The sequence below is a fragment of the Manihot esculenta genome, chromosome 5 (genome assembly GCF_001659605.2).
Source record: "Manihot esculenta cultivar AM560-2 chromosome 5, M.esculenta_v8, whole genome shotgun sequence".
NCBI lineage: Eukaryota > Viridiplantae > Streptophyta > Magnoliopsida > Malpighiales > Euphorbiaceae > Manihot > Manihot esculenta.
The window spans coordinates 1,757,139-1,896,129 of record NC_035165.2 but is presented as its reverse complement, the minus strand read 5'-3'; the positions used below and the strand labels follow the sequence as shown (position 1 = coordinate 1,896,129).

The window sequence follows — 138,991 nt, the reverse complement described above, 5'->3', positions numbered from 1 at the left end:
AATTCTGCTGCTAAATGCACTTTAACTGAATACAGACAGGAGAAAATTGGTTGCTTTTAGCATCTTAGCTGTGACAATTGCTACCGTTGTCACTATCTTAAGTTTCGTGCCTTATTTGATCAGTTGAACCGACAGGGGAGACAAAACTTTGCCACGGACATGCCATGGCCAGCATGAGTATATACTGAGCTGGGTACCGGTTATTCTCGTGATGTCATGGAAAGCAAATGCGTTAACCAGCAAGTGCAATTTTAATAATGTAAGACTGGCGAAATTTAATCAAGTAAATGAATGGACAATAAAAAGTAAATCAATTGTAATTTATCTAAACAAAGTAAATGGAATTGCTTGCAGCATAAAGCACAGGAGTCGCAGGTGAAAAATGATCATAAATACATAAAATCATTTGATAAAAGCAACTAAGGGGGTAATCACTTATCTCCATTGTCTCTCCAGCAAACCAGCATAAGCACGCAGCGTTTGATAATGTAAAGCTTTGTACGCTTCTCCTTGAGAATGCTACCAGAAACCTGAACTTTTGCTCGTCTTCTGGATCTAAAGACCAGACAACCCATGGCGATTGAATTCTTAATATATCCCTTGTAGAAACGATAAGAGAAATGGAGATCATATGAAGGTAACAAATTTTGTCCTCTGCCATTAACAACATATATACTATGGTTTATTTATTTCTGACAAAGAAATAGGTTACGAAAGTTTGTTGCAAAATCTTGTCTTTGGCGAAGCAAATTGCAATTACGGTTATGATAATTTCAGTGTTGGAGGCAATGGGTTGGCCTGGTTTCCTTGGAAGCTCCTCAGAGGAGTAACATGCCGGTGACTGTCAGTGGCAGATCGATCTGTGTATATTCAAATATTGAACCTTTGCGTAGCTGGCAAATCCATGGAGGAATTTTTGGTTGTTTGTCTCTTTCTATACACTTGTCCTAATTAATTAACGTTTCTTTCTCCACCACATGGAGCACATTTTGTGCTAATGCATCATCCAGGTCTTCACTTCAGTCTGCTCCCCTTCACATATACGCCTTCTTGCCTTATGATCATGTCCTTCACTGGGAGTCTCACGCTCATTTACATATTGTTTTCCATGTAGATAAGTGTTAAGTTGAGATTATTGGATTTGTTTTGGACAAGTTAATTTTTTAAGTGAAAGCAAATTGATATCTTATAAAAGTATTATTTTTCTGTAAGGAATTAATTCAATTGAATTATTATTCAATTATATATTTTATTTAAAATGAATTTTTTAAATTAAAAACTATGAGTAGATGATTCAGCTTTGATAGGTCCATAAGATTAAGTTTAGTTCGTCAATTAGTGAGTTTTGTGATTCAGATTACAATAATTTTTCCTGAAATGGTGTAATCATTTTGAGAATATTCCCCAGCCCATTTTACATATTTCATAATAATTATTCATTTTTCAGTGATTTTTATTATTATTATTATTCCTTCTTTGAACTTAGTAGATAATGGAAGAAAGGAAACATGCATGCTCCTAAATCCAATTAAATTAAATTATTTGGCTTTTTTTTTATATTGTTTGTAAAGTTTAATTAAAAATACATATATATGTTACTCCTCAATTTGCTATAACTAACAATTATAGTAATAAATAGTATTTCTTGCACGATCCTGTTTTTAATAAAATTTTAAATATAAAAACTTTCATGTATTTGCAAAGAATAATTTATATTTAAAAAATAATTTTTGTAGAAAATATTTTTTAATAAAATAATTTATTTTTTATTATTTAATTTCAATTTAAAAAATAAAATTTATTAATAAATTTTTATATAGAAATATTAATAAAAATATTTCAGTGTGGAAGATTATTTAAATTTTTTTAATTAAGAAAATATTATCTATTTTTCAAAATATTTAAATATTAAAAAATATTTTTTACATTTTCCATAAAATAAACAGAGACTACTGATCATCTAACAAAAACCCAGAAATTGAAACCTAAAACCGAATCACAATGAGCTGTAGGGCAGAGGTAGCCACCACCATCACACTCAGCTAGGCCTGAAAACTTAAAATTGAAGTAAGGAATGATGGATATCATAGTGATGCATGCCTGTGGACACAATCATCTGCTACGTCAAATTTGGTCAGAGTATGAATAACACACTTTTTCTTCATTAGGAAACTTCCATTATTCGCCAATATTTTAAACCCTAATTTCTCAAATTTTGCATTTCAATGCTTATCTCATCCAATTAATCAATCCAAAGGCTCCCCCACTTTATTATTCCAACCCAACTCTTAAACCTCATTACTAGCTAATTTTTTACCAAACTTAACCATTCTTTTTTTATGAAAAACATAGAGATTTCATTAAGAATGTCTGAATATAAGGCCCAAAGGCCAAGGATATTACCTGAATATTATATTTTGAATTCAAAATAAAAAAATATTATAATTAAATATAGCTAGAATGAGAACCAGATAAGGCAAGTTTTAACATGACCATCTCCACTCTAATCATAAAAGTTAATTAAATTGACTGTTTGAATTTTTTAGGTTGAAAGGTTTTAATAAAGCAAGAGTATAACGGAATATCAACTTCACCATGTGGGTCTTTGCATGTGATGGTGTAAGAAGGAATATGTATATATACACATAGGAAGATGCAATAGACCCCAATTGCATACATGATTTGTTAATGATTTTAGAATTACGAATTATCAAAATATAAATAAATAAATAAACTCATTAATTCAATTCTTGAATGTAGATAATGAATGATATATGGTGTATACATTGGAATGGAAGGTAGAGCAGATTAGTTCTTCTGGGTTGAGCTCCAATGGGGCCGGAAGGAATGGAAGGCGTGCACCAGCACTGCTTATGATTGACCAACACACTTGTCTTTTAAAAGCACAACCAATTAACCCTACCTTCTCCTTTTCTTGCTATCTTTCTACAAATATTACATTCCAATACCCAATAATCCTTGTTAAGTTTTTAACCAAATTCACCTCAATTTTGGTCCACATAAAATCACCAAAAAAGGCAAAATTTTTATATAATGTAAAGAGTAGACATGGGTAAATAGCCGTTGGCTTGTGGGGTTTAGAGATGGAATCCATATTCACCTAGTCAAATAGCATGATTTCACTGAAAAATCAAAGAGAGAAAGAGAAGGCTAAACTCTTCCCCACATTTGGGTCACATTGAATAATAACGTTCCCAACACCTTATTATCACGAATCCATGTTAGAGAAATCATGAAAGCTGACAAACACATTACAAAACTATTTAACTCTCTTTCCCTCTTTGGATTTCTTCATTATATTTATTAATGTAGTTTCTTTACTTCACTATTCTCTCTCTAATCTCTATTACCTTTAACTATCTATTAAAAGCTTCTTCCCACCAACACGTCTTCACCAACTCTCACTATCTCATCTCTCAGCATGGCCAACTCGTCCTATTCTTTTATGATCGTATGCTTAAGCTTAATCATGTCCGGCGGCTACACTGTTCTTTCGGCGGCCGACTGGCCTGGAGGGGGATCAACCAGGTTCTATGATTTCAAGGTCTCATATATATATTCACCTATCTGTTTTTTGTTTTTACTATTATACGTTTTCGCTCTGGGTATATGTATTTCCTGCTCATTTGCTTCTGTTTGTGAATTAATGGCTATCAGGTTCATACAATGACCGTCAAAAAATTGTGCAACAGTAAAGAAATTGTGGCCGTCAATAATAAGTATCCTGGCCCTGTCGTTTACGCTCAACAAGGGGATCGAATAATCGTCAAAGTTACCAACGAGTCTCCTCACAATGTCACCATCCACTGGTAATTAATCAACTTCATTGGATTTCACTTAATAATTTGGATTCTAAATCCGAGAATCCTGTAATGATGGGTATTATTACTTTTTGAAGGCACGGTGTCAGGCAGATACTCTCGTGCTGGTTTGATGGACCTTCATACATCACTCAGTGTCCGATTCAGCCTGGGCAGAGCTTCACGTACGAGTTCACTTTGGTTAGACAAAAGGGAACCTTCTTTTGGCATGCTCATGTTTCTTGGCTCAGGGGTACAGTTTATGGTGCCATTGTTGTGTACCCAAAAGCTGGTGTCCCATACCCATTTAAACACCCTTATGAAGAGCATATAGTAATTCTAGGTATGAGATTTATTACTGTTAACCATTCCATTGTTTATTAGTTAAAGATTGCATTGACCTCTTGTTTGGAATGTGTTTAATCAGGGGAGTATTGGCTCCAGGATGTTGTACAGCTAGAGCAGCAAGTGCTAGCAAGCGGAGCACCTTCTCCACCGTCGAATGCCTATACCATCAATGGTCACCCTGGCCCTAACTACAATTGCTCTGCTAATGGTAATATTATCTATTTTTTTCTATATATTTCTACACATATACCTTTTTTTTTCCTTTATATATATGCTAATGAAAATCATCAACTAAGGATTTTTTTTCCCTAAAACATTTCTAAAAAGAAAAATTTAAACGCTCAGTTTTTATATTATAAAACAAAAACTCAAGTGTTGAATAAAGTTAGTAAAAAAAAATCTGCTAAGCAGTCACTAATCCTAAAAAATAAACTCATCATATTTCTGCATGACTTGTTCAGCTCCTATTTTGATTATTATAATAGCTTTTATACGTACAATTTCTTATGCAGTAATTAATTAATAAATATTATTTTTCAGACGTATATAGGCTCAACGTCGTCCCAGGAAAAACCTATCTGTTAAGGTTGATAAACGCAGGAGTGAACATGGAAAACTTCTTTGCAATTGCTAATCACAAATTAACAATCGTAGAAGCCGATGCTGAGTACACAAAACCATTCACCACCGACCGTGTAATGCTCGGACCGGGACAAACAATGATGGTCCTCGTCACCGCCGATCAGCCCATTGGAAAGTATTCCATGGCCGTGGGACCTTACATGTCAGCTCATGGTGTCTCATTTCAGAACAATTCAGCAATTGCTTACTTTCAATACGCAGGTGTTGTCCCTAACAGCATTTCATTACCAGCTAAATTACCCAATTTTAATGATAATTTAGCTGTTAAGACAGTCATGGATGGCCTACGAAGCTTAAATGCTTCAAACGTACCAAAAGAGATTGATGCAAACCTCTTTGTCACTATTGGAATAAATGTCAACAAGTGCAGGTCCAAAACGCCAAAGCAAAGTTGCCACGGCCTTAATAATGGTACAATGGCAGCTTCCATGAACAATATAAGTTTCATTATGCCTACAGTTTCAATTTTGGAAGCCTATTACAAGGGGATTGAGGGATTTTTCACTGATGATTTCCCTGGAGCACCTCTTAGATTCTATGATTTTGTGAATGGGGCACCTAACAATGCCCCAAATGACACAAACTCAGTGAATGGGACAAGGACTAAGGTCCTTGAGTATGGAAGCAGGGTGCAAATCATTATGCAGGACACTGGAACAGTCACAACTGAAAATCACCCAATTCATCTCCATGGCTACAGCTTCTATGTGGTGGGATACGGCACCGGCAACTATGACCCAAAAACAGCAAAACTCAATCTAGTGGATCCTCCATATATGAACACCATTGGAGTTCCAGTTGGGGGATGGGCAGCAATTCGATTTGTAGCAGATAATCCGGGTAAGTCAAATCGCTTGATTAAAAGGGTAATTGAGTAGTTAATTTAAGCTTGTAATTGATAGTAATTAATGGTGTAGATCTGTTTTGCTATAGGGGTTTGGTTTATGCACTGTCATTTTGATGTACACCAATCATGGGGATTAGCTACGGTGCTGATAGTGAAGAATGGGAAAGGACACTTGCAGACGCTGCCACATCCTCCGGCAGATCTCCCTCGATGCTAGGGACCCTGGAATACTCGGATTTCGGATAAATGTTGTGAAATTCTCAGACAAGGATTCTTTAGGCGCAAGTCTGTAATAGGCGTGGTTAATTTCTCTCTGCAAATTGTGGCGTAAAGAAGAAATTTTTCAATTTAATACAACTGCACATTTCCCCTCACTTTTTTGTTTGCATTTTCTCACTGCATAAGTAGTATCATGTTTCCTTTTTTTAGCCCTTTTTTTGATAAATTTTTATCTGGTGTCGATGGACAAACTATCTACTAAATGCTGATCTCAAGTTTGGGTTGGACGGGCTACCATATCATATCATAATTCATAAACAAACATATGCATGCCTTAGCCCCAATAAAAAAAATATACGTATTAAAAAAAAGACGGGGAAAAAAAATTGTAGGATTAGCAAAATTTAAGCAATAGGTCGTTGGGCATTAGCCCAAAGGGAAATCTCAACTTCTATTTGGGGAAAGGGAAAATTTTGCCTAGACCCAAAACACCATATAAAAATTAAATATAACATATTTATTTGTATTTTGAATCAACCATAAACCGGATTTAGGAAAGAATTACAAGAATTTGTTTTCATGTTAAAGAGCTCTTCAAATTCTTTTTAGGAAAAAAAAATACTTTACACTAATGAAAATTGTTTATTACTAACCCTAATTATTTTACAAAAATATCTAAATACTTTAAAAGATCTCATATAACTATATTTAAATAGCACATTTTAAAATGGGTAAGTTTCACTAAATGCTACCCCAATCAATCTGTTGCCTTTGTTCAAAGATGGTATAAATTTATATTACCCAGTATTAAAATATATATATATATACATTTATGCCACTACATTCTTATGCCACATTAGAGCCGTTATATGATTAAACCAATTATAAATTCATGCAAATCATCATTTCATTTTTTAACTCAAAAATTGAAAATCCGTCCATTTATTTACAAAACTCTTTAGATTAAATGTTTCTTCAACATAATCATGAAGAAAACTGCCACAATTGCCATAAAAATAATTTTACATGAAATAAGAAATTATAATTAATATAGGTAAAAATTAACCTCTGCTTATAAAAAGTATTTTTTTTTTGAAAAAATTCTTAATATACCATCCACTTATATTAATTTATGAAAAATTAAAATTAAAAGACTATTAAGTCCCTATTTATATATATATATATAATTTTTTTATAAATTAACTATGTTGTCCTTTTTCTAAACACAATTAAAATATCCCATATTTGTTAAACTTAAACTTTTGTCCTTTTATTAAATTTCCATGAAAAAAATTAGTAAACTAAATTTTAGTTATGGTATAATGGACTAAAGATATAGATAGTTAAAATTATATGTCTAAAAAATATAAATAGTAACATTACGACTAAATAATATAAACATTCTAGGTTAAAACCAATTAACTAATTATTTTCACAAATAAGAACTAAACAATTTAATTTTATAAAATATATAGGAGATTTAATTGGATTTTAAAAAAATAATAAACAGTTAATTTTAACAAATTAAGGGACCTAAATTCCCATATTGAGCTTATATTAGACTTATCCAATAAATTAATATAAACACAAACAAAAACAAAATCTCAGAACAATGCAACCACCCATCTTTCAGCAGATCAGAAAGTCAAGAACTAACATGGTTCCAATCCCAAACTATACAAGCAAATGAGATTCGTTGAAAGGCGGATAGCACCCCACTGTATTTGGATAAATTGTGTCCATAAATATTTAAAAACACCAACAGAAGGAACAAATTGAGAGTTGAGATGTTATGGGGAATAGGGACTCACCTGTACCTTAAATCAATTTTCAGATTTCCAATTGGCTGTATCCATTGCATCGAACTTTGCATTGTCTGATCCACAGACGCAGAGAGCATAATCTTGCAAAGTTGCAACTTTTTAATGCCTTTGAAAGAAAAAGATAAGGTTGTTAGAGCTTTTAGCTCAATAAAAGTAGGGAAAGGATCGTACCAAAGAATATATTCACATTGATGTGAGGAATTATATTAAAACACGCAAATTTAATCATAAGAAACCTACCCCAGATAGAACAAGCAGTACTCTAATGTAGCACATTAAACCAAGTGAAATACCATAAACAGCATTTGGTATACCAATGAAGAGCCTTTCAACCAATTTTATGAGCACTTCCAATTGACAAGCATTGGGGAGTGCAAACGAAATTTTGAAATAATGTCTCCTCATGAGAAAACATTTTTAGCTAACAGCCCAAAGATGTAACTAAACAGAAATCAGTAATCCTTTGTGAGGCTGGTACAACCACCACCCATATCAAGATAAATTTCCGGTAGGTGAGATGCAACTAAAGAGAAAATATAATAGTTGCGACTTTCATCCTGATAAGGGAAATCGTGACATATCCCTTCCATAGGAAGGCCTCTTGCTCAAATGAGTATTCCACAATCTTCTTAGAGGAAGACATAATTTTCCACTTAAACGTCGTTTCAATAGTTTACCTTCATTTCTTTCAGTAGTCAGTCTCTCTAACAGTTGGAATGGATACTCATTTAGGCAAGATGCTTTGCATGAGAGGGTCGCAAACATCCATATTGCTTTGGTATCTGAGACTTCACATACAAAGTGGTAAGTAGAACTGTTGCATACATAAAAAGATCATGTTCTAATAACAATGATGAATCCAAGTAGTGCCTGATCAATATGAAGTCATAATTGCAGATATTAACGATTGATACATCTCTGTCCTATTCTAGAAGGTAAAAGAATGAATTCATACAATTTATTCAGATGGAGCGTCGGTAATTTCTTTATTATCATTTGAGAATAACAAGTACTAATGATTTTGAAGTAATGATTCATCTCTGTTTGCAGACTTTATGGATTGGTCCTCTCTGAATTCCAGTAATGTTCTCCGTTGACATTTCTCATTAAGGTAAACATTATCCTCTGGTTACTCTTCAGATTCAGGTAATCAACCTGCAAATCGATGAGGTTTATAAGGTTTGGCAAAAGTTTCAGGCAATAAATTCGAGACCTGAGAAGCTTCACACCTGCTCTGGATCTAAAAGTAGCAGACAAAATGTGGCAACTGGGCCTGAAGAAGGATCCAGAAAGAAATCATGGGAAGGTTGCTCATTTAGACAAGGAAGTCCAGGATTAGGACCCAGGTATTGCATCCTTGACTTTAAAGAACTGGCGTACCATGATTTTTCTCTTATCTGCATCATTAACGATTGATATAAAGAATGAGGAAGACCTAGAATAACTCAAGGATGCAAAATGGTGAAAGCATGAGTGAAAGATGGAATGATGTAAAATCTATAATCAACTTTATAAGGCACCATTTGGCATTATCAAAAGAGAAAGTTCTAGAATACAAGCAATGACGCATACAGCACTGCATATCAAATTAGATCTATCTAGAAGCATCATTTAGATGTTGTGTAGTTCTCAACAATCTCTTCATCAGTTAATGTGATGAAGAAGCACATTAAAGGCCCAGTGCATATTCTAATGAAGATTAATCTTAAGAAGAGTGTCAAAATAACAGCAGTTTATGTTTTACCAGAAGGCTCATTTCACCATATTTTTCTCCATCTACCCTTTCATATGCTCAACCTCAAATCAAAGTCCATTACAAGCAATCTTTTCACTAGTCATAAATATCTGATAGTTTAAAATTGGAAATGACAATGGGATGCAGTAAGGCAGCGCAAGTTTTGGCATTCCCATCTTTAACGATTAGACACTGTAGCAGGGAAGAAAATTGTGCACCAGGGATGGATATACCCATTCATTGTTTGCCATTTTGTAAATTATCATTACATGTTATAGTATATATAAACACATATATAGTAAATTTTGTATGTTATTACTATTAGTTAATATTCAAGAAAAGGAGAATTTAAAGGATCATGCAATCCAATAACAACAATATTGAAGAGCACTGTTACTGACATTCGGCTTTTGTAGCCTTTAAATACAGTCTTATAAGTTTGTAGAACGCATTAAAATGAACTGAAAATTCAATGCATTAAAAAAAATCTGTTTAACATCATCTTTCCAACAAAATATTGGTGTTCAGAAGTGAGACACCTCACGATATTCAAATCTTCTAGATAAAAAGTTCGAATAAACATGGAAGAGACATTGTGCTCAAAGTAGTTATAGGTACCTCATGCTTTGCAGGATCAGGATTCAACCCATCAATAATGTCTACTTTTCCATTGATCCGGAATTGCTCCCAAGAGTCAGTAAAATACCAACATATCTAGAAAAATTAAATATAAGTTTGAAGTACCAAACTCTGTAACTCATCGAATCTAAAAGACATGAATGATCAAATTCTGAAATAACCTAAAGCAAAAAGTGAAAGCCACGCTAGAGCAGTGAATTGACAAAAGAGATAAAATGTAGGTTTATTACCTCAGCAAATGGACATTGCTTAAGTTCTTCAATCTGCATAATCAAGCCAAAATCAAAAGCAGCATATTATGATCTTATAATAATAGGTATTTAAGTTAGAGGGTCATTGCAAGTTATACCCATACTATGTATTAAATTGACACATAATTAACAAACATGAGGCAACTCTAAACCTTCTACTTTCTTGTATTCAGGTTTTCACATTGCTCCACTATTACGGCTATAATAATAATATTAAAAAAAAAACAACCTAGTTGACCAAATTGTGGGTTTCGTGAACTGAGTCATCATCAGTTGGGTGTCATAGCATTTCATTCCATATTATGGAATTTGGTTGGCACAGTAACTTGAATGCAATGTTCAAATGCTTGATAGTTTGAGTTGGAAGTCTTTCCTTGCAATTATTTTGTCAGGACTATTTGAAGCTGATTGCAAGTTTTATGTCCTGTAGTGGCTGGAGTTGAGGAATTAAAGGTCTGATTGACAGTTGAGTGTTTGTTTTGTAGAAAGTAGGAGAGAAAAAGGGATGGAAAGAATTAAAACAAAAGCAATCAATAACGAAAGAAGAAGGGAAAAGATTGACAGAACTTTCTGGATAATCCTTGATTAAAATTCGCAATTGACTTACACTTACAACTCGCTTTATTTTCCAGTTCAATCAACGGGTTTCTCTAAAAAACTTGACAAGTAACTCGGCTGACATCAGTAACTAACAACTGTCAGAACAGTTATTTGACCTTGACTTCTCTAACTGTCGGTGTACTCCACATTCTCAGCCTTCCTCACATTCCAAGCGTTCCTCACAATTAATCTTTCAACACTTAGTTAATATAGCACTTGTGATTCATATCTTGCAGGTACAAGTATGCCTACTCCGACGTAGGACCTAACTCGTCTAATTCCACAAATTATACAGATAAAAACACTAGTGGTCCCTAATTTCATGATACTATTTTGTTTAGTATTTACTTAATACAAAAATGCACAAACTTAATTAATTAAATTTGGAAAAAAAAGATAAGGAAAAAGAAATGAAGAAAACAACCTTACGAGTTCTAGAATCTGTGTTGATTTGGATCTTATCGCTGTTCTCTGCAAATCCTCTGTAAAACCATCAATAAACCTCTCATCAACCAACAAATTTCACACAGAAACACACTCACGCTCGAAGACAGAGTACCTGAAAACTACAGTGCGATTGGAAGGTCTCCCATCAGATCCAACTGTTGCCTGTGCCCCAAAAAAACAACCACCAGCACCACAGAATTAACTGATCGCAACAAATGGAGCGTATTATTGTACAAACATCTATGCGATATAAAATGCTTAAGACGCACAAATTGAAAGAAGGAAGAGTGCTTGAGGTGGGAATTGGACTCTAATGCACGTAGCAGAAGCTGCTTCCATGGAGTTGTTGTTCCCATACTGCTCACTTCCGTTCTTCTTGGCAGCGCATCTGGGTCAGCTTCCTGTAATATCAGAGAGTTTTTGGGTTGTTCTGTTTATAGTTGTTTTCTGATGGAATATCAGGGCCAACTAGCCCAAACTGTTGGTTTGGGCCAAGTTAGGCACCCTTTGGAATTATGGATAATCGGTTCAAGTCCTATAATTTCAATTTTAAAAATATTTTTCTTAGTGGAAACTAATATAAGATGTACCGAACACGAAGTCTGTATTGAGGAAAATTTCTCTTCATTCAATCAATCATTAATAGCAATAACTTTGTCTCATATACAAGTAAAACATGAGAAAATCAAGAATGACGGCTATTATTATATTTCAAGAGTTTGAAAGAAAGATTTTTAGTTTCCTAGATTGTCACGTGAAATAAAATATTAACAGTTGCACAGTAATCAAATAAATAATGAGATCGTGAATCAACGAACTAATATTAATTCTAACAATTTTTATAGTTAAAATAAATTAAAATTCAAATTAATTTTTCCAATAACATTTCACCCATAATTGCCTTAGCAGCCGCAGGGATACCAGTAGATCTAACAGCGGCAGAACAGAAGTTGGTCACGAGTTCATCTAACCATTAACCTCAATATTATTTTAGACACTGAAACCTTTTAGTAATATTAGAAATTTAAAACGTGATCTCATCAAAATAATTCAACTCTTTCACTTAAATTTTATTCGATCGCAATCATAAATGATAAAGACTTCAACAAAATATTTTTTTTTTCCTAGTACTAAATTATTTTTTATAAATAAATTAATAAATTCTCTCCATTTAAAAGAATGAATAAATAATCATTTTTATATTTTATATTTCACCGGTTTCGTCCCAAGTGAGCAAAGCAAGAAAGAATAAAAAAGGATGAAATATGTAGCCATTAAAATAATAAATGGCAAAATACAAAGACTCATGAACAGCCACACCCTCACAAACGCAGGCCAGTACATAGACGGAGAGAAAAGAGAAACAGATTATGAACTGAAAGTTATGTTGGCGAGTAAGAAAGAGGCTTTCAAAGGCGCAACGGTTAGACACCACTGAAGAGAACACCGACAAGCAAATGCGCGTGAAAATGCTAAAATAGATGAATGAAGAGAAGAGAGAAATAGGGTACGGACTGAATATGGGGTAGCGAGCATTAAATGGGTTTTTGAGAGTCCAACGGTAAGATATTACAGAGGAGAATGCTGTGTAGACGCCCGCAAAAACGCTGAAACACTTGGACGGGGAGAAGTGAGAAACAGGAGGTTTCAAAAAGCTGCAAAGATGAGACATTGCAGGGGCAGATAATGATGGATAGACGCGCGCAAGGACGCGACCATCCATAGAGAGATGGCAGAAAGGCGAGAGAATGGCCATGTACTGCCGAGAAAAGAAACAAACGGCTCTGAAATAGTTTCTCAATGAAACATTACCGTTTCGATGAAAGGAAAAGACGACTGAATCGAGCAAAAGAACACCGTAAAAAGGCGAATGAAAGGATAATCTTAAAAACGTAAGTTAATTAAAATCAAAATTAAAAACACGTGAAAGGGGATGCAAATAGAAAATAAATAAGTTAAAATACCGTTTTCAATTGCTACCGTTAACATACGGTAGCAATTGAGAATCCAATTTTATTATATTATATATATATTATTTGAGTGTATAAATATAAAATATTCTAAAATAAGATTTTTGCTCCCAATGAAATATCACCAACAAAACTATTCTGGTCATAAATTGTGTGAAATAAAAATGGAACTAGTATATTAAAATCCATAAATTATTACTTGTTTTTATATTTAACTTTATAATTTGGCATTCAAGTGAATTCGCCATGATTATGATTTTAGCTTATTCAAACAACATATTGAATATTTTTGTGACGAAACTTTAATACAACAAATTAAGTTTTTTATGATAAAATTTTAATGAAAAAATATCGCTACTAAAATCACATTAAAATTGAATTCACGTCACATTCACTTCCATTGTCTGATTCTATAAATTTTCAAAACCTTCGAATTCGTTCCACGTTGGCTGGCAGGTAAGCACACGCTAATCTATGATTCCAACCCACCTTCCACGTACGAAACACCAAAACTATTTTAACACATGCATCATTCATGCACATATTTTCCTTTTTTTTTATTCTGTATAATTACAAATATTATCATATTTTTACTCTGATTAAAGTATTTTTAGTGAGTTTTTTTTTTTCTTTTATTTATTCTTTATTACAATGAAGGCCTCTGATTATAAAGTAATTAAAGTCAAATCTCTAAAAATATAAGGGATTCCAAGCTTATGATTAAGTTATTTATGTTGAGTTCAAGTCTAAATAGGATTAATAAATAATTAGAGTTTAAAATTAATTAGGAGTTAAAAGGGAGCAGTAAGTCCACTGACAGAAGAAGTAGAAGAAGGAGAAGAAGAAGAAGAAGAAGAAGAAGAATGTAAAGTTGGCTTGAGGTGAGGCGTGTACGTGAGAGGTTTGACAGTGGAAGAGCGTGGCTAGAGCTTCGTGAATATTTGTTGGATGCTGTATTTGCTAGTGATTAAGTGTAGAAAAATGATAATTGGATTGTGATTATTTTGCTACAATGAGTTTATTTATGAAATAGGCTTTTATTGAATTATGTCAAATTTTGCATTTTTATTTTTTGGGTTATCTTTATAACAGCTTTTAATTATTATTGAAGTAATTAAGATTGTAATATATTTTTTTTATTCTATCTGCTTAGGGAAATTACAAGGATAAAGCTACTGAGAGCTGCAGGATATGAATTTAAACAGTCCTATTAATAGGAGTGTACATTGACTCTTCTTAAAGTTTGATAAGCCCTACTTGACACTCTCATAGCGATAGTGATTCTGCAAAAGAGTAATCTAATTTTCCATGATCATCATCCGTCTTCAGGAGCTGCAGATACTCTTCATACAGCTTCTCTAGATTTGCGTTTGATGCAGGTACGCATCCAAGATCTGGGCCGTTGACGATATCATGATCAACATCACCAACAAGAAAGCTAATCCCATCATCATGATCATACTTGAAACTACACCAAGGATTCTCAGTGACAGCTTCTGCACTTAAACCACCCTCACCCTCACCCTCTCCTCCTTGGCATGAAGACAAACTAGTATTGCACTCAAAACTGTCATTTCTTAGTAAAGATAAAGAAGAAAACCTAACAGGCCTGGGGAGATGGATCACCTTGGCCTTTTCAAGCTCTACTTTGGCTTTATTATTCTTGTTTTTACTGTTTCTGGAAGTGTTATTATTATTTTTCTTCTTCTTCTTCCCTTGTTGTTGAACTGTCTCTGCCAATTTCTTATGAGTATTAGGATCAGTTCCTTGGCTTCTAAGTCTCTTGCTTAGATGGGTATTCCAATAATTCTTGATCTCATTATCAGTTCGACCTGGAAGCCTTCCGGCGATCAGAGACCATCGATTTCCAAGCAGCGAATGCATTCTGATTATAAGATCATCCTCATCAGGAGTGATGTTCCCTCTCTTGATGTCTGGTCTTAGATAATTCATCCATCTTAGCCTACAGCTTTTTCCACATCTGAGCAAACCTTCATCACACAGAAACTCATTACACAAGTATCAACTATATATGTAATAAAATTATAAAGAGAATGAAGAATAGGGGTGGCCATTGAGATAAAACATACCAGCTTTCTTAGGCAAAGACCTCCAGTTGCCTTCTCCACGAGATTGAATATATTTAATGAGCAATGTGTCTTCTCTAGGAGTCCATGGTCCTCTATGCAACCCTACCTTGGAGCAACAGGGAGCCCTTCCCATTTCTCCGATCACGTCCTTTTGTCTCTGATGATTATTTCTCCTATCGAATGGGAGATAAAACCAATGACTACATAAAGCTGGAGACTGATGCTCCACCGAGCACGGCGAAATTCACTATTTTTTTTTTCCGTTTTCGAGTCACCGAGAAAAGTTAATCGTTGCTTCTGCTATACGGCAATTTATAGAACATGTAAAATTTGGTCAGAATTCAGACACTTAATAAAACACCCCCCCCCCCCTCCCAAAAATAAATAAATAACACTGTAGAAGATTTCATGATTGGCAGTTACCTTCGTGCATTGTGTGCATATACCCACCAAACTTTCTTCGCTATCTGTCCTTCCAAGCTAATTAGGCTTCTGATCTAATAGATGAGAATCATTCATGTGGAATAATATCACATTAACAGTAGGATAATTGAAATTTTAACTAAAAAGATGCTTGAATATTCTAAGAATACTCTCGAATTAAATTGCAACTGAAAATATTAGTAATTCAATAAAAAAAAGTAAATTGAATAAAAAGAAATTAATCATTAACAATAATAAGATAGTTTAAACATAAATGAATTGCAAAATTTCAAGGATAATAATTAACGATTAATATAAAAGAAAATATATATGAGAAAGCAAAACTTAAATTGAGATTGTGGCTGAAAGCCAATTTGTTGGATATTACTGATTTACAAATAATATAAAAAAGTTTTCACTGCTATAATCTTTTTAAATCTGAAATCTTTCAAAGTTTAATTATATATACACTAAGGTAAAATTAAATTGATGAGTTCTCGCTACTATAATTAACAAAATTATTTTACTGATAAAAAAATGAACAGAATATGGGATGTTTTAAGATTCATAAAAAGACTACATTTCCATCGATACCTTCTCATATTATTAAACTTAAATTATCTGTTTGAGAACAAAGTGGACTTTAGCACTACGCCAAATGGTTATTAATAAATTGTTAATAATATACTCTACAATAAATTTATTAATTATAGTTAAATATTATTATTTATGTATTTTAAGTATTTAAATATAATTTTATTAAGGAAATTATTTATTTTTAGTGTTAATTTAATTGAATATCGAGTAAAAATAAAGTTTATGAAACTATATTACCATGCAAATGCAAAGTAAATTATAACGCGTTTATAATTATTAGATTCTAAATATTTAAAAAAAATTATTAAATTTCAAATACATTTAAATAATATCTTTAAATGTTTCTAATCGATATTTTTATTATGATTGAATAATAATTAAAATTGTTAAAATTAGTATATATTATGTTTTTTTTAGAGAAAACAACTGATCTCATAAACTGAAATATGTAGGTATTTATTTTATAAATAAGTACACTGAACTGACTCGTCTGAGAAATTCATACGGAAAACAACCTATGTCTATGGATTACGCAAGTGATAGTTGTGTAAATGACCTTTCAATTTAAAATCAATAAATAATCTTATACAGGGGCTTTTGTGTATTGATTTATCTTACACGTTGCTTGGTTTATTGAGTAACAAATGAGGATGAATTCGATATATTAAAAACTATATGAAGGTATATTTATGTGATTGAAATATGATACATCACTCAAGGTTAAATTAGGAAATGTCTCATTTGTTCTCTACTAGTATTGATCATAAAATTCCTATGCAATGTGGAATGAAATTAGCAAATGAGGTTTGGAACCGCTACCGGTGCTAGGATCCAGATCAACTTAAAGTCGCCGGGACCCGTAGCAAGCCTACTATGCACCCTGTGTACCTGATAAAATTCCATACATGATCATACATTTTCATAAAAACTTTAAACTTTTCATATATCAAGTTTGACCTGTGCATGCACCATAACTGTAAACATAAAAACCCCTTACTAGAGCCCTTAATGCGTCAACATAACATACATTAAGTTTGGTTCAACATATCTCATCATTAAAACCTTTCATAAAGATCATGTACCAAAAGGGATTAACCATACATTAGAGCCAAGCACAAAACTAAACCATGAAACATTTCTCTACATTACATACATCAAGTTTGGTTCAACATATCTCATCATTAAAACCTTTCATAAAGATCATGTACCAAAAGGGATTAACCATACATGAAATATTTCTCTACATTACTTATATCATTTTATATTTCATGTCCACTACTAGACTATTACATTACATAGCCATAGCCATTACCCTTGCTGACTCCCTGAGCTATCTCTGACCTTGCAAACCTGGGGGTGAGGGGAAAGGGGTGAGCTACTAAAACCCAGTGAGCAGAACGGTAAAAACAGTTCATTAAACATATGCCATCATGAAATGCATCACATCACAAACAATTTACATAAAGGATACACTTGTCACCAATGACCCTCTACATATCCAATCGTGCCAGGGGTATAGAATGTGTAATACCCGGCTTGAGTCCGGCATCGGAATTTCTGTAGACCGGTGGAATCTCGAGTGTCGGAACCCTCGAGAAGGGTAAGACATATGTTTTCATGTGTGTTTTTAAGGGTTTTGAATGTTTTAAAGTGTTAAAGGAAATGAGTTTTGAAAGAAAAGCAACAAGGGAGAAATGCAAAGGTTCGGCCACCGAAGGTCACTTTCGGCCGCCGAACATTGCATGGTTTTGGATTCACGTTCGGCTGCCGAAGGTGGTCTGGCCAGCCACCTATAAAAGGGCCAAGGGTCGGTGGAAGGAGGATATTTCTCCTCCACTTGCAGCCAGAGGTGCGTTCAAGCCTCTCCCAAGTTGACTTTCATGTTTTTCATGTTTTTCACCACATCTTCCAAGGGTTTTAAGTGTTTTGGTGTGTTTTGAAGGTTTGGAGCAAAAAGAGTAAGTTTTGAAGCTTGGAGCTTTGGAAGAGGTTTTCTCCCTATCTCCACGTTAGGATCCCTCATCCTCAAGTTTTTTAGGAGGTAAGGGTTGATCCTGAACTTCTTTGATGAGTTTTGAAGGTTTTATGGGAGTTGGATGGGTAGTATGCATGATTAGGTTTAGGTGAGGTTTATGGGAGATGTTTATGTACAAGCATGTTAAGTGTTGTTTGATGTGTTTGGTTGAGGTTTTAGGAGAGTTTTGGACCTCTTTATGCATGTTATATGGTATGTGTTAGTTGGGAGTAGTTGCTATGCATGTTGGGTAAATTTTGGGGGAGATTTGCATGAAACAGAGCAGGGTTCTGTCCACTGGACAAAGCCAGGTTCGGCCGCCGAACCCCTTGTGGAGGCAGTTTCGGCTGCCAAAGCTTGCCCCCGAACATTTGGACTTTCGTCTCTGGAGGCAAGGTTCGGCCGCCGAAGGTTGAGGTTCGTCTCTGGACGAGCCTTTCGGCTGCCGAAGGTGCCGCCGAACATGCATGAGTTTCGTCTCTGGAGAGGGGTTTCGGCCGCCGAACATGCCGCCGAAAGTGCCCTGTCCAGCTTTCTTTTGCATGTTTTATGTGATTGTTTTAGGATCTTTTAGCGGGCTTTTGGGGAGTTTCTTAGAGCGGTTCTTGAGTTCGTTTGGTCCCTCATTTGAGTCCAACTGTGTAGGAACGGACCAGAGGAATCAGGGAAGTCAGCAGTGAGCACAGGTTCAGAACCTGCAGAGGTAGTCCAGAGTCAGCCAGAGGTGAGTGGAACTTCTCTTTTCAGACCTAAAATGCTTTTAGCATGTGGCATGCATCATGATGACTATAGTAGGTTGCTTGCACTAGTTTCACGAATATGGCGCATTGCATTGTATAATACGATGTATATGATGAGATGGATGGACCAAGGCGACCCCAATAGCCCTAGCTCTGTGTAAGACCTGGCCGGGCCAGGCAGCCTTCTGTAGGTAAGACCTGGCTAGGCCAGGCAGCAGATTATTGTAAGACCTGGCTGGGCCAGGCGAGCAGAGTTTGTAAGACCTGGCAGGGCCAGGCAAATTGAGGATGTAAGACCTGGCTAGGCCAGGCATCCTCCCAGTGGGAATTTTGGTGGTCATGTCTATCCTTGAGATGAAATGTCTGTGATGTGGTGCATTCCATGAGATCATGTTTTATAGTTCTACTCATTGGGCTTGTATAGCTCATCCCTCTCCCCTATTCCCCAGGTTTGCAGGTTCAGAGTCCAGAGGGAGTTCAGCAAGGTATGGAAGAAGAGATATGTAATAGCTAGTGTGGACATGTATATGTAAAGAGATTGTAGTTATGTAATAAGATGTATAGACTTGTGCTTGATTCATTAGAGTGATCCCCAGTTATGTATACATGATCAGTTTTTATATGTATGTATCTTTTCTTGTTGATGTATATGAGAAAACCAGGCTTAACATTATGAGTTTATCCGCTTAGAGACGGATAAGAGAGAGCAGAAACAGTGCATGCACAGGTTAAGCCCTGGAGGACAGAACAGTTTTAATAGTTTGACAGAAAAAGTATGATCATGTATGGGATTTCACAGGTACACAGACAGGATAGCAGGCTTACTACGGGTCCCGGCGACCTTAAGTTGATCTGGATCCTAGTGCCGGTAGCAGTTCGGTTTCCGGGCTGTTACAGAATGGGCCTCGATCTGAAATTTCTTTTACTCTGTGCCAGGAGCGTAGAATGGGCCTCGACCTGGACTTCCATACTATATCATATCATATCATTACAAGGGCCAATGGGTCATCCAACATCCATCCACATCAACATCATATTATGCAATTGATAGCGGTTGTCGAAGCCGTAAAAAATAAACCTATTAATCAATCAATAATTAACTTGTAGACAGTGGCAATAGGGTCGAATCACAGAGATTTGACACTACGAATTTTTCTATTAATGATTTGGACAAATAACAAAAGTAAATAAGAGAGGGGGTTTGATTTGATGATAATGAATTAAAACTAAATAGTAAGATAAAGCAATAATTTAAAAGATAAGAATTTCAATGGGAAAAGGATTATAGTTGAAGCATGGATGAATTTTAGTTTGTTTAGAATTGATCATTAACTTTTTGATAGTCTTATTTATTTCAATAAGTTAGTTTAGGACGTGGAAGACGCTTCTCACAATCCAAATTCCTCCTTAATTTTAGTTTGATTAGGAAACGTTCGCTAATTGAACTCTAGCTAACAAGTTGCCAAGGAACGTCCTTGGGGCTTTTAGCATCGAACAACTGTTAACTGCATTAGGACTTAAAGAAACCCAACTCTAACTTTGTCAACTGCATGGTCAAGTTTAGATTATGCAACTGATTATACTTGTGATTAAATAACCTAAGCAATTACGGACCTAAATTATTCAAACAATATATTACTTAAGCAATTATAAGCAACAAGCCTTAATTGATTTTAAAAGTAAAGCAATAAGTATAGAAAGATCAAGTTGCATAAATATTGAAAATAAACAAGAGTTTAATAATGTAGTATTAAATCTCCCAATTCATCACAAATATGAAATTTCCAATTTCAACTAGAAATGAAAAGTGTTTAGCCACTCATGGTGGACAAAATACACAAAAAGAAAAGAAAAAAAATAGGAGAAGAGGCCGCTGTGCTTTTGCTAAGTTTCTGCAGAATTTTCGAGACTGCTGAGATGATCCTGCTAGTTTAGATGCTATCCCTTTTTATAGCTGGAGAATCCTTATCCAATTAGGGTTTGGAAATCCCAATCTTGACTTGGTCTTCTTTGTAGTCTTTGATTCCTCTTTTATTTTTTGTATTTAATTGTGAATGGAATTCTTTAAGTGAAAGACTTTCTCGTGGCTCTTGGGACTGATCTTACAGTATTTAAAATGGATTTGGACTTCTCCACTTTTGAATTTCAGTTTTCTGCACTTTTTCCGCTTTTGCTGTCTCTCTGCGTCAATGTGATTTGGGCGGGTGATTTGGGCAGATCACTTGCCCAAATTATTTCTGCGAATTTACTTCCAGGTTTCTGCCTCAGCTTCCTTTGCTTGATTTGGCCAAATCACTCTGACCCAATCACTTTTCCAGCTTCTCCTGCACTTTTTCTCCAACTTTCCATTTTCTTCCTTTCCTGCAAAAATATAACAAAAACCATAAATTAAGCTGAAAAATATGTATTTAAGCAATAATAAAGATAATAGAAATGTGGCTAAATTATGTTTGATCAGCAATGCGTTATATTCCTGAGTTCTAATGCACTACAACCTATTACATACATGGCATTTATGATGCATGAACATGCTTAAAAGTTTATTTGGTTTGAAATAAAAGAGTTATATTCTACTCACCTATAGCTGACTCTGAAACAGCTAACATTGCTGGCCTCCTCGGTTCCTCGGGTCCAATCTTACACAGGTGGACTCAAATGAGGGACCAAACAAACTCTAACATGACTGATAGCGGTTGTAATACCCGGCTAGACTCCGGTATCGGAATCCCTACCGTCTGGTGGGACCTCGGATGTCGGAAACCTCTAGAAGGGTAAAAACTATGATTTTATGAAATGTTTTCATGTATTTCATGTTTTAAGTAAGAAATTAAATGAATTTTTACATGAAAAGTCTTTGGAGGAAAAACCCAGGTTCGGCCGCCGAAAATCAAGTTCGGCCGCCGAACATGCATGTGTTTTGGAGGCACGTTAGGCCCCCGAAAGCATGAGTGAGGGAAGTCCAAGTTCGGCCGCCGAACCTCATGTTCGACCGCCGAACCTTGCATGCATGCGGAGGCACTTTCGGCCCTCGAACGTGGTCTGGCCAGCCACTATAAAAGGGTCCCTTAGCCGAAAACGGGCGAGTTTTTCCCCATTTTCGGCCAAGGTGAGCTTTCCGCCGCCCCTCACCCATTTTTGATGTTCTTCCTCTAAATCTTTCAAGATTTTCACTTGTTTTCCCTTGGTTTTGAAGATTTAAGCTTTTGAAACAAGTTTTGGAGCTTGGAAGTCTTGGAGCTAAATCCCTCCATTTTCCGAGCTAGGGTCGTTCTTCCTCTCGATCTTCAAGAGGTAAGCTTCGATCTATGCTTCTTTTATGTTTTATGAAAGTTTTATGCAAGTTGATGGGGTAGAATGCATGTTTAGGCTTGTTGTTAGGTTTATGGGTTTATGATGTGATTTGAACAATGTATGTTGGAAATGTGTTGTTTGAAGTGTTGTAGTTGGGGTATAGTATAGTTTGTGACCCCTAGGTGTGATGCATGATGTGTATGCATGTGTAGAAACAAGTTTATGCATGTTTTGAGGTGTTTTGGAGGCTGTGGACACAAGGAAGCCAAGTTTCTGCCCTTCGGCAGAAACTCAGGTTCGGCCGCCGAAGTGACTTTCGGCCGCCGAACCCCCTTGTGAAGGCAGTTTCGGCTGCCGAAGCCTGCCCCCGAAACTCAAGTTTCGTCTCTGTCTGGGAGGTTCGGCCGCCGAAAGTGCCGCCGAACCTGCATGACTTTCGGCTGCAGTGGGACTTTCGGCCGCCGAACCTGCCGCCGAAAGTGCCCTGTTCAGCCATTTCTTGCATGTTTTCATGTGATGTTTTCAGGATGTTTTAGGGGGTTTTTGGGGAGTATTTTAGAGTCATATTCAGGTATGTTTGGTCCCTCATTTGAGTCCACCTGTGTAGGTTCGGACCTGAGGAACCGAGACCCCCAGCAGTGAGCCAGCTGCTTCAGAGTCTCTTCAGAGCTAGCCAGAGGTGAGTGGAATAAACTTTAAGTTTTAAAGCAAATTAATGAAATGTTTTAGCATGATTCACGCATCATGAATGCCATGAGATATATCAGGTTGATTGCATTAGAATTCACGAATATGTTGCATTGCATACCTTGTTGTTGATGTGGATGAATGTTGAATGATCCATTAGCCCTTTTATGTCATGATAGCCTATGTGAGTCCAGGTGTGCCTGCTACGGCTCTACGCCCCTGGCACTATGATTGATTATGGTAGTCCGGGTGTGCCTGCTACGGCTCTACGCCCCCGGCATGTATAAGTAAGAAAGATAGGGGCTAAATGGTGACAAGTTCATCCTTGTTGTGAAATGTTTGTGTTATGGCGCATACATGAAAGCATGATTTAAATTGATATTTTATTATTCTGCTCACTGGGCTCTAGTAGCTCACCCCACTCCCTTTATCCCCAGAGTTGCAGGTACAGGATAGATCGGGAAGTCGGCTAGAGTGAAGTTAAGTCATGTATGTTGTAATAGATAGTAGTGGACATGAACATGATGTAACGAGTATTTATGACCATGTAATGTAATGAATGATTTGATGATGTATTGAGGATTATAGTAGTGCTTGACCTAGAGGTGTGTGAATCCCCATTATGTACAGAGTGTTTAATGAGTAATGATGTTAATGACCATGATTATCCAAGCTGATATGTATGATGATGATACCCCATTGGAGTATTTTGATGAGGACTCCAGTGTGGGGTTTATGTATGATTTTGTGCATGCACAGGTTTTGCTTGGATAAGAGAAAAGAAAAATTTTTTACAGATCATGTATATGTTGTTATGTATGGGATTCCACAGGTTTACAGGAGGTATGTAGGCTTGCTACGGGTCCCGACGGCCTTAAGCCGACCTGGATCCTAGCGCCGGTAACGGGTCGGATTTCCGGGTCGTTACAGCGGTTGTCGAAGCCGTAAAAAATAAACCTATTAAACAATCAACAATTAACTTGTAGATAATGGCAATAGGGTCGAACCACAGGGATTTGACACTAAAGATTTTCCTAATAATGACTTGGACAAGTAAATAACAAGAAATTAAAAGAGGGGGGTTTTGTTTTGATGATTAAAACTAAATAGCAAGAGAAGGCAATAATTTAAATAGATGAGAATTTCAATAGGAGAAGAATTCTAGTTGAAGAATGGATCTATTTCAGTTTGTTTAGAATTGATCATTGATTCTTTAACACTCCTATTTATTTCAATAAATTAGTTTAGGATGTGGAAGACGCTTCTCACAATCCAAATTCCTCCTTAGTTCTAGTTTGATTAGGAAACGTTCGCTAATCAAACACTAGTTAACAAATTGCCAAGGAACGTCCTTGGGGCTTTTAGCATCGAACAACTGTTAACTGCATTAAGACTTAGAGAAACCTAATTCTAACCTTGCCAATCGCGTGGTCAAGTTTAGATTATGCAACTTGATTAAATGTGTGTTTAAATAATCTAAGCAATTACGGACCTAAATTATTCAAACAATTGTTACTCAAGCAATTAAAAGCAATAGGCCTAAATTGATTCTAAAAGCAAAGAAACAATTATAGAAAGATCAAATTGCATAAATATTGAAAATAAATAGAAGTTTAACAATGGAGATTTAAATCTCCCAATTCATCACAAATCTGAATTTTCCAACTTCAACTAGAAAGGATGGATTTAGTCACTCATGGTGGACAAAATCACAAAAGAAAAGAAGAAAAGAAAGAAGAGAACAAGCTGCTGTGTTTTCTGCAGAATTGCTGAAGATGAGAGATGCCCCTTTGCTGGTTTGGATACTGCCCTTATATAGCTGGAGAATCTCAATTCCAATTTGATTAGGTTTTGAAATCTCAATTTGATTTGGTCTTCTTTGTAGTATTTGATTCCTCTTTGGATTTTGTATTTGATTGAGAATGAAACTCTCTAAGTGAAGGGCGTGGCTCTTGGGACTGATCTTGTGGTGTTTGAAGTGGATTTGGACTTCTTTTCTTTGAATTTGGATTTTCTGCTCTTTTCCCGCTTCTGCTGTCAATTCCTGCTGTCAGTGTGATCAGGGCGGTGATTTGGGCAGATCGCTACCCCGATCGCTTCCTGTGAATCAGTCCAGTTTTCAGCTTTCTGTTTCTGCTTGATTTGGGCAGTGATTTCGCAAATCATTGATCCAATCACTTTTCTGTCATTTTCTGCACTTTTTTTTCTCTAGTTTTCCAATTTCTTTCTTTTCTGTAAAAACAAAGTGAAAACCATAAATTAAGCTAAAAAATGTGTAAATAAGCAATGATAAATATAATAAAAATATGGCTAAATTATGCTTGATCAATGACTCTAAACAATTCTCCAAAAATCCCCCTAAAACATCATAAAACATGCATGCAAAACAGGCAAAGGAAGGCTGGACAGGGGACTTTCGACGGCAAGTTCGACGGCCGAAACTCCCTCCAGATTCGAAAGTCACTAACCTTCCGAGGCAGGTTCGGCGGCCAAAACTCCCCTCTAGAGCCGAAAGTCCAACTTTCGGGAGCGAGTTTAGACGGCCTAAAGCTGCCTTTACAGGCAGGTTCGGAGGCCAAACATGGCTTCGGCGGCCGAACCTGGGTTCTCCAGAATGGCAGAACTCAATTCGTCTCTTCTCATCTAACCTCCCAAAACCCTCCAAACTCATACTCAACACTCAAAAGCATGCATAAACACATCATCAAGTATATAGGGGCATAAAACTAGCCTAAACCCCAACAAACATTACATTAACAAACATTTACCATTAAACTAACATAAACCCTAACATTTTTCACCTACTCTAAACATGCATCAAAACCCTTAACCCCTTCTTAAAACTTACTTAAAACATCATAAAAGTCGTGGATCTACACTTACCTCTTGAAGATCGAGAGGAGATGTTATCCAAACTTGGAGATTGGGAGAAATCGAGCTCCGGGGGTCCCCAAACTTCAAAACTTTGATCTTTAGCTTAAAATCTTCAAAACATAGTAAAAACTCATAAAAACTCTGAGAGATTTGAAGGAAGACGTAAAATCAACCATGGATGGTCAAGAACTCACCTTTACCCGAAAATGGAGAGAAAAACTCGCTCATTTTCGGACAGGGGGCCTTTTATAGGTGGCTGGCCAGACCACCTTCGGGGGCCAAAGGTGCTTCCGCAAGAGCACCAAGTTCAGCGGCCGAACCTGGCTTTCTCCCTCCTTGGTCTTTTCTTTCAAAACTCAATTTCTTTCTTTGGCGTTCTAGTGCGTTGTAGATTCTTATCCAAGACTTGTATCATTTGATTAAAACCATAAAACATATAAAAGCATTTTAGAAAACCTTTATTTTATCCTTCTAGAAGGCTCTGACATTCGTGAATCTCGGATTCCAACAGAGATTCCGCCGGAAGGTAGGAATTTCGATGCCGGAGTCTAGCCGGGTATTATATTAAACTAATATAATTTAATATTATAGACATATTCTATGTATTAAATATTAAATTGGGACATTTGTGATTAAATGATATTAATTACACTAACAAACTATGCACTGAAAGGTTAAGTCAAACTACTTTTGGCATTATAAATATTTGGATAGTCTTAACATATTCTTGACTTTCAAATTAATTAATTAGTTAATTATATTTATTATCAATATATTTAGAATCTAATAGGTCACATACATAAAGAATTGTAAGAGAAAATAAAACGATAAGTTAAATCAAATAGAGCTTTATTGCATATAAATTGACATTGAAATAAAATTATAATTTGAAAAAATTACGATTTTGATCTAACTAAAATCATCTAAGATTTATATGGCTTACTTACTAATATTCTGGCCTATTATTATAATTTATTTATGGAAGATTTACAATTTAGTCCCTAAGTATTACCATTATTAACAAGTTAGTCCCTGCATTTTCAGAAACCTATTAATATGTCCTTATATTTTCTCTCCGTCAACAAAATAGTCCTTCCGTCTATTTCTGTTGTTAAAAATATAGCAAAAGACCAATTTACCCCCCTTTTCTTCTTCCTCCTACTCCTCCTTCTTCTTCTTCTTCTTCTTCATTGATTCTTCCTCCTCCTCTTCTTCTTCTTTGGTTCTTTTTCTTCTTCTTCTTTGATTCTTCTTTGATTTTTCTTTTTATTCTTCTTCTGTAAGGAAGAGGAGGAGGAGGAGGAGGAGATTTTTCTTCTTCTTCTTTTTCTTTTTCTTCTTCATCATCATCATCATCTTCTTCTTCTTCTTCTTCTTCTTCTTCTCCTTCATCATTATCTTCTTTTTCTTCTTTATCTTCTTTTTTAAGGAGGAGGAAGAGGGACTATTTCGTTGACGGAAAGAAACGATAAGGACATTTTAATAGATATGAGAAAAGATAAGGACATTTTAATAGATTTCTAAAAATATAGAGACTGACTTGTTAATAATAGCAATATCCAAAGACTAAATAAGGGGTTTTATTTTGGGGTAAAATTGGATTTTAAAAATTTTCTCACTCATCCTTTATATATTTTTAACGGAAAAAAAGAACAGAATAACTATTTCGTTGACGGAAAGAAAATATAAGCAAGTTTTAATAGGTTTCTAAAAATATAGGGACTAACTTGTTAATAATAACAATACACAGGGACTAAATTATAAATCTCACTTTATTTATTTAATTAGTTAAATAAATAAATACTATTATACTGCAATCCTAGGATTTTAGTATAAAAGAGCATCTTATAAGAGTGTAAAGTAACGTTTGGCATAAACCTCTCATGAGAGCCTCTAGAATTTGTAAGAAATCCAGCTCTAAACTTCTCTCCTTCTCGATCTCTTAAAATTATTCTAAAATTTTTCGATTACTATTCTGTATGAATATTGTTAAAGACTGAACAATTAGACAATTTATGGTTTGCGATAACCCAACCAAAATGAATGATCTCATATTTTGTTAAAGAAAATAAAAGATATTTATTTTATCTTTAAATATTATTGCTTTCTTCATTTAAATGTGATTCATTTTGGTGAAAATTTTATTTTTTTATTTTTTTCGCTGTGTTTAATTCAATTGAAACTCAACATAAACTATTGAGATAAATGCTCTGGCTTTTTTTATGGTTATATAGTATCAAATATGAATATGCGAAATAAGGAAACACCTTTCTGAATTGGTGGTATCTTATTAGGAGTAGAATTCGTTTATCTATTAAACAACTCTTTAAGTTGTACTAAGAATCTCTTTTTTACTAGGTATTTCGTTTTCCTTATAGGAGTTAAAGTCCTCATTAAATTGAGTTGTATGATAGTCTGCGTAAGGAGCCAATTTGATGTGCTCCAAAACTGAAATAGACTTTGGCTATAATGCCAAAGCCTATCAAATTGGCTCCTAAATTCGAAAACCACTCTCATAAAACTCAATTTAATCAGGACTCTAACTCTCACAAGAAAAAGAAATTTTCTAATGAAGAGAAAAATTTTAATATAACTGAAAGAGTTAAGATTAAAATGGATGGCAATAGAGTAAAGAAATTACAGTTTTAATAAAACACCACCAACTTAAAGTCAAAGAAAAAAATATCTCATATACATTATCAATCTTAACTATTTTTCAGAAAATATATTTTTAGATCCGGAGAGGTTGCTCATATCCAATCAATATAATATTTTCTTATTTTATATATTTACATCCGGTTATCTATATTTATAGAGTAAATCGATGGATTTATTTTAATTTTAATCTATTTTTAATTACAAGTTATGTTTTTTAATATAATAACTTATTTATTAATTTTTTAATATATTTTCACAATATATGTTGAAAAATTAAAATTTATTAATTTTAAAAATAATTTAATAATAAAACAATACTAGTGAAGATATATTAGAAAAAATAATTAAAAAATTGTTGTTTAAATAATATTAATTATATTTTTAATACATGTGAAAATAAATACTAAATCTATTTTGTCGGACTGGCCGACCTCATAAAACCCACCTGGCAGTCGTAAATTGCAAATGTAAAATGGGTCCTGACAAAGGTCAAGAATCGACAAGTGCCCATTTTAATTACCACAACACGTGTTGCCATGCTATAGGGCCCTGTACACAATCGTTACATTTATTTGTTTTAATAATGCTTTAGAATGCCCTGATAAGATCAAAGGTCCATAATAAGGCCATGCATTGATTATCTAACAGGTGCAGATGCATGTTTAACTCAAAACTTAAAGCATTGAGTCACTAGTTTAAAATAAAATCAAAGGTAAAATTCAATTTTTGCACATGGAACATGAATGAATTATTATTAAAGTGTTTAAATTAATTTAATTTCTAAAATTAATCGAAGATAACCGTATAAATTTAAATATAACTAGGTTAAATAATATATTCATTTTAAGCAGTAGAATTATTTTTTTAATATTAAAATTTTATATTCATCTTTCTCTTTCTCTTGTAATGCTATGGATTTTCTCATATTTATTTGTAAACACAAATACATATAAATGTAGGACACATTATACTCAAAATATTAGCTTAGCATGGAAGTTTTTATTATTAATTAAGTTTAGCATAAATATTCTAAATATATATATATAAAAGTATTGCGTTACGAATTAAAAAATTTGTTAAAAAAATTATATACACAAAATATTTTTCTTTAGAGACCTTAAATTATATATATTAGTTAATTTTATCAGTGAAAACTAACATTTATATGCACTCCGAGACTTAGACTGGTGGAAAGTGCATCCTGATAGACTTGAGAGGTCTAAGATTCGATTCCCCCAACCCCTATTTCAAAAAAAAAAAAAACTAACATTTATATTTATCTGAAAATATGAAATTGAATATCATGTATAATGTATTATTTATTAATAAATATTATTAAATTTACAATAAGTATTCTCGTTATGTATGCATCGTATAAATTTTTATTTTGCAGATAAATTTTAAAAAAACAAGAGAAAGGCTATTAAGTCTGAAAATCGCCAGTAAGGTCACGAGTCTAAATCTCGAAAATTATCAGTAAAATCATGGGTCTGAATTTCAAGAAGCAAATAGTTCAAGAAGCAAACTCAAAACTAAGTGTTCAGAAGGCGCTCCAGAACAAAAATGCTTAGAAATAGACTAGGGATAAAAAGTCCAGAAGAAGTATAAGAGTAGAAATACTCAGAAGTAGACCAAGAGTAAAAAATAAAAAAAAAACCCAAAAAACAACTGAGGACCAAAGGTACTCGGTGAAGGGCTAAAAAGCTCGAAAGACTGACTGAAGCTAAAATGCACGAAAGATAACAAGGTTAGAACCTCAAAAAAATAAAAATAAAAAAAGAAGAGAGAGAAGAAGAAGAAAAATATATAAAATAGCATATTAGAAAAATATATGAAATAACATATTACTTCAAGACATTATATAAAATTTCATACTTGAAGTAAGGGGCATCACTTCGCTCTCAATAAAGTTTAAGATCAACAAGTCTAGAAAAAATTCAATGAAAGAACTCAAAATATAAAATAAGACCAATAGATCCTATAAAAAAATTATTATATGAGAGATTTATAGGTCTAAAAAAAACCTCATACAACTGCTTAAAATTTAATTTAAAATTAAAAACACCAAAAGAGAAGGTATTCCTCAAAGTGAAAGACCTCCCTCGAGAAGGAAAGACCTCTTCTAAAGAAAGGAAGACCTCTAAGGTCAGAAGGAAAAATCTCTTCTAAGGAAGGGAAGAGTTATAAGGTCAAGTCGGAAGGTAAGACCTCTTCTAAAGAAGGAAAGACCTCTAAGAAAGGAAAGACCTCTAAGATCAGGTCGGAAGGTAAGACCTCTTCTAAGGAAGGGAAGACAAGTGAAGACCTCTAAAGTCAGTTCAAAAGGCACTCACAGGCTTAGCCTGGTGGTAAGTGCATCTGAGTAAATCTGAGAGATTTCAGATTCTACTCTCCCAGTCTCCAATCCCTATTTTAAAAAAAAAAGTCAAGGTCAGAAGGAAAGACCTCTTCTAAGGAAAGGAAAACCTCTAAGGTCAGAAGAAAAGACCTCTTTTAAGGAAGGGAAGACCTCTAAGGTCAGAAAGAAATATAAATCAGACCTTCAAAGTAAGATATTCAAAAGTAAGACCACTCATAACCAAACTACCAAGATCAGATCTTCTGAAAAAAGATCATCAATATAAAACCTCCCTCAGCCATACCTCTATAGTAAGAACAATGAAGGTAAGGTTTCCCATGGCCAAAACTCTAAAGATAAGACTTTTGAAATAAAAGAAAAACAATTCTATTATCAAAATAATACATTTAAAATTTTCTCACTTTTTTAAAACATATTCACTTAGTCTAAATCTATATTTAGTCGTCTGACTCAATTGATCGCACATTCCTTCAAAATTCATAAATGTTTACTGAATGGATAGTCGGAGTTAAATTGACGAATCATATTCCCTTCTCTAACCGTTATAAATATTTCTCAGAGAAGTAAAAAGACATATAATAATATATAAAAATCATAATATTATTTTATTTAAAAAAATAGACTTCATTTTTAAATATGTTAAGTAATATTCTCACGTTTCTCTATAAACAGCAGTTAACAAGATGAAAGAGAGTCTATTTTTTAAGGTGGACAGATCTTGATAAGAGAGTTTCTCTATCATTTTTAAGAGGGACTTTCTCCACACACAAATGAGATTTTTTCTTTTTCTTCTTCTACAACTTTTTTTCTTCTTGTTTATTACTTTCTCAGCATCTTCTACCTATTATTAAAACTTCATTCCAGTTTACATTTCACATTGACAGATCTGACTTGAAAGTTGAAGGATTTTTATTGAAAATATTCATAATAGACTCTTGATATATTTTTTATATTTTACAGATCTCTTTCCTAAAATTAAGCATTGAAAGATCTAAATGAGAAAGTAGGAGGAAAATAATTTATCAAGATATAATAATATAAGTATGAGTATCTGTTTATTTTAAAATTTGAGAATCAAAGTGCTATTAATGGTAAACGGGAATCAAATGGTAAATGATGAAAAAAAAAAAAAAACAAGTAAAAGATTATACGACAGTTAATCTACTTTATAAATAATCAACAAATGATGTCCAGTGATAAATAAAATTAATAACTTTATTTTTTGAAAAAATTACACAGATAAATAAATAAAAACACCTGAATGAGATGACCGACTGAAAATCAATTTTCTTATATTTTATAGGACCATTACTTGGGAAGTTGTTTTTACCTCAAATGTGTCGGCATGAATTTTTGTTATCCTGCTTGTAAATTGCCGCCGTTGTGGCTGGCTATGCATTATCATGCAATTCAAGCAAACAAACTAGTAATAGCTTTGAACTTGAAATATCAAACATTCACATCAAAATGTCATGCGTCAAACCCACAATTCACGAGTAACATCAATATGAAAAATTTCTTTTCCACAGGTATATTACACTTGAAAATGGTAACCAGATCTAATACAAGTATATTCTTTTTGCCACTGTGACAAAGCACCCGAGGCTTAAAGGAAATTTCCCTTTGACCCCAAAAAAAAAATACAAGCTTTAACAGATTTAGAATCGCCCTTCTTTCCTGGAAAGCCTGGAGACTTGAGATGGGCAAATTCTAGCAGCTTCCAACGACGTAACCCTTTCCAAACTAGATGCTTAACTTGGGTTAATGATGATTAAATCAGAAAACCAAATGCAACTCTCATTAGAAAGAGACGGATGAAATCATTTGCGAATCCGACTATCTTCAAGTCTGCCGACTTCCAATGTCAGCGGTCAGTGCTAATCTCCCCCAATGCATACCACAAAACGGACTCTCAACATGCACCCACAAAACTAAAAATCCTCCCTGACCGTCAACAGAACTCTGCATTTCATATTGGGTAAGCAGCCACCATACTGCTAAGAAAATAAATCAAAGAATGGTATGTACACTGGATAACCAACCAGCTGGGTCTATAAGGCTATTGATGCTGGGCACATATACAATTCAATTTTGTGCACCTAATATTCTTGTTCTGCCAGACAGTGAACCAAAGAATGCTTTAACATCTCAACCATTGCTTATGCATGTAAACTAGACAGCACAGGACCTGCCATGGGTATGGATACATATTCAGCTCATGCATGTGTTGTATCCCACACTCAATCGACGAGGGTGCAGTCAGGAAAATGGAAACCTGAGCTTTGCCAAAGGCAGGCAAATTTCTCAAAGAAAAAAAATCCCTTCAGGGTCTTCTGAACCTTGACATATTTAGATGCAAATTGGCAATCCGTAATTCTGGAACCATCTGATCCGTCCATCCCAGCCAGCTGTCACAATTACTGAACCCCATGCATGAGAACCATACATAGTCTGGAAAGATGTCTTCAAAAACTTGTAATGGGATTTACACAGTTTAGATGATATTCGCGGTGAGCTCAAAGGAAGCTTTTCCTCTGGCCAGGTTGCAGAACCCTTGGATAATGATTCAGAGAAAAATCCTTGGCTCCGTGAGAAATGATCAGGTGAAGAAAATGGCAAACTTAATTCTGAACTCTCACCCAGCTCAGAATGCACCAAAATTCTTTCATCATTGCATTGGCCCAAGTTCATGAATGACAACATTGTCCCAAATATATTTGAGGAAAAAGAATTCCCACACGTGATTCCAGACCAGGGTATAGCAACTGATGCATTATTTGAGAAGAACCGCTCACATGCCCAATTGTTCTTTGAATGAGGAACAGGCAAATCCTGGCTACTATAGTTCCAGACATAGACGTTAGAATCCTCACTTGCTGAAATAATGTGTGTGCCATCTGGTGTAAAAGACGCAGATATCTGACTTCCTGCATTATGTATCCCTGTACACATAAATGATAGACGAATAAAAGAAGAAGCAAACATGAGACAAAGCACGTGGATTTTAGAATTTGGATTTCTATGACAAGACCAGAACAGAAAGTATTTGTAAGCTAGAAAGGTAAGGAAAGCATATGCACCTCGATATTTGCATATCACATCAACCCCACTGAGGATACGGACTTTTGAATCAGCAGAAGTAACCATTAATCTGGTTGGGTCACTAGGGGAAAACTGCAGGGCAAAATGGCAACTCTATGAACTTTACATGTAAGCCAATACAGCCCAAAGAACACAGAAAACAAAAAGGAGTAGGACAGGGACTATAATTAAATGAAAACCTCTGCTCACCTGAAAGCCAGTTATCCTCTTGAATGGCGACTTCTTTTTACCCTGTAAGCACACTTTCGTACACAGCTGCAGACGATTATCTGATCCATGCAAAATACACCAGTTAGTGCTCGCCAAAGAAAGCCTCCTGCATCATAGCATGATGTTCAAATCACACTTGTTTCAATAGAAAATAATCACAATTGGTAGTCTGCAATTTCCACTTATTCAACTCCTTTATCAGTACTACAAGTTTCAGTATCATGGATTTAAAATACAAGCTGACAAAATAACTGGGTTAAGCCATATAGGAAGTAGAAAGAGTCTCATTCCAAAATTAAAAAGTGCAACAAGCACAAGAATGCAAAAGACTTGCTCAGAATTGCGGACATAGGCAGGGGTAAATTTTAAGGGGTATCTGAACGATTAAAAATAGAAAAAAAAAAGGGAAAAAGACAACAATATTTTATGACTAACATAGATGACAACAACATGGCACATAACACGCAATAACTGCATGAACAGAGAATAATTTGGCATTTGAACCCTGTAAGATATCAATATGCCGCTATATATTCTATTTGCCTGCACAAAATAACATAAGAAAATTAAAAGCATACCAGAAGCATCATAAAACCGACAATTGCCAGTCATGGAGCCAACTACTATACCCTGCAAGAGAAAGCAATGCACTCAAAATCATTACAATTAATGACACATGCTCACAGTGCGAAACTAACTAGAGATGTCAACTCCTAACCTTTCCATCAGGTTGATAACAAACAGCTGTAACAATTTCTGTAACATCAGTCCAGTCAATAACTTGGCAACCAGGAATTGCCCAGATGCGTACTTTCCCATCTATGGAACCGCTGATGAATGAATCATCATCCGTGGGATTAAACTGAATGCATGTAACTGTATTACAGGTAGCATGAATAGAAACCAATCAAAATGGATACACATTAAAATGAGTGGAACAGATCAATTAGGCACTTGAATACAAATAACACAGCATGAGTAATCTTAGGAAAACAAAAAGTCAAAGAACACACCATAGTTATTGTGGGAAAAGACTTCCACACATTGATTACAGCCCAATTTCCACAACCGAACAGTCTTATCCGTAGAAGATGACAGGAGATGCTGCATACAGTATGGCAATCAGAAATAAAATTCAACATTAGCAATCCAGAATAAGTAAATTATTCTGAGATTCACTAACCTTATTCTTTGACCAGGAGAGGTCCAAGATCTCTCCACAATGCCCATAAAATTCATGGATTGGTTTCTCTGATATTTGGAATACTTTTTGAGGAAAGATAACACAAGCCAAGTCTGATGTTAGCAGATTCTTGAGTTTCCCCTTTTTCTCTTTATCAGCACGAAGAGGAACTAATTCAGAAAGATTATTAATTTCGAAATATACATGCGAAGGATCAATATCAAGTGTGCCAAACTCATTGGATCTCTCTAACTCCATCACCTGCCATACACGCACAATTCCATCTTCACCAGCACTTGCAAGGTACTGGCCATCAGGACTGAACTTCATTGTCAAAATAGAGCCTTCATGGGCCGGAAAATCTTGTCTCATATAAAGAGCAGAAAATTCCTTGACCCGCTTCTTATATGACCGAACTCTGACAATTTGAGCCCTAGCACTTGCAACAGAATAGGGTTCATCCTCTCCCATACCTCCAGTTTCAACTTGCCTATCAACAACACAAGCAACAACACCTAATCTCCTCAACCATCCTCTCTTCACCCGCTTTCTTGCTGCCCTAAATTTAGACAACGCTTCAGCTTCTCTCCGCATCACTGTCTGAACAAGAGGGGATAATCCTAGACTCCTCTCAAACTCTGCCACTGTAAGGAATCGATTCGATCCCACTTGACGTATCCTCCCAGACAAACCATCTTCATCCACAATAAACTCTGTCCCATCATCCAAGTTTCTAATTCTATACATGAAATTCTCCTCCAACACTCCATCTAACAAGTCTAAGGTATCACTTGAACAACATGACATGGAAGAATGGCTTGATGAAAACCTATCATCAAAATTTGATGATCTTAGAACCGCCCCACCATGTTCTGTCATTCTATCAGTCTGAACTTCTGTTTCCTGTGAAGATGGATTACCAGGATCATCTCTCGTGGTCTCATCAAAATTCAAACCCATCCACCTGAGAAATTTATTGCGCCGTTCATGAATGCTGCCCAGGCTCTTAATCCAAACCTCATAATTAGTACTAATAGGCAAGGAATCAACTACCCCACAATCAGAATCTAAATTCTCCGGGCAATCAGAGCTCGAATCAGATACAGATCTAATGTCCTCGCGGGCTTCAAAGAACTGATCCTCTTCTTCACTGAAACTTTCCATGGCGACTCAACGAGTCAACCCGTCAAATCATAGGATCCCAATCATCTCAATAAAACCCTAGGCAGTGTGCTAAATTCCACCAAGCAAAACACTGTCAGAATGCTGAAAGCCCATTAATTTAAAAAAAGATCATGAAAAGCCCATAATCATAATAAAAAAAAACACGGATCCCAGTTCTAATTCACTAAACCTTATGAGATAAACAACTAAAAATGTGATAAACTAGCCAGAAATTGTGATAAAACGAACCCAAATCTCAAAAGCTACACACAAACAGATCCGTGCATATTAGAGACAGTAATTGAGCACATAGTACTCAACAGATAATTATAAAAAGATAAATAAACTTCAGCTAATTATGTAGTAAATATATAAAATATTAAACAAAAAGCCGGAAACAAACAAAAAGTGATTTGGGGATGTGGGGCTTGAGGGCACCTGAGATGCTCGATGAAAAGTCCGTCAAAACCATGAATAAACCACCGGTGCTTCATCGTCCATAGCGATTTTCGCAGCTCTCTGCGTCTCTAGAGAATGCCGAAAAGCGCATGATAGAGAAATTATAAACCTACATAAAAACAAAAATAAAAATAAAAAAAGGTCGAGAGCGGTGAAAACTGTAGCGCCCTGAAGAGCCTGTGTGCAGCGCTGTGAAGTGAGTGAATAGCCTTCAATTTACTGTGCAGCTGTGTTTCTGACTGTTGCGCAGTCGTTTGAATGCCATATGCCGATCACGGGGTCGTACGCCTATGATCTACTCCGCCCAAAGTATAAAGCCTGCGTGATTGGTAGCTACGGATCACGCGTTTCCTTTGTTTTTTTTTCTCCTTTTCTTTTTCTGCTTTCGTATTCAAAAATATAAATAATAATATAGGGGCCAGTTATAGTCCACGTTGCGAATTTTCATTTAGAGTAATAATATAAAATAACAAAAAAAACTTATAATTATATTATATGTATTTTTTTACGTGGTCCAAAAGGCAGGACGTTTCAATATAGAGGGGGCGTGAGCGAAAAAAGGAAAATACAGCTACGACTAGTTGAGGGGCGTAACGATCCAAAGCCTAGGATTTGTTTCTCAGCGAATTTTGGGACACAGCTTTCCTCGAGAAGCACGAGGTTTTACTCTCTCAAATGTCAATCCCCTTTTTCTATATTTCTCTTGACAATTCATAGCTCCCTCTTTTTCAATTCAACAACACGCTTACATCGGCTGCTGGTCGATTCAAAGTACAATCGAATTAATAAATTTTGAATTGAATTCAATTCTAACTAAAACCAAGCATTCTTAGTTAAATTTTATATCAAATTAGACTTACCCATGTTTGGATTAGGGAAAAAATTGGGATGGAAGAAAATTTGAGAATAAAATAAATTTATTTTCTACTCATTTTTATTTAAATGAAAAGAAAATAAATTGGAGGAAAAATATTAGAAATAAAATAAAATTTATAATCCATTCCTACGTTCTCTCAAAATTTATTATGTTACTTTTGAATATGGAAGTTTAAAATTATAATAATTTATTGGATAGAAAAATGAAAAAAAATGATGATTATATAAGAAAATAAACTTTTTTATTATTAATTTATCATTATAAAACTCATAAATAAATTTCATTTAAATTATAATATAAAATATTTTAGACCGAATTATAATTCAGATACCTGAAAGCCTATCTGGAATTAAAATCACCTATATCACAGTATTTTTTTTTTTAGTAAATAATAGAGAAAAAGAACTAAGCCGCCGCAGGAACTACCGAGAGAAAACGGGAGGAACATATTTTATTAAAATTGTATTTCTGACTCCTAGAAGAACGTATTTTAAACCACATTAATTATAATAAATCAGATACTTGAAACCCTAGATTCACGTTGGCATGTATGGAAAGTGAAAATTAAGAAGAAGAAAAAAAAATCAAAACTTTTGTATGCCAGCATTTATTCAATTTTAATTTTAATTTTTTTTTTTTTAATAATGGAGATGAATCTGCTGTTTCTCCATTTGGAGACAAGACGTATCCGCTAGCCTTTTACTTTCCATTTCAGTACATAAGCAAGCATGTGTTTATAGGCATGTCATTGATGACGATCTTATCGAGAGAATCCATTTTAGCTGTTTAATTTGAATTTCTTTTCCTGGATATTAAAATGCTAACAATTTAATTTCTTAATATTCTTGGGTGGCTGTTGACGTTACATAGTTATACTAAAAAAAAGAGAGGGAGAGGGTCACCGACCGACAAATGTGGATTATAATTCATAATAAATTTCCAGTCTCTGGTTTTCTATTCATTAATTAATGGCTAATTCACTCAACTTTGAGTCTGTTTGTATTTTAATTTTAGTTTAATTAATTTAATTTTTATATTTTAATATAATTTTAATTAATTTATAAATTTAATAATTTATATGATAATTTAATTATATAATTAATATAATATGTGTTTTATTATTATTATTATTAATGATTAAATGACTAAAAAAATATAATATTTATATTATTTTATATTTTAATTTAAATATTTAAATTTTATTTTAATTAACTTAATATTTATATTTAAATATAATTTTAGTCAATTTTTATAAATTAAAATATAAAAAAATTTAAATAGAATGTTAAATATAATATTTTACTATTTTTAAATATAAATTAATTTTATATATAAATAATATTAATTCATATTTTTTTAATTTTAAAATAAAGTAATTTAATGATTAAATATGCGCTTCACAGTTCACACAGTAAATAAATTTTATTTTATATTAATAATTATAAAAATTTTATAATAAATATATTATTTTTAATTATTTTATACATATTTTTTATTTTAAATTAAATATATATTTATTATAAAATATTCGTAATTATTATTATGAAATAAAATTTATTACTATTGAATATATGAAGTATATATTTAATTTTTAGATTATTAATTTTAATTTTAAAAATAAATTAAAATTATATTCAAATATAAATGTTAAGTCAATTTATCTAAAATTTAAATATTTAAATTAAAATGTTAAATAATATAAATATTAAGTATTTTTTAATTATTTAATCAATTAAAAATAATTATGATAATATATGTGATATATCAAATTCTCACATAAATTATAAAATTTAAAAATTTAAAAATTAATTAAAATTATATTAAAATGTTAAATCAATTAAATTAAAATTAAAAAATTAAACTAAAATATAAATATGCGAAAACGATTTAATTTTTTTTAAACTCAATTCACCTTATTTAATTATATTTATATGGAGTTTGATTTAACAAAGTTCCAATATATGACTTTATTCCTAATCACCATGAAAAATTATCTTATACTTATATGTGCACAATAGGGCAGGATCATTGGATCACTATACCAGTCATTTTATGTGAGGTATACAGCAACCAACTCCACTTGATCTACTGGGCGGTGGCCAGGTCTCCGTCAATACATGTATCGTGCAGGGAATTATGTAACTTTTCAATTTCCATAGTTTCACATTTATGTCACCTACCCATTTTGAATATGGAACTTGATCTACGTTAGACTTGAGAATTTCTAGCACATTCTTCTGTCCATATAATTTAAAAAATGTAAATATAAATTAATAACACCTCATGACTTGCACTAAAACAAAATTTATCTTAGTATAGAGTAAGAGTAGCACCATATGTATTATCTCCCGTCTGCTCTTTCTTTATAATTTAAAAAAAAAAAATCAGGAAAGAGATCAAATTGGCATTATGTTGGGACCCATGAACGTGCACAATATTGAAAGCTCAGTGGCTGCCTTGGATTTTCAGGTTAGCCAAACACAATCATGTTGTTCGATAAAACTCTTATTGTTATCCAATCCTTGAGGTTTACAATATATTGGGGTATTGTATCATAAAGGACCATTGTATATATGATATGAGGAAGTAGAGATTAGAGAATTGAGAGTAACTCGTCAATCGTGTCGTTAAAAGTGGGAACCCTATGATGAGTGCGATGTTGACAATAGAATCAACACATCAATCATGCTTAATTTTTTTTTTTACAAATAATTTATTCCAAATAAAGATGTATTATGTTAGTTTAATCTGGATGGTAAAATTTTTGAGATTTGACTGATAAATGGGAAGCTTGGAGCACATAGCCCTCCAATTCCAAACCAAGACCAGCCTCAGCCTGTGTCATTTTAAGCCCGTCAACCATTGAATCCATTAACTTCAGTGGGTCCAAATGCTAAAATTAAGCCCAATTGTTAATATTGATCTCATATTTATAGCCCAGGCCGTGTTGACAATTGAGCAGGCTTACAACCCATTTATATTTGTTGAGGCTCTTGTTTACTTTTTCTTTTTTAAAAAAAGTGAAGGCTTCATTTTTCAGAAAATTAAGAATAATTATGTTTAATTTTCTTTTGTTAATTGAATTAAAATGGAAGAGGGGGTGTAAGAGAAATGTGAACATCATGGTAATGACGTTAAAAGTTGAGCCCAAGAGGGATGTTAAAAACAAAAGTTGCATTAATTTTGTCCACCATGCACCCAGCATCTCACCGTGTGCTTTCAGCTTTCCCACGACTCCTACTCAATCAGCTTCTATCATCTCTTCAAAATTAAATAAAAGTTTGCTTTTTCTGATTTCATCATTTCTCTCAAAGGAAAATTTTGCCCCCAAAAGAAAGTATGATGCGTACATCCATTTCAAGTTTCCTGTTAAACTACCCTTTTGATTTTTGTAGAAACACCCATCAATCATTCTTCCAAAACAAAATATATATGTTTATGTTATATGCAGTAAATAGTTTTTTAAAAAAATTACTATTATTTTATACTATTTATATCTAAGAATTATTATTCATAACAATTAGTACATCATTAAATTATGGTCAATAAATCTTATTTTAGTGATATTTAAAAGCATTTTTTAATGATAATAATATACAGAATTTATGGTGAATTTTATTATAAAATATAATAAAAAAATCCAAATTTTAAGAGGATAAAGTGGGTAAGAATAAGAATTGAAGAGAAATGAAGCAGCAGTGAGATTCGATTGCATCGGATAGATTGAAGAAGGAGTCAACATCACAAAAAGCAATCCAACATCAGAATTTCCCTTCCATCCTACCGCGCATTATTTGGGCCCCGCCACCTTTTCTTTTGTCGGCTCCTGTCGGCTTACCTTTTCATTATTTTCTTTTCTTTTTTGCTTAATTTCATTTTTATTTCTTTTTCCCATTCCCACATTATACATACAGAACAAATTTGATTATGTCTGTTTTATTCATTTTACAGATGTAATTTCATATTAAAACAATGTTTCTTTGTGTTCATTGTAATTATCTCTTAAACTTTATTATCTTAATATTAATAATCGTTTTTATTTTTAATTTAGTTTAATTATTTTATTATCAAGTCTAAATCTCTTCCTTGCAGCCCTTGAGTTTAACTTAATGTTTGCTGCATGCTTTTGTTGAATACTGTTTCACGTTCTTTTCCCTCCTCCTACTTTTGTATACATATGAAAGAAAATTCTAAAATATTCTTAGATAATTTCGAATAGAGGGTTTTATAATTTAGCTATCCAATAACAAAATAATAATATTTTTATTTAATGAAAAATAATTATCATACATGAATGTGAATAATAGCGTATATGCAGAAGGTGGAAAATGGTCACTGTTGCAATTGAATAATAAAAATATGCTTAATTAGTCTGCAAGCAAAGCATAGGAAGTTGCCTCCGAAAGAATGAAAAAGTTGGTATCCTGTGAGCGAGGATCTTTTGACAAATTGCAAACATGTTAAAAAGTAATGAAAATATTTTTAACTTTTTTGATGAACCAAACAAAACCCAACCTTTGTTCATGAATGGCTATAAGGAAAACAATAGAAACAGGCAGGTGACAGCAGAAGAATAAGAATAAAGACTTGTCCATTATAAGGTCAAAAAGCAGAAACCCACCACAGTACACACACTCATAATTCCATCCACATTCAATAAACTTATATATATATATATATATAGAATTTGCACTAAGGAATATTAAAAATCAGACAAAAGTTCCCACATTAAATGTGCCAATAACTTAAATTAAAATTTGTTAGTGCTAGCATAGTCAAAATAGACTTTTTTTTAATATAAAAAATAATTTTATTTTAGTTTTCATTCCTCTTCTATCTTGAGAAAGTGAGCCAGCACATAAAGCCAGAGCACAAACAACCTCAAACATTCTTTCTCTTGCACTAGCTAAGAGCAGCTGCAGACAAAGGAGGTGAATTCTCTCCCACATCTCTCTCTCTCTCTTTCTGAAGTCATCACTTGCTTTTATTTCCTTTTCTTCTCAATTTATGGATGCTGCTTCATGGCCACAGGTAGGTACAAATCTTTCTTTTTTTTTTAGAGGGGCTACTCTATTTTTCTATGTATAATTTTGGATGTTTTTGGTTCATGCCTTTAGGGTTAGCACGGATCATGTTCCCCTTGTTAATTTATTAGTTTCAAGAGATTGAAAGTTGTGGATTTTTTTTTTCACTTTGAGATTTTTGTGTGGAAAGTGTACGTTCTGAACAACCTATGTCTGAATTTTTCTCTTTAGAAGGATATAAAGTTTACTTCTTTCCGTTCTTGAAACATGAAAGCCCTGCACTTTTTCTTTCTTGGCCTTTTTGCTTGTGTGAGAACTCGTAAAGGGATATAAGAAAAGTTATAATTTGTTATTATCATTTGTTTCTTTTGAGCTTTTTTTTTTTTTTTTTTTTTTTTTCCTTTTTCTCTTTCCCTATGTTTCTTATTTCCGCAATTGAAAAGGAGTGATTTGTACATCGTCTCTCAAACCAGTTATGGGGTTAAAGATTCCATGGTCTTGTGGGTCTTATGTGTTTCCTTTTGTTATCTCTCTCATTCTAGGGATATTTGCAGGATGTTAAACTGGTAAAACCCATGGAAGAAATATCATCAAATGCATGCACGAGGCCTGTGTTAGAGAGAAAAGCAAGGCCTCAAGAACAATTGAACTGTCCAAGATGTAATTCGACCAACACCAAATTTTGTTACTACAACAACTATAGTCTCACTCAACCAAGATACTTCTGCAAGACTTGTAGAAGGTACTGGACAGAAGGAGGATCTCTCAGAAATGTTCCCGTTGGTGGAGGTTCTAGGAAGAACAAAAGATCTGCATCATCATCATCATCATCATCGGCTGCAGTGTCATCATCATCATCTGCTTCATCTAAGCTCCCTGATCTAAACCCACCTAGCCTCTCACAGTTTTCTTCTCCAAACCCTAAGACCCATGAAGGCCAAGATCTCAATCTTGCATTCCCAGCTATACAAGAGAATCAAGGTATATCTCATTTTCTTGAAGTACCCAAAACTGAAAACAACAATAACAGTCAACATAACTCTTCTTCTTCTCCTTCTTCTTCTCCCTATACTTCATCTCCTCTTTCAGCTCTGGAGCTGCTGAGAACTGGAATTGATTCTAGGGGTTTGAATTCTTTCATCCCTACATTAATGCCAGAATCAAACACACTGTATTCTTCTGGTTTCCCTATGCAAGAATTCAAGCCAACACTCAGTTTTTCTGTTGAGGGACTTGGCAGTAGATATGGAGTTCAAGAGAATGGAGGAAGAACATTGTTTCCTTTTGGAGAGATGAAACAGCTATCAAGCACAACGGAAGTCGATCAAAATAAGGGACAAGGGACTTCTTCCAATGGATATTGGAACGGAATGTTTGGTGGAGGTGGAGGATCATGGTAAAGAAAGAAAGAAGAAAGACAAGGGGACCAAGAAACTACTTTATCTTGTTTCTTTTTTTCACTTTTTTCATTATATTGTCGGTCACTGGTTGAAAGTTGTTCAGGACTAACAGATCATAGGATTCTTCTTTTTTATTACTGTGTTTGAGCAGTGTAAAAATTATTGAAGCTCATTTGGTTTGGCTTCAGAAGGGTTTCATTTACACACGTAAAATGGTGCGAAAGATAGAAGAAGATGTGAATATAAGTCTGGGTTTTTCCCAGCATGGACTGTATTCATAGATTCTTCTATCAGGATTAGGGCACCACAGTGTTGTATGCGTTTCCAGAATTGGCTCTGTTTTATTTTTGTTTATGCAGTGCGAGATTATTAATATCAAAGTTCAATCATCCTATAATCTGTATTCATTAATAATTAACATATCCAAGTTTTGTGTTCCTAAAAAAAAATAAAATTGTGGATCTGTGTGTCTATTCTTTTCTCCTTGATACATAATTTATGTGTGTCTATTCTTTTCTCCTTGATATATAATTTATGTGTAATAACCGCTAAGTTTCTTATATATAATTTACATGTGATAACTGCTAAGTTTTTTATACTTGAACTGAGACTGAGACTCAAAATTCAGTAAAACTCATTGAGCATGTCGATTAAAGTAAGTCAGACTAATTCAAGACTTGAGTCCACCAGAGGAGAGCCTAACATATTGATTCAAGACTTGGGTCTACGAGAAGAGTCTAGCATATGTGATATTACGGGGGGAGAAGACTCAACTACACCACGGCCCTACCAGAAGAAAATTAAATGGCCGCTTAATGAGAAGAGAAGCATATATGTTCGTATGTATGAATCTGCGTGATAAAAATTGATAGCATTGTAATAGAATAGTGATGGTCATGTGTCATTAGAGTATAAAGAAAAAATGAATAAAAAGGAATGCATGACACCCACTTATAAATTTTATTTTTTATGTGTATTTTAGAACATTAAAGTATTTTCCATATTAACTTTTAACACCTAAATGAATCTTATAAAATATAAGCTAAATTTTATTAATTGTTATACTCAAGGAATGAAAATTTTTCAACCATATATAAAATGCCTTGATGGAGCAAGTAAAGAAGATATAAAAAGAGGAAAGAAAGAAAAAAAAAAGAAGGCTAGTTGATGAAATGCCCCACTTCGGAAAAAAAAAAATCCAATTGAAGAGTTAATTACCCCAAAAGAAAAGAAAAGAAATATGGAGTGCAATTAGTTTAACTATTGCACAGAGAAGAAGGAAGCAAATTGTACTTGGACAACCTGTTTACCTGCCCCAACTAAAAGCACACCTACTAATAATAATATTTAGACACTCACCCAATTTAGAGGACATTGCGATCCCTAACGTCATTTCATTTCCATGAATAATGATTATCTCCTGCTATTTAAGTTTTTTTTTTCTTATTTTGTATTCAATTCGGGTCTTGACAACCAGAGGGACCCCAAACATTCCCCTGGGCATGCGTGCTAAGAAATTATCTCTATTCTCCCACCTATGTTTGAATCCATCATGCAAATATTGTTAGTAATATATTTTATTGTTAATTTATTTATTAATAATATGTCTTACTATTATCGTGTTAGTTATAATTTAATATTATTATTTATATATTTTAAATATTTAAATATAATTTTATAAAAATAATTATTTATTTTTAATATTAATTTAATTAAATTATAAATAAAAATAACTATAAAACTATATTACTGGGAAAAAAATTACAATTTAATTATAATCGTAAAATTTTTATTGCATTAAATAATATTTTTGGTCGATATTAAGACCAATGCATGTTATATATTTTTTTTAGAGAAACGACGCAGATCAACTAATTTTAAACTCTACGATAAATTTGTATCAGACTTAATTTTTGCTGCCGATGTTTAATGAGACTAACGATAATTTTTAAAAAAGAAAATTTCAAGAAGCACGATTTTTAAAAATGTGACAAGAATTATATGCCTGTCACAAAGTTTGATATAAAATTCGAGGTCAATTTTATATTTTAATTATTTTTTAAATATTTTATAATTTTGTATATTAAAATTTTTTTTTATTATAAATAGCATTCTTTAATTATTTGAAACCACTTATCTGAAAAATTTCAATAAGAATTTTCGAATTTTAATCTATTTTTTTCAATAAAACTTTTCGAATTTTAATTTATCTTTTCTCTTATATCGTTTTAAACAAACGATATTGATTAAAATTTCAGACGGGGTCTAATTAGTTTTTTATCAAGAAAACAATTGATTTTATAAATTTGAGATATATGAGATATTTAAAATTAATATATAGATATTTATTTTATGAAAAAAGATATACATATGGAAAATAATCTGTATTTATGGATTACTGGAGTGATCATTTAATTTTAAATCAATAAATAATTTTATATAGAAACTTTTATATTTTAATTTATTTTATATGTTAAATTATTTGGCTCATGAGTAACAAATGTAAATGTATTGGATATATAAAAAATTAATATTTATGTGATTGATATATGATTTATGACCCTAAATTAAATTAGAAAATATCTTTTATTTTTTTTTAAAAGGAAGAGAATGTCTCATTTGTTATTTGCAGACGTGCATTCAATATTAAATCGGTAGATTTATGATGAAAAATATTAATTACACTGATAAATTATATATACTGAAAGGTTAAGTCAAACTACTTTCAAATTAATTAATGAGTTAATTATATTTGTTCCAATATATTTAGAATCTAAGAGCTCACACACATAAAAAAAATTTATATGAAAAAATAAAATAAAAAATTAAATTAAGTAGAATTTGATTGCATATAAATTGATATTGAGATAAAATTATAATTTGAAAGAATTATGATTTTGATCTAATTAATTAAATAGAGACTTAATTAAAATTGTCTAAAATTTATATGGGTTGCTTATTAAAATTTTAGATTATAGTTATAATTTACTATTATACTTAAATCTAGGATTTTAGTATAAAAAGACATATTATGAGAATATGTTCTAACACTTAGTAGAAACCCTTTTGAAAATTTTTAAAATTTACAGGAGACGTAGAGAGTTAATATTCAAAATCTCTCATCTTTTCAATTTTTTATAACAATTTTAAAATTTTTCTATCGATGTCATTAAAAACCAAACACTTAAACAATTTGTGGTTTCTGATAACCCAATCAAAACGATCGATTTTATATTTTATTTAAAAAAAATAAAAAATATTTATTTTCTCTTTAAATATTATTCATTTGATAAAAATTTTATTTTTTATTTTTTACAGTAATTTAATTGAATATCAACAGTGTGGAGCATGAATTCCAACGAATATGGTCTTAATTTTTATTTTTTTTTTGAAATGTTGATAATTACATCGGATGAACATGATTTTGGGTGGAAATGAAAGCTTTGCTTTTTCGTCCCTACCTTGGCTATCATGGTGTCTCATCCTTTTTCCCCAATTTCGGTAGCTTGTGGGTTCCTCTCCTAATTACATTTGGACCAGACGTGGGTTATTGATCCCTCCATCTCCGTTCTCCACGTATTCCTCTGTAATAAGACCTCATCCTACTTTTGTCTCATTTTTTTTTTCTTCAATCAGATTATGTTTTATTATGTCATATATAACAAAATGCTTTGGGCATTGAGTTTACAGCTCTCAAATAAAATGCTTCCACATTTTAAAATAATGATTCGAATTGATAGACATGCCAATTTTCGCTTTATGTGAGCATTGAGTTTACAGCTTTTCTTCATTTCTCTTTCTTTAGACTAAAGATTGCTATAGCAGTTCATGATATTGGCTACTTCATGATGTGGTTTGGTTCCAAATCATTACATCCATAAAACTATTGATCTACATTCATAAAGGGTCAACTCTTGACTGTGACACAGTTCTGAAGACATCATTGCATTTGGACTTTCTCTTTCAATACTCACCTATTCTAAGGGTTACGTACTTGGGATTCGTTCGAGTTCTACAGGCACTTCCAGCAATTCTCTGCCCTGAGATGCGTTCATCTGAATGTTGCAGATCGTTATCAACCAACGAAATCACGTGTTCCTTGATAATTGCAAAAACATACCATCGATGATCATATCATTACAAAGTTGAAGGTCCCCTACTATGTCATGTTTATTTACTAGAAGAGGAGAATAGAAAACGGGAAAAAGAAAAGCCCATGAACAAAATTTAGGTGGATAAAAAAGATTAAACTCAAGTATTAATGAAAGTTTTGTTCTGTTGTACAGAAAAAGAACAAAAAATAGAATTGAATATACTGTCAAAATAGGTAATATGATTTTTCTATACTGTACAAAGAAACTTGATACATTTATTGCATTGATGGCTAGTAAAAGTAGCACAATAACATTACATATTCAAGTAGCCTTAGAGTTTCTCACTTCTATACAGAGATACAACCTTTTAAGCAGAGCAGCAGATGGATTAGTGCACAGCGGGTTTTAAACAGGCAAAAACAAACATTTTCAGCACAAGCCCACCTCATTTGTCTGCATTGATTCCAAAGATCCGAACCTTGTGCATATTTGGGAACTTGGCAATAACGAGCACTGTCACCGCAAGAGTGTTGAGGAACAGCATTGGATGTTGATAGTCAGTTGTGTGAGAGGCTATCAAGTACCTGGCCGAGAGGAAATATGAGTGTTAACTTCAATGCATCAAAATTCAAGATTAATGCATAAACTGACCTAACAAATAGCCATGCAATCTAGTACAATCCATTAATTATCTCAGGATATCAAGTCTTTTACTAATTCAAACAAGCACATAACAGTAATCATCCATAACATATATTAACTGGAAGAGAAAAGGGCATCAAGTCTATATTTTTGACATTATAACAGAAAAAGACAAGCAATGACACCACATGTAACTAAACAAACCCTAGCTGGTACCTTGATTACAAACTTTGAACACACTGATGCAGGAAATATGCCAAAACATTTAATGTCAAGAGATCATATAACTAAACTATAATGCATAAATGTTAATTGACTATGCCTTCTAGTCTAGCTAAAAACAATATAAACCCTAAGAGAAAAGCTGAAATATTGACATGGGGAAATAAATGAAGTTATAGATGTTTCTTTGCAGCATAAGATGGTTTACCCTGCCTTTGATAAATTTAAGTATGTATCACAGGAACAGGAACACGCTAAACAATAAAATTGCATCCTCCCCCCCCCCCCCCCCCCCCCCCCCCCCAAAACCCAATTTTCACCAAACCATGTAATATGCACCATCTTACTCTTGAGCAATTTAACCGAACATTAATTTTGACATATACCACGTTTGAAGGTGATATTGTGTAAATTGCCTTTATAAGCAATTGCCAATTGCCATACAATTTAATTCAGAATTTACTCCACAGACAACAACAATACGATTTATAGAACTCTTGACATCAGAATACAGTCAGTCATGAATGTCCTTGAGAACAAAATTGATTACGCTTTACAAAGCACAACAGTTCTTGCACAGTAAAAAATGTGTATAATTTAATTCAAAAAGGAGAAAAAAAAAGAGAAGACCGGATATAATGTATGCTTGTCCTTGAAGAAAGGGCAAAAGAAATGGAGTGAAAAAATGACAAACAGGAAACAGCAATGAAATAATCTTATACCACACACTCACACAAACACATTACTTCATTTTGAAGCTTCTTGCCATGTTGCCAAATCAATAGCATGAGGAAAGCATATGAATTTCCCAATCAGCCCAGAGCTTAATGACTTAACAGTGATTTGATATATTTATGAACTAATCAAATTGCAATAGTTATACAGAAAATAAAACAAGTCAGGAAAACATAGTTCAGCATGCATACTTTAGATAACCAACAAAAGGAGAAATTAAAAAGTTACTGGTGCAATGCATTCATAAGTTAAAACTAAAAAATTGAGAACTTACAGCACCACAGGAACAACTGTTAGGAACTTTCTGTTGCGTGTAAGCTGCTTTCCATTATCTATCTGTTCCCACCAAGTTAGGCTATTATAGATCCCCTGGTCTTCTGCAAATGGCGTTCCCTTCTTCCAGTGAAAGAAGTGATAAGTGATCTACAAGATGAAGCATTTTACTTAATCATGGTCCATTTTCAAGCATGAGGCAACTTAAAGATAGTATTAGGGAAAAACAACATATCAAACAGAGAAGGGACCATATAAGAAATTGATCATAGTCATAAATCCCATCAGCAAAGGGTTGAGTGAAGCATAAAGAGAGGCTAGATATAGGATTACAAGGGAAAAAACATCAACAACAGACTGATACTTAGATGTCAAGACAGCACCACTAGATCTTAAACCAACATAACCCAACCGCCAGTATGAGGATGCAAGGACTTAAGTACTAGACATGTCTGCGCGGTACAAATATATAATAAAACAGACATGTTTCCAATCCCCAAATCTAACTGCACAATTCAATTTCAGCATTTAATTTCCTTCTTCTGTACCTGGATCCACAAAGTAGTCACCTAAATAACAAGGATGAACTAATCTAAAAATTTTCATACAGCTTTAGAAACTTTCCTGCAATATAGAAATTAAATTTCATTAAAGTAACTTTCTATAGGATAATGAATTTGTTCCACTCCTTACAGGACGCATACAAGGACTTCAACAAGAAAAATGGTGTCCATCAGCCTGTCTGCATATGAAGTAAGGCGATAAATAGCCATATGAGATCCATACTGCTGACTCCGATAGAAAACATAAGAATTTTTGCCATGCATGGTGGCAGAATTAAAACACTAAACCCCCATATTGAGTAGTGCAGAAATTTCATTATGCATTTAATAGAGAGCAACAAGTTACAGCATGTTCATGCAATCTCACTAATCACTGACTTAAAGATCACAGAATATGATAATAAGCCAATGCAGGTTTATAGAAGAACATCCAGAGCAATGGCAATGTTTTGTTGAGGGGAATATTAATAGCCAAAAACTTTGCAAAACAATATAATAGTTTAGAAGCAAAAGAAGGGGGCGGGGAGGGAGTAGGCATACAATAAAAGCCAATTCGTTTACCGAAGTTTTCCAGCAAATTAAAGACATGAAGAAACAAGCAATTTGGATTCTGTTGTGCTCCATTTTGCTTTTATTTAACATTCAAATAGAGGTTAAGCTTGTCTAAAGTAAGAGATACATAAGCAAAACAAACTTGACCCGCATATAAGGATCCCACATAGCACTTCATAAACCCACACAACTCCAACTCAACCACCACCTAAAAACACTTGAAAGCCTCCGAAATCTAAAGCAGAAGAAATTCAAGTTCAACATTCAACAGTAGCATTATAACCCACATAAATACTCCCTTGAATCCTAAACTAATAGGCTTTCTTTTCGCAATTTATAAAAATTAGAATCCTAATGAGCAATAATGTGATCCATAAACACAGACAACAAACAACAAGGGGGGGAACTAAAATACAGAGCGTACACAGAAATGGGCGAGATTGACGATGGTCCAGGCCATGCCGGGAGAGCAGCCAAAGATGGAGAGCACGAGAAGCCAGGAGAAGAACAAGATGAGTATGTAGGTGGTCCACACCCCTGGGTACATGAACCACTCAGTGTTCTTGTTCAGATCAGCCGGCGGCACCGCCTTCACATAGAGATTCGCCATATCTCTTAATCTACTGTATCTCCTAGACGGTAATCAACGAGCTCTTGAGATTGTAAGGAAATAAAATTTTCCAGAAACAAAAGAATTTTAATGGCTGAGGTGACGTGATTCCAAACCCAGTCCCAATGGTGCTTTGCCCTTTGTTATCGCCTCTAATAATTTGATACAAGCGAGGTCTCACGACGCCGTCTTCTCTGCTTTTCCAGCCGCGTTGAATGCAGAGGGACTATCTCGCCGTTAGGGCCCAAAAGTAAAAGGGCTTTACTAAACCTTTTTAGCCCTAGTAAGCCCAAAATTATTTATGATGGGAGGAATTTATATTTTAATTTCAGAAAATATTTAAATAAATTCATTTTTAAATATTATTTATGAGTCAAATCACTACATATTATTCGTAATTCAAGAATAACAAAAAATTTAATTGCATATTTATCCATAATTGTATTAACATAAAACAATTTGATTTGTTTTAGAATTTTTCATTTAAGCAATAACCGAAGACTTTGTATATATGAACAAAATCTAGTCAAACTTAATGAGCTCTTGTGTTTGAGATTCATTAGTTTTTTTTTTTTTTTTTAATTTAGATTAATACAACTAGTTTATGATGACATCAAAGTGCTTGAATTTTTCTTAAATATCAACAAATAAAAGAATATAGCCAGCTTTTTATTGAAATTTTGTTAAATTAACAAGTAAATTAGATCATTAAGAAGCTAACAGATGCCCTATATTTAAACATTAGTTGCATAAACTAATACTGGAATGGTGGAAAAATATGAATGTTTCAAAGGCTCTTTAATGATTATCTTGATTAACAAATTAAGGTATGATGATAAATACACATAAGCTGAGTTGAAAATTCTACACTAGGCTACTATAAAAAGTGTGTGTTTGCGTGAGAAATCTGGAGACCAAAGAATGAACGACTGCTACTTGTGTTTTTTGCTTCTGACAATTTGCAAAGCAGGCTGGATATAGTCAATGGTTTTGTGAAAGTCAAGGATCGATTTCCATTGAACTTGCAAGAAATGGAGCTAGCTCTTTGGATTTCTTTTATATTTTATTTTGTTTAAGCCTTAAATTGTTGTCTCTTCTTTCCCTTTCTATAGTTTAAACTTTTATCCTATCTGACCTGACATGCTCTGCTCTTATATTCCGTGTCCTTTTTTGACCATTCAATTGTCAACCCCAAACAACCCTTTAATTAATAATTCAATTCATACATAACTTGCTTCTTGTTTTTCCGTTGGTGCTAAGAAATATAAATTCCTCCTTACCAAAAAAAAAAAAAAAAAAAAATTGCTTCTTGTTTACTGCTTTCCCTGTTGCCCTTGCGTATTTATGAAAAGAATCATCTCTGGTTTTAATCTTGATCGTCTTCATTCTCCAGATAGATCAGATCGAATGGATTGTCTTGAATCCACTGATGTGCCATCCTTCTTTGTTTGCCCCATCTCTCTTCAAATCATGAAAGATCCTGTTACTATCTCCACGGGCATGACCTTTGATCGAGAAAGTATTCAAAAATGGCTATTCTCCTATAATCATGTCATCTGTCCCATTACGAAACAACCTCTCTCCGATTTCTCTCTCACTCCAAACTCCAATCTTCGTCGCTTGATCCAAACGTGGCAGTTGCACAACCCATCTTCATCAAACTCTGTAGATCAAAATCCAAAGCACGATGCCTGGATCCATCTGAGCATGCTTCTTGAAGAGATCAAACAACCCCATTTGCAGGTAAAGTCTCTTAGAAAGATCAAGGCTTTAATCCAAGAACATCATGGAAATAGGACTTTCTGCATGGGAGATGATGTTTTATTTTCATCTGTAGCATCCCTTATTGCGAAACATGAGTTACAAGTTGGTCATGACTCATCGATAATTATCAATGAAGCAGTGGTTGTGCTGTGTCTTCTGAAGCCATCCGATGAGACGTTGAAGATAGTTTCACAAAAAGGAAATGGTCTATTAATCGGATCTCTGTGTAAAATTATGACCAAGAATTTATGCAACCAGGCTAGAATTCAAGCTGCTCTTCTCCTCAAGTCTATATTCAAAGTTGTAGATGAAGTTTACAAGGCAGGACTTAAACCAGAATTCTTTGAGAGTGTGACTGAGATATTAAAGGACCAAAACTCGAAACATGGAAGCATGGCGGTGCTGACCATTTTAATGGAAGTTCTGCCATTTGGGAAAAATAAAGAGAAAGCTATTAAGGGAGGATCTATTCCAGTACTCGTAGAATTGCTTGCTGAGACCACTGAAACGAGAACTTGCGAGATGATGTTGGTTGTGCTGGAAAAATTCTGCAAGAAAGCTGAAGGGCGGGCGGCTTTTCTGGCTCATCCGATTGGCTTGGCAGCTGTGTTATCGAAGATTATGAGAGTTTCTCATGTTGGAAATGAGAAAGCAATAACTTTGTTGTTATGGGTTGTTAGGTTTTGTAAGAGCAGCAAGGTTGCACAGGAGTTCATGGAAGTGGGTGGTGTAGCTAAGTTGTTCATGGTTGTACAAAGTGGATGTGATTCAACGATCAAAGACCAAGCTAAGGAAATTTTAGGGTTTCTTAAAAATAGATGGAGAAATTCTCCTTGTTTTCCCTCTATAGTATCTTGAAATATTGATTACTTGAATTCCCACGTCTTTTTTTTTCCCTTTAGAATTGTTCATTAATTAATTTTCTTTTTGTTTCTGGGTTTCTTGGTTTGCTTCTCGTCTTCTTGATAGGGAGATTTCATAAAAGATGTGTTCATAGAATTGTAAATCTTAGAATGAAAGATCTGATGTGTGCATTATTTGTTAATATCGCTAAGAGATATATATGAAAGAGCAATATATCCAAGCTTCAACCTTGGAAAATATTATAATAATAAAAAAAACTATTTTTGTGTAATTTAAAAAAATAAAAAATAATTTAAAATTTCAAAGTTAATTTAATTTTTAAAATTTTATTATTTATAAGAGTTCGTATAATTTTATTATTTATAAAAATGTTAAACTATTATAAAAATTTTTTAAAGAATTGAATTAAAATCACCAAAACATTCAAATACTTGCTTTTTTTTTAACAAATTGTCCTATATTTTTTTAATTTTATTAAATTTTGATGGGAAATTGAAATTTTAAAATATTTCTAAAACTATTATCTTTTTATTTATCATGATTTTGTAAAAAATAATAAATCTTACAAAAGCACAAAAATTTATATTCTAAATAAGAAAATTAATTAAAAAAAAAATTCTTCTGAAATTTTTAATTTTAAGCATGGGCTAAAGATTTATATGGTAATTTTGTAAGAGAATCTAAACTTTTTATATATGAATAAAGTTCCTCGATCCATATTAAGAATAATAATATTTTCATGGAGAAATTTCGAAAACATTGTAGAATTGTGGAATGAAGTGAATAAATACAGGCAATCATCAACTACCCTCTTTGAGGTTGGAAAGTGCCAAATGCATGACGATGGTCGCAGTTGTACAACTCCAATTTACCTAAATCCACATGCAACTTGCAAACTAATTCTACCTATCTGTAAGGCTGGAAATCAGTCCCAGTTACTGCGTTCTGACTTAATAAAACTTCAATTTGATTCCGTTTGTTTGTTAAATGTGCTGAACTTGAGATTGATTTTTAAATTCATTTAATAAATGAGTTAAAATTAAGTTTATAAATATACGAGTCATTCGAAAACTTATTTATATTTATAATTGAAAAATTATTTAATTTTAACTTTTTATTTTTAAATTAAAATTTATTAGGATGGTAAATGAATTAATGCTAAGTAATAACTAAATTTTTAATTCTAAATAAGGACGTAATTTGAAGGAAAGCCTTGAATATCTAAAAGCAGACAGCAGAATTTGATTACCCTATATAGTGATTTGAACTAAGAATGCTACAAGCTAAAACAGTGATATTATGCTATAAATTCTCCAGGAGTTAAAATAGTGATTTGGTGCTTAGGTGGCAAATTTACAAGCTACTATAGTTCAAATGTTTTCATGCTTTTCTTGCTAATCCAACTGAGATGTCTCATGCCATTTCCTTAGACTAATTTAGTCTAATTCAAATAAAAGCAGCATCAATCATTTCAGAAGTCGATAAAAACCACTCCAGGGAATTATCAATCTATCATAATCAAATACGTTCCATCTTAAAATGAAATAAACAAACCAATGAAGTTCCTTTCAGAAGCTTTGTTTACATGGACAAATTCTTATTGATTTATATGAGCAGCAGCACGAGGTGAATACCATCACATGGGAAAGATGAACTTAATATCACCTAGCCATTAATCTGGGTGAGGCCTGATGATCTGCCCAGCCAAGTTCTGCAGCCAGATCTTCCACAGCAACCTTGATCACGTCACTCCGAACACCTATATCTGTAGCATATCTGCTCATACAGTACATTCCAGCTGTTACTGTTGCAACACCAACAGGGCTTGGCATTAGCAACTTTAGAGGGGACGAAAGAAGAGCAGCTAATGGAGCACCGACGACTGAAGAAGCTTGACCACTTCTTCCAACCCCTTGCTTTTCCATTACCAGAAGACCTGTTTTGCAGTACAGAGCAAAATCCTCACAGTTGTTCCCCAATAAGTCATAATTACCAAATCCATTTTGAAGAAGATACATAGCTCGGTGGATAACTGTTTCTGATGGATCAGAAGCAGCAGTGGTGCATGTACCTCCACGTACTTTTGCTAGAAAGACAGAGGGGGTTACCCCATATTCAAAGCAGTAAAGGGATCCTTTTCCAAGGAAGCAGTCCAGGCATGAAAGGGCTACGCCACTATTTGGTTGCCTGAATCCGCAGTCAGGAATATCACAGGACGAGGGAATGCTTGACGTTGAATCATAAAAATCAGAAGATGTATCAGAGCTTGAACCTGCATTCCGCCTGGGTGTAAAATGGACCACCTTGTTTCCACCAACAAAGATGCCTGCAAAGTCAGATTTCATAGATTTCAAATGAATTATTAAAAATTCAATAAGATTGTCAACCTTTTTTTCAAACTTGTCCATTAATTATGCTACTAATTCATTTAACATATTAAATGCAACATCAGAAGAAAAAAAGAGGCAGAATTCAATTGGAGATATTGACAAAGACCATCAAAATTGCATATGGTCCAAGTCCAACATTGAGAAGCCACACGTATCAAATTACATTAGATTTTTTACCCATTCATACCATTAAGCACGGATAGAAGGCAATTTGTCCTGTTAACAATGACATAAAATTCAATCCAACCTTCGAAGTGGATATTATGTCCCAGCAAAAGAACATTATAGAGATTCACATAATATGTCAAATGGGTTGAAATAAGCACATAACATATCAATGAGCTAATTTAACACTAATATAAATCGAGAAAATTAGAATTTCCAGCTCTCTGTGTGGCTTTGGAGGTAATTTTAGGAGTCACTTGAAGGAGCTCATAGTTTGACGTTTTAGTTATTAATGACCAAAGTATTGCATTTTTAATTGACATGACCTTACAAGGTCAAAAAAAAAAAAAAACGATTATTTAGAAAAGCTTACAGATACAGATGTCATGAAGAGAATAAAAGCAACTCAAGAATGACCATGGCCACAGAGGGATTGACAGAACTAGGCATGTCTCTGAAAACTAGAAATCCAGCTAAGTCTAGATCCTCAAAATAGCTCTAAACTACAATCACAGAACATTTCCCAACAACATTAAGCAATGATGTTAAGACAGAAAGCAAGCATGCCACAGAAAGCATACATGCTGATGTGAATACTGAACTAGGCACGTTCGCATCTCCGAGGCATCATGGAAGGTCAACTGCAAGTTGCAAAAGTCCCATTCGGTACACATGGACCCCGGAATTCTACTGAAGGAGATACCATACCAGAAAGGCTCAGACATTGTGCAAAAAAGCCAAAAACACAATTTGATCTTGATGGTTCAATTCCATTTCTGATGCCATCAGGACACATGGACCAATAAAATTCAAGGCAACCGGCCAAATTGTTCTCCGTGGAGGGTCAAGAACCGTTAAAAAGAAAGTGATGAAATAGTTTGGTGTGACCAAATGCAGAAGATTATTAATTAGCATAGAATTTTAATTGTGTGAGGACACTATTAACACATTATTTTACTGCTTTAATGTTAATATTAACATTCCAATAAAAAAATTTATGGTCTTCCATAGTTCTCTATTCTATGAAATCTAGCAGGAATTGGAAGCAAGGAGAACGGTATCGAAAAAAAGGCCATATAATCCATCAAACCTAGTAAATAGATGGCATGAGAGCAAAACGACTGCCAATTTATAAGCAAAGTGTTGGTGGGCAAAAAGTTACAGCTTAAAGTTCTGAGACCTTGCACTCTACATCATCAATAAACATCTACAGAGGAATCCAGAAGCATAACCTTGGAAGCCAAGAAATTTCAAACTTGTACATCTTAAACTCTCAAAGAATCAGTTACTTCAAGTTAGGAGTTAGATATCTCTAAAAATACAATTCAACGCAGTACAATATCTTCAACATAGAAGATAAATTGGATAAAGAAAAGACGAAAAGAAATTAACACGCAAGGGATTTAAACCCAAATAATTATGGCGCTGAAAAACAGTACTACAGCGAAAAAGTAAATAGATTAATCAAGAAGGCCGCAGAAACAAGAAGAAACCGAATTAAATTCTGAGGAAAGACGACCAAAATGGAGGAACCAAATCAAGTCAAAGGAATGAGCATTTCACAAGGAACCCACATTGCAAATTCAGCAATGTCAAAGGAAATGTACACATAGACACACAAACGAGAAACTTCCAAGTCAATACACAGAAATAAACAGAGAGAGATACCATGATGAGAGTAAGTGAATACAGCTCTGTAAGTGTAGATGTGATCCCCTGGCTTGATTTCACTTCTCTCCACTCTATGGGTGAGCAGGCCCATATTTCTTCCTCCCTGCCAGTGCGGGACGCTCTTTCCTTGCAAGTTACACTAACCAGCAGTCGCGCTGCAAATCAGTTCTAAAGACAATGATGAGTCGCTTTCAATGAGATCGTGGCAAAATATAATTGGCAGCCAAAGGAATCTGCTCAACAACCTTTACCAAAACCTCCATATAAATATTTTTGGATATTTACGATTAAAATAAAAATAAATAGGTAGCCATTTGAGGTTAGTGCTAAGAGTGGTGGGTGACACAGTGATGACAATCGATTTGATTCTTCATCTGTTTTGGTACAAATTTACCTTTATATTTCCGTGCTTGGATGTATGATAGGATTAGAATAGCAATTTATTTGGTATAAATTATTTCCTTATTATATTAAAAATATATAAATTTTTTGATTTGAAAAATTAATTGATACATACATTCTCAAGTTTTCAAAATTTAATTGTCTTATCCTCGTATTTTAATTTTATTAAACTAAAAAAATTATTAATTTCAAATATGGTCTAATGATCTTTCAATTTATGTATTCAGAAGAATTGTAGCTATTATTAGACAATAATTCCTAGGTTTTAAACAGTTTCGATAACCAGAAAAAACAGAATGATGGATGGATCTATAAACAGAGTGCCTCTTAAAAGAGTAACAGAACAACGAAGCGACGTCGTATTGCAGGCTAGAACAGGAAAATTCTTCAACCATCCAAGTGTGCGTTGTGAGCTTGTCTTCCGCAGCTTCCATCCCAACTGCCTTGTCTTCTTCTCCTCCATTTAGTCGAAACCACATTACTTCTGTCACCTTTTACTTTTTCACATCCATTGCCTGCTCAAGCGTAGCAATCGTACCCATAAAAGGGAAATTTTAGCTTTTAGGTTTTTTTTTTAATTTAATTTTTTTCTCTTTTTCTTTTTGGGTTTCGATTCACAAGGATGTTATTGGAGGATTGGATGGTGCTGGGACTCGTTTGAGAATGGAAAGGAGTTGCAGAGGCGCGGCAGATGAGGTTATGAATTGTGCAGGTTCATTTCCTCAAGGAGGAATCGAGGTCGCCGCTGCCGTTGTCGAATGCCGAGTCCTCTTGCGATTATCGGCATTCGATTCTTTCTCCATTGCTTCCGAGGCTTTCTCCGAGCACAATCAACAAAATCAACAAAAAAATTTTTGACATCGAGGATAGATCAAAGCTATACATTTTCCATTTTCTTCTTGCTGCTTGCTGTTTGGTCATTTTCAGGAATGATGCCTGGTGATGGAAGAGGAGGATTTATTTTGGCAATGGCATCTAATAATGGAACTTATTCTGCAATGGAGCCTCCTGACGCTGAGGCTGATTTCGTAGAAAAAGATCCTACTGGTAGATATGTGCGGGTAAATTATGACACCTTAAGTTTATCTAGATTTGTACACCTTGTTCTTTATTTACCAAAGTGATGATGTTCCAATCAGAAATTTAGAGTGATTCTTGTTCTTTACTTACCAAAGTAATGATGTTCCAATTAGAAAGTTAGAGTGATTCTCATATTGGTGTGTTGAATCCCACGTACGTGCCCTTCCAAGGGTCTTAGGCAGCAAGACCCCTCCCCTTGAGCTTGTTTTTAGGCCGGCCCAAATTTAACATGGTATCAGAGCATCCTAGGTTGGCCTTCTTAAGTATTTCAGGCTCCAATTTATTCCTGGGTGTGAGGGGAGAGGTGTGTTAAATCACACGTTGGTTTGGGATAGAAAGGACCTTGGCACTCCTTCCCTTAAGCGCCTGATCCAAATTTAACATTGTGGCTTTTACATTGCTTTTGTAGATGATGATGTGTTTATCTTTTGGCCAAAAGGATGGGGTGGTCTCGTGGCATATCAGCAACCTGCCATGGCGTGAGGGGTTCTGTAAGATTTGGGACTAAGAGTGGCGTTTAGTGGTAGCCTTTAGATTATTCCGTTGATAGTTACCCAATTTCTTAATTTTTAGTGTTGGCATGACACGTTTGAGTTTGTGATGTTTTCATGGTCTCGTTGCCATTTGCATTGAAGAGGAAGCATTGCATTTTGATGGGCTAGTCTTCTTGTTTCTGAGGAAACTGTTTTCTCTTCAATGTCATTAATTTCCTTTCTTTTTCTGTTTTCCTTTCTGTTACAGTATGATGAGATCTTGGGGAGGGGTGCTTTCAAAACTGTGTATGCTTCTTATACATTACCTTGCTTTTCATTTAAGGATTCTTTTTAAAAGCTTTTCATAAAGAGGCCAAATTTTTTGAGGAACTTTTTTTTCAAGGCTCATTTTCTTGGTTTCCCTTGATATTTTATTTTGCAGTTATAAGGCATTTGATGAAGTGGACGGAATAGAGGTTGCTTGGAACCAAGTCAGGATTGATGATGTCTTGCGGTCACCAGAAGATTTAGAAAAATTGTATTCTGAAGTTCATCTGCTGAAATCATTGAAGCATGAAAATATCTTGAAGTTCTATTACTCCTGGGTGGATGAAAAGCAGAAAACGGTTAACATGATCACTGAACTGTTCACGTCTGGGAATCTGAGGCGGTACGTCCACTCAGACATTTTTTTTTCTTTTCCTTCGTTAATCCTCTCATTATTTTCATTTGAAATGATTGTATGCCTTCTGATCATCAGATATCGTAGGAAGCATAAGAATGTCGATATGAAGGCAATAAAGAATTGGGCGAGGCAAATTCTCCAAGGTTTAGTCTATCTCCACGGTCACAATCCTCCCATCATTCACAGGGATTTAAAATGTGATAATGTATTTGTTAATGGACATCATGGAGAAGTTAAGATTGGAGATCTTGGGTTGGCCATTGTTATGCAGCAGCCTACTGCTAGAAGTGTTATTGGTAATGCGCTAATGCTTTTGAATTCTATTGAATTCTTATACTTTGCCAAAACAAATTTACTGGAAGTGCTGAATATTTCCTTTCTTCTCCTCAGGAACTCCTGAGTTTATGGCTCCAGAACTTTATGATGAGGAATATAATGAACTTGTTGACATATATTCTTTTGGGATGTGCATGTTAGAGATGGTTACTTTCGAGTACCCATATAGCGAATGTAAAAATCCGGCTCAAATCTATAAGAAGGTTACATCTGTAAGTTCACCAACCATGAGCTTGTGGTCATTTCTCATCTATTACACATTCATATTTTGATTTTTATTTCACTATGCAGCTTGATATTTTGATGTGCATTTACCATTCTACAGGGCATTAAACCTGCTTCCTTTCATAAAGTGACCGATCCGCAAATTAAGGAGTTCATTCTAAAATGTATCGTTCCAGCATCTGAACGTTTGTCTGCAAAAGAACTTCTCAAAGATCCATTCCTTCAGATTCAGAATCCCATAGAACCAATCCGTGATCCCTTGCTTTTACCCAACCAGAATCCTAAATTGTCAAGTTCAAAGAAGTCAGGACCTTTGTCCATGGACATAGACATAGACACAGAATACAAATTGATTCCTTTAAGCTCATGTACTGGATGCAACAATAATGAAGGCACAACACTTCCAGTGTTGGAATATCAGAGAGCACATAAGAACAAGGAGTTTAGGTTAAGGGGGGAAAAAAATGATGAAAGTTCTGTGTCATTGACATTGCGAATTGCTGACTCTTCTAGTAAGTGAGAGTGCATTTAAGATATGTATTTCTTCCTGTTTCTGAAAATAACTTGGACTGATCCTGGTCACTTGCAGGTAGGATTAAAAATATTCATTTCCTCTTCTACCTTGATAGCGATACTGCACTATCTGTGTCAAGTGAGATGGTTGAACAACTAGAGTTGGCAGATCATGATGTGGCCTTTATAGCTGACTTCATTGATTACTTGATTATGAAACTTCTTCCTCATTGGAAGTCCTCATCCGATTATTGCATAAGTGGTGTCACAAGTATTTGCACGGACTCAGTACTTGAAAAATCTGTGGCTTCCCCTTGGGATTCTGAGCTACTCAGTGTTTCTGCTCAGCCAGTTGTTGAACAAGGTGCTCTCTATGGATTGACAACAATTCCTCAAGAAGGTAGCTTACAAGCTGATGAAAAAAATCGCTGTGATAACTCTAGCAGTGGTATTTATCATCTTAACAATTACTCTCCTCCAAGTTTGGCTAATATAGAAGATAAAGATTCACTAGCATCAGTTGTTTCAGAGATACTGGTTGAAGATGCTTCCTCTAAAATTGATAAAACGTCTGAGCTCCCTGATTACAGTACTGATGGAGAACTAAGTGGATATGCTTCTGAAGGGGAGCTTCACGATCCCTATTTTCATCACAAATTGGAAATAAAGAATAATAGATTCCGAGAATGCATTCCAATGAATGAATCTGAAAGTTCCGAGTTGTCATTTCCCAAGATAAGTGGAGCATCCAATGATATGAGCTTCACAAGCGGCTCTTTGCCTCTGCACCTAGTTGGCAAAGATCTAAATGCTGGGCTGAAGCTGGAGATTGAAGCAATTGAAGCACAGTACCGCAATTGGTTTCATGAGCTTGATAGGATGAGGGAAGAAGCATTGGAGACGATCAAAAAGCGATGGGAAACAAAGAAGCTAGCTGTTCATTGATTAAGAAGATAATTCTAGACCAATCCTTTTGCTACATGTTTCATTAATTTGTTGATACGGTTGGTGGGACGTTGTGAACTGAGCCCTCTTACACTGAACACAGGCTCTTCTTTTGAAAGCCTGGATTCTTTCCGACTTAATTTTTCATTTTGTTTGGAAAAACAGAGCACGTATACAGTTGTTCAAGCTTGCTGGCATGTTGCATATAATCTATGACCTGTTCTCCTTTTCCATGCTTAATCCATTTCATTGAGTGCAAGAACCAAAGATGACAGATCATGAGAATCAAACTCTTGAATTTGATAAAGCTAGCTAACTTGTCTGAACTTGAAAGAGAATTTAAAAACCCAGGTTACTAAAGTGGAAATTTTAAATTCCAAATTAACTTCGTCCTACCGAGAATGGGGAAAGAAAACCTCTCCCATGTTTATAGTGAACTAGGCGTGCTCGATCTTTTAAAGCTCCACCATCCTTGAACGCAATAAACCTATTCAATGAAATTTGTTATAATGAACCGATAATAACATATTTTCTTTGCAAATGTCTAGTTACCTTTACAAGATTCATTGCAATACATGATTAAGAATAGCAAGAAATAGTCTCAGGGAACGACTTGATGTTTGTTGAATCATTGATGGAGAGACCTTTTTTTTAATCTTTCTTTTTTAATGCATGTCTTGCGTGTTGCTTTCGGTTACTTTTTATTTTGGCCCCGAGTAATTATCATCTAGCCTAAGGTGTCCTATATCAACCCTATTTCTTTTTTCTTTTCTTTTTTTTACTATAATTTATTGTTTGGAATCTTAATTCAATTACCCATATCCTTAACAATAATATATTCATTAGACTGGTTCTCAATCATTAATGCCATAAATTTTTCTAAAGCAAAATTAATCTCTGCTGGTTTTCTTTTAAGTGCAATCAAGGGTGATTTCTGATTCAGTTCGAGTTCTTGCTAGGAGATACTGAATATTTCTCTTTAGAGTTATCTGATTCTAGGCCTCTTTTTATTTTACTTTTTCCCTTTATTTGTTTGAAAGCAGTAAATAACACATTCTTTAATGAAGGATTCGATTCAAGCAAGGCTTTACAGCTGCTATAGATGCAGAAACTTGGTGTCCTGTCACGATGATATTATCTCCAAGAGTTTCCAGGTGAACTTGCTTGATAACTCTCTTGAGCAATACAATTCTATTCAAGATCTTTAATTTATTGAGAAATTAAGCTCTCTGATTTCATAATTACAAACCCTTGTGAGCTGTTTGAATTAACAATATTTATGGAGAAATTTATTTAGGCAAGCAATGGAAGAGCCTTTCTCTTCTCCCATGCAATGAACATTATTGTAGGAAGTAAAGAAGATCGGCAGCTGATCACTGGTCTCCACACAGTTGCTGATGTCTACTGCTCTGATTGTGGAGAGTTGCTGGGTTGGAAGTATGAGAGAGCATACGAGGAATCACAGAAGTACAAGGAAGGGAAATTCGTATTCGAGAAGTTCAAGATTGTCAAGGAAAATTGGTAGCAAGTATTTTCATTTAGTATCATATGGTGAATCTACTTTGATTGATTGTTTAATCTCTGAATCAAACAATACTGACAAGGATTGATTGAAAGCTGGCTTGTAAATTGAAATCCAATCAAAAAAGCCAAGTGGATATTTGTCTTCTAAGTAATTTCCAGGTAGCTTCCTGTAGTCTTTGGGTATGATACGTAAGAGCATATGCGCAATGAGCACAAGTTTTTTGGCAGTCCACTTGCATCAGCCTCGTTGTCTTGCCGGTTGATATTTCTCTGCCAATCAAAATCTAGCCACTGTACTTGTTTGTGGTTTATCTGTCAAGTCTCTCTCTGGTTAATGGTTCAGAGGAAATTAACATCATCCTCACCTGAAATTATTGTTGTGATTAAGCTACTTAGCTTCAGTTGATGATGATGATGAAGCCATCCCTTCAACTGTAAGAGATTTGAAGTTGAGTCCCAAATTTAATTCAAAAAAAAAAAAGAGTGATTCTCTCTCCAACTAAAATTAGGGAGTGAAATTATTATACTTACTAATTTATAAAAAACTCAATTATGAATCTGATGATCTGAGATCCAATTGAATAGGGTTTTACAAGGGTTTTGTGTTACTGAATAAGGCCTTAGCTTTCTGAGGAGAGGACTCCTCTCTTATACATTGTCTTGCTTGCTGGTGACGTGTAAAGGTCTTTCCAGGATTGGGCCACGCGTCTCTGCCATGCGGATTCGGAGGTACTAGGGTATCAGCCGCCTGCTCCATGCGTAACGACCTCTGATTCTCCTCGTGCGTACGTTCGAGCGGATCTGCCAGGCTGTCTGGTGAATATTACTCCGGATCCTGGGCCGGGCTGAGAGTTGGGCCAGATGCTAAGCCTGAGTGGGGAGGGTCTGCTTCGTACGGGCTGGGCCGACTTGAGTGAGGAAGATGGGCCGAGCCCGGCCTTGAAGGTTGGATGAGCCAGGCTTGTTATGTACATCAGGTATGCGGGCCCCTACGTCGTGGGCCTTGGGCTGTGGTCAAGCCCCTGGTCTGGGGTGAAGGAATCCAGCGGTCATCAATTGCCCCTTCACCTTCTCGGCTGTTATTGCTCCAACTGCCGAGGGGGTGAATATCAAGAACTATTATGATCGCGTCTGTTCGGGTTCAGGTGTCTTAATAACATCCTTTCATCTTTCAGTCGTTGCGCAGTTTCTGAATTCTATCTGCTCTTTCCTCTTTCTGTCTTTTCTCTATTTTTCTCGTCCTCTGCCGCCTTTACTTTCTTGTCATCATTATCTGGACATCTCCTTTCTTTCCTTTTCTGTGAATATCTTTTAGAAATCTGACATCATTAGCTTAGGGTCTATTGTAGCTCTGCCCCATGCTAAGTCCTCAGGCTCCGAGTATATATCAGTGCCAGCTTTTCTTCATTCTCGGGCCTTCTGTTGAAGCGAGAAATTCTTGTTTTATCTGTGGCAGGTCTATCCGACGCCTTCTTCAAACAGATTGCCTTGCGCCCCAGAGGTTTGTCTCGATTGTGCTCTCATCATCTTAAGGGAGAACTGTTTCTGACTTGTCCCTGTTTTGAAACTTTTGGCAGTTCCTGAGATAAAAATGGGTCAGTTCAAAATTCTTGAAAATTCAGTGTTACCTCTAAGGCGTCTGGATGGTGCATTGAAGATTCTTCGGATATGGCAGGCGAAGGGCGAGACCATTCAGCAAGCTGCTGAAACTGATTTACCCAGGTCGTCTGGCCGGCCTCCTCCTCTGCTTGTTGTCCGGGCTTCAGGGAAGTTCTGGACTGTTGAGGGGTTCGATCTTACTTTGCCTTTTTCCACAGAGAAACAGGGAATTTCCTCGATGCCCCTGTTGTCCTCTTTTGATATAAACGGGAGTGGCGCCGGCGCTCAGCTTGCTGTTCTTTTTGGTGTGAAGTACCAGTATTATTATTCCCTTTGGTGTGAAGTACCAGTATTACGTGAGACTGGGATCTGCTGCACTCAGTCAGGTCTCCAGCGATTTATTCGAATGTGTACTTCGCGATCTCTTCGGGGCCATAGCCTCGAAGACTTATGTTTTTCATGTGTGATGCACGGCCGGCATACCATATCTGAGCTAGTTCGAATGTATCGTGCATCACACTTGGATAACCGGACGTTCGCCCAGGGGAACAGTGAGAAATGCTTATGGGAATCAACTTGTTCAGTTCCCCTGTAATAGCGAGACAGATCTTGGCCTTTTCTGAAAAACTCTCACTCCGAGCTACGAGAAGTCCTCCGAGCTGAAGACTAGAATAGTAGGGTAGGTAATAGTCGTAGATGAGGAAGTATCTGGATATGTAAATTCTTTAAGAATAGTCTTTTATCCCGTAGTGTAGGCCTTTGTAACGTGCTGTAATGTGCTTTTCTTTTAATGAAACTCTTGTTCTGCTCTCATGCTTAAGCTGTTCTTCTTCTATTATGTGTGAAATACTTTAGATTGCTCGCCTTATCATTTTAACCAACTGAGCTCTGTCCTGCTTTTTCCCGAGCTAATCTAACCTATCTGCGAGCTCTGATGAGTTGAACTCCGGATCCACTTAGTCAACTGGGCTTCCAAGTTTTCGAACTGGACTGTCTGACCAACCTGTGAGCTCGGTCTTTACTTCGATGAATTGAGCTTTGAGTCTCCTTCATCCGATCGGGCTCTCAGGTCATGTTGTCCGAGCTGAATTGACCGACCTGAGAGTTTTGTCTTTGCTTAGTGAAATGAGCTCTGAGTTTCCTTTAGCTAGCCGAGCTCTCAAGTCATGCTGTCTGAGCTGGACTAATCCGACCTCTGAGCTCGGCTTTATATGAGTTGAACTCTAAGCTCTCAGCTTTGTATGACTCCGAGGTGCTTTTGGCGCCTTTTTCCGATCTTCCACCCTTTGTTTAGTAGTGGTAAGTCAAATCTTATAACTTTTTAAGTGATGCGTAAGTCTGACCTTTATCATGCTCCCATTTGCTTGTACTTTTAAGTCTTTTCATGACTTGCCCCTCTGTTTCCACGGCATTGACTATAAGTAGTAGGCTTAAGTTGCTCTGACTGATGATTTGGGCCTGTATTATGTGAATGGCGAATGGGCTTTTAAATGATGGACTGTCATCGTATACTTGGCCCTTGATAGATGTAGAGAAGCCCAGCGATCATCCTTTTGCCCCTTTACCGTCTGGCCGGTGATTTCCTAACCGTTCGAGAGGGTAAACTTCGAGAACAATTAATGATCGCGCCGCTCCAAGACAAAACTGTTCAGTATCAGCGCTTTGCCTCATAATAGCCTTTCTTTCTTTCTTTTCGAATTCTTTCTGTCTTTTGAAGAACTAGCTCTTGGTTGCTCTCTGTCTTCCTGCAATTCCTTCTACGTCTCTTTTTTCATCCCATCGTGTTTTCAGGTACGCTTCCTTGTTCTTCCATGGCAAGTTTAAAGCTTCCTGATGTTTTTGACCTTGAGTCGCATATTACCCCTTCCAACATAGCTAATCACATTTCCCGGAGGCTTTTAGACACTCCGTTGTATCTTATTCGAGCACCTCTTCCGAATGAGAGGATAGTTCTTCCTTACCCTTGCCCACCTGGTTTAGTGGATCCCCAAGGGGTTCGTAGCATAGTGTTTTTCCTGAAGCAGAGAGAATTTGGTCTACCGCTTCCTTTTACCCCTTTCTTTGTTGAGGTGTTTGAATACTTTGGGGTAACTCCTCGAATGTTATCCCCGAATTCCATTTTGTTCATGTCCTGTTTCGAGTCTATCTGTCTGGGTTGGGGTTTCGCCCCTACGGCCTGTCTGTTTGTCACATTTTTTCGCCTGGTTAGGGCGAAGCAAAACTTCTATTACTTTTCCCCCCGTAATGGGCTGTCTCTTCTTACGGGCTACAAGGATTCTATAAAGGGATGGGTAGAGAATTTCCTTGTGGCGGAGTTGAAATTAGGGTCCTGCCGATCATGGGATGTGGACCTAAGGTGGGGGGAGATCTTTCCGGGTTGCAACGATCTGCCCGAATTGAGTCTCATTGAGCAGGTCGGGCTGCTTCGACTGACTTCCGTTGAGAGGAAGTATGATGTCGAGAAATGTATGTTTGCGTCCAACCTTGGGGATATCCGGGACACGGGTATAGTGCTTTGTCCAGCTATTCTGTTTCTTCTTTGCTCATGATATCAGGAAGTATGCTGATTCTTTATAACCTCTTGTTTCTTGCAGCTTCTGAGGTTAGGATGGAGGGCATCAAATTCCCCAAGAATTTTGACCTGTCTCGGGAGAACATGCATGCCATTTTTGACGCCTTTGGGGATGGGCGTTCTGTAACTGAGATTGCTGCAGAGCTGGCTCAGGCCGCTTCCTCCAAGAAGATCAGCCGACCTCCCGTCAAAGCCTCTTCTCGAACTTCCAAGCCGAGCTCTCGCAGCACCAAATCAGCTCGGTCATCTAGCCATGGTGGGTCGAGCTCGACCTCGACGCCTGCTGAAGGGTTTAAATCCGTTCCAGTCTCTTTAGAGGTCGTGAGGGAAGCTTCCCTAGCTGTTGTGGAGCAGACTCCAGCTACTGAACAAGTGGGGCAGGGTGCCGTTCATTCTACTGAGGAGGTGTTAGGGGGGAAATTTAAGTCCCCTGTTGAAGATAAGGAGATTCCTAGGACAGGGATGGAGATCGTCCTCCTGGAGGATCAAAGCCCAGAGGTTTCTGGTGAAGGTGCCCCTGCCCCTGTGAGGACTGAACCTGAGGGATCTGAGGGTGTCCCCTCAAAGACTGGGGGCAAGCGTCCGACCCCTTCTGGAACGCCTGTCCCATCTCCTTCTCGGAAAAAATCCCGGACTGCTGTGGGTCCTTCCCCACCTCTTCCTCCCATTGGGAAAGGGAAGGGTGTGTCTACTGTTCCTTCGTCGTCCCCTACTGACAACATTCTGGACCTGTCAAGCATTTCCTCGGAGTCTCCGGCCTCCGCTGTTGCCGCACTTCTCCGGGAACGGATGTTCGGCGGGATAACAGAGGCTTCGGATCCTCGTCTTCTGGCCCTGACTGGTCACTTGGCCAGTTCTACCAAGGAGCAGGTGTCCTTCCAATCTCGCTCTCATGAGGAGCTCGGATCGACGATTGGAGAAATGCTGCTGATGGTAAGTTATTTTTTCACCTTGCTTTTGAGTTTGCTTGGTGTCTTTTCGTGACAATTGTTCTTCCGTCCTAGGTGTTAGGCCTGGTTATGGAGGTGGATGCCCGTGATCTCTCTCTCCGGGAGTCCGTGGACCGCCGGATCGAGGAAGCGCGTCGTGATGAGAACCTGACTGCCACCAGTGATGCGAGGGGCCACCTGGCAGCCGCCCGGGAGCAAATCCAGTCTCTTCGAGTGGAGTTGCATTCTGCCCAGGAGGCCTCTAAAAGGGCTGAGGACAAAGCAATGGAGGCGGCAGAGCATAGCAAATCCCTGGAGTCAGAGCTGTCTCGTACTCGCAGAGTTCTCCAGGAGTCTGATGAGAGGGCAGCTGAAGTGGAGACTCGTTGTGTAGAGGTTGTAAAACAGCTGTCCTCTATGACGACGACCCTTCAGGAGAGAGATGAGGCTGTAAGCCAAAGAGCCGAGATCCAGCGCCAACATGAGGCCTTAAAGGCTGATTTTGAGGGGCTTCAAACTCACCTGAGTGAGGTGAAGGCTCAGAAGGAAAGTGCCCTAGCCCGGGTGGAAGTCCTTGAGCAGGAATTGGGCACAAGTTCTGAACGTATCAAAGATCTGTCTTCATCGGCTGAAGAGTTCACCCTTCGCCAACAACAGCTAAAGCATGAAGTTAGGTCTTTGGAACGTAAATGTTTAGCCCTGCTTGAGGTGGTAAAGTATGCGGAAGGGAAGGCGCAGCTGAAGCGTGAACAGTATATAGCGGAGTATCAGGAGTCTGATGAGCTGAAGGTTAAAATTGATCAGGCCTGTGAAGCTCATCTTCAGGACTACAAAGACTCTTCTGAGTTTAAGGAATTTGTGGCTGAGGCTTGTGAAGAACACCTTGATGAGTATAAAGCTGCTGGTGAGATGAAAAAGGCTATCCTTGAGAAGGCCTACCGTATGTATGTAACTGGCTACAATCGCGGTTTAAGAGAAGCTAGGCAGGCTCCTGATATTCCTTTGGCCAAGCTTCGTAGGCACGAAGTGGACTCAGATGGCGAGTCAGTGCTATACGGGGAGGATGATTTCCCTTTGCCCCGAGGAGATTCTCGGAGGAACATAGACCGGCCAGCTGAGTCTTCGTCAGAGGAGTCTGAGGTAGGGTCGGAGGAAGATGATCTTGATTCTGAGAAGGACGGCCTCCATCTTAGGTCAGAAGTTGCCCCTACTATTAATGTTGAGAGCTCTGGCCCCAGGGACACCGAGCTTCCTTCGGGGGTGGCTGTAAATAGAGATAATGCGGGCGAGGGCGTTCTTGCTGATGTAAGTCCTTTAAGGACTATCTATCCTTCTTCTTCGCCGGAGAAATAAATTGTAATAGCTATTAATGAAATATTATTTTCCTTCTTGTTTTGTGTTTCATATTTCTTGAAATTTATCTTTCGTATTTGTGATGTAAACTACATATTTTTATTCATAAGTTCTGAATTAATCTTAAGTTGCGAGCTCAGCGCTTAGCTGATAATTTGAGAGATCAAGTCTCGTACCTTTTTAATGGCAACTATCATGTCTGTTTTCTGCGTTTAGTCCTTCCCTCTTGGTTGTGACTTTGTATATAAACTGATTAAGGCTTTGATTATAGCCTTTCTATCCTCCTAAGGATTTCTTCATTTATGAGTCCTTTTGGAGAGAGCTCGGCCTTTTTCATTAGCCTTTATACCTTCAGCTTTTGAGGATGTAAGTCTATCCGTGCTGGGAGCTCGGTCTTCAGCCTCGGTGAACATAGATCTATCCGAGCTGAGAGCGAGGCCTGTAACTAAACTTTTATTGTTAGCATCTATTTTGAGATCGGCGCTTTTTTAGCTATTAGGCCTTGCGCCTTTTTAGTAGGTCGGAATCTGACTATCCGAGCTGGAAGTTCGGTTTCTTTCTTCGTACCTTGAGTTTTTGAGAAGATAAGTCTATCCGAGCTGAGTGCTCGGTCTTTTTTTTTTTTTATTTTTTTATTTTTTTTTTTTTTACAGCTCTGGGCTCTTCTCTTTCCGAGGTCGGAATTGGATTTTATAAGTTGTCCCTGCATGTGGTGTGGGGAAATTTTTCATTTCGGGAGGAGATCTTACGGGATCCTGGTTCGCTTTGAATTTCCGGGACGACCTCGGGGTCTCGCCGGTTGTTTTTGATTCCAGGAGATCTTACGGGATCCTGCTTTTCTTTGAATTTCCGGGACGACCTCGGGGCCTCGCCGGTTATTTTTGATTCCAGGAGATCTTACGGGATCCTGTTTTTCTTTGAATTTCCGGGACGACCTCGGGGCCTCGCCGGTTGTTTTTGATTCCAGGAGATCTTACGGAATCCTGTTTTTCTTTGAATTTCCGGGACGACCTCGGGGCCTCGCCGGTTGTTTTTGATTTCAGGAGATCTTACGGGATCCTGGTTTTCTTTGAATTTCCGGGACGACCTCGGGGCCTCGCCGGTTGTTTTTGATTCCAGGAGATCTTACGGGATCCTGTTTTTCTTTGAATTTCCGGGACGACCTCGGGGCCTCGCCGGTTGTTTTTGATTCCAGGAGATCTTACGGGATCCTGTTTTTCTTTGAATTTCCGGGACGACCTCGGGGCCTCCCCGGTTGTTTTTGATTCCAGGAGATCTTACGGGATCCTGTTTTTCTTTGAATTTCCGGGACGACCTCGGGGCCTCGCCGGTTATTTTTGATTCCAGGAGATCTTACGGGATCCTGTTTTTCTTTGAATTTCCGGGACGACCTCGGGGCCTCGCCGGTTATTTTTGGTACCCGCTTTGGGGTTTTGTACAAGATTCAGGCTCATTGGCCTTACTGTCGCTTCGTCATCTCAGCTGGTTTTGTGCCTAACTGATGTCTTGTTTTCAAGGGATCTTTCTGAGCCCTGTTCTTTCTTTGTCATGGGAAAATGTTTTTCACAAAGAGATTGTATAAACAATTTTCATTTATTTATATTTGTCAAAATGCAATGTTTTTCTTTACAAATATTTCAAGGGAAATACCTTTTTAAGTGCTGGATGTTCCAAGCGTGGGGCTCGGGGTTTCCTTGCATATCTTCAATTCGGTATACCCCGGGCTTAACCACTTTTGTCACCTTGAATGGACCTTCCCAGGTCGGTGCTAGCTTGCCTGCGGCTGCTCTTTTTCCTGTAGCCTCCAGGTTTCTTAAAGTCAGGTCTCCCACCTTCAAGCTTCTTTCTCTGACCTTTTGATTGTAATATCTTGCCGCTCGTTGTTGATAAGCAGCAGTTCGGACTTGGGCTTCTTCCCTAACTTCTTCAAGAGCATCTAGGTTGCTCCTTAATTTGTCCCCATTAGCGTTCTCACTAACGAATTGAACTCGATGAGTGGGGATCTGCAACTCAACTGGGACTACAGCCTCTGTGCCATAAGCAAGTGCAAATGGGGTTTCTTGAGTGGGCGCTCTGGGAGTGGTTCGGAGTGCCCATAGAGTGCTATTGAGTTCTTCTGCCCAATTCTCCTTTGCGCCATCCAGCCGTTTCTTTAATCCTTGAAGGATAGCTCTGTTAGTGACTTCTGTTTGACCATTAGTCTGAGGATGAGCCACGGAGGAGAATTTATGCCATATGCCCATGTTCGTCGTGAAGGCTCTGAAAGTGCTGCAGTCAAATTGTCTGCCGTTGTCTGAGATAAGTACTCTTGGTATGCCAAATCTGCAGATGATATGTCCCCATACGAAATCTATCATCTTGCGAGCTGTGATTGTGGCTATTGCTTCTGCCTCTGGCCATTTCGAGAAATATTCCACAGCCACCACTACGAATTTCCTTTGCCCCGTAGTCTTGGGGAAAGGTCCCAGGATGTCAATTCCCCATTGTGAGAAAGGCCATGGACTGGATATGCTTGCTTGAGGAGTGGCAGGGGTCCTGATGGCATTAGCAAATCGCTGACATACGTCACACCTCCGGACAAACTCTTCTGCTTCTTTTTTAACAGTGGGCCAGTAGTATCCTTGCCTGAATATTTTGTTACCTAATGTCCCTGCTCCCTCATGAGCCCCACATAGGCCTCTATGTATTTCCTCCATTACCTTTGCAGCTTCCTCCGGACTCACACACCGGAGCCATGGGCTAGACTTCCCTTTTCTGTATAAAGTTCCCCTTATTACTTGGTAATTGGCAGCTCGCGCTGCTATCTTTTTGGCTTCAACTTTATCTTCGGGGAGTTCGCCCTTTTCCAAGTATCTCAGGTATGGAGTCATCCAAGTTGGGCTCTGTTCCACCTGCAGTACTGTGCTTGTCTTCTTGAAAGCAGGTGTGCTGACATGCTGTATGTATATTTCATCAGGGAGCTGCTCTAACTCTTCTTTGGTCAGTCGACTAAGCAGGTCTGCCTCCTCGTTTTCATCTCGAGGTATCCTCTGAAATCTGGTAATAACTCCTCGGCTCGTGAGGTCGGCTTCCACAGTTTTTACTTTATCGAGATAACTCTGCATGATGGGATCTCTGGCCTGATATACTCCCGTCACCTGGTTGATCACCAGCTGAGAGTCACTATTCACCTCGAGGTCGGTTACCCCTATTTCCAAAGCTACCAACATTCCGTTCACCAAGGCTTCATATTCGGCCACATTATTAGAAGCTTTGAATTCTAGCCGTAAGGCATAACATATTTTAAAGCCCTCCGGCCCCTTAAGTATTATCCCAGCGCCACTGCCCTCAGAGCCTGATGCTCCGTCTACATATAGCTTCCAGCTGGACTCTTGGGAAAGCTCTCCCTCTCCTTCTTTTCTTGGTATCTCCGAAGATGATCCTTCCTTCTCCTCGTTGAACGAGCATTCTGCTATGAAGTCAGCCAGCGCTTAAGATTTTATAGCTGTCCGAGGTCGGTACTCCAGACAATAAGGGCTGATTTCCACGGACCATGCTAACATCCGTCCTGAAGTTTCCGGCTTACGTAGGATCTTCTTTAAAGGTTGGTCTGTCATCACAACTCCTTGGTGGCCTTCCAGATAAACTTTGAGTTTCCGGACTGCTAACAACAAGGCATACGCCAATTTTTCAATGTTCGAGTATCTGACCTCAGTGTCTCTGAGTACCTTGCTGACGTAGAAAACAGGTTTCTGCTCCCCTTCTTCCACTCTTACTAGTACTGCGCTGACTGCTTGCTCTGAGGCTGCCAAGTATATCAGGAGTTCTTCCCCTTTTATGGGGCTGCTGAGCACGTGAGGCGAGCTAAGGTATTCCTTAAGCTCTGTGAAGGCTTTTTGGCAGTCTTCTGTCCATTCAAAATTCGGGACCTTCCTCAATTTTTTGAAGAATGGCAAACACTTTTCTGCCGACCTTGACATAAATCGGTGAAGCGCCACTACTCTCCCGGTTAATCTCTGGACGTCCCTTACACAGGTCGGCTCTGGCATATTCAATATGGCTTCCACCTTCTCCGGATTGGGCTCAATGCCTTTTCCACTCACCATGTATCCCAAGAACTTTCCTCCCCTGATGAAGAAAGCGCACTTTGCTGGATTCAGCTTCATCCTGTATTGATCTAACACCCCAAATATCTCCCTTAAATCCGTTATATGTTGTTGAAAAGTTGAACTTTTAACCACCATGTCATCCACATACACTTCTACATTCCTGCCGATATGATTTTTAAAGATTTTATTCATTAATCGTTGGTAAGTTGCCCCGGCGTTTCTCAATCCGAAGGGCATAGCTCTGTAGCAGTAAGTCCCGTCTTCAGTTATAAATGAGGTCTTCTCTTCATCCGTTTTTTCCATTGGGATTTGGTGGTAACCAGACATGGCATCCAAAGAAGACATATAATCAAAACCAGCCGTTGAGTCGACCATCTTATTAATATCAGGGAGGGGGTAACAATCTTTAGGGCAGGCCTTATTCAGGTCGGTAAAATCTATACACATCCTGTATTTGCCATTGGCTTTTTTTACTAACACAGGATTCGCCAACCACTGCGGGTACATAACCTCCCTAATAAAGCCTGCCTCTTCTAGCCTCTGCACCTCTTCCTGGGTAGCCTGCTGCTTTTCTCTTCCCACTACTCTCTTCTTTTGCTTTACTGGTCTAGCCTCGGGGAGGACATTCAATTGATGTGTCATCACTTTGGGGTCAATTCCCGGTATGTCTGAGGGCTTCCATGCGAAGGTCGGTGAGTGACTTCGGATCAGGGCCATGGCTTCACCTTTTTGCTCTTTGGTGAGGCCGGCATTGAGACTGAAGACCTTACTCGTTTCTTCTTCTGATAGGGAGAAAGTCTCCAGCTCTCCAATGGGCTCTGTCCGGGCTTCCTTTGTCTCATCCCTGACCTCCAAAACTTCTGAATCAAGCGCTTCTCCGGTTGAGTTCGGTTCCGTCACTGTGGCCAAGTATACTGCCCTTGCTTCCTCCTGGCTTCCCCGGACCATTCCCACTCCTCCTTCCGTTGGGAACTTGAGTGCCAGATACCTGATGCTAGTGACAGCTTCGAAACTGAACAATGCCGGCCTCCCCAAAATCGCATTATAGCTCAGTGGGAGTTTGACCACCAAGAACACCTCATAATGGGTGCGAGCTTTGGGTGCTTCTCCCAAGGTAAGGGCCAGCTTCACCTTCCCTTCTACAAGTACCGGTGCTCCTCCGATCCCTTTGATGGGTGACTGGTCCCGAACCAGCTGTTCCTCTGGTATTCCCATCTGCTGGAAAACCCGATACGGCAATAAGTTGACCTTACTTCCATCATCCACCAGAACCTTCTTCACCCGAAAATTATGAATGACTGCTTCAATGACAAGCGCGTCATCATGGGGCATCTGAATGCCCTGTGCATCCTCCGAAGAGAAAGCGATGGTCATGTGAGAGTGTTCAACGATCTGCATCACCTCGCCATTGCTGGTCTCCCCTTCCCGGTTTCTCTTCTTTCCTCGACGGTTCATCCGTCCTCCAGTTCCTCCAACAATCATATTGATGGTCCCACTGGACCCATCATTCACTGGTCCAGCGCCAGTTCTCCTGGGCATTTGGGCTGCCGGACCGGGTTGAGGCCTCTGCCCCTCCGGTTTCTTCACAAAATTTTTGAGATGCCCCCTTTTTATCAATCTTTCAATCTCCGCGATTAACTGAAAACAGTTATTTGTATCGTGGCCATGCGTCCGGTGGTACTGACAGTACTTGTCAGGATTCCTCTGATCTGCTTCTGACTTCAAAGGTTTGGGCCACTGGAGAAACTCCTTGTCCTGGACAGCCATGAGCACCTCGGCTCTGGACGCATTTAATGGGGTCGGCTTCTCCGGGACCCAAGGAGGGAGCACTCGTGGTTCATGAGCCCTGGGAGGAGGGGGAGGCCTTTGATCCCTTCTTTCCCAGGCCTGCTTATACGGCTCAGGCCTCTTTCCATGCTTCTTTTCGTGTTTCTCCGGTCTCCCCTCCTCCGAGGCTTTCTTTTTTCCTTCCCCCCCTTTGGCAAATCTACTCGTTACTAAGGCGTCGTCCTGCCTTATATACTTTTCCGCCCTCTTCATCAACTCGGCCAGTGAGGTTGGAGGTTTCCTGCTCAGAGAACCAAAGAACTCGGCAGAGGTTGTTCCCTTTTGCATGGCCTCTACCGCCCTTCCTTCGTCAAGCTCGGGAATCTGCAGGGCCTCCGTATTGAAACGGGCGACATACTCTCTGAGGGATTCACCAACTTTTTGTCTCACTGTTTCCAGATAGCTCGTCTTCCTATCTGCTGGCACCCCGGCTACAAACCGGCTAATGAAACGGGTGGCCAGATCTCCGAAACTTTTAATGCTTCCTGCTTCCAGGCTGTTGAACCATGCCCTCGCTGGCCCCGATAGCGTTGTTGGGAACACCTTGCACATCAGAGCATCTGACAGAGTTTGCAACTCCATGAAGGTCTTATAGTTCATGACATGCTCTCTCGGGTTACCAGCTCCATTATAGGCCGCCATCGGCGGCATCATAAACTTTTTGGGAACGATCTCCTGCTGCATTAACTTTGAGAAAGGAGAAGAAGTAGGCAAGGAGGTTTGACTCTGATCTTTCTTACCTAGCTCGACTAGGAGCTGCTCCTTCAACCTTTTCAGCCTTTGGTTCATTTTCTCGTCTTCCGGGCTGGATCTTTTGCCCAAACTGCATTCTTCCTCCTCTGTTTCAGTTCCCGTTTCTCTGGTTGTTTCGGCAGAATAGTCGTTCACCTCTTCATTTTCTATCAACTCTCTTGCCCTTCGCCCATGAATTCGGGCCTCCGGTTCTTCCTCTTCTCCAGCATTGTGGTTATTAGTTCGGAGGCGGGCAGAGGTAGGTTGGGGTTCATCGGTTCTGGGTTCCTCCACTACTGGGAGTGCGTTTACTGGGGTGCTAAGTCCCCTTTGTTGCATTATCTGGCCCAACCAGTGAGCAGTGGTTTGTAGCTGGAGAGCCATGGTTTGAATGTCTTGGTTAGACAGGGTCATGGTGGGAGTATTCCCTGCCAGGCTTGGCGAGGGATTAAGAGAAATAGGTGTTTGGTTATTCAACGTTGTAGGGCTAGAAAAGGAGAACTGCTGCCCATCTTGGGCAGAGCTCAGGTCATTTGGAATATTAAGGCTACTGTCTTGGTGGTTTGCCATCGTGGATCTCAGTGGGTTTTGAAAGTGAAAACTCCGGTGATGAAAAGATCTCCTTCGTTTCCCACAGACGGCGCCAATTGATGATCTGAGATCCAATTGAATAGGGTTTTACAAGGGTTTTGTGTTACTGAATAAGGCCTTAGCTTTCTGAGGAGAGGACTCCTCTCTTATACATTGTCTTGCTTGCTGGTGACGTGTAAAGGTCTTTCCAGGATTGGGCCACGCGTCTCTGCCATGCGGATTCGAAGGTACTAGGGTATCAGCCGCCTGCTCCATGCGTAACGGCCTCTGATTCTCCTCGTGCGTACGTTCGAGCGGATCTGCCAGGCTGTCTGGTGAATATTACTCCGGATCCTGGGCCGGGCTGAGAGTTGGGCCAGATGCTAAGCCTAAATCCGACATCGGAATTCCTATCGTCCGATGGAATTCAGGGATGTCAGAGGTTCTAGAAGGGTAAGAGTGAAGGTTTTCTAAAATGTGTTTAAGTAATTTTACAGTGTTGGTTTAGAAAAGAGTTAAGTTTTGAAGAGAAAAGGCTTTGGAGACAAAGGCCAGGTTCGGCCCCCGAATGTAAGTTCGGCCGCCGAAAGTGCCCAATGTTCGGCTTCCGAAGTTCATGTTCGGCCCCCGAACGTTGCATGGTTTCGCATGCAGGTTTGGCTGCCGAAGGTGAGTCAGTCAGCCCTCTTTATCAGCGCCTCCAGTCGGTGAAATGGATAAGGGTTGCCTTCTTTTCACTTCCTGAGGTGAGGCCACGTCTCCTGTGACTCTTCTGCAAGCTTTAATCAGCTTATGCAGAAGGTTTGGTCATTTGCAAAGGTTTTGAACGTTTTTGAGAGAAAAGGGAGGTTTTGATGGTTTTGTGTTTTTGAAGAGAAGTTGCTGTGTTTGGATTCTTCAGCTTCTTGGATCAAGAGGTAAGTGAAGATCTTAAGCTTGTTTTAATGAGTTTTAAACAGCGTTTAAAGAGGTTAAGGGTAGAGTTGCATGTTTAGGTTTTAAAGCTTAGTTTTGATGCTTTAATGGTGTAAGCATGATTATGTGTTATAGTTGCTGTTTTGTTGGGGTTAATAGGTAGTTTTGGACCCCTTTGTGCATATACCAGAGTATATGCAAGTTAAAAAGGAGTTATGCATGTTGGAGTGGTGTTGGTGCTTGGCAGGAGATGGTTATGCACGAAGCTGAGTTCTGGATGAACTCAGGTTCGGCCGCCGAAGGGAGGATTCGGCCGCCGAACCCCTTGTGAAGGTAGTTTCGGCTGCCTAAGGTTGCCTCCGAAAGAATGGACTTTCGGATCTGTCCTGCACATTCGGCCGCCGAAGATGCCGCCGAAGGTGTCCTGCCTAGCTTTTCCTTTGCATGTTTTAAGTGATTGTTCTATGAGCTTTTAGAGGGGTTTTGGGAAGATGTTTAAGAGTTAATAAGAGTATGTTTGACACCTCAATCGAGTCCTTTTGTGTAGGATCGGACCCGACAGTTCAGGGAGGTCGTCAGGTTTAGCAGTTGCAGAGTCAGTCAGGTTTCTGCTTGAGGAGCAGAGGTGAGTAGAACTAAACTTAATCTTTTATTAAAGAAACATAGTGCGTTAGCATAGTTCATGCATCATGAATGCTATGATATGTATTAGGGTGATTGCATTAGACTCACGAATATGAAGCATTGCATATTATTGTTGATTATGTGATCAGAGGTTAGGTGGACCCAGGCGACTCCAATAGCCTAAGCTTCGGCTCCTGTCATTGTGTCAGGTCAGTTGGGCAAGTACATGTTGGTATGCCCTGTGTAGCTCCTTTGGGGGGCCAGTATTGACAGAGGGTATTTTTGGGGTCATGTCTACCTTAGTGGAGATTGGACCAAGGCGACTTCAATAGCCCGTCGAGGGAGTTTTGGGGTCATGTCTAATCCAAGATATATTGAGATGTTTGTTTGGTGATGCATTTTCATATATAGTGTGTATGAATGAACTGTTTTCAGTGTTTCTACTCACTGGGCTTTAGAAGCTCATCCCTTTCCCTTAATCCCAGTTTTGCAGGTTCAGAGTAGCTGGGAAGGGCAGAAGCAACAGAGTTATGCTAAAGGATTGCATGTGTAATAGTGTAGTGTGGACATGATGTATAATGATGTATAATGATGTATATAAAGAGATATTTGTAAAAGTGATGTAATAGTTAGTCAGTTAATGTATAAATGAGTTAGAATGTGCTTTTGCCTATTGTCTAGTGTATGTTAATCCCTAGTGTATGCATGTATCCTGTTTTACAGTTTCTTGATGAGAAATGAGTCAAACCAGGCTTAATATATGTTGTGTTTCGAAAACCCAGTGAATTATAACTGTGAGGGAAAACAGGGATTAATTCCTTTGACCCAAGACCAGTGCATAGGGAAGACCAGGTTTGATTCCTGTGATCCATAGAGAGGCCATTAGAGAAGACCAGGTTTGATTCCTGTGACTCTATGGTAGCCAAGTTAACTTATGATATGCTGACCCTTACAGAGTGGGTTCTATGACACAGCGCATAGGGCATGGAGGTTACTTGGTAGAGCATCACTGGTGTATTATAGATAGCCTGAAGGCTAGTTCAGATTTGTATATCTGAGCATTTTGGTTCATATGATTGGACCTACAGAGAGTGTTTTAAAGGTTAAGTCTGGTAGTTTTAACGTAAAGTTTTATCAGTTAATAGTCCAGTCGGATCATGTATGGGATTTTACCAGGTACACAGAGTTCAGGAGAGGCTTACTACGGGTCTAGGCGGCCTTAAGCCGATCTGGATCCTAGTGCCGAGCGGTTCGGACCGTTACAAGAGGGGTATCGGTTTCCCGGGTCGTTACAGTTGGTATCAGAGCAGGTAACGTGACAGAGGTTTCATTACAGATGGTATTAGAGCATAGGGCCTCCTAAGTACGGTGTGTTGAGCAAGGGTTCACACATTGAAAAGAGGTTGGTCTAGAAGGCATAGTAAGGCAAAGCACAATAAGCAGAATCATGTCCACTAAGATAGGAACTTGTTTGCATGCTAATGTGAAATGCCCATGTATATAAACATGTGTAGTAATGTTCTGTATGTATGCATGTATACTTGTAAGTTCATGTGTTTCATATGACCTCTATGTTTGTTAATGTTTGTTCTTATGTGTTGTTCTTCAGGAGAGCTAGAGGAGAGCTAAGATGAGTAGTGCTAGTCAATCTGTGGATTCAGATCCGTCTGAAGAATCTTTTGATGAAAATAGAGGAGGCATGGATCTAGGAAACAGGAGAGAGATAGAAATGGCTGTGCAAAGAAGGGATGTAGGTATACAGGTGAATTTGAATGAAGAGGGTTTAGAGGATGCTCAAACCAAGGACTCTAGGAGAGGAGAGAATGAACCCTCCACTTGGAGTACAGCTACCGCGAAAGGAGTGCTGTGGAGGAGAACCATTAAGAAAAAGGGGAGAGGCGTGAGACGGTCAAAGAAAAATAAGAGTCTAGGTTATGATGTTGGTGCAAGTTCTGGTAGAGGCAGAGCAAAATGTTTGAGGTGTGGAAGGTTACATAAGGGAGTTTGTCTTGTTGGTACGACAGGTTGTTATAGGTGTGGACAGGAGGGACATGTGATGCGTGAGTGTCCTTTTGCGCCCCAGTTGATTCAGTCTCAGAGAACAGAGACAGATAGAATAGTTCAGGCTGATAGGCAAGGAGGAGAGGCTGACACATTTGACACCTCTGTACCAGGTATGCTCATTTGTTTTGAGTGATCTGATGTGTGTTTTTGAGGACCCTAGTAGGACAAAAGAGATAAGGAGTCAACGAAGACGTAAGAGAGAGAGAGAGTTGAGATGTTATAATCTCAGGTTGTTACAACCCCAGGAATAGTGAGAATTGATTTTCTCCAAAAGAATGAGCGTATGAGAATATAAGTTAGAGCAAGAAGAGGAAAGTAAATAAGAGAAAGCAGAAAACAGAACAAGAGACAGAAAACTAAGAGTAAGTAATAGGTCAGAGTAAGATAAGAGTAAAGTCAAAAAGAAAAGGTTAGAGTTGTCTGGGAATGGATGGTAGTTGAGGCAGAGAAAAAGGGTAGCTTTTTCCGTAGATTCCCGAGGGAAGTTCCATTTGCTTTAGCTTGGATCTTTATCCTGACATAGTATAGCCTAACACATTAAGCACAGTGACGTCAGATACGTTCACCTAGAAGTGCTCAGATGTGTAAGTTAGTTGTTTGGGACCCCAGTGTTTCGCTTTCCTTGTTGGTGTGAGCCGTTGATAGGTTTGGGTTTGATGACTTCTGGGCTTCGAGTGTTTTCCTTGGGTCAGTGGACCTGAGAGTGTGATCCATCTGATGCAAAGTAAGTCAGTTCAGTTCAGAGTTAGTGGTGGGTAGATGCGATCCAGCTGACCTTATGGTTCTAGATTTGACTGTGTGATGTCATTCTAGGGCGGATTGATGCATTACTCCCGGTACTACCTGTGTCGTCAGAGACAAGGTAGGAGAGTTTATAGTTGAAGATGGATCAGAGTAGTCCTTTTAGGGGGACAGAGTATAGCTGCCGAGAAGTTGATGTCAGCCCTGCAGGCTCATAGTTTCTCAGGAAAGGTTATCAGAGGGTTGTTTTAGCTCTTGTGAGCAAGTTTGTCAGGACAGGGAATCAGCCTCAGTGCCTTTTCGAGTGCGTTCTAGATGTTTCCCAGATAGGCTGTCAGGTTTACCATCTGTCAGGGAGGTAGAGTTGGAATGAGAATGGTATCTGGACGCAGAACCATTGTTTCCTTTCTTTCCTCTACAGAATGACACCTGCAGAGAGCGAGCTAAGAGTTATCAGAATAGTGAAAAAGAGGCTTGGTAGTTAAAGGTTTTATCTGACTTAGTACTTCACCCTGGTTTATGCCCTGTTGGTGTGGGAAACGAAAGATGAATCCTTAAGGTTTTAATCTGATAGAACAGTAAAACAGTGAGTTTCAACTGGTAAGCAAGTACCAAGTTATCCTAGTTAGGATTGATGATCTTTTAGCTGTTCTGATAAGAGTTGATTATGGTTTTAGTGTAATCAGAGTTTTGAGTATTCCTTTTGAGAGTTAGGAAACAGATAAAGAGAAAAGAGGAATAAGGATCAGAGTAGCGCAGCGAAAGCTGTGGAGTTTAGATCTTGTTTGTTCTTGTTTGTTAACATTCGAGGACGAATGTTTTTATAGGGGGGGAAGAATGTAATACCCGGCTAAATCCGGCATCGGAATTCCTATCGTCCGATGGAATTCAGGGATGTCAGAGGTTCTAGAAGGGTAAGAGTGAAGGTTTTCTAAAATGTGTTTAAGTATTTTACAGTGTTGGTTTAGAAAAGAGTTAAGTTTTGAAGAGAAAAGGCTTTGGAGACAAAGGCCAGGTTCGGCCCCCGAATGTAAGTTCGGCCGCCGAAAGTGCCCAATGTTCGGCTTCCGAAGTTCATGTTCGGCCCCCGAACGTTGCATGGTTTCGCATGCAGGTTTGGCTGCCGAAGGTGAGTCAGTCAGCCCTCTTTATCAGCGCCTCCAGTCGGTGAAATGGATAAGGGTTGCCTTCTTTTCACTTCCTGAGGTGAGGCCACGTCTCCTGTGACTCTTCTGCAAGCTTTAATCAGCTTATGCAGAAGGTTTGGTCATTTGCAAAGGTTTTGAACGTTTTTGAGAGAAAAGGGAGGTTTTGATGGTTTTGTGTTTTTGAAGAGAAGTTGCTGTGTTTGGATTCTTCAGCTTCTTGGATCAAGAGGTAAGTGAAGATCTTAAGCTTGTTTTAATGAGTTTTAAACAGCGTTTAAAGAGGTTAAGGGTAGAGTTGCATGTTTAGGTTTTAAAGCTTAGTTTTGATGCTTTAATGGTGTAAGCATGATTATGTGTTATAGTTGCTGTTTTGTTGGGGTTAATAGGTAGTTTTGGACCCCTTTGTGCATATACCAGAGTATATGCAAGTTAAAAAGGAGTTATGCATGTTGGAGTGGTGTTGGTGCTTGGCAGGAGATGGTTATGCACGAAGCTGAGTTCTGGATGAACTCAGGTTCGGCCGCCGAAGGGAGGATTCGGCCGCCGAACCCCTTGTGAAGGTAGTTTCGGCTGCCTAAGGTTGCCTCCGAAAGAATGGACTTTCGGATCTGTCCTGCACATTCGGCTGCCGAAGATGCCGCCGAAGGTGTCCTGCCTAGCTTTTCCTTTGCATGTTTTAAGTGATTGTTCTATGAGCTTTTAGAGGGGTTTTGGGAAGATGTTTAAGAGTTAATAAGAGTATGTTTGACACCTCAATCGAGTCCTTTTGTGTAGGATCGGACCCGACAGTTCAGGGAGGTCGTCAGGTTTAGCAGTTGCAGAGTCAGTCAGGTTTCTGCTTGAGGAGCAGAGGTGAGTAGAACTAAACTTAATCTTTTATTAAAGAAACATAGTGCGTTAGCATAGTTCATGCATCATGAATGCTATGATATGTATTAGGGTGATTGCATTAGACTCACGAATATGAAGCATTGCATATTATTGTTGATTATGTGATCAGAGGTTAGGTGGACCCAGGCGACTCCAATAGCCTAAGCTTCGGCTCCTGTCATTGTGTCAGGTCAGTTGGGCAAGTACATGTTGGTATGCCCTGTGTAGCTCCTTTGGGGGGCCAGTATTGACAGAGGGTATTTTTGGGGTCATGTCTACCTTAGTGGAGATTGGACCAAGGCGACTTCAATAGCCCGTCGAGGGAGTTTTGGGGTCATGTCTAATCCAAGATATATTGAGATGTTTGTTTGGTGATGCATTTTCATATATAGTGTGTATGAATGAACTGTTTTCAGTGTTTCTACTCACTGGGCTTTAGAAGCTCATCCCTTTCCCTTAATCCCAGTTTTGCAGGTTCAGAGTAGCTGGGAAGGGCAGAAGCAACAGAGTTATGCTAAAGGATTGCATGTGTAATAGTGTAGTGTGGACATGATGTATAATGATGTATAATGATGTATATAAAGAGATATTTGTAAAAGTGATGTAATAGTTAGTCAGTTAATGTATAAATGAGTTAGAATGTGCTTTTGCCTATTGTCTAGTGTATGTTAATCCCTAGTGTATGCATGTATCCTGTTTTACAGTTTCTTGATGAGAAATGAGTCAAACCAGGCTTAATATATGTTGTGTTTCGAAAACCCAGTGAATTATAACTGTGAGGGAAAACAGGGATTAATTCCTTTGACCCAAGACCAGTGCATAGGGAAGACCAGGTTTGATTCCTGTGATCCATAGAGAGGCCATTAGAGAAGACCAGGTTTGATTCCTGTGACTCTATGGTAGCCAAGTTAACTTATGATATGCTGACCCTTACAGAGTGGGTTCTATGACACAGCGCATAGGGCATGGAGGTTACTTGGTAGAGCATCACTGGTGTATTATAGATAGCCTGAAGGCTAGTTCAGATTTGTATATCTGAGCATTTTGGTTCATATGATTGGACCTACAGAGAGTGTTTTAAAGGTTAAGTCTGGTAGTTTTAACGTAAAGTTTTATCAGTTAATAGTCCAGTCGGATCATGTATGGGATTTTACCAGGTACACAGAGTTCAGGAGAGGCTTACTACGGGTCTAGGCGGCCTTAAGCCGATCTGGATCCTAGTGCCGAGCGGTTCGGACCGTTACAAGAGGGGTATCGGTTTCCCGGGTCGTTACAATTTCCATAAGTGAACACAATAATTGGACGGCAATATAATGAGTTTAAAACAAAAGGGAAGAATCCAAAAACTAAAAATGACTGAGAAAGGGAAGGTCGAGAAAGAGAGAGAAAGAACAAGAACCTTCACAGAAGCAACGCATTGCAATTTAAGCTATTCTTGTCATCAACTATCAGAGCTCATGTCCAGCCATAAGATCCCCTATTCCATTCCTTAGGCAATTTCCTGGAAGCTCTTCATCTGGAATAAAATAAAACAAAAATCAATACCCATCCAGATGGTATTATTTTAATATGTGGACAGCACCATAGACTTTATTATTACGCCTAAATCATCCAACTCTACATGTGTCTTGACCCATGAATCTGACCGTCCATTTGCATGAATCGTGGATTGATGCCTGTTTTCTACGTCAACTGTGCACTGCAATTCTTTGTTCTTTTAAAGGTCCTATAATAACTACCCAGATAATTTTGGGCCATGTAACTCCGAGGAAATAATTAACACTTGAATTGTCGTGAAGACTTCCCCAACTTCTATATATTTGTACATCCATAACCTTGTAGGTGTAAGTCCACGTCTGAATTTGTATATTTGTCCAGGTCTTGTTAACTCACAGAAGAGAAATGGAGGACCAAACTGGCACTAGAACTGCAACAAGCGGCGAGTACGAAGATTTGTTACCGGTGATGGCAGAGAAGCTCGATGTAGACGCCTTTGTAGCAGAATTATGCGGTGGCTTTCGGCTTCTAGCAGACCCCGTAAGAGGATTGATCACGTCGGAGAGTCTGAGGAGAAATTCAGCCCTTCTAGGCATGCAGGGGATGAGCAAAGAAGAAGCAGAAGAGATGGTAAGAGAAGGAGATCTTGATGGGGATGGAGCGCTCAACGAAACTGAATTTTGCATCCTGATGGTGAGGCTTAGCCCCGAAATGATGGAGGATGCTGAAATCTGGCTTGAGAAGGCAATTGATCAAGAGTTGAGGAAATCGTCACGTTAAACTTCTTTATTTGTACCCATTTATTAGATAGCATCGCTTTTATGATATTTTGACGGATTTATGGATTGTTGATTAGCATGATTCAGCTGATGATTCCAATATTGTACAGTTATGTAAAAGCTCTCAGATGAAGAGGATCTCCTGCTGTACGATCATTGCCCATAGAAACCAACTCTTGAGTTTATCAAGAGATGCACTAGCTACATAACAATTCATTCATTAAAAGAGGATGATTATGATGATGGCCGAACACTCACTATTAACTTTCCAGAATGGAAGGGATCCTAAAACGCTTACGCTACTATAAAACCAACGCAAATTGATATCTCAGAATCAAAGCATCTAACAGGTTCCAATGATGAAAATAATAACTGATGAAGTTGGCATCCAGTGATGAAGAAACTAATACAGCTTGCCAAAATGAGCAAGTTCTCTGTCCCAGACAGACTAAGCCATTGTTAGTAGCCAAGCACGCAATTATACAAAGAAACCAACATATACTTCTTCTGTTGTGCCCTTCATGCTCTCCTTCTAACTGGTGATCGGCTGTTGAAAATGACAAAAACATAGGCGAGGTTAAAAAATTTAAACTATTCGTGCCAAAGAGAAAACAATCTATTTTCCAAAAAAAAAAAAAAAAAAGGAAGAGCTTAATAATGGATGAAAATTTAAGTACCTGTGATATCTTCCACACTCAGGGCTTGCACTCCTACCATAATCAGGACTCCCTTGCCTGTCATATGTTGGGTTCAATATTCAATGGGATTGACGCAGCAGAAAGATTAGAAAAATTAAAATTTTCATATTTAAATGAAAAAATAATAATAATAATTAAAAAACTAAATATTTTTTATTTTTCTTATAATAAAATACGAAATCGTTAATTTAATTACAAACTGCAAATCACAGATCGTTGAAGTGTTAAATCTCTAATAATATTTATATACTGTTACAATGGAAAAATCTCGGAATTATTCTAAGAGACGGAGAGAAAGAAAAATTTTGAAAACGTCATGATTGACCAATTCTTGATTAATAACCAGGCAAAAATTATATGGATTGCCAATCAAAACAACAACCATGATGTTTAAATTACAGCAATCACCAGAATTTACAAGCCATGGAAAAGAATTTAAGGAGAGAAAATCTATGAGCAATCAGTTTAAGAGCACGTGAACATCCAATGCATGAAAATAATGAAGCTCGGACTTGTATGTCAATAAAAGCAACCAAGATTGGATATTATCTAGGAGTAGGACAAATAACCAAAAGTTATCAAGAAAACAATAATTAGAGGGCAATATCAATCTACTGCTGAGACATGAAAAGCAAAAGGCCAAAATACTAAATATAAAAATAAACATATTCAATAACATATAAAAGATAGAATTCGATAAGATGCATACACAGAATTTGAAAAGTACGTATGTATTTTTTCATCCAGATCAATTAAATAATAAAAAATTTGATTTATAAAATACAAAAATTCGATCACACGTATTCTTTTATCAATAGCCGGAACGGATAAACCGACCACTTCAATGTATCTTTAACCACCAACCTTAATAAAGGTCAATCAGACCAAGTACGGTCTAATATAATTCGAAAATAAATACAAACTTTCAATTAAAATGATCAATACCCTGATCCTGTCAAAATCTAGAGCGGACGGATAAATTTCTTCAAAGTTCGTTTCATAACAAAGTATTGAATGCAAACGCAGTCGACCTCATTGGTTGAAATGCTCTATTATTATTTATCTTCTCTTTGTATTAATGCATCTCATATTCTCTCATATTTTGTAAGTCCCCTTCCTCGAGATCAAGTATGGTGGGACCTATACAAAATCTCTAACGCATCCATCCCTCATCAAACAAATCACGGATCAATGATCAATCCATCAAGTTGAGCCACTGTTCAGGTGTTCGTATCTGACCACCCCATTAAATCTCAATTTATCAATTAGTGCTGTTTATGAGAATGAAGGAGATTATTTTGTCGCTGGAGTTTCCAAACAAAATCCATTGAGATCCACATAGCAAATCAAGAAAAGATGATAACAATAACATAAGAGTCCAAGAGGAAGAGATATGATGGAAAGACTCGAAAATCACCAGCTACACTAAAAGCCATACGGTGAAAGTTAAATAGAGAAAGATGCTTATGTGAGAAGAAAGTGCAATATAAAGGCGTCCATTAATTGTGGAAGAAAGGTATTAATGGAAGAAAGGTGACGTGCGTAAGTTAGCTAAGCTGTACAGTTATTTTTTTAGTTCAAAATATTTTTGTTATCATGACTAGTTACAAATATTAAAATTTTAGACAAAATCCTAATGTATATAAACACGAGCATGATAGTATTTTCGAGTAGCTTAAAAACTCTCATCAGTAATTAATATCAACATAAATTCATTAAGAAAATGATTATTTATTTAAGTACGTTGCTATGTGATTTGAAAACTGTGAAAATTCATGTATGAGAAATATTACTAGTTAGATTCTTTAAATCATATGAGATGATATGGTTGGTCAAAATTAAAATTTATATTTATTTGAAATGTGAAGTTAAGTATCTTGCATGCTACAATATTTATTGATAAATATTATTCAATTAATGACGAGCATTTCATTATATATACTCTTGTAAATTTTTATTTTGCAGATAAATTTTATAAGTAAGAGAAAGGTTAATAAATTCGAAATCTTGAAATAGCCGATAAAACTATGAGTTTTATCACATTCTAAAATATACGGATAGAAATAGAGAAACTGTTAGATTTAAATTGTATCATTGTAAAATTAGAATAATTAGTTTTAGAAGAGGTGCTAGTTTAATCTGAGCTAGTTAGGAGAGGTGCTAGTTTATCCATAATCACTTTATATACAATTCAAGTACTAAAAATTGTGTTTAGAAATTTAATTTATATTTTATATAGAGTTATACAAGTAAAAATAGAATTAAAATAAAAATAATTAATAATAATATTTTAATATTTTTAATATGTAATAATTAAATTATAGAAATTTTAAATAAAAAAATAGATATATTTTAAAATAAAATATTTAATGTGATAAGCATGGTAGAATCAAATTATTATTTTAGGTGTCCTAAAGCCCTCTGCTGCATACAATAAGTAGGGTTTTAGCATTTTAAGGGCCTTATCCATTTGCCTTCACTTGACGTTTTGGATTGGGTCAATCATTAATTTTTCGGCGGAAAATGTTAAAGAATATTAAATAGATTATAAATTGATGATTAAATTTATATATATATATATATAAATAAACAAAGCTTCATGTATCATTTTCTAAATAAAAAAATTGGAAAATTAGTTTTTTTTAAATTTAATTAATTAAGATGGTAAAAAGGTTTAAGTTATTTACTACTGTTTTACTTTATATTTAACATTTTGTTTCCAATAAATCTCATTATAAACAAAAATTGTATTATAACTTTCATATGATTAAATAATTATTTAAAATATAAATTAAGAATAACTATAGTATTATAAATAATACATATTAAAAAAGGTTAAAAGTAAAACGAGGTTTTTTAAACAAGTCCATAAATGAACAGAATTACGGATAGGAAGAAACAAAAATTAATTTTTAAAATGAACCAAATCTAACGCAATAGTATTGGATGCCCCAGCAGACACGTACTTCAAATGAATGATTTAATTGAAAAAGAGGTGGACCTCCTCTGCCTCGTCTTTCAATCTCTCGTGTTTTCTCATCCTGCTGAATTCTTTTCTTTTTTTTTTTTTTTAATATCAGTTTCTTTGGAAAAAAAAAATCTTTTTTTTTATATAAAAAAATCTACAGCATACAATACCAACCGTCTTTTATACAAGAGACTTATCATGATATTATATTTTTTTAATTTTAAAAAAAAAAGGCCTTTCCTCAGAAATAAAATTTATTAAAGGTATAAAATAAATAAAAGCTTATTATAAACCGGGTAATACAAGTGGCTTTTTATACGGTAGAATAAGATACTGGTAGATAATTAAAAAAAAAAAAAAAAAAAAAAGCACTAACAATTCCAAGTAGTTTCATAACTAGCGAAGTTTTCTCAATACCTGGCAAAGTGACGCTTGATTGACATGGTTGATGTTGCCTAGTGTTCACAATTTAAAAAAAAAAAACACTTGGTAAATTTCTCTTTTTGGCTTATGCCTATGTTGCTTGTTTGTCTTTGTTCCGAGCATGCTTAGTTAAATGGTATTCATCTGCTAGTTTATGGAAAAGGATGTTTGACTTGTGAGATCTGCAGGGAGCCGTTGAGAGTTTAGTGGAACGCTGTGCATACGTACAACTTGCAGATGGATCTCTTGTTCCCATTGATGAACCTTGCAGGCACTTACTACTTTTGAGACTCTTGGAGATGAGCCCCAAAGGGTTACGGTGCTTGGGACTAGCATATAAAGATGATCTGGGAGAATTTTCAGACTACTATGCTGAGAATCATCCTGCTATAAGAAGTTGCTTGATCCAGCTTGCTACTCCTCCATTGAAAGTGATTTGGTTTTTGTAGAGTTGTTGGTCTAAGACTAAGGGTGAGTATATTTTGCATGGTGTATGTTTTAAATAAGTTGCTTAACCATCAAAACCTAGCTAAAAGAGACTTGGATATTGAACAGGACCCTCCACGTGATGAAGTTCGCATAGCAATTGAGGATTGTAGAGGTGCTGGTATTAGAATCATGGTGATAACTGGTGTCAATAAGTCCACAGCAGAGGTTGAATGAGTGGCTTTTAGTCATCTTGGTCTCAGCTTCTGTGATTCTAATTGATGATATTCTCATACTCATGGAAAGGATTCGAAGATACAGGACAAAGGATAAGACAGAATAAGCTGGTTTTAAACAACTTACAGGACATGCTGTTGGAGGGTGCCGTTAATTCAAATTTTATTCTTTGTTACATTGCTTCATTTTGTTTCTTTCACACTTCTTGTAAATAGAAGAGCATAACTCACCTTGTTCATCGTAATCAAGAGGAATGACAAGTTACCAGTGTTTTTGGTCCCGTAGGAACCATATTACAGAAAGAACTGAATCCAGTGAATGGGTTTGTAATATATTCATTCCAATTCCAGCCCTAAAATGAACGAAAAATTGATGATCTTCCGAGGGAAATGAAACTCTACATCTGTGGCTTTTTCTTCAATCAGCCTTTGAGACTGCTAATGCCTTGTCACATTGTGTATGGTACATTTGCATGGTTAATTAAACAAGTAGGAAGTAGCATATCATATAGATTATGGAGCAAATAGAACATAGAGACCTGAAAATTAATCCGCAAGCAGTAATGAAAAAAAAATATTAATCAAATCTCCATTAGGCATAATTCTTCAAGTTCAGAATCATCTGCACTTTGTAGTTTCATCTTAGTTGAAATTCGATTCAGTAAGGTATATATTTCATCATGCCTTGCGTGTGAAGCATCTTCCACAATGAACTTATGAATTTCACCTTCCCCTTCAATAAAACTATATCCAGCTGCCTTTGTAATCTTGCTGCCCTTCATTAGCTTCCTAAGCTTAGCGACCCCATCCCATCGGCCTGCCGATGCATATATATTGGAAAGGATTACATAGTTTCCTGGACTCCAGGGCTCTAGTTCAAATAGTGAGTTGGCTGCTATTTCTGCAAGTTCAACATTTTTATAGAAACTGCAAGCACCTAGTAGTGCTCCCCATATTACAGAATCGGGCTTCATTGGCATCCTCTTTATAAGATCATAAGCTTCTTGCAGTTCTCCGGCACGCCCTAGGAGGTCAACCATGCAGCCATAGTGTTCCAATTTGGGAGTGATCCTAAACATTTTTTCCATCGATTTAAAAAGTTGCCGGCCTTTTACGAGCATTCCTCCATGAGTACACGCTAAGAGAAGTCCTACAAATGTCACATCGTCAGGTGCGGTTCCTTCTCTCTGTGTATACAGTGACGATGCACAACAAAAAACAAAAAATCAGAACAAAAAAGTTTGCTTCTATATTAAACTTCCAATACCATGATTTTCACAACCCAGAAAACTAGTGAAGAATAGTGCTTACCAGCATTTGGCCGTAGAGTTGAAGGGCTTCGTAGCTTCTTCCGTGGATAGCCAAGCCCATGACCATCGAATTCCAAGAGCACAAATTTCTCCTATTACCAATTATCTCAAAGAAAATCTGCTTTGCAGCATCAATTTTACCACATCTTGCATACATTTCCAACAAGGCATTGCTCACATACAAATTCCTCAAGAGTCCATGTTTTCTGGCATATGCTTGAACTCTCTCCCCAACTTCCAATGCGCCTAGGTTTGCACATGCTGGAAGTACACTTGCAATAGTCACTTCATTTGGCATTAAACCTTTCTCCTTCTCCATCTCCAGAAACATTCGTAATGCCTTAGCATACAGTCCATTCTGCGAGTACCCAGATACCATTGCGGTCCATGAGACTACATTCCTACTAGGCATTTGTCTAAATATCTCTAGTGCTCCGTCCATATTCCCATGCCTCGAATAACCAGCAATTAACGCATTCCAAGTGGGTATATCTCTCAGAGTCATTTCATCGAACACTTGCCTAGCCGAGACTAACATGCCCAATTTAGCATACATATCTACTAAAGCTGTCAAGGGAAAGACATCAAAATCCAAACCCGATATTAAGAAATGGGTGTGAAGTATTTGGCCATGGAAAGGGGAGGAAAAGCGGGCACACGTGGCGAAGAGGAATGTAAAACTGTGTGCATTCGGCAGGCACTTTTTGAAACGCATTTGGGAGTAGAGATAAAGGCATTGGTGGGGCTGGTTTTGAGAGGAGTAAGCTTGAATGAGATTGTTGTAGAGAAAGACAGTTGGCGTTGGAATAAGTTTGAACAGGTTGTGGGCATAAAAGATGTTCGAAATTTGGAGGAGTTTTTTAATAAGATTTTCGTTGTAGTCTATGCCATTTCGAAGAGTAAAGGCGTGAATCTGCTTCAACTGGTTCATATCAGATCAGGGTTGTGTCATTTGAGGCATAATGCTCTGTTAGTGCCAACAATGTATATAGTAGCAGAATACCGTCAAAACTAACTGGGATTACTGCGAGCCTGAGTTTATTATTATTATTATTATTATTATCAGAGCGAGCCTGAGAAGTCATGGGTTGTTACCAAACAATTATTATATTGAGAATTTTTTTTAAAAAGAAAAAAACGGCTACTTTAACAAAATTTAGACAAGACTCCCAACAGAAAGTGTGACTAATTCAAGACTTCATTAAGTATTTGCTGCATATGGTCTCAAACTTATGAAAACAACTGTAACTACTTGAAAAATATGACCAAAGAATTAATATTAAACAGAAGGGTAAAAAAAAAAAAGAGGAGAATCCGAGCGTGACCAACTAGTATAATATTGGTGAGTTGGGCTGATTTTTGTCCCGTTCTCCTAATGACAAACGAATAGCTGATTTGAATTCAACTGTACAGAAAAATTTCTGCGGCAATGAGCCACTCTACAATGACACCTCTCTGGCAACAATCTCTTTACAACAACAGAAGAATAGAAAATGTTTTCACTCCAGTAACTCATCACTTTAGCTTTTCCAGCAGAATGGGCAGCGTGCTTTCTATTGCAGTTCTATCCTGTGTTGCAAATGTTAACTGTCATGTCAGGTCATTGAGTCACATTGCACCTGTTTCACCATTATCTCACAGCTAAACCATCAAGGACTGATTTTGAGCCTTGTCATCAAGTCCTCAGCACAAGATTAAAACCATTTAGGGGTGTTCTTAAATGGATAACCATCTTTCAGCTAACCAATCATCTTCTGTCCCCTGTGACCAATTAAATGCACCAAAGCAATTACATTTCTTTAGAAGTAAGAAGACTGATCATGAAGGACATTCAAGTGAGCCAGTATTCTGGCCGCGAGAGACTTCATGCTGCTGTTCCCCCTCTGCGTTAAATCAACTAAGGGAAACTGAGCAGAGGGTCCATACTTTTGTTTGTACTCTGGCAGTCTGAATATCCTTTCTAAAGCTTTTAGAGCCTTCTCCTGCAATGTGGGAGTTGAAGAACTAAGAAATTTTACAATTGATGGAATAGCATTTGCTTCTGCAAGCACCTTGCTACCACTTTGAAGTCTTTCAGCTTCGATTAGGGTCAAAAGTGCATCTAAAGAAGCCTCACAGGCTCCAGGATCTGGATCTTCAAGTACCCTCACAAGGGGTCTTATTGCATCAGCTTCCACAAGGCAAAATGATGACTCAACAGCACAAACTCCCCCATGAATCCGGCAGCCAATTTCTGGGGGAACGGAGAAGCACCAAAACCCCTTATGTTTTGGTATTGGCCGACTCAAACTCAATGAACTCTCTGAAAAATGAGCAAGAGAAATAGCACAATATTTCTTTGTCAAGGTAGTTCCAAAGTCTAGTAGCTGCACTAACATAGGAATAATGCCGGCTTCTGCTGCTTTCTTTTGCCATTCCAAGTTAGTTGGAACAGTAAAACGACATATAGCTTCAACAGCATTTTCAACTAACCGATTTTGATGAGGATCATTCTGAATGCTATTTGGGAGAATTCTGATAATTACTGGTAGTGCCCCCGCATTCAGAAGCCAGTGAGTAATCTGGCTATTTTCAGGAAGTTTAGAGATGATGCCCATCGCAGAAACAATCTCTTCCAGGTCAGTTGGAGACTGGATGATTCTGAGCAAGGTTTCAAGGCAATTCTGTCCGACATGCTCTAGGATGGTGGCCTCATCACCACCTTCTACCAAGCAACAGAACAGCTTTACAGCATTTGCCCGTACATTTTGATTCTCCTGCTCACATAACTGAACCAACACTTGCACAGCTGAGCACTGTTTATGATGAACAAATTAGTCTCCACATCATGATGTCCAACAAAAATAGTTTATAAAGCTGAAGATATACAAAGTGATGGGATCAAGTAAACTACATAAAAGGAGAGAAGATCCATAACTCACTAAGCTAAAAAGCTAAAGTAATGATTCCAGATTTCCACTAAGAAGTAACTTGTCCTCTAATACAATAAGCAAAATGCTTTGGTCCACAATTACAGAATTTTAAGATCCCATATTTGGCCTTATTACTCAAAACTTTGCCTTCTACTAAGGACTTCCTAGATCCTTTGCATTTTTTTAACCTTGGACAAATTTATAGAAAGATCAGAATCTTAATGCAACTGTCATGTATTCTAGAAGGAAGAAGAAGGGAACTGTTAAGAGTTAAAAATTAGAGGAAAAAGCAGCTAGTAGCTGGTATTTGTTGGTTGGTTTTGGAGGGAAAACTTATACAGGTCAGCAGGTTGTTAGAAGCAGTTGTAACTACTTTGTATAAATAACAGCTGAAGAAGTATTCAGCTGTTATTCTGAGAATCAATAAAGAAGACTACCCTTCTTCTCTCCCTAATATTTTATCTCAATTCTCTCCAAATTCTGTTTTCTCATCCTCATCTAACTCTATTCATCTCATCTCTGTTCTGTTCAATAAAACAGAGGCAGACCGGTTCAGTCCTTGACATGAGCATTGGTACTCCAGTCAAATTTTGTTAGACTAACCAATCCCTGACCATCTGAAGTGCATTAATAAGATCTCCATTGTTTTCAACTATTTCATGCCAATCTACAAGTTGAGGAAATATATCTTTTCAAGTTTTTAGGACATTGTTATTACTTGCACTGTTGTAGCTTATGCAAAGTAACATTTTGGATTAAAAGCACATGTAAAACAATCTTTTATGCGAAGAATGGGCAGCGTTTTTCTTCTAAGGATTGGAGAACATACAGAGCATGCATGATCTCTAGTATACCTCTGTCAATTTGGACTTGATTTTTGGCGCTGATGGGGACTGACACAACGCATAGAAGATTCGGAGAATATTTTGTTTCACATCAGGTCCTGTCAAGTTAATCAAAGAGAAAAGCATCAAAGCATCTTCATCAGATTCCAACAATGAAATTGGTGTTGGGCTGGAAACTTGGGACACTGTTGATTCAGCCAGATGCATAATTGTGGCTGCCAGCTGTTCACGCAAACCTGAAGAAGAGGAGATATGCCGGAAAAGAAGGTCAAGTAATGGGCGCACTGCACCTTCTCTAATCATCTGCAGGCCATTTGCTGGTAAACTTGAGAAGTTCCGAAGAGCCTTTATGGCCAACTTTCTCATCTCCATGTCACCACCTGAGACTAAGTGAAGGAGTGGACTCAACACGCCTCCTTCAAATAAAGATGCTTTATTGTGGTCAGTTAACTCCATCTCTGCCAAAGTTGACACCATGATCATTTTAACATCTTCTGGTCCTGCAAACGCAAACAATCCTCACATTTGGAAATATGGACAAGTCTCTTTCAATCATTAACTCTACAAAATTACAATTAGAAGTGAATGGTAAACCACTGTACACATAAGGTTAAATTGCTGAGAAACACTGTTGTCCTCCAACTGAGAGATGTAGAGCATGTAATTATCACATCCAGCGTATTGTTGAGAAACCAAAGTTCAATAATGAGATTTAGCATTTTAGAGGACTGCATATATCTCGCCATAACTAACTAGCACACTTCATTTCAATTACTTCAACAAGAAAGTACTCATAGTTACTAAGGGATAAAACAAATTCCGAAAGATTCAGCATTGTTTTACCCACAAAAAAGGGGTGAAGGGACAAGCAGTGACACATTAAATCAACAAAAATTTTATCATAAAGATAAATTAATGTCATGTATATGAAAGTCACCTGTAGATAGATGCTGCAGCAAATGTTTGAAATAATTTGCCTTTGCCATTTGTATGATGTTCTGTTCAGAGAAAGCAAGATTTTCCAACAGCTCTTGGGCATCTGCGGCAGCTTGGTTGTCATCACTGCTAGACATAGTCACCAAGAGGAGAATGCACCCTTGGACCTTTCCAATACAGTCCCTCACCAGAGTAAATTTAGATAATTCTAACAATAATGCCACAGCTAACTTCCTTTCCCCAATTCGACGCCCAAGAGATCGAACTATAAATTCAATTGCATTGTCAACATTTGCAATTCTTTCCTGCAACACATTTCAGATTTTCCACAGAGATAAAATTAGAAATAAATCAGCTCCTTATGCAGATTATCTATAGAATAAAAAAAATGGTTACTCCAAACTGAAAGAAAAATAATGTGACAAATCTGTATGATAGATGACTAGAACAATGGGATTCACGACTTTAGTAAGAAAAAAACTGCAGTGATTTGCTTTCTTTTTTGAAATCCATCAAAAGTAATTAAATTCAGTAACTACATTTGACATAAAAGATTAGCAACCCCCACTCACCTACAAATAGAATAACCAAAAGAAAATATATTATTGCTGACACATTCTTGTGAATGTGCATGTGGACTGACACAGTTTACCCAAAAAAGCCTTAATAAATTCTATTTGAGTATTAATCCAATTGATATCCTTAGCTGAATATATGATATGCAGTGGCATTTTCAATTCTTACAAATAAACCAAAGACCCCAGCTTCACCATGATTCCAGGCATTTTACAACCCTATTAGAAAAGGGGAATATGCAGACACAATAGTGAATATCAAGTAATAACTAGTACCTTGGCATCATCACTATCTTTTGCCAGAATATTGAGGATGACCAAAGCATGATGCCTTATATCACGATTTTTTTCACCAAGAAGTTTAATTAGAACTGGTATATAATTCTCCAATATTACCCATTCCCGATGCTGGTCTCTTTGTGCACAGAGATCCTCTAACTGTTCCAGACAATGAAGTACTTCCCCCTCTTCTTCAGACATGAGTTTTGATTTCATGGAAGCAATTGTAATCATTGTGTTCCTATCCTTCCATTCTTCTATTGATTGTCTCAAAGTTTTATTAGGCCTTAGAATTGATGAGTTCAGAGGCGTCATGGTCAGGGGACACAATTTGTTTCCATCTACAAGCCATTTTTCTATTGCACTTCGTTCAAATGTTTGTCCTGAAGATGTCTCCACAGGATCAACCATAACTTCCTGAGTGATCGGACAGTAAAATGACAGGAGAGGCTCCAATGGTTGATTACCCAATGACTTCCGCTTTGTGAAATACTTCATCTCCTTTTCCTTGGGAGAAGAAGCTGCATCTGCCCTTTCTAGTAAAGCAATTATCTGAGCCATCTGAATAGCTTCAGCTTGGTCCTTCCTCAGCTGGACACTTTCAATCTCCTGCTTGAAGTCTTCGAATTCTTTCTTTAATGCAGCCCTCTCAGTTGAGATACCAACTGCCTCAGCTATGTGAACCAGTAAATTATTGGCATAAGAACGATCAACATTTCTCTCCTGTATTCCTGACTCAATTTTCTCCAATATCTCTTCTTCTGCTATGGCTGCCTTGAACTCAGCGCTTTGCATACTATCTCGGAGTTTTACAATCTCATCAATTATACCAGATGAAAGATCCAAAGAAGCCAAAGGTAGAAGATCCAGAGCCCGGCTAATTTCCCTGGTGGTGTTTTCTAAACGCTTAACTATAGCACGGCAATTCATCAGTAGATATACTTTATTTCTTTTAGTACACTCCATAGTTAATTGCTTTGCAGTTGTAATTTCTCGATTGAGAATCTCAATTGCATTGTTTAAGCTCTCTGAATGACCTATGTCTTTCTTGTTAAACTCTTTTAAGATAGGTACAATCCTATCCATGTAGATGGCAAGTTCCTTAAAACTCTCCTTCTTAATTAGTACATTGTTGGCAGCATATGCGATCTCAATCATGCCCTCTACGACATCGGTAAGGAATTCTGATGCTGGAACAGATGAGGCACTGGTAATGACATCTAATGCCATCTTGTAAAACCCAACAAAAGCTAGAAAGTAAAACCCTCTATGTCCATGTGATGAAAATGTAGTTGCAAGACAACAGTTTGCAACCTTTGATCTAGTCAGATTTCATAGCCACATCGATTCTCCAGTTTCACTGCCAAAAAAAAAAAGCTTATGTTCAATCGCTTTTTTGAATAAGTCTCCAAGAATAAGCAGCCACCTCAAACTTTAATTGACAATAAACTCAAAAAATCTGAAGACTCTCAACTAATAATGTTTATGTGATTAAGCCTTCATCATTCAATAAGCATTGCTTTAAAAAAGAAAAAAGAAAGCATGAAAATTACCATCACTTGTTGAACTTCTGCTGGGTTGCCAAGAGCACAGGGAATAGTGAACATCATACATTTTAAATATTTTAGCAAGTATTAATCCATTTTTTGGGAGGGTAGATGAGTTTCAATTATCAGAAAAAACAATTAAAACGTTCTTTTTTTTTTTACCTCTTTCTTAGTTCATTCCTTTATAAGTACGGATAAACTCAGATCGCAACAGCACGGGAAGTTCAAACCAATAGTTATTAAACATAGCATTTGAAGTTAATTTGCTTTCTCAGACACTGAACATGAAGAAATCTAAGACTAATATTAACAGCAACGAAACAAGAATTAACAATTGTAAACATGTGTCAAATCTTACAATTTATCACATACAACCATGGGAGAGGAAGCTTAATAAAATAGATATGTACAGTTCAACAAAAATTCAACGAAATAGAATGAAGATAAGGCTCAGTAGTAGCTCTTACATCAATTCAAAGCTGGACATGCTATTCAAAAAACAAACCAAAAAAAAAAAAAACCGAAAAACCAAAGATAATCAAACAAAGGCAAAGACCATAGTCAACAAGCCATCAAAAAGTTGAATCACACTGTAAAAATCTAAGTTCAAGAAGGCAAGAGAGAGAGCGACCTGCAAAGAAAGTGAATGACCGAGAAAAAAACATAGAAGCTCTCCGGGAAAATGAGCGAATATTTTGCGGGAAGTATCCGATGGAGCCGCCGGATCAAAAAGACCAAAATACAAATGCAAATTATAAAAAAGGGAATGATATAAATTTTAAAAAATAATAATAATAAAAAAAACAATGCGAATATAAAAAACAGTTTGCAGTGAGCACCACTCCAATATTTGTTTTTTTAAGAAGGAAAAAATATTTCCCACTCGCACAAGACTGCGTTTCTCCCAGACGAAGACTCTTTTATATTACTCCACTCGTCTTGTTGTTTGACTGTGCTTTTTTTCTTCTTTCCTAATTGTCGTTTTCAAAAAAAATGGTATGGAAAAATATATATTTATGAAATATTTTCTAATATTTTTGGTATAAAATAATTTCAACTCATTTAACTGTTTTTCAAACTTAAAAAAATAAAAAATGGGCATATTCATATTTCTGTATTATTAAACAATTTTTTTAACTTATATAAATTTTAAATATAAATATTTTTTATCAATTAAGAATAACCGTTGATATTTTCCTATTTATGGGATGTAAAGAGTGGATATTTTTTTATTTGAAAAAAAAAAAAGTGTAAAATGAAATTTGTATGCGCAGTTTGAATGTGGACTAATTCATTTCGGGTCGGGAGGGGTTGGCGTGGACCAGTTCAATGGCGAGTTTTATTCGGTTCGTTTTCACAATGGAGCTGGCTTGTAATACAGCTAGGAGCTGACCGATGATTTCAAAAAGAAACAAACCTCCCTCAAATAATAATAATAATAATAATAATATATCTAAACTGGACCGGGCGCATGTCTTCAAAATAAACAGAGGTTGAAGGGTCAAACTGCTAGATATATACATTCTTTATCTTATCCACTATCTTTATTTCATTCTTTTAAAAAATTTTAAAAACTTGGATATTTATTTTTCAATATAACCTTTAAGATTAAAAAAAATATTTTATTTTTAAATAATATTTCTTTTTACCAAAATTAAAATATAAATTAAAATTATTATAATTTTAATAACACAGTTTTTAAATAGCATTCACCAGCTACGCTTAGTTCTCGAAAATAAATTCAATTGATTGGTCATAAAAGAGCATTGATTAAAAGGGTTAAAATATAAATAAATAAAATTGAAATCAAACCTTGTGTGAAATGATTCACTTCTCCCTACGAGCTACGACATGCACGTGTTTGACAGTTGAGAAGCCACCATATGGAGAAAATCTTTTATCTAAATCGAATTCTATATAAATTTAATATAAATTTAAAATATAAAATAAAAGTAAAATTTATATATTTATATTATATAAAATTAATTTAAATAAATTTTTTTATTAATGAATATTATATAGTTTTTTTTTAGAGAATTATGAAAATTTGAATAATTAAATAGAATAGAAATAATTTATCTAATTTAACAATTTTTATTACGTTTTAAATGATTTAGTTAATTTGTTAGTTATTGTATGAGAATATTAAATACATATATTAAAAGTGTACGGACAAAGTTTTCCCATAGCCTTATCTAAATTCCATGTTTAGAATTAATAAATTTACAAAATTTAATTTATTTTAATTTTACTGTTCAAAATGAAAATTTTTAATTATTTATTAATTTAAAAAAGAAAAAATATAAAAAATTATTTAATTGTTTTATTATATATATATATTTGAAATGAAACGAGAAGGAACAGAAGAAACTAGAAATTCAAGGGTCTTCATAACCTGGAGCGTGGACTCTGCTTAGGATGCTTTCATTTTGAAATTTGAAAAGTCATCTCTCCCATTTCCTTGAATGGTGTAGCTTTCGCCATTTTGCTAACCCATCTTGCTCACTTTAAAAGGAAAAATTGGAAAAATCACCTGCTTATATATAAGTACTAATTTTTTAATTATTAACTATATATATAATAATGAGTAATAATATATATTTTTTCACGTACACTAATCTGATACATAATCAATAGAAAAAAGTTTAATATTTCTATTAATATATTTTTCTCGATCACAATTTATTAAGGATTCATTTATTTTATGAAAAATATATTTTCTTTACCGTTTAAAGTATTAAAAAGATTTAGTTAATAAAAATATTTTTTTAATTAAATAAAAATATAAAATTAGTTTTTACATTTTAAAATTTTTAAAAGATTTATATGTAAATAAATTTTATTTTTTAAATTAAAATTAAATAATAAAAAATAAATTATCTTTTTTTTTTTTAATTTCAAAAACAAGTTTTTTTGCAAACGAGCAGAGTCCAAATTTTTTATTTTATTACTCATTTTCTCCATTTATATTATTTTTTAAAATTATTTTATTTAAATTTATCAATATTTTTAAGAAATCAAAGATTTTTTTTTCATTTTACACTTTATTAAAACTTACTGAGTTATTTAATTTTAAAAAATATATTAAATAGTAATCTTTTAAAAAAAATTATCATTAATTATTTAATCATTTCGTGAATTTAAATTGTTATTAATGTTTAAAATAATTAATATATACTTATATTTAATAAATATTTATAATTTTAAAATATAACTATTTAATTTATATAATTTTAAAAATATAATTATTTATTTTTGTAATTTGAAAATAATAACTATTTAATTTTTGAATTTTTAAAATAATAACTATTTAATTCTTATCATTAATAGAGATAATTAAATAATTAATAATTTAAAAAGTCATGGACAATCCAATATGTTCTTAAAGATAGAGATACTAAATTATAGTTTTTCTAAATTACACATAATTCTACCTTATTTTTGTAATTTCCTAACACTATCTTTCTCAATTATACTAAAACAAAATCTTAATTTTTTTGGTAGTCATTTGACGGAGAGAGTTATTGAGATTAGAACAAATAGAAATTTAATCAAATTAAGAAGCATTTTATTTCCTATTTATGTGATATAATTGCTTTCTTAATCATAATTCAAAAAATATTAGTAGATGCGAAATAAAAGTAGATAGAGAGAGAAAGATGTTTATTTAATTAATTTTTTAAAAATTAATCTAAAATTTTGAACTGGTGTGTCATCTTCTGCATATGGAAGAAGCATTTTCTCAGTAATTACATAACCAGAGAGTCATGTCTTCACATTGCGCAGCCCTTGACAAAGTATCAGGAGCTGGAATCTTCAATAGAAATATCCGAATTCAAGAACGACAAATCGAAATAGCTTCTTAACTGATCACATACTTATGCTGCTCATATACTTGAAACCTGGCAACCCATTCAATAAGCTCGTACGCTCTAAAAAATCACAAGTGCAGAACTGCGCATTCTTAAAAAGCGAAAACGGGCGCAAATTCCTCAGGTTTCTGCTCTGCGGTTCACCAGGCAAGGGAAGGTTGAACATAGAATTTCCCTAGACAGTAGACACTTTCTGCCACGTGACAAACTGCTCTCAGATCTCGTTTAAGTGAAATCCAAACTGTCAGAAACTGCTCATGTACAGTGAAATCTACGCTTAACTAACACCCTCCCTGAATGCATTGAATACTTCGGCATATGTAATGAGCAGCAGGAAACATTGCATTGGTTAGTTTGAAACCATTAGCTCGGAATAGCAGCCATAGTAACTTTGAAAGAGGCATCCAGCCTCTTCATATCATCCACTAAAGTATGAAACAGAACGTGCAGAAAGGATAACTTACCATGTTTAGTACTCTAATGCAGTCCGTAAGGAATATATCTACTAGGAATTCTCCACTAACAATCCATTAAGAGCATCTGTCCCTCTATCCAGATTACCAATGACCTTGTCTAAAAAGAGTTTCCAAGAATCTCTATCAATTCTTCCACTTGCCATGGCCATCGAAACAACCTTATCTACTTCTCCTTCCATACCCTTTGCACATAACTCCTCAATCAATAAAGCATAAGTCGATTTATTAGGCGTGCATCCTTTATCCAACATCTCCTCAAGAATCCTGATACCCTCCTTGGCATTCCCAATCTTAGAGATCCCCTTAATCAGCATATTGTATGTAAAAGCATTAGGCTTACAACCCTTTTCCATCATATCATCCCATAGCCTCCCAGCCTCACTCAATTCTCCTCTCTCACACATCCCTGCAATGAGCGTGTTATATGTCAAAAGACTTGGGATTGAACCTCGCTCAAACTCACCAAATAGTTTTCTCGCTTCCCATACCTTACCCTCCTTACATAGCCAATGTATGAGCGTGCTCGTTATTGCATTATCTGGCGTGCAATTCTTCGCTAACATCCTCTTCCACAAGTCACAAGCCTCCTCTACCTTCCCATCTTCACATAACACATCAATAACCTTGCAACAAAGAGCAGAGCTAGGTACGTACTTCTTCTCAAGCATATCATCAAGCATGTTACGTGCTTCACCGGCTTTCTTCTCTTTGCAAAATGCTTCTATCATCACCCCATAAGTAACATCATTTGGCTCCACACCATTCCCATCCATATCATCCATGAGTTTAATAGCATCGACTAATCTCCCTTGTTTGCAATACCCGTCCATCAAGATCGTATATGTTGTTGCGTCTGGCAACCACCCTCTATCGAAAAGGTCGCCAAAAACCTTCTTAGCATTAACCATATCACCGCGCGAAGCGTATCCACCTAAAATTGTTGTATAAGTGACCACATTAGGGATCATACCCATGGCGGGCATTTCGTCTAACACCTTAGTTGCACCTTCAATGTCATTCTTCTTGCACAGAGCCTTAATCAAAATGTTACAGGTGAAAACATTGGGCACGACTCCATACTTGCTCCGGCAATTCCTGAACACATCATGCACCAAATCGTACCGTTTGTTTTGCACAAAACCATTTAATAGTGTATTTAGCGACCTCACTGAACGCTGTACGTTAAAATCTTGGATGCGGATAAAAGTTTTGAAGGCCAAGTCGGGCTTGCCGGCGAGGCCGTAATTGCGTATAACAGTAATGAAAAGATTTTCTCCGCATTTAATTTTAGCTTTATGCAACTCCAAGAGCAAGTCTTCCAATGGGCCAAAACAGCGAGCACGAGACAGCTTATGGATAATGGAATCATAGGTGTCGTAATTGTGGAAGAAACCGGAGTGATATTTGCCTGCGTAGTGGAAGATTTGGAGGGCAAGATCCAGATTTTGTTGGCGAGTGATCATTGAGACGAGGCGTTTAGGGTAGAGGCGTTGTGGCCAGGGCTTGATTGGAGGTGTGACTGTGTAGGATTCAGGAAGAGGGATGTTGGGATTGGCGGCGGAAAGGGAACGAGTAGTAGTCATCGGATGTAAGAGTGCGGCGGTTGTTAGTTTTGCACGACGATGAGATGGAAAGGAACGGAGCATTTTTGAGAGGAGACGCCTAGCGTTAGCAGAGGATGAAGCGATGGAGAAATCGCCGCGTAAGCTAAAAGGGACTTCTTTAAATTTTAGTACTTGGAATTTGATGGTCCAAAGAACTCAGAAATTGTGCAAATTTTCAATAAACCAACTGGTGTTGATAACCAAGAAAAAAATTACTATTTTTCAAATTAAGGGATTAATTCATCAAATTCAAACATCGAGTGACACAAGAAACTCAGCAATCATGTTTAAAACTAGATCCATTTTCAGAGAGCTAATTTTGCATTAAATATTAAATCTTTACACAGATATGGAGCTTAGTTACACAGCAAAGGATGGCAACTTATCACCTACTACGCCAATCAAATTCATTATCTTCACCTTGACAGCCCCGCTAAGCTTTTGCACAGTTCGAGCAATTCCAAACAGCTCACCCTCCTCCATCTTCTTCTTAGACGAAACCAGAACCACTTTAGTGCCACTCAGCTCATCATATATCCTCAGAAACTCCATCAACACTTCACTCACCATCGTTACTTTGTTTCTGTTTATCAACATCTTCAACAGTCTCACCAAAAGCCTATTCATTTTCCCCTTCTTTGCCAATTCCTTCACCAACTGTCCTTTATTTTTCTCACCCACAAGCGGATTGGCCAAAACAGCCTGTGCTTGTTCACTTTGGAGCAGCTTCAACAATCTTTCGACATCCTTTTGGACAGTTTCAAGGGAATTGTTGCACTGGGATATGTCTACAAGTGCCGCAGCGTAGCCGCTTGCTGGGTTTCGGTGGATATTGGGAGATGACCTGAGCGAAGAACTCTGAGAAGTGTACGATTGTGGAGAATGAAGGGTCTTGAGATACGGGAACTGAGTGGTGGTTTTGTTGGAGATTGGATTGTATTTGGTAGTGAGATGAGGGGGAAGTTGATAAGATGTTGAGAGAGTTTTGAAGTGATAGAATTCACGATGTGCTAAGTGAAGTGCAGGGACTTTGATGGTTGAAACAGGGCTCGAAAGAGTATCCATGGAGACTGGGGAGAAATGTCGTAATAGGATCTTCGCAGCTGCAGTTGCCTATTTTGTGGGAGAGCTGTGGATCTGTTTTACCCACGTCTCCCTCCTAATGAAAATACTGTAAATTTTATTACTCATGAAATTTTAGAATTTTCGGTCATTAAAGATTTTTGTAAAAGTCCCTTCAGTTTCAGCCCATTACGAACTTATGATGGGCCGAGCTCAAGTACGAGAACAATAAGCTATAACATGTCCTCTGCAAATTTAACCGAGAAAAAACAATAAAGCCATCTTCTCTTCAAAAGAATGAAATGCAAACGCCTGAGACCCCACAGCTTTGTTTGTGTTATTGGGTCCACAAAAACACAGAAACATAGCCAACAAGACAAAGGAGTACTGTTATGCAGGCCCTGCATGGACCTAGACCTTCTCCATTGATGATCATAGCACAGTGTTCTTTATTAAATTCTTAATTGATTCACGTTGTTGGATAATGACTTTGAATACTTGAAATTCAAAAGGTTGCTTCAGCTTTAAACAAAGTTAATCATCATTGGCTAGCTCAGGGTTTTCTATTCTAAAGACTCTTTGATCTACTGACCATCATCGCTTTTAAACGACCATAATTAACTTAAAAATTCAAATTTATTAATGCATGTTTCCTTCTTAACATACCAAATCAAAAGGAACTTATGATTACTGCAGAAGCAGTTCTGCAGTTGCAGCTAGTTACTGAAAACATCATTGAAGCCCATCACTAATCAGCAGTCGACTTTTCTATTAACTCCTTCGAGAGATGTGCTGTGCTGGCTTTAATCATCATTCTTAGGAATTTCACTGTACCAAACGCTGTCGGTGCAAACATTAAAGAGGTCCACTTGGATTTTAAACAGTATAAAATATTTTTAAAAACTTTAGAAGTTTTATCTTCGTTGTTTATGAACTTATGGGTTCATGGGGTCACACTACAATAAAGATCAATGGACCTACCCTTTTAATACATGAATCTAGCTGGACCAATTTCATCCCGGAAAATAAAATTAAAAAAGAAAAATCTCCTGCCCAATAACATAATTTCCTTAGTCAGTTAACGAAAAAAATAATCAAATGGGACTGAAGCCATGCCATGCCATGCCATACCATGCAAGGTCTCATGCAATAAATATGAAGAATAATATAGGTGGTATGTCCAGCCTATTCTTTAATGCTGATTTGGTTGCTTCATCATGTTTCTCAAAACGGAAAGTTTTCACCTTTAAACTCATCAACTAATAACCAACTAGAATTTGATTTAATTGGACAATAAGATGTCTAATCCTTTAAAAGAAGGAAAAATGGAGAAAAGCAAGAATTATTTTGTCTTTGTGCAAGCTCTGAGCAAGATTAAAAATAGCTGGAGCTGAATATTCAGCAAATTGTGCCAGGAAATAAGGCACAAGTGGGCCAGAAGGATTAACAAAGAATTATAGTTTATGAGAGACAATGCCCAGCAGTTATTCTAATTCTTCGCAATCATAGTATTCAAATAAATTATGCACTGTACGTCCAGAGTATAGCAATAAAAAAAGAGAAACACTGGACCGAATTTCACAACTTCCCCTCCTTTTCACTATTTATTGAGAGTAAAATCGATGAGGAGATCGAACCCAGTCTTGTCTGGTCGTCCTTTTCAATCTTTCGTCTTTCCTTTACTTGCTCCCCCTTACCACCAAGACCAAAATCGCATCTTTTGATACTTCCACGTTGCATAGAAACCACTGTCTGTTTCTTCTTTCTCCGAGTCCTAGCGGCTTTGTTCAGAGAAATGAATCAAGAGATGAATGGCGGTGAGCTGGAGAATCATGAAGAGAAAATAGACTACGTGTTTAAGGTGGTGGTGATCGGAGACTCAGCTGTGGGTAAGACTCAGTTGCTGTCCAGGTTCACTAAGAATGAGTTCTGCTTTGATTCAAAGTCCACCATTGGCGTTGAGTTCCAGACCAGGACTGTCACCATCAAAGGCAAAGTCGTTAAAGCCCAGATCTGGGACACTGCAGGCCAAGAAAGGTATCTCATTTTCTGTAAGCTCCATTGTTTTTCTTAAGTTTGTGATGATTAAAAAAATAAACCTCCTGCAGGTACCGAGCAGTTACAAGTGCATACTACAGAGGAGCATTGGGAGCCATGGTAGTCTACGACGTCACCAAGAGACCAACCTTTGATCATGTGGCTAGGTGGGTGGAGGAACTCCGGGCCCACGCTGACAATTCAATAGTGATCACTTTGATTGGAAACAAGGCTGATCTGATGGACCAAAGGGTGGTTCCAACAGAAGACGCGGTGGAATTTGCGGAGGATCAAGGCCTATTTTTCTCTGAGACATCAGCTCTGAGCGGAGACAATGTTGACAAAGCATTTTTGAGGCTGCTAGAGGAAATTTATGGTGTGATATCTAAGAAGGCATTGGAGTGTGGCGACAAAAAATCCAACGGTGCTGATGCTGCAATGTTGAAAGGATCTAAGATTGATTTAATTTCTGGGTCTGATTTAGAGATTAGTGAGATGAAAAAACTATCCGCCTGCACTTGTTAGTTTTTCCAGAATGGCAAATATATATTGAATTTCTCATTGCATTTGCAGTGATGTTAGAGTTATACAGATTTTCTTTTTTTTTTTTTATATTTCTTGGATTGTAATTGAACAAACGGTATGTGTGTTTTTTCTATTTCGTTTTATTATAATCTGCCTTTTTTTTCCCCCAAAAAAACAATTCATTATTTTTCAATAATTTAAATGTCTTGATGGGCCTTGTCCAGCCAGTTAAAATAGAAAGTGCAGCCGACCTTCGCCAAGGGCTAAGGCTTGTTTATGTTTGGTTTTATACTTCTGGAGCCCATGGTATTGAAGTGCAACCCTTTCTATAGTTTCTCACCTTTTAAATCTTGAATTTGATGTTTGATCTTCAAAATTTGACCTAACAGTATAGAGTCCTTTCAAATCAAATTTCCAGACCCATTCATCACTTAGCCGTTGATTACACAAGGGAATTGCCAAGATTGTTGGAACCTCGTCAGCTGCAAACAAGTTGCACAGAAGTTGTTCATCCCATCGTTGTTCAACAATAAGATCAGAGACAAGAAGTGCATTAGAACTTTCCGATTGAACAGACGTCAACCTTGAATCAGGCAGTGAAGGAATACATTTATCCGCCCAAATGAAAGTACTGACTCCATTCCCTATCCTCTTACAAACACCATCAGCAATCAAACTTTTGCACTCCCATAAACTTCTCCAAATATAACTTGGATTATACCAAGATCTACCTCGAAAAAATAACGATGAGGGAATTATTTAACTTTTAATAACCTTGCCACCAGTGAATCCGGCTGTGAAAAAAATTCCAAGCCCTCCTTCCTAACATAGCCAAATTAAATTCACGAAGTTTCTTAAAGCCAAGATCACCCATAGACTTTGGTCTACTCAAGTGTGCCCAACTCATCCAGTGTGTATCCCACGCTCATTCCTAATGCCCTTTGCCTACCAAAATCGATTCATCAACTGTTGCAACTCCACACACAGCTCCTTAGGTAAAAGAAACAAGTTCATAACATAATTAGGCAAAGTTTGCAACATTGTCCTCAACATAATCTCTTTGCCGACTTTCGATATACATAGCTTATTTCATAAATTAAGTTTCTTCTACATTCTATTTGAAATAAAACGAAAAACCTCCTTATTAATCTCAATCTTAATAGGGAGTTCTAAGTGCAACCGGCTTCTCTCCAATACAAAAATCAAACACATATTCGTTTTCACTCCCTAAAATATTATTAGAGAAATAATCTGTTCGCGGTTGCTCTAAAAATTAACAAATTATCATAAAAAAAATGAAAAAGTATAAGCGCACTTCTTTTTATTGAATAACCATATAATTAAATTTTAAATAAATATATTTTATATATTAAAATTAAATATAAATTTGAATTTATATTTACGAAGTAATATCTAAAGTGAAAAATCGATTTTCAAACCAAACTAAGTTTGGAACCCTGGCTAAAATGTGATCCAAATCATAAGAATTAGTCAGAAATTTGAGTAATTTGCAATTAAATGAAGGATAAGTTAGGCAGTTACGTATTGAGACAAGATTTCATAAATGGCACCCAAGCGTTTCTTACGGAAGAAAGAACAAAAATAAATCCACATTTGTACATCTCCATACTTACAGCCAACTCTGCTTCTCCAAGACTATAGGTAGTTTTAGGTACAACTGAAAATAACTTCAACCACGCCCCCATCTTAAACTTGTATGTTTCACCAATTTAGCATTTTCTTTTTTCTACCCATAGATGTTTGATGTAAAATCCTTTAAATGCAATAATACAAGTTCAAAAGAATACAGTATCAGACTCAATGGTTCAAAATATATAGCATTTAAAACTACCGAAGGGTTTATTGGTGACAACTAATTAATTAACTAAAATACCATCAATTTTGGGGTGGGATTTGGGAACAAAAGCTCTCCATTATAAAGTCCATCATTTGAAAAGAAGTGTTTTAGTTTAGGTACTAAGCCATGTCTCAGCAATAATGACAAGCAACCCTCTTGTGTTGTTTTGCCTCACGTTTGGACAAAATTATCTGCATTTTTACCCCATCTCATTAAATAACTTTGCAATTTGCTTGCTTTTTCTTAAATCATGTCTCCACATGACACACTAACGAAATGGGGTCATCATCACTACCATGGCACCATCCCCACAGTCAAGTAATAATTATATTTTTTTAAAAAAAATGAGATTTTAACTTTTTATATATTATTTTCTGCCATTTTTTTTAATGTATCATTTTTTAAATTAAAAAATTGAGTGATTTCTCTAGGCTGTCAGATCTGGTAAGGGTAATTAATTAGGATTGCAGGTCGCTTTTGGAATCGACCATCAAGGAGCCAAGTAGGACAAATTCAGAAGTGGCCCAAAAAAAATTATGGGAGTTGATGATTTCTAGCTAGCTTAAGGCAGTTAGGTCCATGCCTGTGGCAGCTATTATCCCAGCCAGGCATTGTAGTTTCCTGCGCTGTGCATCTCAACAGCTCCATGTGTCTTGACTTGGCACATAGCTTCCATAATTGTACTTTTTATAGCTTTACTGCCAAAATATACTTCAAATTATTCAAACCCCCCAGTACTATATCTGATAAAAATACATCTCTATATCAATCTTTTCAAATCTGTCTATATAGAAATACCCAAGAGAAGGATATCAACCGCCAGAGTCAGATTTTAAGGACTAAAGTTTGGGCATATTCTTTATTATTTTGTTTTTGTTATTGTCAACTTGCCTTCATCTCCCACAATGGGAAAGAAAAAAAAAGAAGAAGAGTTCCATTTTCATGTTATTGAAATTAAAATGCAATTAAAGGTTTCATTACAGTGGCAGTAAAACAAGAATTAATTAGCTCATTATGCCTGTTCTGAAGTTCTGATACTGTGGGTAAACGCTAAAAACTAAAGACAAAAGGGGTTGAAATTGAAGAAAGGTACATCATCACCAATGATGAGAGTAAGAAAGTTGTCTGAAGCATCTTCTTTAGTTTGGCAGTAGAGAAAGGATGACATTTGAACTTGAAATAGAAGAAAGAAAAGTCACATTTCCAAAAACATCTTGTGATGGAGGGAGTCACATGAGTGCCCCTGCTCACTTGCAGAAAGACCAACGAGTCAAGTTCTCTCTTTTTCAGTTGCGTCCCATTAAAGCGTAAAAGGATCCCCCTTTTTACTCCTTGGGTATTTTGCCATTCATGACTATCTCTTCACTTGCATCCCCTTTTTTCAATTCTTCGGTATTAGCAAACACAAATCTGACACAAATTTTCCATTGCCCAGACGTAAATGAACTGATTTTGCCAAAACAAACCAGTTACATTAGCTTGAATCATTCCAAATTTGCAGAGACATTTAGGACAATCTTCAGCAGCCAGATGGTAAATTTTTATTACACCATATTAGGCAGGAAAGATCATAACACTTACCATTAAACTCAAATAATTAAGTCTAAAGCAAATTACTAATACGAGGGGAACAAACAAGTAACAGAAAAGAGATGACAGAATCATATTCTTGTACAAGGGGCTGCAATAATACAAAGCATCAAAGCCAACGAATATCAAAATCTGAGTGCTCTAATCTATATTTTTCTACCATTTGGCCCTTTTTTTTGCCTTGTATTTTCTGATCCTTCCTAGTTTCTTTCCCCTCGTGCGGCCCCCATGTGCTTGCCAAATGTGAATTTATCCGAAATAAAACGATCCCGTATCGTCACCCATCCTTGTGGCCTGGTGTCGAGTCCAACGACTGTGATTTTTTGCTCCTCAACTTCAGTAATCCGTACAATTTCTTGATATCTTTGATGGTATTAACATTTTCTTTAGAAAATATCCCCGAGTGATCACCGGATTCTTCCGTGGAGTTTCTTGAACTGGCATCGAGCAACCGTCGCCCCATATTATCCATAGACCCTCTACAATCACCTTCCGTTTGCAAGGCTGTGATGACCGATTTCAATGCCCGACTCGGGGAATTCCGGTTCGCAATCATGAGCTCACCTATTTCAGCAGGACTCAGACTCGCTCCTGTTTGGAAAATTTCCTCTACTTGGGGAAATAGCTTGTGATCCTTCACTCCCAAATAGCTATTCGCTAATGTCTTGAACGCTGAGAAATCGCATAGAGGAAAATGGATATGGACATCAATTCGACCCGGTCTAAGAATAGCCGGGTCAATCTGATCTTTACTATTCACCGTAAAAACCATAATTCTCTCCTCAGCACAGCAAGAATTTGAAATCCCGTCCATGAAGTTCAAAACACCTGATAAGCTTACAGCCGTTGATTTGTCCATCAGAAACCGATCGAGGTCTTCGACCACAATCACAGACTTGGTTGTGGTTTGTAGTAGGAGCAATTTGAGATCGGAATCGTCTAAAACTCTGGAAAGATCGATGTCATATACATCGTAGCCAAGAAAATTGGCCATGGCAGCTACGAAGCTGGATTTTCCAGTACCTGATGGCCCGTATAAGAGATAGCTTCGCTTCCAAGCACGACCCAGCCTGTGATAGTATTGTTTGGCCTTGAGGAAAGACTCTAGATCTGATTTTAACTTGTTTTTGAGATCGGATTCCATAGCAATTGTTTCAAAAGTTGAAGGATGAGTGAAAGGAACAAATCTCCACCGTCTGTTGTGATTTTGATTACCGTCAATATTCATGTAAAGCTTCAATTCTCTCTTCGTTTGCTGGAGTTCATCAAAAACTGTGTGGATGTACTGAAGATACGGCCGGAGAATTCTTCGCTTATCTGCTTTTCTGATCTTCAGAATGAAAGCTCTGGATGTTGTATCGGTTTTCACTTCGTTTATCCAAGAAACTCTAGCTCCAAGGAAATCATCATCGATTACCTGGTTGGGGTCTAGGCGGAGGATGATGTCGTTGGATTTTTTTCCGGTGAAGAGGTTGGTAAAATCAGAATCCTCCACGGAAGCCAGAGAGTATAGATAAACAGAGACTTTGGAATAAAACTGATTCTCTTGCATGTTCTCGTTGAATTCTGGGACCTTGAAGAATTGATATGCATGAAAACAATCTTCAATTGATCTCCACCATTTCTTGGTCACATAGATCAATCCGGTTCTGATTAAAAGAACCCGAAGCAGAAAAAAGAAACCAACAATTATGAACAAGAGAAAGAATGGGTTACAAAGAATTTTCATGATTGTAGACACAGAAAAACAATAAACAAAAGGGGGGAAAACCAGGTGAAACATTAACTGGAAAATTTTTTCCTCTTAGAAGAGAAACTCATGTTTGGGGGAAACCGAAAAGGGTAGAAAAGCAACTTTAAGGTAGAGAAGAAAAAAAGGAAAAAACTAAAAAGAATGTAGGGGAGGTTTAAAATGGAAAGTGATGAGAGTGAGAGACGACTGGTTGCCGGCGAGATTGATCGGTGAAGCACACGGAGAAAACAAGGGGTAACGGAAATGGGAGATGAAGCCTGAAAGGGGCAAACTGCTAGGCTAAAGAGGCAGTAATTGGGGGCATGAGGATGAGGAGGCGGAGAGTGAAGAATATAGAATTCTCTTGTGATTCTCCGTCCATTCAAGCTACTTGCCAGCTAGGAGCTTTTATATACCTTTTTATTATTATTAGGTTTCCTTGTATATATTTTGGCCCTACTTTTTTTTTTTTTTTTAAATATATTTTATTATACTTAATTGTTTAAGGTCTTATAATTTTACAAAATATATTAAATTTAATAATTAATTATTTTATTTATTTAATTTTAAAAATATATTAAATTTACTAATTATTAGTATTATTTAATTCTATGTATTGATGGCTTTTTATATTTTTAATAATATTTAATGATTAAAATTAATTAATTAATAAACTATTAAAATTTTTAATAATATTTTAATATAATTTACAAAATTGTAAAATTAACTAATAAATTTTTTTACACCCAAAAACCAAGCAGTAATTTTTTTAAAAAATTCCAGGGTGAAGCAGTTCTATTTGCGAGTTTTGCCAGGAAATTATCCTATTTAAACCCATATATAGTGCCCCAATATTTGTCCCTGGTTAATTGTTATGCCTTTGATTCCAGTTCTTTTATTTATGGATTTTTTCCCCCTAATTATGGTTTTGATCGAAGAGATGCCCAATCTCTTCAGTATTTCCCATCTTTCTTTAGAGTTTTTAAATTTTGTTTATTCAAAATTTATTAACTCATTAATTAATTTTATTCCTCAGATTTTAAAAATAATAAACAGAAATTAAATTTGAATTCATCTATTAAAAATAATGTGCAGTCATAATGTTTTGAATTTGTATTTTAAATTCTGTTTATTTTATAAAAAATATAAAATTATTTTTTAATATTTAAATCACTCAAAAATAAATTGAGTTTACGAATTTTAACGTCGAATACTATAAAATTCAAACTTGATTCATTTACTAAATAAATCTAAAATTTAAAATTGAATTTGACTCGTTTATACATCAAATCGAGTTTAATTCAACTTTTATCAAACTAAATTTTAAATAATTTATAAACTATTTAATTCATTTACACTAATATTTATTTATGAATTTTCTTTTCCCCTTTTATGGTTTTGATCGAAGAGATGTCCAATCTCTTAAGTATTTCCCATCTTTGTTTAGAGTTTTTAAATTTTGTTTATTCAGAATTTATAAACTCAATTAATTAGTTTCATTCTCAGATTTTAAAAATAATAAACACAAATTTAATTTTATGTCGATACTATATGTATTTTTTTCACATAAAATAAAGTGAATAAACTATTAAGTTTGTCCTTATGTCCAAAAAATTTCAAACGCATTCAATTTTCATGTGTCTAATTTATAATATGTTTTAATTATGATAATGATGAAAAATAAAATATTGCCATGCAACATGTGTACATATATATATATAAGAACTGTTCTGTATTTTGATCAAATCCATTATATTCACGTGTGTTATATTTTAAGATAATCTTCTATGAAGTTTTTGCAATATCGAAATTCATAAAAATACAAGCTTACTTTTTTTTTTTTTCTTAAAAATGTTGACTTATTGGATTGGTTGTCAACATTATGATCAAGAAAATCGTTAATGTGACGTAGTTAAGCTAAGGAGCAATCTTCATTTGCAAGCTTACAGCCACATGTTAAATTATTAAAAACTTTCCAGCTAGCGTGGCCAATAAATTAAACTGATTTGAAATTCGTTTAAAATTTTAATCACCAATTTCTTATTTTTAAATATAATTTTGCTCATAATCAAACTCATTAACTATCATTTTTGTGTAAATTTTATTTTAATTATGAATTAATGTCAACTAAACCACATTGTGCAACTACTTACATTATTATACTCTTATCGTAGGATCTCACAAATCCTTCCAATACGAGTAGATGACCCCTTCAAAAACTTTTTTTTTTTTTTAATAAAAAGAAAAATACTTTTTAAATTCGAATGGGAGGTTTCTGCTGAATCTTTATGACTCGGATTTATTAGACTAAAACGGTAGAATTTTGGTTTTCTCCGTAGGCTGGCTGATGACCAACCTAATACTCTTTGATTTATTCAATTGTTTCATATCCTTTTTGAATGGTTTTATTCCTTCAGTTGGCCAACAAAGCTACGTGACAGTCAATCTACCGTTTTTTTTAACATTTTTCCATTTTTGTGTTTGAAAAAAAGGAAGAAACTTTTGGGATTGAAATTGGGTCATGGTTGTTCTAATCGAGTCTATGGCTCTCAAGAGGATTGAAAGGCAATGACCCCAAATTAACAGGCTCTTTTGTAAAATATTACAGGAAGACATCCTGATGAATTAATAAAAATTTAATAGGAAGTAATTTTTTTTATAAAAATAGAATTAAGAAATGGGCAAAGTAATATCTTGGGATGTGGGAAATGCTTTGCAGGATGAGAAAGTCTAGTAGAAAATTAAATAATAACGACAAATGAACTTTAGACAAAAGATGATCAAAAGATGAAAAGGGTAAGCAAATTGAAAAGGTAAATTCCCCAAAACGCAGCAAAGATAAGAAATGTCAACCTCAATTAAACTTAGCCCACTTAGGAGTTAGCGTGTGCTTAATGCTACTGCTAACACCGGCATATGTTATCGCTTATCACTGCCACACGGTTTTTACACGGTTTATACAAATGACTCTTATTTAAAATATTGTATAAAAAGTACATAGTAAATCATTTTATTTTAACTTTTTTAATCAATTAAATTAATTTATAATAAATTATTTAATGATAAAAATAATCAAATACATGTGAAGTGATTAAGCATAAAATGCATTTTTCTAATGGAGTAGGCCTCATCTCCGTTTTAAGAATTTTTATGAGATGTAGACTGTAGAGAGAATCCATAGTTATCCTAGAGAAACACAAAGTGAAAATTGAAGATGAATAATAATGGAAGTCATTAAAATCCATTGATATGGATAATAAACGAGTGGCACAACCTCAAACAGTTGTCGGAAGCCGTATCTACAGTTTTGATTGGTGTGTTGGAGTCCTGATACATGGATATAACCAAAGCCACTCATCGTTTAGTGGTTCTGTCTCTGTAATAGGTTCTTGCAACATTGGAATGTGTATGGAAGATTGCTTGTGCTCATAACCATACCATTCCCAACAGCGCTCAAACTTTTGATTGCTTTTCTTAATTAAATTTGACTTATAAAACAACAAAAAGTTTAAGCTTATTTACTAGAAAAGTTATTAATTTTATGAGTTGAGCTGATCATAGACCATTTAAGGCTTCAGCCTTTTAAATTGGGCCACAAAGGCTGAAGCCTTAAAATATAAGTATAATTAGTTTTATAGTATTAGTGTCTTCGGCCGAATAGCCATTAAGGTCTAACCTTTAAACCCACTATGGACAACCATGAGGCCATGAATTCTCCTGGATCACGGCCTCGTAATTTAGCTGTAACCGGCCATCTCAATTATCTGCAGGCCTCATACTTAACAAGACTACGATGTATTTTGAGGCCCAATGCTGAACCAGTTGGTCATTGTGTTTCGCCCTGCAGCCACTTGTAGTCGTAGAACAAGTGTTAGCCTTTTGTTGTCTACTAAAAAAGTAAGCGGGTCCCATTTTAAACTGCAAAAGCAGAAGCTCAGAGAGATAGATGGATCCAGGATTCTCCTTTCCTTATCTTTTTTTGTTGGTCTGTCAACTGTCATCCTCTTCTCTGAGCCTGTGCCCAAAAACTAACGAAGAGCATGGCTACCACGCTCAGCCTTCTAAAATCACCTGTCCTTCCCAGAACCCCTCCATTTATACACTCAAAGCTCCCATCTTTGCCCAAACAACCAAGATTAGATGCCTGCAAGAAAGACTTCAATAGCCGACTAAATCTCTTCTCACAAACCACCCACCATTTACCTTCATCATCTCTTCGACTTACAGCATTCACATTTCCCTTCCTTTTAGATGCCAAGGCAATTTCCACTTCTAATTGTTTTAGTCTTCAATGTTTATCAGTTTTGGGTTTGAATTATGCTTACTTTTGGTGGGTTAATTTTTATTGGGCAGGATGCACTTGCTGCTGGTGGGGAGTTTGGGATATTGGAGGGAAGGACATTTGCACTCATACATCCAATTGTGATGGGGTTCTTGTTCTTCTACACCTTGTGGGCTGGGTATTTGGGTTGGCAATGGAGGCGAGTGAGGACCATACAGAATGAGATCAATGAGCTCAAGAAGCAAGTCAAGCCTACCCCTGTTACACCTGAAGGGACACCTGTGGAAGCAGCACCATCTCCTGTTGAAATCAAAATCCAGCAACTCACTGAGGTAAGCAGGCTGCAACCTTTCATATAAACCAAATACAACTATGATCAGGATTAAAGTTAAAAATTGTATTTTAGAATTATCTTCTAATCAACATGCCTTATGTAAGACTGTAACTCTCATGATGTAAAGCTTTTGTGTACTAAGGCATCCTTATACCCAAAGACAGGAACAGTTCTAAAATAGAATTACTTGGTAAGAGCACTAGGAGATTTAATGGGATGACCACAGCTTGTTTCTGGACTTCCCAAATCGCTAAGTTTGAGCAAAGAAAAGAGTTCTATTCTTACTTTTTAGAAAAAAAAAAGGGAAGAACAACAATGCACAGAGCCGGTAATACACAGATTGTCTCGACAAAAATTTCACTTGTAATGTTAGTCGGGCTTAACAAGAGATTGTTCTTATATCTAATCCATTTATATTTGTGATACAGGAGAGAAAGGAGTTGATAAAAGGGTCATACAAGGACAGGCACTTCAATGCAGGATCAATACTGCTAGGTTTTGGAGTTTTTGAAGCTATTGGCGGAGGAGTCAATACATGGTTTAGGACAGGAAAACTTTTCCCTGGACCCCATTTATTTGCTGGAGCAGGTATAGTTAAAAAAAAAAATTGCAGATGAGTCCTGATTGTGAAGATATAGTTTCTGCCAAGTGCAGATCATTTTAAAGATAATTGAGCTGTTTCTCATCTTTGTGGGAACTGACTAGATCTTTTATGGTGTTACAGGCATTACGGTTCTATGGGCAGCAGCGGCAGCTCTAGTGCCTGCAATGCAGAAAGGCAATGAGACGGCAAGGAATCTTCACATTGCCTTGAACGCACTAAATGTTCTGCTTTTCGTATGGCAAATCCCTACTGGAATTGACATTGTTTTCAAAGTGTTTGAATTCACTAAATGGCCTTGAATTGCAAGCTCTAGTCCTAGTGTGAGCAAGGTCAATTTTTTCAACTTCCTCTGTCAATACTTCATGACCCTTGTGTTGAAAATTAAATATATGCTATGTTCTTAATGGAAAGCGCATACATGATGTTAGTATTTATATATATACCAAATTACTTTCTGCTGTGCTTCTCAAACAAATTCTGCGCCCTGAAGTTATCTTGCAATGCATAGGGTCTGCCTGCCACTATGCTAAGATCATTACATCAATCTGAGTCAAGAATAATTTTTCCAAACATGAAACCTTGCATCATAATGGACGTGGATGAATCTTTCTGATAAATTTACCATAACCAATAGTTGATATAAAACTATGGTACATAAATAATTTCTTCCAGTAAAGTTAGCAAATATATGTTTGATTTCCAATTAAAGATCCCAAGCCCTTGATCCAAAGTAAACGAAGAAAAAGATTTGATTATTCTGACGGACATCAATGTGTTCTTTAGACTTCTTCGAAAAGATGGGATGCTCAGCTCTGTGGTCATTTGGTCACTATCAACGATTGCGCCAGATCTCACTTCTATTTAACGGCCAAAAATACTTCTATCAATAATTAATGTAAAAAAAAAGAAACAAAGAAAAAGAAGATGAATTTGGAGAAGGCCCTTGAAGAATCGTAAAGGTAAGAGCAAGTGAAAAGAAAAGAGCAAGAATCGTAATTTCTACATCCCACAGCAAGCAAAGTCAAAATGAAGAAATCGACGGATTAGCATTTTTCGAGAACCATATTTTAATTTATGATGATAGAATTTGGAGAAACAAATATATAAATTTTTAATTTTGAGTGGAAAAAGTTTCTTTAATGAATACTCCATTTACTTCATTACTAAATATTTTATATAAGAAAATAACTTTTTTTTATTATTAAATTCTAATATTAAAAAATTATTTCTTTTTTTTGAAAAATGAAAGTTATTTTCCCTTTAGATTAACTAATTTTCCTAGTGATATTTGAGTGTTTCATATATTAATTAGCAAGTGAAGAAAATATTTTTTTTTATGAAAATTATTTTTATGAAGCAAACTGAGCATAAACAAATAATTATGTAAATACTGCGTTTACTTGTTTTGTCCTTTTTTTTTTTTTTTGAAGTCACACATTTTGGCCATCAAATCGAATCGGAGTGATTACGACTAACACTATGAATATGCTGCGTGGGCGGTTTCCAGGCATATGTTCCAGCATCTTTGAGAATGAAAACGAGCTGAGCCGCAAAATACACAGCATGTAAATGGTGAAGAAAAATACAGAGTGAGAAAACAAAGAAATTCTTTCAGTTATTCAATTATGGATTGAATTCAGTGAATAATCCCCTAGGAAACCTAAGTACTCAGCCAATCTCTTATGCACGACTGTATTTGATACCAATCTTATTTGGTCTGTCAACTTTCTTTCTTAGCCGTCACTCTGTCTATTCTTTTTTTTTTTTGGTAAAATGAATTTGATGCCTTTCTTTTATTCTCAGTCTCCATATCTCTATGTGTTTCTTCTTCTTCTTTTTCTTTCTTTCTTTATGTTCTGTAATTATAGTTTCTATTTATTTCTCCATTGTCAATTGCTAAAGCTATAAATAACCATACGCATCACCCATCTCTATTCGTACTCATTTCTATATTCTTGTTTTATATTGGAATATCAAAATAACAACAAATGGCAAATCAATCAGCCCCACCTCGTCCATGGTTTCGTTTGCCTTCAATAGCCCGCCCAGTCCCTGAACCTGCTCCAACACCAGCACCTGAGCCAGCTGCTCCCCAGCCTCGTCCGCCTCTCGCTCGACCTGCATTTAGGCCAGCTGGTGAGTCTCCGTCTCCACCAACTCAACCTCAAGGTCCTACACCTGCCCGACCAGGTGGAGGTGTGGGATCAGTACCAACTTCCCCAGCTCTGAGGGCATCTGCCCCTTCCGCTTCATTGCCTACTTCTCCGGCTCGAACCACCACAGCTCGTGTTCCTAGCCCTGAACCATCTCCAAGAACCATCAAGCCTTCGGTTCAAAGCCCACCCCAAGTAACAAAGCCTAAGCCCACCACTCCACCCCCTTCTCCTCTGATTTTACCATCTGCCAAGATAAGAGCTGAAGCAGGAAATGAAGCTATGATCCCATTAGAGGCAGAGCAAAAAACAGTGCTAGTTCAAAAGACAATTGACAAGCCCAAGCCCTTGCCAAAAGACAGCGACTCAGAGAGAAATCTCGTAGATGCTCTCAAGACCAGCATTTCACAAGATAGGAAGCAAGAAGCATCAAAAGATGCGCAAACAAAAGAAAAAGGCCAACGAAAGAAGACTTCTCCAGATTCTAAAGATAGAAGCATGAGGGTAATCACAATAGCTGGTGAAAACAAAGGAGCCTTCATGGAAGTAACCCGCTCTCCTAATAAGAAACACGTGTTCGAGGGCAATCAGTGGAGAAGCTATAGCAGCAGCGGAGAAGAAGGGAAACCAAAGATGAAGGACGAGGGTCACAAAGGAAGGACAGTGGCATATACTCCAATGGGTGCATTTATAAACAGTAACGTGCAAGGTGTTAACAACTCCATTTTGTACGAGTCATCCTGCACCCTCCATGATCCTGGAGTCCATCTTGCTATCTCAACAAAACCCCCGAGAGGCTGGTTCCACATTAAGGACGATGGGCACTAAAGTTAAGAAAATGGGAGGAGAAAGGAATCTGTTTTAGCAACAGAAGATAAAGAAGCGGCTTAATTTTAGTTTGATGTGTGGTCTAAGGCTACAGTATGAAGTAATGATAATAAAATTGAAGTTATTTGAGTGATGGTAAGAAAATTAAGGGGCATGGATTCTGATTCTTGGTTGTTATGTTCCACTTTAAGTGGACTACAATTGAAGATTGTTTCATTGTCCATTGTCCATATTCCATATTAAGTCATATATGGGGTGGGGTGACACTTATTTATATGCACAAATGGTAATGTAATAAAAAGTTTTTTTCATTTAAGCCCATCAGATTAGAACAAGGAGGCCAATGGGCTTACTAGACCCATGTTCTCTTTTGTCATCTCAGTTTGTTAAAACCTGCATGGGTCTAACAAGCCCATTCTACCATTTTGAACGTAATTTTCCAAGCCTTTATAAAAGCCACTACACGTAAACCCATTGAATCATCTTGGGTCGGAAGCTCATGGTCCATGCTTCGGTCTATAAACCACATAATAATAATAATAATAATAACAACATTAATATAACATGTAAGCTTTTCTTTTGAAACAATAACATGTGAACTTTAACACACACACACACGCAAATTTGACATATTAGAGTCGATTATTTTCTAATCAACGTTTTATTCTAAATTTTTCACTTTTTTATAACTAAAAATGAATAACTTTTCTTGTTAAATCTTTGAAGGTTTGTAACTTAATTTTCCCATTCCTTAATTTAGAATGATTATAGCTTTCAAAAATATGAAAAGAAAAATGAAATAGAAAAGAGGATTATCACTATTATAATCTTAGTAATTTTTTTTATTGCAAGGTATATTTCATTAAATAAAGACTTTAGCCTAAAAAGGCTACAAAACTCAAAAAATACAAGCTAAAAATAGAAAGAAGGGGAGAGCTTTAGCCTTTGCTAATCGGAAAACTCTGTAGAAGAAAGGCTAGCATGATCGCTGGAAGGAATAAGAAAAGCTCATTAAAGCATAGAATCGAACTATACCCTAAAGTCACCCAATTTTTTATAGAACTTAGAAGTTATAGAAAATAAAGAAAAATAAGCAGAGAATTTTACTGAAACCATTAGAAGGAGAAGCCAAAAAGATCTCATTAGTGATTTAAAAGTACCTTAGACTCGATCGTGGATTAATGAATCTTGAGATTCTTCACATTATAAACTAAAAGGATACATTTATACACTTTAAGTAAATCTACAACATTTATACACTTAATCTCCTGAAGCAAGTAGGTGGAACAAAGATCCACATCTAAAATGATGAAGAACAAGAAATTTGCAACTAAGGGCACTAATCAAGGAAAAATCAGCTAAAGATAAAATAGATTTAAAAATTCTTATTTCTTTATTACTAAATGATATATTGACTCTCGAAATAAAATAAATTAATAAAAAAATAAATAAAATTATATATTGGGTCTCAAAATAAAAGAAATTAATAAATAAATAAATAAAACTATATATTGACTCTCGCAATAAAAGAAATTAATAAATAAAATTATTTGAAAATGAGAGGAAACTCACCCATCAAGCAAAACAGTAGGATATTTTTTATATAAAGGAAATCGACAAAACAACAGATAAAAGAAAAATCGAACTTCTAAAAAAATAAAAAAACATAAAAAATTTCTCTCTCTAAATAACTAGCTAGGGAGAGAATTTCTTAATATTCTTTATAATCCCAGTACTTAAAAAGAAAAGAGAAAGGGGGGCTAGCAAGAGGAAAATACATGAAGGGTCTTTTTTGTTCCCTGTAATTGAATAGAAGATCCCACAGTTGAGTGATTGAATAATGACTTTACAAGTAATAGTTTGGTTGAATACATCTTATTTGTTCAAATATACAGAAATGGCGAGGATTCATGAAGCAAGAACAGTGCATGCATATGCTCTAAACACACCTGGAGTACTGCAATCAGCCAATAGAATGATGGCTCTTTTAACTTCACCCTACATGGCCTACAACCAAGTAGTGGTTCTTTGTGCTTTGGTGCTGCTCATTTGAAGTCTTATTTGTATTGTCCAATTGATAGGAACTGTTCCTTATAAACTTCTGGCTCTCCTTAACGCTTCAGCCAGTGTCCTGCCCTATGGTTTTAAAGCTAAAGATTTTAAATCCAAATCAAGAATATATATTTATATATCTCAAATAGAGTGGACAAAATTCTGCCATCTAATTTCCAGATAATTATTTACTCTTCTTTTTTTTTTATCCAAATGGAATGCCACATCAAATATGTGCACGGCTGACATTTTTTTCCCTAGAATCTGCTTTCTTTATCCTTCTTTTATTTTTTATTTTTTCCTTTAGGGGGAAAGAGAAATTGGGTATTGAATTAATTTAATTCTAAAATTATTGAATAAAATTAGATTGACTTGTCTTCTTATTTTAGTAGCAATATATAATTAAATTTTAGATGATATATTTAAGTAAAATATTATTTATAAATTGTGGAAATTTTATAAAATTTTACATTTTTTAAATAAAAATACTTCCAAATATTTTTAGTTGAATATTGTTTAATTTTATTGATTTTGAATTCTGAATTTTGATTAATTTATCAATTTTAAAGTTTATAGCAGTACATAAAACTACTGTATCTTATGCATATGCATCTTATGGTAAGAATTGGCAGACCATTTATCTTCACTTTTCATTTTCTAACATTTGTGGGGCAACTCATTATGAATCTCCAGTGTCCACAAATAAATTTTTTTTTTTTTTTAAACATGTTGAGTCAATTGAGAAATTATAAAAAGCGAGGATCACTGGACCAGAAAATTAGGCAAAAGCATTATAGAGAAAGAAGGGCAGAAAAAAAAAGGCGGAAAATAATTTGAGTGCAATGGTATGGACCATATAAATCTATATTTTGCACTAGACATTCTAATGTGGTATCTCCCCCAAGGTTGCTTTTGTTGCGACTCAAAAAAGGTTTGGTTGAAATCAGCTGAAAGTGGTCCCTCCTCTTGGCCATGTTCCCTTTACCCCACATATCACTGTAACTGTTTAGCAGTTTTTGCTTCAAGAAGAATCCAAAGCTCCTAACCCTCGCAAGTTTTGGAGGTCTTGTTATTGGCTTTAAGGCTGTAGCTAACCCAGAAGGCATACGGTTCATATGCTTCTATAACTTCATAGTTCATGTACATGTAACAGCAACGATCAATAATGAACCTAGATATATAACTCCAGCCTCCAGGTCTTTTAGTGGCTATTGTTTCCACTGGCCAGGCCTTTTTGATCTCCTATTCCAGCTCATTATCATGTCGTTTTCGTACAACATTCCTCTGAATGTCTGCTTTGCCCTTTGAGGAGTTAGTTCTAGTTAGCTTCTTGCTCTTGCTCTTGCACTTGCACGGTTCATGATTGGAAAAAAAAAATAAAAAAGTATATGTTGATATAATATAATTAATAAAATAAACTATGGAAAAGAAAACTTACTAGTTAGGTAATTATGATAAGGAATTATTAGTTTTTCTTGTTTGATAATAAGAGAAAAATAAAGGGAAAAAAGAAAATAAATATTATTTAATTAGAGAAAAAAAAATTATTTTTCTCTATTTCCAAATAGAAGAGAAAACTAATTTAAAAAATCCTTCACTTATTTTTATTCCTCCCCTATAAAATACCAAAATAGAATAAGGGAGCAGCAAAAAAAAAAAAAAAAAAGAATTCATTTCATTACAGTTTGTGCATATTAATTTTCTATGATTTTCATATAAAGCTTCGACCGAATCCTATGCCACTTAAGATAACTCCAAAGAAAATATCTAACTATAATATGTTCAAGTTTCATTACCGACATAGAATATTACTGCCTAATCCTAAAATCTACGAGTACATACATAGATTAATCCTCCATTATAAAGTCCAAAAGCACAGAGTAATAATAATCATGTGCTTTATGGACTTGAATCATAGCTGTTGGAAGCTCATTAGCAAGGGTTTTTGTTCAATAATGCAAACTTACAAGCACAGAATGACAGAAGCATAAATGTCTCTAGACTTTGTAGCTAGCTTAGTGAAGTGATGCCATTTTCCAACTGTTTATTCAACTTTCCTTGCTAGGCATCAAATGCGGAAATGTTTCCCAAGGGAACATTTTCAGAGGGGCATCATGAGCACGTCTTGCCAATCACACGATCACTGCAGTCAATTAAAAGTATCATAATCATATGGTGATGGAGAGTATGTGCATGAAGCACATGTCCTCTGCAAATCATTTTTCCATAAGATAATTGATAAGCAGTACGATATTATGCTTCCAAGTCCAACGACCTAAGATTAGGAGAGAAGTAACATATGCCGTGTAATGACTGTTGATGTTGGGCTTGGACAAGAGATATTTTTGTTTCAACTTCGATCCTATATTAGGTAAGGCAAAGCAATCTTTTCAATGTCATTACAGCATCTGCAGGATGAACAAACGACATTTTAAAGCTTCCATTTAGCTGTTGTGAAACATCAACTGTAAAATTTACTGGCTGATCGAGAACGCACATTTTGATCTATGGAATCTAAAAGTGAAATCTTTTTACCCATGGAATGACCCTTTTCAGAAAAAGCTTGCAATAAAATCAATCACTTTCTGTTTGTAGCTTGATGAATCTAACTAGACATTATCATGAATCCCACAAGTGACTCAACTCTCACATGGGAAAGATTCAAAGACAGATATCGCCATCTATAATTCTCTTTGCGACCACAGAAAATTTATGTATAAAGTCGAAGGTCACTTATCTTCATTTCTTGACTTCAACTTTCTGATCAAGTAGTGCTGTTAAACATTTTTGTTTAAGAATTCTGCGCAAAATCATTATTATGATTATACATTAGAATTATTATATCTATAAATGAAGTATTTACCAATATTCAAATCATTGCAAGATATGATTTCAAGATACAATTATAGTTTTTTTTTTTAATTGAGAATTGAGAATTGTGGGAGTAGAACTGGGACAATTATAACTAATTTGACTATTAGAAAAAGAACCTCAATATTTAATAATATATATTTAATAAAGTAAATAAAGTTGACTAACTATATAATATTTTTAAAAAATAAAATTATTCTTATTTGTATTATAAATGTACCATCAGAATATATCGGCCGTATTTAATTTTCAAATATTTGTATACATTTAGAATTATTATTTTTTTATTTTTAAAGAATTAAGTTAATTGAATCAACTAATGGATATATCAAATTCTAGTGGAGTAATGGCTAACCAAGGGGGGAAATAGGAAATTGATTGAAAAATATGGGGTTAAAATGAAAAATAATAAATTAGAAAAAGGGAAAGAGATTAGGTAGAGTTAGGTAACCCAAATAGCCTTTTCATTAAATCTGTAGCTATAGCATGGAACAGAGAAGAAATACACATTATATAGTGTATACATCATTTCGAGAATTTCGACCCATCGATCATGCCAGATAGACCCAACATTGTGGCTCCTCAAACATGCCATGCACCCACAAAACATGCCTAAATTCTAGGTCCCACCTTCCCTTGGACACCTGTCATTTCCTTAGGCTTCCACTCCAACTTGGCCCCTCCTTTTTAGTTCTTCTCCAACACCATTTGCTCACTAGCTTCCTCGCTTCAACATTTTCTTAGTTTGGTATCAATCCGATCGCCAACAAGCTTCTCACAACATGAAGGTTTGTAGTATACCACACATTTTACTGATTTCTCACTTGCAAATATAATCGTCGTCGTCCTCTTTTGAGCTACACAGCTCCCTCTCTACACTGCTTCTCAGTTATCATCATTTTTTTTGAAATTAATCAGTGGTTTCATTTCCTGGCTACAGATTTTCAATTGGGTGCAAAGGAGGTTTCATCATGGTGCCCTTAAAGGTTTGATCTCTCTTCTCTTCTCGTTTGGCTACATTTGTTGGTCATTATTATAATGGTTGTCTACGTATGATTTTCTAAAATTGAAGTAAGAATCAGTTTTCTCTTTTTAAACTTGGGCAGATGGGTTAGCCAGAAATGTCAAAAAGGCTGAATCTATTACAAGTGGAGCTGACAAGCAAGCATTGCTGAAACAAGTAGCCTTGGTCGATGTGCTTGATGGCTGGAAAGGTGGCATTTTGACAATTGGCACATTAGGGCTTGACCCTTTGAAACCCTTTAATCAACAGCATGAATATTTGGTTCTGGAAACTGAAGGAGGAGAAGAAGACGATGGTGATGATTATAATGACGATGAAGAGGAACAGGAGGAATATTCTGTCCATAGTGATGAGGAAGACAGCAATGTTGATGAAGATGAAGATGAAAAAGAAGAAGAGAACCCTTTAATATTTACAAGATTTCAACACAACTTTGAAGAGCTTACATCATCTTTTGGTGCTAATGCTGCGAAATCTGAAGATATAATGATCATTGATCCAACGGAGACCAAATCAAATATCCATGACAATGATCAAAGAAAAAGGAAAGGGGAACGAATAACGCTGGCAGAACTGTTCTTGGCAGATTCTGACGTGAAAAAAAAGCCGGAATCTTTTGAAGTGGAGCCGGACTCAGGTAAAAAGCCAGCTTTTCGTGGGAAGAATGGTCTATCCTTTGCCAAGAAGCTGATACCTAATGTTGGAGAGGATTCACGTCCAATCAAGAAATTTCACCAAGTGAGTAATTTAGGACGTACTCTTTTTTTTTTTTTTTTTTTTTTTCTCTTCCTTGTATTGCAATTAATGTGACATTTCTATGATATATTTTGTGTATGTATAGTTGATGAGGAGGATGTTGAAGAGAAAAATCCATCCAGAACTTGAAGGAAAGACCCAGAAAACAGACAATCAAAACAAGATTGCGATAATGGAAGTTGGAATTAGCAAGGGAATTGCAGCCGATGAATCAATTTCGCTGCTTCCAACTCCCCCAAGGTATACACGTCTCATATTACACTACCTACACATTTTTTTAATCATTGCCGTGCAAAGTCATATGGCTAGATTATCATTAGTTAAGAATGATTTCTAATGAGGTGCTTGAGTGGTCTTTAATTACAACGGTAAAATCAAGTTTAAGTTTTAATTGAAGCTACATAATGTTCATAATCAAAGCACAAATATATAAATTTCACTTAATTTCTTATGTAAATCATACTATAGTTATTAAATTTTGAGTTTTCATTAATGGGGTTTAAGTAAATATTTTCCATGCTTAATAATCAAATTGCTATTTTAGCAAAAACAAAAAAAAAACATCGACTGGACTTTAGTAGGTGTTACTTGTTGGCACTTTTTCCCCTTTTTTCCAAAGCAAAACAGCTTGGAATTTGGATCAGACGTAAAAAGGAGCCACTTTTTTTTTTTTTTTTTTCTCAAACGACAACTGATTGGAATTTTATCCAAAAACTTTTTACCTTTTCGTGACCCCCTTTGTTATTATTATTTTAATTATTATTATTATTATTATTACTGGGTCAAATCAGCTAAAAGGTTTATAAAATTTAGGCTACTATATGGTTGATTGGTGATTCTGAAATGTCAGGTCATCCAGTATATATAGTCATCTAGCTAATTACAATTTATTTAGAGAATTGTTAGTCTTATACGGAAAAGATCTAAACATATTACTATTTTCTACAATTCTGAAATTGACATGACACAATTACGGTTTTTTTTTTTTTAAATAATAATAAAAGTATTTTTATTGCATCTATTAGAATTTTTCTGTTTTGATTTTAACTTTTCTATAATAGCTAATGTGACAAAATTAAAAGGTGGGAACAAAATTAACACACGCACTAAAATTTAAGAACTTTAAAGACATTTGGACTTTTTTTTTTAATTATTATTATTCAATCTGTAATTAAATTTGGATTTGCTTTAATACAAATTAGACAACATGTTAATGGATATAGATGAGTAAGAAAAAATTATTAAAAGAATATACGATGAAATTTATATCCAATGAATCAACGCCTAGTCTCAAAACCCACATCATTTTAGACATGATTTAAATAATAATTTGCCTGAAATGTATAATTTAATCCCAGTACAATGGATAATTACACTATAATTAAACATCCAATCATTGGGTGTGTCAACAAAATTCATCAGCATGACAACCATGAAATCAAATCCTGCTCTTCTGGCCCAGATGGACAGGGTTTGCTCATTGCACTCCATTTTTCACATTCAAAAGAAAAAGACAATTAACCTACCACATAAAACCCTAAACATACATCAATTAATGATATAATACTATGTATATACTACACTAATTATGGATTAACATCAGAAAAAAAAAAAAAAAGCATGCATGCATGGGAGATGGCATATTATATATATATACATAACCTGATGTAGTAGGGAGTCTAGCTAGCAAACAGTATGCATGGTGAGGTCCCGGTGGGTGAGGAGCTGAAGCTGGTCTCCCTGTCATTTTCGAAGGATATGAATAAGGGGACCCTCCAAGAAAATAAATATATAAATAAATAAAAACTTGAAAGATGAATCCAATGAGGAAGGAGTCAAAATTAGAAACATGCCAATGATCTTGTTACGAAATGGCAGACGAAAGGAGTCTCATCCTCTATTGCAGTCCAACTGTGGCCCAGGTTATTTAACTTACTGGGTTTGCCATGTCTGCCAATGGGAAATGGGAATATATGTATTTATATAATCATCTGTATTTTTTGTTAGTAATTAGACAATCATGAACATCATGTTTCTTTTTATCCTGGTTTTGCAGGTCCTACCAATATGAGCTTTGAGTGATGACCTAATTTGATAGAAATTAATGTATCCAAGTATTTGTTAGTAATGATTTAATTTATGTGGACGATGTTAATGGAGTTGTCATGTATGTGTGTCATTGAAGCATGTGATTCTATTATGTAAGCTTTTGGATTTCGTCAATGTTGGATGTTTGTTTGTCAAAACATTAACAGGGTTTTGATTTGTTTTATTGTTTCATATTTTTGTGAGAAATTATTCATGCTCATCAACACACAACAGTAACAAGGATGATGAAGGTTTTTGTTTTTTTTTTTTTTAAATGAGAACTATAAATTTTATGAAAAAATACTGTAGAAAAAAACTTGGTATGGACACTTTCATCCAATCTTAAACTAGGTCTAAAAAAACCATCACTTATGATCTCCCTGCCAGAACAATAGGATATCGACTTACAACCAAGAGCTTAAAAGCCATCCAAAACGAAGGGTGCAACGCCGATCAGACCCATGTTCAATAGTAGAATCGTCCTCGTGATCACAGCAAAGAAGAAATCAACAGTTGAGGGTCGACCATTTGTTTGGTCAGAGAGGAAAAAAGCAATGGATATGAGCCTCCACTATCCGCAAAGCGCAAAAACCACAAAACCACCACCACCACAAGCATAAGAGAATAAAACTTGTATTCATGTCTTTAAGATGAATCCCAACACAGTCTGCAATCGAAGAACCAACAAAAACATTGCTATTACAGTTCCCCCGGAGTGGAAACGAAAAATCTATAGTTGGAAAAGTGAAGGACAGAATCTTCTCTCGTCCCAAGGAAGCAGGGGAAACCCATTTGAGAGGGAGAGAACTTTCGGCTAAAACGGGGAACATCACAAGCAAAATCAGAGAGATATGCCAAAACAATCTTGGAGTACGTTTAAAACAACTAGAATAGGCCTTGTTTGGTTAAGTGTATCTTCCACTGAACTCATCACCTTTCCAGGAGAGTGGTATACTGTGACTGGAGATAGGCCCTCCAAGAACTCAAGGATGGGCTTATTCAAAAAGGACTAAAAAGGAAAAATAAATGAAGGATGTTATTGCGCATGGGTCATAGTTTTGGACTTAATTCAGACCCAAACATTGTGGAAATAAGGTTGTAACAGTAATGGACATCATGTATGAGATGGCCCATGGAGCTCGCATGTCCAATTTACCATGTCATCGTTATCTGGTAGCTTTGTTAAGGAATGAGGACAGGCTTCAGATGTTCTTTATAAAGATTTTGCCAGTTTGGTGGAAAATGAATAAATGTGGAAAAATGAGGGGTTGGAAGACAGCTGCATACTTTTCAAAATCTATTTTGGCAGGTGAAAAATACCCGAAATATCTATCGTCATAAGTATTATCATATTAGCAGCTACCATGTCTAAAGCTGCAAAATCTTTGGACAACAGAAATTATGAATATAACATGATGCTAAATTGCTTTAAAAAAAAAACATATTTGCTTTAAGGATATTTTAAATTTTATTATTATTGAATTTTCGTATCTGAATTCTGTATATACATGTTTTCAATCATAAATATATGAGATTCGCATAAACTTTACTATTATTATTATTATTATTTGTTTAAAATTATTAAAGAAAAGCGACAACTAAAATTTAATTCCTAAAACTCATGCAAATGATTACGAGAAATGTAGAATTTTGGAGCAGAAGAGAATTATTTATAAGTCTGCAATTTTTTTTTATTTGTTTACATCAAGTTTCCAATGTAATCAAAGTGGGCAAATGAACTCACAAAATGGGTGTGCTCAATTGTGAATGAGATTACTTGAGTCTGAACTCTGAAGCATTTAATATTGGTTTTTTGCTTTCTTAAAGTTTTTGGAAATTATTTGTTGAGTAAGAATTATGGATCATAAAAGAGCGGGCCCATATTTCAAAATAAACAGATTCTGCACTAAAACCCCAATCATCATCCCGTAAGCACAACCCTATCTCTTCAAATTTACAGCTAGGGCCATCGTGGGCTATGACACAATAATAGAAGTCTTTTTTATAAAAATTTCTTAATTACTTACTGCTGGTATACATTCTGTTTGAACCGAGAGAGACAAATAATTCATGAAGTTTTATTTTTGAAAATTGTAACGTTACATACTGTCTGAAAGCTTCATAGCTTTCTTTTATATCCAAGAGTAAACCATGAGAATAGCACGTGATTATTACAAGACAGAAGGTTAAAATTACATAAAAGAGCTCTAACAACTATCTCAAAAGACAATAACACCCAAATCTCCTATTACAAGATCAAATAGCATTAAAACAACATTAAAGAATTGGTTTAATATAATTCAACATCCCCTCCTTAAGTTGAAGCAAGTAAAGTCAAGAGATTCAACTTGCAGGACAAACAATTGTTGCAACAGGCTGTTAATGCTTTAGTAAAGAGGTCTGCCAATTGATCTTGTGTGGGAAGATGACTAGACAAGATAAATCCCTGTTGGAGCTTATCTCGGACGATGTAGCAGTTGATTTCTATATGCTTTATACATTCATGGAACACCGGGTTTGCAGCAATATGCATAGCTGCTTTGCTGTCACAGTAGAGGGATATAGGCAGCTGAGCAGAAACCTACAAAGCCTGAAGAATGTAGCTAATCCAAAAAAGTTCACACACCATATTAGCTGATAGAGCATATTTTAGTCCATACTTTCATGATCTTATTGATGTTTATTTGCACCTATTCTACCTAATTTTGTGGTTTTAATCATGTTTTGCAAATATTAGGTGTGAAGAAACAATTTGAAGAAAATGCTCTTAAAAGTGCCAAAGAATGCCCAAAAACAGCCACTTTCGGAAGCACCTTCGGAAGCACTTTCGGAAGCCAAAACTCAACCACTTTCGGGGGCACCTTCGGAAGCACTTTCGGAAGCCGAAAGTCACCCACTTTCGGGGGCACTTTCGGCGGCCTAAAGTCCAGTCCAGAGGCGAAAGTCACCCACCTTCGGGGGCACCTTCGGCCGCCGAACCTTGGCTCCAGAGACGAAAGTCCTGCCCCCGAAACTTAACTTAGGCGGCCGAACTTGCCCCCGAACATGCTCTTCCCTATTTAATGAGCCAAATCTTGAAGATCACATGTTTCCTACATAGTGCCATGCTCATTCAAAATTCAAATCAAGGCTCCACCTTCCTCTTTAGTGCATGAATCTTCTTGGACACACCTTGGACATCAATCAAAAGACCAAAAAGGGCTTGCAACTCCACACATGCACAAAGAAAACTCAAGGGCACTATGGGGCAATCACTCAAAGATACATGGACACTAAAAAGGAAAAAAGGCAGCCTCTCAAGATCTATTTAAAGGCCTTTGATCCTCCCAAAAATCGGAAGGCCCTCCAAGGCATCTCTACACTTTAGTTCTTCATTTTCTTCTTCTTTTCTTTTATTTTTCTGTTTGGTTCAGCCATGAGTGGCTGAAACCTTCTTTCTAGTTGAAGTTTGGTTGAAACTAAGGTTGTTTAAAGGGTTGTGAGATCTGAACAGAAACTTTTGTCTTTGATTTTATTCAATATTCATGCAATTGATGCTTAATTCTAAGATTGCTTTGTTGTTTTGATCAAATTGGCCACTTGATTCTTAATTGCAAAGTTAATTGATTGTTGGATTAGGATATTTGTTAGTCCGTAATTGCTGGAAATATTCTGTCCATAGAACACTTGGTGTAAAAATCCAAGGAGTTGCGTGATCTAACATCATCTCATGCGTTTGAGTAGTTAGGGTTTGGATCTTTCTTGTTCTTCATGCAATTGGCAATTGTTTTGATGCCTATGGCCCAAGGACGTTCCTTGGCAATTTGTTGATTAGTAATTGGTTAGAGGACGTTCCCTAATCAATTTGTTCATAAGGAAAGACATGGTGGTGAGAAGCGTCTTCCACCCCCATAACCAACCTATTGAGTTAATCAAGATAACCATGTTTCAATGATCAACCCAAACAACCAAAGTGGATCCATATCTTCAACTAGACCTTTCTCTTATTGATTTCTCTCTTATTTTAGATTACTTGCTGTTTTAATTACTTTCATTAGTTGTTAATCCAATCATCTCAAAACCCCCCTTTTTACTTCCCTTGCACTTTACTTTTGTTCTATTTGCAATCACTTGCTTTCACTTGTGCTTTCAATTGGTCTGATTGGTCTTGATTAAGATAAACAAATAGGTAATCAATTCTCTGTGGATACGATCCTTCACCACTGTCTACAGTTGTATTTTGTAGGTAACCAAAGAAGGTTATTTTTGACCGGCTTCGACAACCGCTCCTGTCAAAAATTGGCGCCGTTGCCGGGGAATTGATTTCACTTGTTTGTTTATTTTTGTTTTCATGACCAGGTCTGAACATAGGGACACTCTACCCTTTGATCCAGAAATTGAATGCACTATCAGAAGGCTAGGAAAGCAAGCTTCAACCGCAGAACATTCTGCCTAACCTTCGGCCGCCGAACCTCCTCAACATTCGGCCGCCGAAAGTCTTGAACTCCAGCTTCCGAACTTTGCACCAATGACCAAACATCTCTAAATCATGGGTGAGGTAAGTACATCTACCACTGATTCTCAAATTTCAAAGCTAACATCTCTTGTGGAAAATCTTATCATAGGCCGAGCTCAACAGGCTCCACGATTTCAGCTATCTCAGCCATGTAGAATCTGTGCACATGTGGGACACCTAACTTCCCAATGTCCTACACTTTATGAGGATGACCAACCAGTTCATGCATATGGAGGATTCTATGAACAGCCAAGACATGATCCCTACCATGACACATACAATCCATATTGGGGAGACCAACTGAACTATGGCTATGTTGAGGCTAACAACTACCAGGATCATCGAGAATATCAAGCCCAACCAGCACCTCCAGTGGACAATAACACTATGAATGAGGTAGTGAAGACCTTGCAAATTATGCAACAACAAATGGGTCAAATGGCCATCTCATTGAATGCACTCATGTTAAGAAGAGAGCAAGAACTTCAAGATGTATGGGATGATGATGAAAGTTGGCAAGTACAAGAACAAGTTACTGAAGAAACCCAACCAGAAAACTGTTTGTCCCAACAAACTGGTCAAACAGAAACCGCTGAAAGTTTAGATATCATTAATTGTATGAGCCAAGAAAATTTTTATGTAGATCAAGATGATATGCTAAACAATGATATTTGCAGGGAAGAGAACCAGAAAGAGCCAGAACTGAAAGACACTAACTGTTGCATCCAACAGGTGGACTGTGAACACGCACAGAACAAAGGAGAGCCAATCACACCTCTTCAAATCAATCTTGCGCAGTCAGAAGGAACTCCAACTGAACCACCTCAGCCTGGACCGCAGGACAGTCCTGCAACTCTTCTAGTTGCACCTCTTCAGCTTCCATCGCATGAAACTCCTTTCATTCTTCCATTCCAGATCAATCTTGCGCAAGAAGGAGTACCTGAAATCCTCTCAGGCGCGTCCTTTCAGCTTCCAACACAAATCAGTCTTCCACCTCAGTTAGGTCCTATGCAGAAGGAGGAAACTGAAACTCCTTTCATCCTTCCAATGCAAACAGTCCATGCCCAGGAGGAACAAATGGTAGTCCAATGGCCCAAACCAAAGGAGCATGCAGATCAATGTCTTCCAAAACCTCCGGATAAGGTAGAATTTATTTTGCTTGAACTTGATGCCAAATTGCAGCCACCCATGGAGAAATATCAATTGAAGTTGGAAGTGCTAAAAAATACAAACATGAGGGCTAGAGGCACACCTCATTTAAAAGAGGAGAAGCTCATCATGTTACTTCATGAGTACATGGAGAAAGTAGGATGGTTCATGACCAAATCGAAAGGAGCGCTACGCTTTTTGCTCAATGCAATTGGGACTCTTTTCCCCTCCCCAATTACTTGAGCCTTGATCAAGAGGATCGCACCATGCACACCACACCCAGGGGAGTACTCAGTTTCCTTTGTTCTTTTATGTTTCTTATACATTGAGGACAATGCATGATTTAAGTGTGGGGGTGCATATCTGAATTTTTACTTTTAAGTTTATTTTTGCTTTAGTCTTTAGTTTGCTTGCATTAGGCAAAAATTTTTCATTTTTGTTATTTTTATGCTTTCAATAACACACACACAACCACAACCTTCTTCTTCTTCTTTTTGTTTTGCTCTACTCAAACTGATGAACTATGTTGGATGAGTTTTTCTTACCATGACCCCATTGATGTGATAACTCTTTAAACTTATGTTGAATCAATTGCAGTGAGTTATATTCATGTTTGAGAATTGCCTTTTGAATTGAATCTTTGAGTTTGCCATGGTGAAAAATATATTGATGACCCTCAATTGATTGAGAGTAAATTAAAAGTTGTGTGAATGAACCTAATGTGACTTGATTTAGCAATTGGTGTTGATTTGCCCAAATCATTGAGAGAAAGAAAATTCAGCAAAGGCCAAGACCTCAAAAGCACAAATTGAAAGTTGTTCCAATGGTCAAAAGACTATGAACAAGGCTAGTAGCCACTTGGATAGGTGACCAACTGAAAAATATAAACCATGACATCAAAAATATGTTGGTGA

The 138,991-nt window shown here is 36.2% G+C and overlaps 20 protein-coding genes and 1 long non-coding RNA gene across 36 annotated transcripts; 11 read left to right on the top strand and 10 right to left on the bottom strand.

Annotated features, from left to right (window-relative positions):
* Positions 1–3,301: 3,301 nt before the first annotated feature.
* Positions 3,302–6,032, top strand: LOC110615114 (laccase-6). Its single transcript, XM_021756825.2, has 6 exons — positions 3,302–3,565; positions 3,679–3,830; positions 3,920–4,164; positions 4,249–4,377; positions 4,710–5,651; positions 5,745–6,032. The coding sequence occupies exons 1-6, from the start codon at positions 3,443–3,445 to the stop codon at positions 5,873–5,875; spliced, it is 1,722 nt and encodes a 573-aa protein (XP_021612517.1). The 5' UTR covers positions 3,302–3,442; the 3' UTR covers positions 5,876–6,032.
* A 1,332-nt stretch (positions 6,033–7,364) lies between these two features.
* On the bottom strand, positions 7,365–11,800 carry LOC110614773 (pyridoxine/pyridoxamine 5'-phosphate oxidase 2). 4 transcript variants are annotated; one of them, XR_002487843.2, is made up of 10 exons: positions 11,642–11,800; positions 11,485–11,534; positions 11,350–11,407; positions 10,305–10,337; positions 10,054–10,149; positions 8,930–9,097; positions 8,656–8,855; positions 8,378–8,482; positions 7,689–7,806; positions 7,366–7,595 (listed from the first exon to the last, which is right to left on the bottom strand). XR_002487843.2 is itself a non-coding variant. In XM_021756430.2 (7 exons), the coding sequence occupies exons 1-7, from the start codon at positions 11,726–11,728 to the stop codon at positions 8,754–8,756; spliced, it is 594 nt and encodes a 197-aa protein (XP_021612122.1). In that variant the 5' UTR covers positions 11,729–11,800; the 3' UTR covers positions 8,496–8,753. The 4 variants fall into 4 exon arrangements, 1 of the variants encoding a protein (XP_021612122.1); XR_002487842.2 differs by having other exon boundaries at positions 7,365–7,806; positions 8,378–8,488; XR_002487841.2 differs by having other exon boundaries at positions 7,365–7,806.
* A 2,622-nt stretch (positions 11,801–14,422) lies between these two features.
* On the bottom strand, positions 14,423–15,667 carry LOC110615013 (myb-related protein 308). Its single transcript, XM_021756716.2, has 2 exons — positions 15,433–15,667; positions 14,423–15,333 (listed from the first exon to the last, which is right to left on the bottom strand). Exons 1-2 carry the CDS (start codon positions 15,563–15,565, stop codon positions 14,609–14,611), a joined length of 858 nt encoding a protein of 285 aa, XP_021612408.1. The 5' UTR covers positions 15,566–15,667; the 3' UTR covers positions 14,423–14,608.
* A 16,912-nt stretch (positions 15,668–32,579) lies between these two features.
* LOC110615310 (WD repeat-containing protein 44) lies at positions 32,580–37,581 on the bottom strand. Of its 6 annotated transcripts, none has more exons than XM_043956882.1 (8): positions 37,173–37,581; positions 35,571–36,836; positions 35,401–35,491; positions 35,106–35,263; positions 34,966–35,017; positions 34,367–34,446; positions 34,156–34,270; positions 32,580–34,017 (listed from the first exon to the last, which is right to left on the bottom strand). In XM_043956882.1, the coding sequence occupies exons 2-8, from the start codon at positions 36,732–36,734 to the stop codon at positions 33,425–33,427; spliced, it is 2,253 nt and encodes a 750-aa protein (XP_043812817.1). In that variant the 5' UTR covers positions 36,735–36,836; positions 37,173–37,581; the 3' UTR covers positions 32,580–33,424. The 6 variants fall into 6 exon arrangements, with proteins under 6 accessions (XP_043812817.1, XP_021612818.1, XP_021612817.1 ...); XM_021757126.2 differs by having other exon boundaries at positions 35,571–36,825; XM_021757125.2 differs by having other exon boundaries at positions 35,571–36,803; positions 37,173–37,580.
* A 5,217-nt stretch (positions 37,582–42,798) lies between these two features.
* Positions 42,799–44,888, top strand: LOC110614744 (dof zinc finger protein DOF2.5). Of its 7 annotated transcripts, XM_021756394.2 has the most exons (3): positions 42,799–43,101; positions 43,637–44,075; positions 44,184–44,888. In XM_021756394.2, exons 1-3 carry the CDS (start codon positions 43,078–43,080, stop codon positions 44,492–44,494), a joined length of 774 nt encoding a protein of 257 aa, XP_021612086.1. In that variant the 5' UTR covers positions 42,799–43,077; the 3' UTR covers positions 44,495–44,888. The 7 variants fall into 7 exon arrangements, with proteins under 7 accessions (XP_021612086.1, XP_021612080.1, XP_021612083.1 ...); XM_021756388.2 differs by having other exon boundaries at positions 42,800–43,101; positions 43,637–44,888; XM_021756391.2 differs by having other exon boundaries at positions 42,801–43,001; positions 43,649–44,888.
* A 3,919-nt stretch (positions 44,889–48,807) lies between these two features.
* On the bottom strand, positions 48,808–52,371 carry LOC110616287 (ORM1-like protein 3). The gene is made up of 3 exons (XM_021758666.2): positions 52,000–52,371; positions 50,462–50,610; positions 48,808–49,172 (listed from the first exon to the last, which is right to left on the bottom strand). Exons 1-3 carry the CDS (start codon positions 52,183–52,185, stop codon positions 49,034–49,036), a joined length of 474 nt encoding a protein of 157 aa, XP_021614358.1. The 5' UTR covers positions 52,186–52,371; the 3' UTR covers positions 48,808–49,033.
* A 674-nt stretch (positions 52,372–53,045) lies between these two features.
* Positions 53,046–55,013, top strand: LOC110616162 (E3 ubiquitin-protein ligase PUB23). The gene has a single exon (XM_021758505.2). The coding sequence runs from the start codon at positions 53,530–53,532 to the stop codon at positions 54,805–54,807; it is 1,278 nt and encodes a 425-aa protein (XP_021614197.1). The 5' UTR covers positions 53,046–53,529; the 3' UTR covers positions 54,808–55,013.
* Positions 55,014–56,308: 1,295 nt separating this feature from the next.
* Positions 56,309–59,368, bottom strand: LOC110614784 (protein LEAD-SENSITIVE 1). The gene is made up of 2 exons (XM_021756446.2): positions 59,037–59,368; positions 56,309–57,139 (listed from the first exon to the last, which is right to left on the bottom strand). Exons 1-2 carry the CDS (start codon positions 59,128–59,130, stop codon positions 56,475–56,477), a joined length of 759 nt encoding a protein of 252 aa, XP_021612138.1. The 5' UTR covers positions 59,131–59,368; the 3' UTR covers positions 56,309–56,474.
* A 393-nt stretch (positions 59,369–59,761) lies between these two features.
* Positions 59,762–63,938, top strand: LOC110614878 (probable serine/threonine-protein kinase WNK6). Of its 2 annotated transcripts, XM_043956384.1 has the most exons (7): positions 59,762–60,502; positions 61,263–61,300; positions 61,437–61,664; positions 61,755–61,975; positions 62,070–62,227; positions 62,341–62,752; positions 62,830–63,938. In XM_043956384.1, the coding sequence occupies exons 1-7, from the start codon at positions 60,200–60,202 to the stop codon at positions 63,696–63,698; spliced, it is 2,229 nt and encodes a 742-aa protein (XP_043812319.1). In that variant the 5' UTR covers positions 59,762–60,199; the 3' UTR covers positions 63,699–63,938. The 2 variants fall into 2 exon arrangements, with proteins under 2 accessions (XP_043812319.1, XP_043812320.1); XM_043956385.1 differs by lacking the exon at positions 61,263–61,300 and having other exon boundaries at positions 60,162–60,502.
* Positions 63,939–64,082: 144 nt separating this feature from the next.
* Positions 64,083–65,449, top strand: LOC110614880 (protein yippee-like At4g27745). The gene is made up of 2 exons (XM_021756570.2): positions 64,083–64,852; positions 64,996–65,449. Exons 1-2 carry the CDS (start codon positions 64,760–64,762, stop codon positions 65,221–65,223), a joined length of 321 nt encoding a protein of 106 aa, XP_021612262.1. The 5' UTR covers positions 64,083–64,759; the 3' UTR covers positions 65,224–65,449.
* A 21,216-nt stretch (positions 65,450–86,665) lies between these two features.
* Positions 86,666–87,734, top strand: LOC110614879 (calcium-binding protein KIC). The gene has a single exon (XM_021756569.2). The coding sequence runs from the start codon at positions 87,157–87,159 to the stop codon at positions 87,529–87,531; it is 375 nt and encodes a 124-aa protein (XP_021612261.1). The 5' UTR covers positions 86,666–87,156; the 3' UTR covers positions 87,532–87,734.
* A 3,772-nt stretch (positions 87,735–91,506) lies between these two features.
* LOC110614790 lies at positions 91,507–92,550 on the top strand. Its single transcript, XR_002487846.2, has 2 exons — positions 91,507–92,090; positions 92,175–92,550. It is a non-coding gene; the product is annotated as an uncharacterized LOC110614790 (long non-coding RNA).
* A 228-nt stretch (positions 92,551–92,778) lies between these two features.
* On the bottom strand, positions 92,779–94,664 carry LOC110614789 (pentatricopeptide repeat-containing protein At5g08510). Its single transcript, XM_021756450.2, has 2 exons — positions 93,593–94,664; positions 92,779–93,468 (listed from the first exon to the last, which is right to left on the bottom strand). The coding sequence occupies exons 1-2, from the start codon at positions 94,520–94,522 to the stop codon at positions 92,863–92,865; spliced, it is 1,536 nt and encodes a 511-aa protein (XP_021612142.1). The 5' UTR covers positions 94,523–94,664; the 3' UTR covers positions 92,779–92,862.
* A 248-nt stretch (positions 94,665–94,912) lies between these two features.
* On the bottom strand, positions 94,913–101,541 carry LOC110615197 (U-box domain-containing protein 44). The gene is made up of 5 exons (XM_021756949.2): positions 101,317–101,541; positions 99,136–100,498; positions 98,286–98,589; positions 97,358–97,848; positions 94,913–96,386 (listed from the first exon to the last, which is right to left on the bottom strand). The coding sequence occupies exons 2-5, from the start codon at positions 100,366–100,368 to the stop codon at positions 95,391–95,393; spliced, it is 3,024 nt and encodes a 1,007-aa protein (XP_021612641.1). The 5' UTR covers positions 100,369–100,498; positions 101,317–101,541; the 3' UTR covers positions 94,913–95,390.
* Positions 101,542–104,276: 2,735 nt separating this feature from the next.
* LOC110615198 (pentatricopeptide repeat-containing protein At5g16420, mitochondrial) lies at positions 104,277–106,773 on the bottom strand. Its single transcript, XM_021756951.2, has one exon. The coding sequence runs from the start codon at positions 106,677–106,679 to the stop codon at positions 105,063–105,065; it is 1,617 nt and encodes a 538-aa protein (XP_021612643.1). The 5' UTR covers positions 106,680–106,773; the 3' UTR covers positions 104,277–105,062.
* Positions 106,774–106,921: 148 nt separating this feature from the next.
* On the bottom strand, positions 106,922–107,791 carry LOC110615200 (ATP synthase delta chain, chloroplastic). The gene has a single exon (XM_021756954.2). It carries the CDS (start codon positions 107,700–107,702, stop codon positions 106,998–107,000), a length of 705 nt encoding a protein of 234 aa, XP_021612646.1. The 5' UTR covers positions 107,703–107,791; the 3' UTR covers positions 106,922–106,997.
* Positions 107,792–109,251: 1,460 nt separating this feature from the next.
* On the top strand, positions 109,252–110,321 carry LOC110615201 (ras-related protein RABA3). Its single transcript, XM_021756955.2, has 2 exons — positions 109,252–109,736; positions 109,808–110,321. Exons 1-2 carry the CDS (start codon positions 109,495–109,497, stop codon positions 110,259–110,261), a joined length of 696 nt encoding a protein of 231 aa, XP_021612647.1. The 5' UTR covers positions 109,252–109,494; the 3' UTR covers positions 110,262–110,321.
* A 3,304-nt stretch (positions 110,322–113,625) lies between these two features.
* Positions 113,626–115,835, bottom strand: LOC110615199 (AAA-ATPase At2g46620). Its single transcript, XM_021756953.1, has one exon. It carries the CDS (start codon positions 115,490–115,492, stop codon positions 113,987–113,989), a length of 1,506 nt encoding a protein of 501 aa, XP_021612645.1. The 5' UTR covers positions 115,493–115,835; the 3' UTR covers positions 113,626–113,986.
* Positions 115,836–119,386: 3,551 nt separating this feature from the next.
* LOC110614730 lies at positions 119,387–121,065 on the top strand. Its single transcript, XM_021756367.2, has 4 exons — positions 119,387–119,700; positions 119,795–120,055; positions 120,486–120,645; positions 120,782–121,065. The coding sequence occupies exons 1-4, from the start codon at positions 119,482–119,484 to the stop codon at positions 120,958–120,960; spliced, it is 819 nt and encodes a 272-aa protein (XP_021612059.1). The 5' UTR covers positions 119,387–119,481; the 3' UTR covers positions 120,961–121,065.
* Positions 121,066–122,501: 1,436 nt separating this feature from the next.
* Positions 122,502–123,953, top strand: LOC110614885 (arp2/3 complex-activating protein rickA). The gene has a single exon (XM_021756574.2). It carries the CDS (start codon positions 122,650–122,652, stop codon positions 123,640–123,642), a length of 993 nt encoding a protein of 330 aa, XP_021612266.1. The 5' UTR covers positions 122,502–122,649; the 3' UTR covers positions 123,643–123,953.
* Positions 123,954–129,200: 5,247 nt separating this feature from the next.
* On the top strand, positions 129,201–132,625 carry LOC110615095 (protein TILLER ANGLE CONTROL 1). Its single transcript, XM_021756803.2, has 5 exons — positions 129,201–129,353; positions 129,506–129,551; positions 129,672–130,327; positions 130,431–130,585; positions 132,402–132,625. The coding sequence occupies exons 1-5, from the start codon at positions 129,348–129,350 to the stop codon at positions 132,421–132,423; spliced, it is 885 nt and encodes a 294-aa protein (XP_021612495.1). The 5' UTR covers positions 129,201–129,347; the 3' UTR covers positions 132,424–132,625.
* Positions 132,626–138,991: the final 6,366 nt, after the last annotated feature.

Excerpts from the sequence above, each read along its gene's own strand:
- LOC110615310 (XM_043956882.1), bottom strand. The coding sequence starts at position 36,734 with ATGGAAAGTTTCAGTGAAGAAGAGGATCAGTTCTTTGAAGCCCGCGAG. Across the intron at positions 34,271-34,366 it reads AGAGGATAACTGGCTTTCAG|AGTTGCCATTTTGCCCTGCA; the intron begins GTGAGCAGAGGT and ends TAAAGTTCATAG. Across the intron at positions 34,018-34,155 it reads TGTGATATGCAAATATCGAG|GGATACATAATGCAGGAAGT; the intron begins GTGCATATGCTT and ends TTATGTGTACAG.
- LOC110615197 (XM_021756949.2), bottom strand. The coding sequence starts at position 100,368 with ATGGCATTAGATGTCATTACCAGTGCCTCATCTGTTCCAGCATCAGAA. Across the intron at positions 97,849-98,285 it reads GCTGCAGCATCTATCTACAG|GACCAGAAGATGTTAAAATG; the intron begins GTGACTTTCATA and ends TTGCGTTTGCAG. Across the intron at positions 96,387-97,357 it reads TCAAGTCCAAATTGACAGAG|TGCTCAGCTGTGCAAGTGTT; the intron begins GTATACTAGAGA and ends CATCATAAACAG.
- LOC110614789 (XM_021756450.2), bottom strand. The coding sequence starts at position 94,522 with ATGAACCAGTTGAAGCAGATTCACGCCTTTACTCTTCGAAATGGCATA. Across the intron at positions 93,469-93,592 it reads AACTCTACGGCCAAATGCTG|AGAGAAGGAACCGCACCTGA; the intron begins GTAAGCACTATT and ends CTGTATACACAG.
- LOC110615199 (XM_021756953.1), bottom strand. The coding sequence starts at position 115,492 with ATGTTTCACCTGGTTTTCCCCCCTTTTGTTTATTGTTTTTCTGTGTCT.
- LOC110614784 (XM_021756446.2), bottom strand. The coding sequence starts at position 59,130 with ATGGGCCTGCTCACCCATAGAGTGGAGAGAAGTGAAATCAAGCCAGGG. Across the intron at positions 57,140-59,036 it reads ATTCACTTACTCTCATCATG|GCATCTTTGTTGGTGGAAAC; the intron begins GTATCTCTCTCT and ends CTGACTTTGCAG.
- LOC110614885 (XM_021756574.2), top strand. The coding sequence starts at position 122,650 with ATGGCAAATCAATCAGCCCCACCTCGTCCATGGTTTCGTTTGCCTTCA.
- LOC110615095 (XM_021756803.2), top strand. Across the intron at positions 129,552-129,671 it reads TCATCATGGTGCCCTTAAAG|ATGGGTTAGCCAGAAATGTC; the intron begins GTTTGATCTCTC and ends AAACTTGGGCAG. Across the intron at positions 130,586-132,401 it reads CTGCTTCCAACTCCCCCAAG|GTCCTACCAATATGAGCTTT; the intron begins GTATACACGTCT and ends CTGGTTTTGCAG.
- LOC110614878 (XM_043956384.1), top strand. The coding sequence starts at position 60,200 with ATGCCGAGTCCTCTTGCGATTATCGGCATTCGATTCTTTCTCCATTGC. Across the intron at positions 61,976-62,069 it reads TACTGCTAGAAGTGTTATTG|GAACTCCTGAGTTTATGGCT; the intron begins GTAATGCGCTAA and ends TCTTCTCCTCAG. Across the intron at positions 62,753-62,829 it reads GCGAATTGCTGACTCTTCTA|GTAGGATTAAAAATATTCAT; the intron begins GTAAGTGAGAGT and ends GGTCACTTGCAG.
- LOC110616162 (XM_021758505.2), top strand. The coding sequence starts at position 53,530 with ATGAAAAGAATCATCTCTGGTTTTAATCTTGATCGTCTTCATTCTCCA.
- LOC110614744 (XM_021756388.2), top strand. The coding sequence starts at position 43,078 with ATGGATGCTGCTTCATGGCCACAG. Across the intron at positions 43,102-43,636 it reads ATGCTGCTTCATGGCCACAG|GGATATTTGCAGGATGTTAA; the intron begins GTAGGTACAAAT and ends CTCTCATTCTAG.
- LOC110615114 (XM_021756825.2), top strand. The coding sequence starts at position 3,443 with ATGGCCAACTCGTCCTATTCTTTTATGATCGTATGCTTAAGCTTAATC. Across the intron at positions 3,566-3,678 it reads CCAGGTTCTATGATTTCAAG|GTTCATACAATGACCGTCAA; the intron begins GTCTCATATATA and ends AATGGCTATCAG. Across the intron at positions 4,165-4,248 it reads AGAGCATATAGTAATTCTAG|GGGAGTATTGGCTCCAGGAT; the intron begins GTATGAGATTTA and ends GTGTTTAATCAG.
- LOC110614880 (XM_021756570.2), top strand. The coding sequence starts at position 64,760 with ATGAAGGATTCGATTCAAGCAAGGCTTTACAGCTGCTATAGATGCAGA. Across the intron at positions 64,853-64,995 it reads TTATCTCCAAGAGTTTCCAG|GCAAGCAATGGAAGAGCCTT; the intron begins GTGAACTTGCTT and ends AAATTTATTTAG.
- LOC110615198 (XM_021756951.2), bottom strand. The coding sequence starts at position 106,679 with ATGCTCCGTTCCTTTCCATCTCATCGTCGTGCAAAACTAACAACCGCC.
- LOC110615013 (XM_021756716.2), bottom strand. The coding sequence starts at position 15,565 with ATGGGAAGGGCTCCCTGTTGCTCCAAGGTAGGGTTGCATAGAGGACCA. Across the intron at positions 15,334-15,432 it reads GTCTTTGCCTAAGAAAGCTG|GTTTGCTCAGATGTGGAAAA; the intron begins GTATGTTTTATC and ends TGTGTGATGAAG.
- LOC110615200 (XM_021756954.2), bottom strand. The coding sequence starts at position 107,702 with ATGGATACTCTTTCGAGCCCTGTTTCAACCATCAAAGTCCCTGCACTT.
- LOC110616287 (XM_021758666.2), bottom strand. The coding sequence starts at position 52,185 with ATGGCGAATCTCTATGTGAAGGCGGTGCCGCCGGCTGATCTGAACAAG. Across the intron at positions 50,611-51,999 it reads TCAATCTCGCCCATTTCTGT|ATCACTTATCACTTCTTTCA; the intron begins GTACGCTCTGTA and ends TTCATCTTGTAG. Across the intron at positions 49,173-50,461 it reads ACAGTTGTTCCTGTGGTGCT|GTACTTGATAGCCTCTCACA; the intron begins GTAAGTTCTCAA and ends CCTCTCGGCCAG.
- LOC110614879 (XM_021756569.2), top strand. The coding sequence starts at position 87,157 with ATGGAGGACCAAACTGGCACTAGAACTGCAACAAGCGGCGAGTACGAA.
- LOC110614773 (XM_021756430.2), bottom strand. The coding sequence starts at position 11,728 with ATGGGAACAACAACTCCATGGAAGCAGCTTCTGCTACGTGCATTAGAG. Across the intron at positions 11,408-11,484 it reads AATCGCACTGTAGTTTTCAG|AGGATTTGCAGAGAACAGCG; the intron begins GTACTCTGTCTT and ends ATGGTTTTACAG. Across the intron at positions 8,856-8,929 it reads TACTTTTAGATCCAGAGCAG|GTTGATTACCTGAATCTGAA; the intron begins GTGTGAAGCTTC and ends ATCGATTTGCAG.
- LOC110614730 (XM_021756367.2), top strand. The coding sequence starts at position 119,482 with ATGGCTACCACGCTCAGCCTTCTAAAATCACCTGTCCTTCCCAGAACC. Across the intron at positions 119,701-119,794 it reads CCTTCCTTTTAGATGCCAAG|GATGCACTTGCTGCTGGTGG; the intron begins GCAATTTCCACT and ends TTTATTGGGCAG. Across the intron at positions 120,646-120,781 it reads CCATTTATTTGCTGGAGCAG|GCATTACGGTTCTATGGGCA; the intron begins GTATAGTTAAAA and ends ATGGTGTTACAG.
- LOC110615201 (XM_021756955.2), top strand. The coding sequence starts at position 109,495 with ATGAATCAAGAGATGAATGGCGGTGAGCTGGAGAATCATGAAGAGAAA. Across the intron at positions 109,737-109,807 it reads GACACTGCAGGCCAAGAAAG|GTACCGAGCAGTTACAAGTG; the intron begins GTATCTCATTTT and ends AACCTCCTGCAG.